Genomic DNA, 127,750 nt, shown 5'->3' on the forward strand with positions numbered 1-127,750 from the left:
CCCTGCTTTGAGCAAAGCATTCAACCAAATGACCTCCAGAAGTCTCTTTCACAGTGAACTATTCTATAATTCTGTGGTCAGATACAGGACTAGGCACTTTTGATGAGCTAAAGTAGAAAATGTGGCAAAGGCAGGGAAGAGACAAGGCCAACACCTTAGGAAGCAGCACTGCTCTCCTGACTGCATGACTCTCGGCTGTTTGGTCAGTCCTAGCACCCACGTCAGGCTTAAGCTTTCCACTAATATGAGATCAAAGCACAAGCATCCTCTGTCAATGTTATTTTTGAGGTGTCTAGTCAGGTGCTAAGGCTTGAGAACTGTGGTTTATTCTCTCCACTGTCCTTATCTCTATCCAAAATGGGGCAAAATTACCCTGCATAGAGCAGTGGCAGCTACTGCACCCAAAGCAGCAAGAAGACAACATGCTCCAGGACTACTCGGCCACAGCCATCGTGTCCCTGTAGCAGCACCCCATTCCATAAAATATTATAAAAGACAAAAGGATAGACTCTACCTTCTAGCTGTAGATGACCACAAAATAGGCTCTTGGATCCAAGAAAATCAGAGAGGCTGTTTGGGCCTCCTCTCAGTGGGCATTTGACAAGGGACATAAGACCTGGGTCAGAGGAGTTCCTAGTGAGTTAAGAGAGGCCAGCAAACCAGCTACTTGGGAGAGAGGGTCATAGCCTACTGCAAATAATAGTAGGGGATGTATGATAATTATCCCAGGCTGCTCAAAACATTATTGGGAATGGCAAGTGCCAGCAACAAGTATAGTCTTGTGTCCTGCCCTTTGAGGATAATGGCTTCTGCCTTGGGTTTGTGAGACTAGCTAAGCTGATTAGGTGGCTTTGGCTAATCAAGACCCTTAAATTTTACCTTAGGGGTCAATTGTAATGCCCAAAGCAAATGGAAGAAGTCAGTTATTACAAAAAAATTCATATTTTTAATTCCTGCCTGAATACTAAGTAGTTCTTGGTATCTGTCAAAATCCTCTAAAGACAGTATAAAGTCAGTAATCAGAGAAGGTAGAAGATAATTGTTGTTTTGAAAACAATATAGACTAAAATTAGTTTTAATGCTGCCTGTTTTTATACAGTTTAAAGTCAGGTATAGAGTCCAATTTATTGTCAAAACCCAGTAGTTCTATCCAATACCTTTTTTAAACTCACTTGTAAAAATCTCAATATCCTGAACAGAGTTCTAAATTTTATCAAAGTTGTCTTGAAATGGTCTACAGACTGGCATCTATAGAGTGTCTTGAAGTGACAAAAAACAGTAGAAAGGGCTGATGGAAAGTTTTATTTCTTGTCTTTACTTGTCTTCTGTGAAAGGTTTTCTCCAGCTGTGGCAACATGGATCCCTGTAGAGCCCTATCAAGCCTACAGAACAGAATTGACAGGGACATCTACTTGAATTAAGCCAATAAATTTAGTTTTTTATCACACCTTAAAAACAGTTCTACTAGGTCATATTGAAGGTTAATTTAATCTCGAATCCTATTCCTGAGGGTGTCTAAAAGTAAGCGCTTAATGAAGAGCAAAAGAGTTGTCAAACATCAAGCGGTAGCTCTTCATTTACCACTCTTGGCCTCAGCATTTGCAGCTCCAGGATTTCCTGAGCCAGATGCAGTGGTTCTGAATTCATCTGTATATAGAAATTGGCACGCAATTGACCTTGGGTTTGAATTTTACACTCCTCCAGCAACTCCAGAGTAAGTCCTCAAGTAAATCAATTTTAATTTGTGATAAAAGTGAGGTGATTTACTCTGATTTGCATGGAATAGGGAAAAAAGTCCACATAGAGACTTGTCAACAGGCTGCACTCAATGTATAATGCTACAAAATTTTCCTATAGCTAGATTTCTCAGGAAATCAAGACATAAGCCTCCAGAAAGTCAACAGTTAAAAAATATTTTTATATTTCATGGAAAAAGTAAAGTACTTCTTCAGCAGGCTTATTTAATTTCTCTTCATATTGAATCCCTTTGGATGTTCTGATAATTCACATGTAACAAGACAATTTCTGACAGCAGTCCTCTTCACTGTGTTTTTTTTTTACCATTTCAAAATTTTAATTTCTTTTCTGACAAGTTCATCCTATTAAATGCCCCACAGAGCGAACAGCTTGAGGCAGTGTAGTGTAACTTACAAAGTGTGAAAATATGAAAAGATTTTTTAGTGATCTGTATATCAGAGGGCACAGATCTGGTGCCCTTGAAGAGACTTTTGGGGTTTTTTCCTCAGAGTTAAAGACATTCTATAATCCTGCTTAATTCTTTTTCTCATGTCAACACAGCTTGATTCACGTTTTTTCAACTGATAACTTCTAATAGAAAAATCTTTGAAGAAGAATACAGTTTTTGTAAGTAGCCCAGGAGTAGACTATTCTGGTTTATTTCAGAGAACTTAGATGTAGATTCACACCATTCCATTAAGAACAGTGGTAGCTCTGTGTGTGAATTATCCTTTACTATTACTTTCATTAAAAGAAACTTTCTCTGATCAGTCTTTCCTTGCATCAGAATCTTCAATTTTGCATTTAGTTGCACAATCCAGTTACTGTATGTTCTTTATGAAGTTCATTCCACATTTTAGTTTATTTATTTATATTTTCTGCTGCCCCTCTGTGCCCCAGTACTTGGGCTTCATTACAAAATATACATGCCCAGAAAGCGCAGGAGTGGACCTCTTGTAAATATTGATGAAAACAGTCCACATACATTTTCATATAAAAATACCTGAAATGAAACAGCCACATTCATGCTAGCATGAGTAATAAATACAGATACTGATAAAAAACAAGAATGGAAGAAATCTGGAACCCTCTCTAGAAGAGACAAGCTCTTTTGTCAATTGGTCTGTAGATAACATCTTCGTCTTGCAACCAGGTCTTGCATCACTGGTAATGCTTTAGGAAAAGTCCTGTGATTGCTGAAATAGGGCCAAAGATAGTAGTGAAAGAAAGTAATTCCTTACCCTATGCTTTAAAATATTCTCATGATTTTTACTGTGTTCAGGGAAATCTGTCTGTCCAGTCTATTCTTCATTAGTGAGTAAATGACTGCTGTAGCTCTGAGATACCAACAAGACCAGGCACAGACATTCCCAGACCGTTCAGAGGCAGAGTAGGTGTGAGGATGACTCACAGGATCTCTGGCACCTTTCTTGCTCTTTAAAGTAGGTCAGCCTGGGCACAAGGCTTTGGTTGCAGACAGGGGTGAGGTGATTCCAGAACAGCTCGACTCGATGGCCTTGGCACGTGGACCACAAGTGACTTCCCTGACATGCTGCTGCTGCACTTTAGAATTGCAGCATCTTTTATTTACCACTGAGTGGAGTCCTTAACAAGACTGCAGATGTGCAAGTCTTGATTCCCTGATCTGCTCTCTAACATTTTGCTCAGAGCAGCTTGGCAGTGAAGCTGTGCCTGGCATCGCAGCTGGACAATTCAGGACATAAGTGAGTGTCGGGCTCACCATCTGGATACCAGGAATAGGAGGCTGCCTTTTGGGCACCATTGTCAAATCCAGTTTCTCACAATTATTTAATACAGACTTTTTTTTTAATTTAACAACTGAGAGTAACACTTAGAAAACAAAATAATTTCAAAATATGTGTATCTTCACCCATTATATTTTACTAGACCTTTCTTTGGACAATGTCCCATATCAGATACTCTCCTTGGATCTCTTCCTGTGGCTATGATTACTACATTAACCCACTTGGAAAGCTGGGTTGATGCTCCCATATATTCAACTCCTAAGGCCAAGTAAATGAGTGCTTCCACTAGGTTGTAAGAGTTGCAGCTGGTATTCTAAATCAAGGTCCAAACCAGATGTGAGCTTTCAAGCAATTGGTCTCCCAAATCCTCAGGAAACTAATTATATTGTAAGCATAAATAAAACCACAACAACCAAACATACCAACGAAATAAAGAAATCAATTGTGAAAAGAAAATAAGGAGACAGGAGCTAAAAGTAATTATTTTCCTCCTCTTCGTAATTCTGAGTGTCTGTGGGTACCTCTTTGTCATCCTGAGGTCACTTCTATTCTCTCTCTGAGTATCAGATTCTCTTCCAAGACTTCTATTTACTTCTCAGTCCTCTGCTTCTTGTTAGTGCCTTAATCCCTGCACATTTCTTGCCAATTGCCTCTTTTCCTCAATCTCTTCATGAGGAGACTGATGTGCAGGGAGCCTCAGTGAGTGCCCGCTAATGGTTGGTCTCTGCAAAAGTAAATTGCCATGCAGGAGTACACATGGATCCAGTCTCTTACTTTCATAGAATCATAGAATCAGCTGGGTTGGAAGGGACCTCTGAGATCATCAAGTCCAACCCTTGATCCACTACCATCATCATTACTAGACCATGGCACTAGGTGCCACATCCACTCTCATCTTAAAAACCTCCAGGGACGGAGAATCCACCACTTCCCTGGGCAGCCCATTCCAATGCCTGATTACCCTCTCTATAAAGAATTTCTTCCTAATATCTAACCTAAACCTCCCCTGGCACACCTTAAGACCGTGCCCTCTTGTCTTACTGATAGCTGCCTGGGAGAAGAGACCAACCCCCACCTGGCTACAACCTCCTTTCAGGGAGTTGTAGAGAGTGATGAGGTTTCCCCTGAGCCTCCTCTTCTCCAGGCTGAACAACCCCAGCTCCCTCAGCCTCTCTTCACAGGACTTGTGCTCGAGTCCCTTCACCAACCTTGTTGCTCTTCTCTGGACCTGCTCCAGCACCTCAATATCCTTCCTGAACTGAGGGGTCCAGAACTGGACACAGTACTCCAGGTGTGGCCTCATCAGTGCTGAGTACAGGGGAAGAACCACTTCTCTGGACCTGTTGGCCACACTGCTCCTGCTACAGGCCAGGATGCCATTGCATCATTCCTGTCTGTGTGAAGAGACAGAGGCAACAGAGGAGAGAAAAGCACAGAGGGTGCTTCACCTGGTGTGTGGGGAAGAGTCTGTGAAGATGCTGCACACAGGATGGAGCAGTTATTTAGCCATTCTGGTCTGCACACAGAAGTGTCATCCCTTAGAGATACTCAAAATGCAAAGTTCGGCAAGGCAATTGCAAAGATAAGAATTATAATTGCCAACACACAGCATTGTGCAAATCTATTGTGTTGCTGGCAATGTTAAGTTCTTAGCTAATACAATTGCATTTTGCTTAGGTCTTATAAAAACAAACAGTATATAAAGCTTCAGTACACAGGCACACTATTTTCTGAGACTATTGACTGGGATGTGTCACTTTCATGTCCCACTAGCTGTATTGTGACACAACATATCACTTCAGATTTAATATAATCTCCAATAATATCTTATTTTGAATTTAGGAGGGATTTCAAACCTGCTCGAATAAAAGCGTTCTCTATTGTCCTGCATGCCACTGAAAGAAAAGGTGCGAATGGAATTTTGTTCTTCAAATGATAAAGTTAGCAAGAGAAGACATGATGTAATTTAATGGTTAAAGACCTTTGAATGTTCTATGTCCTCGGAATAGAAACCTATAATCATATACGTAATAGAAATAGGGAACTGAAAAGGTCCTACCCAAAGGCAATGTAAAGTAAAACTAAGCAGCTGCTGAAAGATACTCTATCTCTTCCAAAGTTTCCAACAGTGGTGATGACTTCACCCTTCCCATGGGCAACCTCCCCAAAGTTTTTGTATTATTAATGTTGGTGTGCTTTGCAATGTCACTGGCTCCTCAGGACAGCTGGCTAGAGTAGTCAACATCTAGTAATAAGCCAGTAATAAGCTCTTGGTTGCTCCAGAATAGGCTGGCAGTGGCTGGGTTCAAATGCTTCCTGAGAATGGTTCCTGGAATGCTGGACATGCCAAATTGGACCTAGAAATCCCTTTTGGGAAGCACTGCCATGGGTGAAGGACACATACCTACATTCATTTACAGAACAGACATCTCTGCAATATTGTCTTTTCCTGAGCACTGTTTAATTTAAATTAATTAATAGTTCTTAGTTACCAGCTGGGCTTGAACAATGACATCAAGTTTAAATAACTTAAGTACATTTTTCCATTATTTGAGCTGTTAATATACAGAATAGCACTAAATCTTTCCATAAAACCCTTGTAAGGGTTCCAGTTCAACATAAGCTGCTAATTACTTCTATTTTCTTAGGGACTGACTATGATTCCTTACTGTCTAGTCATCCTCTCATGATGAACAAATAGTATTGTTTTTTCTTCTACTTTTCCAGAAATTCAAGGTAGTCTACCTGGCTTATAATTCCTTGGTGTTCTGATATGCTCAAATCTTGTCTAGCTCTCCTCAGGGTTTACTGAGAATTGCAAATTTCTCCAAGTGCTTCAGCTTGTCGCTAAGTGTTAAGAATAATCAAATTCGTCTTCTTGAAATAAAAAAAAAAAAGAAAAAATATGAAAATAAGAATTTATGGGGTTGTCCTGCAGCCAAAACATCACATTTGGTTTTTATCTTTGATCTGTACTGTTGTTTTATACAGTGTTGGACAGATGTTCACAATATAGGAAATGATCCTGCAATTATTTCCTTATCTTCCATTGTTTACCTGCCTCCTAATGAAGCATCTGACAAAATGTTGTGGAAATGAAGAGCAGACTTTAAACAGCACTCTCTATGTTTTGGTATGAAAAATTAAGCTCATGAGTGCAAAAACACTGCCTCATATAAAATGAGAAGAAAGACGTATTCTGCACTGAAGCTTTCCAGAACAGACTTAAATTTGATAGAGTATGATGCTGCCAAGAAAGAGTGAGATTACTGAAAATGTGGGCAGGAACCCAAAGTCATTTTACATGCACACTGGCTTCATAAATATGGAAAATCAGCTAAATTAAGAGTGCTCTGTACATGCAGTGATAGGAACAGCCTCCAAAAAAGTATACTTTGATGGATGATATTCCTACTTAGATTAATATTTAGAGATAACTGTTAACTGAAAAAAGCATGACATTGGCTGCAGAGAATGTAGCCTTGGATAGTCCTTTCATTGGGAGTTTCAGGTGCTTCAGGTGTATCAGACGCTTCTCCCTCTCTCAACATTTTCCTTGGGATATATAACCCCATAAAACATCTTGGTACATCCATGCTAGCTGTTTACCACTTTCCTGAGAAGGCAAGGTTCAACAAGAAGCATCAGATGCCTTTAGCATTTTGTGCTCTGGAGTGCTGAAGTCTTTTTAAAGACAGTTACATGGTTCTAACAGTGGCTGCAGATTACTGACACTTGATTGCAACAGTCAAGTGGGTAAAGGAAGCTGAATCTAAACCCTTCAAAGTTCCCTAAATGTGGTGCCTGATTGACCTCAGGTGGTATCAGTCTCCACCCCTCTTTTTTGTGTCCATGCAGCAAGGAATAGGTGAGTCAGAAACAGAAGAGTCAAGGGAGGTTGGTCTCACTGTGTGCCTGTGCCTGGTGGCTGGGCTAAAACAGACGTGGAGCCCTTGCCTTGGCTCCCTGCAGCACGTGTGGTTTGCGCTGTTGGCACTAACTTGGCAAACAAAACGTGTCCTGCAAATGGGATCTGAACTATAAATCCCACCCACCACCATCACCCTTCTAGCTCTTTTCAAGCTCAGATTGTCTGCCTAAAAAGGGATTGCTTTAGGCAAGGAATAGGTGCCCTTCTGTCCAAACCAGGCAATTCTGCACAAATGGCGTGACCAACGTAGTGTGCCCAGGGCATGTTTGGGAAGGTGATAGCTTCAGCCTTAGACAGTTCTGAGGAACAGGTAAGCTGAACTGATGACTGAGCCTTAGGCAAATCACCTTCTGCTCCCATAGAGTTATAAATTCAAACCACAAAAAAAAAACAAAAAAAGAAGAAACTACACTGCAGTGTTATTATCATACTCAGACTATGCCTGAAAGAGCTGTGATAGATTTAGCTGCCCTTTACAACAAAGAAATCTGGAAACTATTTCAGATTAAATCCAGCCCTGAGAGTTATTCGCAGAACTGCTTTTGGTGTTTTATTTGAACTACTGATTGCAACTTACCAGGAAGAAAAAAAGAAGTTAAGAGATTCCTTTGGTAACAGTCCATGTGAATGTCTGCTCTATCTCCTTCTGTTGTGTTAATTATGAAATTTCTGTCCTCTTTCAGAAAATAGGTTTGATATAAGTGTAATTGGAAGGTATGTGAGGAGGGGAAGAATTCCAATATCTTCCTCGCCAGTTGATGTAAAGGAACGTCAGTTACTACAAACCTCCTACCTCTGTAGAGACTGATGGTTAGGTCACATCATGAATTGTACTGGGGAGCTGGAATTTTCAGAAATGGCATTTTTCATGCACCTTGTTACCCATATTAAAAATCATGTTCTGGACCCCAGCAGCTGACAGGTAATGGGGTAAGAAAATGTCTTAAACACATTTTTTCTGCCAACTTTTCTGCTTCAACATTTTTCTCTTAAGTATTCAAGTCAAATGTGGCATTAAATATGGTAGGGAATTTTACAAAAAGAAAAGGATTTAAAAGATGTAAAAAATTAGCACAGAATCATGGAGTATCTTCAGTTGAAATGGACCCATAAGGAACATCAAAACCAGCTCCCCGTTCATCACAGGACATCCTAACACTAAACCATATGATTAAGAGCATTGTCCACATGCTCCTTGAAGTATTCACCCATGGGAAATATTTTGAAGCATTTCTTTCTGGAAAGTGGTATATACTCGTTTTAATAAGGAAGGAAACAGTGATAAAGCAAAGGAAGAAAACAATGACTCATCACAGAGATAATATAAAGAACAGGCATTTTCCCAGTTATTTTTATAACTATATACTGTCATCCAGGAAGTATGGCTAAACTAATTTTTTTTTTCCTTACATAATCCATTATTCAAACAATAGTCCAAAAATGCATGTTGATTATTTCCAGTGATTACTGAGGCTCAGTTAATGAGAAGCAGCCAAAGGGCAGTCAGTACAAAAAGTTGATGAGTGTATCTGTAAATCAGCTTTCAAGGTGCATATGTTGGCCTGCTGTACCTCAGCCAAAATATTGAGGTTCAGATGCCCTTGGGTCATCTGGCAGAACTATGCAACCTCTCTAGCTGTGATATTCACCCCTTGATGCAGTCTCCTAGATGGAGGGGTCTACTGCCCCTCGAATGTGGCACCTGTGGCTCCATCACAGGAAACAATGGTCGAGCCCTCCTGATGCTCCCTCAGATATCTATTAGTGTGGTGATGATTTTTGCTCTGTAGCTTACTCTATGGTTTTAACATGCTATTCTCATTTTAACTCCCCATTCTATTATTGTGGAAAATAAGAGAAATTTTCAGTCAGCTGCTGCTTCTCCAAGAAAAGCTTGGTTAAGTCTAATCATCCCTTGTAAGTCTAAGGCTGATGTTGCACGGTGGACTCAGAAATTTGTCCTTCACACCAGAGCTTTTCAGCTCTCACTCCCACTCTCTCTGGCTCTAGTTCAACCTTCTTATGAGCTGTTCCAGCACATAAAGATAAAAAAAGGACTGTAACTGTGCTGAAATGGCTCTGTATAGAAGGTGGCAGACCCAATGCCAGCTCCAGGGTGAGGGTGCCTCTTCCCAATTGGGCCCAGAACACAGAGGGGCCACTGCAGGCTATGGGAGAACTGACTCAGGCTGTCAGTGGAGCTCAGCCTGAAATCACATATCCTTCACCCTTTACTTTTGTCTCAGTCTTATTGCAAAGGGTGATTGTTATTTCGCACCAAATTTTCTTGCTTTTAAATTGAGCCTGTGTCCCTATGGCTATACCATTGGACTGAGGAACTACAGGCTGTTCCCCTCCACCCTCAAACTAGAGCAGCATTAGTGCCTCATGGGCTGATAAAACAGCTGAAAAGCCATGGAAGGAGATGCACCACCTGTGACAGCTTCCTAACAGCAGTCACCCATCCCTTTGCCAGTGTCCCACGGATGCCCAAGACTTATTTGCACTGAACTGCATCAACTTGGAAGTTAAGGTTGAAAATTGCAAATCAAGGTCAAAATTATACTTCTTTTCATGAGTGTATCTGAATATTGAACAGAAACCTGAAAAATAATTCTTAATTTCTAGAGATAGAAAGGTAAAGTGGAAAACCTTAAAGACTACTCCTGGTGAAGGAAATAAAAGTTACTGATTTCAAACAACTACTTTCTTATTGTAATTTTTTAAAAGTCTCTCACTAAATAATCTGCTCAAGTATTTAATTATACCATTAAGAATTTTTTTTTCCAGATGCCTAATTCTCCCTTGTTAAATGGATTCCTTTTTTTCCTGTGGGTTTTTTTTGTCCTTTTCTGAGTAGATATATGGGATAATTTATGACCTTGCTTCATGCAGCAACATTTTACATTTTTGGAGACTGTTAGTCATGTCTGCAGTTTTCCTTCCTGTGCACTGAATTCTTCCAGCATCTCCTCAGAGGTCATCTAATTCCTATGCATCTTTCTGGGATTATTGTACTCCTTTTAAGGAGAAAAATTAGCAGACACAGAAGACCACATATGTCTTTATGGATGGAATAATAAAGTGGCAATGTAATGAATTGGTGTGCTATTTTAGAGTATGATTAGGTGCAGCTGTCCCTAAACATTGTTTCTGTAATGAGGCTGGGTTGATACTAAACACTTCAAGAAGTGGGGGTCTGAGAGTGATCCCGTGGCTTCCTGTGTCAAATGTACATCTCATTTAACAGAATAGGTTACTCAAGTGTATTTTGGGGTATATCACCTTACAGAGTTCAAAAGGGCAAATTATAAATTAGATGGTCCTAGATAAAGTTTTTTTTTGTTCTGAAACATGTTTCCTCCATTTCTGCTTGAGATGAGATCACTGATATTTGTTAATTGCACCTACCAAATCTCAGAGTTAGATGAAACATAAGAAGTTTGTCAGGATTTTTACTTTCATAAAAACACTTGAGCAAGTGTTACATCTACGTCTTGTTCTCGCTCTGCAAACATACAGTGCATAATAAATGTAACAACTTTCTGATAACTGCTGAGGACCATTAGCAAAGCAGGTATTAAAGGAACATCTCTTTATGTAAGTCAAAATTCAATGTGATTTCTCATGATCTATGACGTTCTAATTGTAAAGAAAATCATGTTTATCGTTAAAACTGATTTAAACGTGTAACTCTCTTCTCCAACATTCTAAGCTGTTGTGCAACTTGCATAATTTCTAAGATATTGCATTAACAATTTAGTGTAGCTACATGAAATTTTCAATCCTTTAGTCTGAATATAAGCCCATAAGACAAAGCTAATTTAATTTCGATACCCCTCCTTTCCTTGCTGTTCTTTCTCAAATTAACACTATTGACAATTCTATCACAATGAAGTTATTTTGTGAAGATTAAAATAATAAAAATCCTGATTTATTTTTGTCTTCTTGATGTTATTCAAGCAATTAATGGAGCTATACTTTCTTTGCATTTTGTTTTCCTTTTTCTTCTATTATTTTTATAGACTACATGATCTTTTCTTAATATGTAATAAATTCTAAGTGCAAAAAAAATATGACCACTTTTTGTTTCTAATTGGATTTTATTGTTGTTAGCATGACATAGGTCAGATCATATGGACCAAATTCTGCATCCCATCACAAATATTCACACCATTTTTTGCAGAAAATGTAAACCAAGATTCCAAGTTTATAACAATATGACAATTGGCTTTTCATTATCCACCAAAAACTTGCTGACATTTTAAAATTTTAGTTTAGTTAATTTAATACTTCCTATTTTGGATAAAAGTCCTTTCATGCATTCCCTTACCAAATGGTGAAGAAGAATTTCACAATTCCATATTAGGGAGGTTGTTTTTTTCATTTAAAGTTTCATTTTACATTTGTTTGTCATCAAATACACTTTTAAAAAATCTATTGCCTGTGTGGTTGTGTTGGGTTGCCCCTGACTGAATGCCAGATGCCCACCAAAGTCACTCTATCCCTCCCCTCCGCAGCTGGATAGCAGAGGGAAAATGTAATAAAAGATAAGGACAGGGAGAGATCACTCACCATTTACTGTCATGGGCAAAATAGACTAGTTTAAGGTATTGCCAATCATGTTAGAGTAGGGTAATGAAAAATAAAAAAGTAAATCTTTGTGCTTAATTTCTCCATTCTTTGTGGTTGCCTTTCATTAGATATGTACAGAAGTCAAGTAAATCAATGCAATAGCCACAATACCTCTGGTCACAGGGTATGTTTCCCTAAGTTAGTTCTTATTTTGATCGGTTCTTATTTTGATTGTCTGAACTTTTGATAAACAGAGCAGCTTTAAACTGATGCTTTTATCAGTCTGAATGAGAAGGGTTGTGAAGGATGGCAAACAGTACCTATCCCTCTTGCTAGAACCTGACTAGAAAAATATAAGGCTCATCTCACCTCTGTATCAAAATATTCAACTAAATTTGACACAGCAAGAACAATTAATGCTCTAACCCTTGAGAACAACCCCCTTGAAATCAGTCCCCAGTGGCTGGGACCGGTTTGCCAGTGCAGGAGTTTCTCAGGGCTCTCATCCACCGCAGCTGTGTGCATGGGGACACTTACCCTGCTGGGGAGTGATTTCTCAGCAGAGTAGATCTTTGTTCCTGAGGGATCCCAAAGCACTGTGGGTCTTTTTATGTCACTACAGCAATCTGTGAACAATTGACATTAGTAATTGGCAAATTATCACCTGCTAAGCCAACATGACATGTTACCTCCCACTTGCTATTCATTCAGACCCATCAGACAGGCTGAGGTATAAGGTGCTGTTGATATAGTGCTCCTCTTTTTCCCTTTATCTTTGAAGTAGTAGAAGTTTAATGAACTCAATAGGACTTCCATGGAATCCTTAGCAAGTCAACTTTTACACTATCAGTAATCTTATTAAAAGATTAGTGTCTAGGATTCAGGTATAGCAATTGAATGTGAAGTACCATAGAATTGTATAACTTCATGCCAGGGAGTACAACTCTGCTTTTAGCCTAGTTTCTGACCTTTCAGGTCAGGACTGGCCAAACTGCAGTTCACAGCTGGATGCAGCTTGTGCTGGGGCTACAGCTTTGAGCGGTGGCTAGAGGAAGATGTCTGACATTGGCAGATTTCTGAAGTCCAAAGGAGCAGGAAAGCAGTGCCACCTTCAGCCTGGTGCTCCCAGAGGAATGCCTCTGGTAACCAGGAGGTGTCAGGTGCTGGTGACATAGTGAGGTTGGCTCTTCTAACTTTGCTCTTCCTTGGAGGCTGGCTTCAAAGATTTCAACATCCTTGAGCAACATTCCCTTTGCAGGAACCAGCGCAGCATCCTGTAGTTCACAGTACTGGCTATAGAAGGAAAGGTGTAAGTGCACCAGGTGTATTTAGAGTATCAAGAACAAAGTGGAGTTGTTCAGATTTTTAGCACTAGAACCCATCTGAAACCTGGCTGAAGGGGATCAAATGTTTGCTTTACTACCAGGCTGCAGCTGGCTCTGGTGTGGCTTGAGGAGCAGGAGACAGTGAAGAAACTGGACCTTCCCTTTTTGTTTTTTTTTGTTATTGCAAAATGTCCAACTGAGAAGAAAAGGAATTCCTCTTGTCCTCATGTCATATGAGCTTTAGAATAGAACAAGGCTTTTAAAATTCCTGACAAAATGACTATGTACCTTTTATATAAATAGGGCACATGTTATAAGGAAACAGAGTCTAAGGCAAGTCAATTCAGGCCAAAGAAAACTTGCTTTTTCTAGGCAAGATCTTTGGCAGCAGATTAAAAGGCTTATGTTTTTTTAAAAAAATTATTTTCCAGAAAAAGCTGTTGACTTTATCATTATTGTTAGTATATTTTTTCATCACTTGAAAAAGAAAATTCAGTTAACTTTGCCCTAACATCTGTGCCATACATGTCCTTGTAATTTCTTATTTCACAGTTCAATTTCTTCTTCTTATTTTAATCCTGTAGACTTTCTCAGGGAACATTGTCTTTCTGCTGAGCAGAAAAGCAGGATCAAATCCTGTACTTGGGAAACACAGTCATCTTGGCAACACACAGGAGATGAAGCTCAGTTTTCTTGATATCACATTTTTGCTACAGGTGCTGATCAAATATGTTACTACAGTTGAAATTATATTTTCATATGACAGATTGGACTTTTGATTTAGAAGCTTTTCTAAACAAAACAAAATATTTCCATGGTAAAAATCTACTGTGATAAAGTTAGGCCTTTACACAGTTATAGGGACCGTCTATAGTGATCAGGAGAGGAGTGCTGTTTCTCTCAGATTTCCACTTACATGACTTGAAACCAAACTGATGAGTGCTTGCTCTGTGACCTGGTTAAGAAGCAATAAGTGGCATTTCCTGAAATTGTGGCTGACTCTTGGTATGACTGTCATGTCGCTTCACAAGAACTGACCTGCTTCACAAGAAAAAAAAGGCATTGTTTTTACGAGGAGCCATTTTACAAGTAGTTTTGGGTGCTGGTCTCCTAGTTGCATTTATGTAGCAATGAAGGTCAGTGTATCAATGGCAAACTCCTGTAGAAGGGCAGAAATTTCAATAACGTCCTGCAGAGTGAATTTCACTTAAATCCTCTAAAATTCAATCCTGTCTCATCTCACACATGAAAATATGAGATCGATATGTTTTCCTGATGGTATTTTTTCTCTGTGTAGTTAAGGTGTAAGACTTAAAAGCTAGAGCTGAATTTCTGTCTTTAGTATCTCACTGTTGATTTGATCCCATGAGCTCCTTAGCTGTCTCTTCAGGAGAGACACTAGGAAAGCAGTGAGATACAATCTTCTGCGTCCCACCTGCTTTCCTAAGGAAGCACTGGTATCCCTCAGCGAGAAGCCATTCTTCCTGGAGGGTAAAATTTGTGCTGTGTGATCTTGTTTTGAAATGTGGCATGTGACACAATGTTTCCTTATTTAGCACTCGGAGCTTTCTACCATCCAGCCTGCAAAGCTGGGGAGGATAAACACTGCCCTTGCTTCGGCAGGACTTTATTGCCAACAACTCTCATCATCCAGATTTTGCTGAAGGGACAAAAAGAAAACAGCATTTTTGCAATTATGTTCTCCAGGTTCTTGCTTGTTCTTTCTCTTGTTCACAATGGTTTGCAGCTCCCTGGTAAGTGCCCCCCGCTTACTTCCTGTGAAGGTGCCCGTGGAAGTGCTTCCAGTCCTCTGGCATTTCTGGGTATCATGGTTCTGGTGCATTGTCTACATGTACATTATTAGTTTGGGGATGGGGAACCTCTTAATGTCAGGCAAAGCCGGCAGGCAAGAGGCAATGGAAGAATCTAATAGAAAAAAAGAAATGGCTAGAGAAGTAGGAAGCAGAGACTCAATTCTTTATGGCTTTATTCATATATAGAGACACTATCACTTCAATAACTTCAGAAGATCAGATATAAGAAAGTAGTTAGATATATTTAAATGCCTATTTTATTTTTTTTTATTATTTATTTATTTAATTCTTTACTTCTGTGTTCTGATTTTTGAGCTGTTGGTGTCTGGGTAATGGTTAGTAAAATCAGGCAAAAAAAATTTCAGGAGTGGTGAAATGCGAAATTATTTGTAGGATATTTAGATGTTCACAGATGATGGCTGTGCAATCCAGAGAGACTTAATGCTTACAAAGAGGATTATTTTCATTCAGTGTTTTGAACAGACTCACTGAATTCACTGTCATTGCTAAAGTGGATGAAATAAATTTTTTGTGAATTAAAATTGGATTAAATTTAGCGAAGTTATTGTGGAATTGCAGTCGTAACACTACTGCTATCCCTTTAGCTGCATTTCTCTTGTAGGTGTAAACAGATGTCTTCTGCAGAATTGAATGTTTAAGGTTAAATTCTTTTACCTTCTAAGTTCTGAGTAAAACCGTTACAGGTTGTGTCATAGTACATGGTATTTTTTTTAATCACACACAGTATCACTACAGGCCAGAATAAGTATTTTCAGTGTACTCTATATTATCAATTAAATTGATTTCAATTTTTTGCTGGCTTTTTAATAAAATGTCTTTAACTTTTAAAATACATTTTAGTTCAATATGATGCCTAGTGATCACAAAATGTACCAGGGACCAAAACTAGTTATGAATCCCACAAGCTTTTGAAGGAAATACTACCAGGTGGGTCACAAAGTACACCCCAAGGCAGCAGAGCAAATTCATAGGCATGGTTCACTACTGCTGCTGATATTCATATCATGACTGAAATAGCTCCGATGCTTCTACTTTACCTTAAAGCTGACACTGTAATCATGATCAGAGAAACTACCTGGAGAGCTAGGGACCCAATTTCTGGTACAGGTGTACCATCTACCTTCCACCAGCCTTTCCACATTGGCAAGCAGTGCCAATCCATTACTCCCCGGTCCTTACTACTTTCTCAGATTGTTATAGGTTTCTCAATGTCATTCCTGGTTTTATATTCAAGGCCCTCTGGCCTTCTCAGGGATTACTGTGGGCTCCTCGGTCTTGTATGGTGGAAAGTAAAGGAAGCTGGATTTGGGAGTGGGGAGACAAATGGCTCAGCAAAGATGGCTGTGTCCCCACTAAGACACCTGTGAGATCTGGCAGGGTGAGGAAAGTTTGTAGAGGTCAGAGGTCTACAAAGCCATGCATCTGAGGACAGGTGGGAACAGGTTAATGGTAATAGCAGGGTGGTTGAGGGAGTTCTCACGACTGAGAAAAATCAATCCAACAAGCTGTGCTTCTGCTGCTGCTGCTGCTGCCCACCACTAATCCACAGTACAGTGACATACAATCATGACACACATATTCTATTGTCTACTTTATTAGTTTTCAATCAGCAGAATTGATGTTGCACTGGACTCTGTTGAAAAACATCATGTTTTTATCTAATGAATGCAATGACTTCCTGTTCATGTGAATGGGAAACAGAATCATATCTGCTATATGTATATTCTATACTAACCATTTACTATGTATTGTTTTGTTTTACAGACACTGAAACATTTTTAATATATAATAAAGTCAACAAGCTCTGTCTTCAGGCATCTGTTGCACAGTCAGTTAGAACTGCCACTTGCCATCAAGACAATGAATCACAAAAGTTCAGGTGGATCACAGATCATCAGCTTATGAGTGTGAAACTGAAATTTTGCCTGGGGGTACCATTGAAGAAAGATCAGGCTATGGTCACTCTGTATCCATGTAATCAAACAAGTGAGCTCCAGTGGTGGGAATGTAGAAATGAAAGCCTCCTTGCAATCCAAGGAGAAGATTTGTTTTTCAGTCCTGGCAATGAAGAATATGATAACATTTTGTTAAAGAAGGGGCTGAGTGCAAAGAGTCAGTGGAAAATCTATGGGGCCATGGATGTTTTATGTTCCCAGGGATATGAAGGTACAGAAAATTGATTCTTTCATGCTTTGCATTAATTCCTTTCTGAGAGTTAGAGTGTTTCAGATCTTTTTCTCTGACTATTCTGATTCCTTCAGTGACCACCAGAGTTTTAGAAAATCAGTATACTGAAGGACTGAACCTTGAATTTAATGTCATATTCATGTCCAAGTGTGTATTATATACACACATTACTTTAGTCTGTGTATTACAGTACATTAGTATTTCAAGTATTTTAAGTATTAATGCAAAAAATCAACTCTAAAAGAAAACCCTTAAGACTCAATCTGTGAGTTTTAGAAGGCAGCATTCCTTTTTATTACAATGTTGGCTGGATGAGAATCTAATTTCTTCAAAAGTGTGCATGCCTGAGTTACAAAAGCCTCTTACTTTTATTTAGTTACCTAATTAACAATTCAAAGCATTACATAATACTGTTACACCCACTTCCAAAACTGTCCCTTCCTCAGTACCACCCTCTCCACGTCTCTGACACATGTCCTGAATTTGAGATGGAGGTCTCAAAAAGACCATCTCTTCATCTTTTCTACATCTTCATCATCTCCTTTGACATGGTATCATGCCATCTGGAATGGTTTCAAGGCTTCTGAATGCTTTGACTGGCTATCTGGTGTTATGTCTCTTTGTCAGTATATTTTCACAGCTAAAAAACCCTTTACCTCATTCTGTTGAGACCTTAAAAAAGAATGATAAACAGCATATAGGAATTTTGTACAAATTTTGTACAATTTTGTACAAGCTATACTAGAAACTTATATAATATAGGTTTTATGGCTACAGTATTATATGTACTCTCCATATATTCTATAAATATATATTATATATTAGTATTTATGTATATGCATACTTATACTGTGTATAAGTGTTCTCTAAAGTCACTATTGCTCAGCATACTGTGTCATTACATTATTAACAGAGTCTATAAACACTGATAAGTTTCTTATACAGATACATGGATGTGAAATTACATCCTCGTGAAAGAAGCACAATATGGGTGAGCTGAGAAAGGCCTGGAAGTACCGATGGAGGTGGAGAAAGTGTTGGTTTTGTGACTCAGCAGATGAGGATGCTCATGGAATAATTATAAGCACCAATACAATTACCCTTCGTAATCAGCTGAAGTCTGATTGTTCTGTATGGCTTTCCCACATCCAGAATGAATGTTTAAAAAACCATCCCGCAGGATATTTGAAATCTGAACTCTGAACCTTGCATGTGGGAGCTGCTTCACTGTATGTGAGACACCTAAATAGTCACTGGAATAAAACCAAAGATAGATATTGTAACCTATGTTTACTTTTTTCCATGAATCAGGACTTATAAATATTAGTTCCTTCTCTTGCACATGTAATATAAATCTTAACATTGTTTGAAGTAGAATTATTTTAAAGTGGAGCTCTGGAGCCTTATTAAGATTGTAAAAGCATCTTGGACCTCAAATATTACTTTACATCAGAATAACACTGCTCTAAAACATATGTCATCAGCTTAAGTCTGGAAAAGTGTTGAAATGAATTTTTTTATAGTTATGGGAAAGGAACCATGGAAAGAACTTTGAGACACAATTCAACCATTAGCTTAGGCTTTACTTTATTGACTCTTCACATTTATTTGCTGTTTTTAATTTAAAGTTATAATTTTGTTTTCTCAGAGACCTTTACACTGCTGGGAAATGCTTTTGGGGCGCCCTGTGTGTTCCCTTTCATGTACCAGGAGCAGTGGTATGCGGAGTGCACGGCCGCTGGCCGGACAGACGGCTGGCTCTGGTGTGCAACCACTGCTGATTATGACACGGACCAGCGATATGGATTCTGCCCATCAAAAGGTAAGATACCTCTTCCCACATGGTTCCCCTCTGTATTGGCAAACCAGCACTAGCTGAATATGGCTACCTTTATAATAACTTACAGCTTACAAAGATTTTTTTTTTTTAATATTGATGTATTGCTGCACCCTGCAGATCCCTATGCAAGGAAATATCGTTTTACATAAAGATGTGGAAAAAAATGTGATTGCAGAGTAAAACAGCATGCAGTTCCCACTAATTGTGGGGGTGTTGCTGAGCAACACAATAATTTTGAGACCCTCACTGTGTCCCAGCCGCGATGTGTGCTGTCACCATTGTACAACCCTTCTCTGAAGGACTCCCATTGTGATGGATGTGGGCACAAAAATGAGCACTGTAGAAAAATTAATGATGAAGTTAATGTTTTGATCTGCGTGAATTTCATGTGAATTTTTTTTTTTGGCTAAAGTGAAATGTGTCCTTTTATCCATGCTGTTAAACCCTATTCATATTGCCTGGGAAGTACTCTTTCCACCCTTTTTGACATCTGCCTGGTGTTTCTTTGCAACTTCAATCACTTTCTTCCAATTCTATGATCACTTCCCTCTCCATCTCCCTTTATGGCCTTATTCTTGGCAGGGGAGCTTTGCATTCACAATGATGAAGTCTCCACCTGACACATCTCTTATTTCCCTTGTATTCCTCCCCATTACTCCTGTTACACGTTATGTCTTTTATTATTAGAATGCCCCTTTACTCCAATTGATACAAAATGGTCTTTTGGTGTGGTACAAATCCTTAGTCAAATATGCTTTCCAGGTTGCTGCAAGGACATCATTGTTGTGTGACAGACATAACCAGAAGCTCTTCACAAGGGGATGTGATTTATCTAATAACTGTTTTGATGCTAAATTCAGGTCTAGAGCTGGTTCTTATGGCTCTCAGTGGGAACTGCTGTCCAGAAAGAGAAGAAGAGGTTGCACGTCTTTTTAAAATTTTCATGTAGGATTTCTGCCACAGCACTACCTACAATATATTTCCTATGCAATCACTTCCCTTGTGGTAGTTCCTGAATTATGTATCTTCATGGAACAGGAGGCAGTATAGACCAGCTTTACTGGCCTATACTGTCAGTTTACTGGCCTTAATTTTGTCCTTCCCCATCTGCTCGTAACATTTTCAGTGCTCTTGAAAGAACCGACCAGGTCACGCTTAAGGAGAATGCCATGCAGAATGAGAACCTGCAACTCATTTTTCTGTTGCCAAGTTACTACCACACCCAATGTAATTATTTTCTCCACAGATAAAGACAGCACCTGGACTACAGACCTGTTAACAAATGTCCACTACCAAATAAACTCCGACTCGGCTCTCACATGGCACCAAGCCAGGAGGAGCTGTCAGCAGCAAAATGCAGAACTATTGAGTATCACAGACATTCATGAACAAACATACCTTAAGGGTAAGGCAGTAAAGAAAGCCCTGAGTTAGATTTAGGATCTGTTCAGTAGATCATAACAGCTAAGCATTATTTAGTATGATTTTGGCCGTTGTCTTTGGACCTAAATATGTCTGGGCAAAAAACCAAAATCTTTTAGAATTTGCAAGTTCACATCAAAATTGCTGCTAAGTGTATGAAGAATTCAAAGCCAGCGTCCTTCAAGTGTAACAGTTTGACTTCTTGTTTAAAAATGTTATCTTATATTAAAACTTCACTAAATTTTTTTTTGATGGGGGGAAAGGAATCTGAAAAGTAAATTAAAATTTCACTTTTTGTCAAAAAGAAAGTTTTAAAAGAAATGAAAATGAAAAAAGATATATCTTTATGACAAAAGAAATATGTTTTTTGTATAAAATGCAGTTTAACTGCTGTTTTTTTAACTGACTTGTTAAAGAAAAATATCAGTTATTCATAGATTCTAAATTGCAGCTTCACCTATCCATGTATTGCTGAAGGAATAGTATGGAAGAAACAATCTATTGTTATTTTTGAGGATGAATTTAACTTCTAAGACATTTTTTATTATTTTTTTTACTTACACAGTACCAATATTTCTACTTAAATAAATGTTGTACTTAAATAAATGTGTAGCATTTAGCCTATTCTACAGAAATAATTTCATTTTGGATATTCTCTGTGCATATCATCTGGTCTCATTTAACATTAGTGAGAGAATAAGAGAAGGGGATTCTGTTTGTTTATTTTTTACAGTACTCAAAGCTTTGGCATTTTTCGATTTATCAAGTATTTCAGTATCTGCAAATCTGTAGTTAGATATTTAATAACTACAAGTCTTCCGAGAGACATTATTAGTGACTATTACTAATACGAAAGTGTTTTATAAGTTAATGTATCTTCCTTTTGTTACTTAGAATTAACTGAAGGTACAGATTCTGCACTGTGGATTGGACTCAACAGACTGGACTTGAGGAGTGGATGGGAGTGGGTTGGAAGCAGCCCTTTCCAGTACTTAAACTGGGCTCCAGGTATATATGACTTTGATTTTGTACTTCCAAAGAGAAAATTTGCCTTTCAGAAAAGTTCACTTTTTCTTTTTCCTATATTTTCCCAAAGGAAGCCCCTCTCCAGAATCTGGAAAAATTTGTGTGGTTTTGAATCCTGAAACAAAATCTAAATGGCAAAATTGGGAATGTGATCAGAAACTTGGTTACATTTGTAAAAAAAAGAACTTTACCTTGGTTCCTTCAGGTATGTTGATATATGTTGATAATTAGAGTCGAAGTTGTTATCTGAATCACTTGGTATTCATATTAACAATGAGCAGGAGAATTTTGTTAGAAATAGAAGCTATTTCTTGTTTATCTGGTTTACTTTTTACAACCATTGTACCCTTTGTAGTCTGATCTCCAGTCCCACAGCACACAGAATGTCCAGCTAGTCCCTTCTGTCTACGTTTCGATGTTCAGGTCTCCCCCTTGAATACATACACTGCTGACCATCAAAGGGGAGAACAAAACAAAAATTATTTTTCAGAAGAGGGACAATAGTAAAAATCAGCAAAAGGAAGAAAGATGGAGAACTTACAGTGTGGCTCTAAGTCCTTCTCCATGATTTGTTGTCAACCAGCTTAGCAAGTTCACAGGTCTCTGCAGAAGTGATGGAAGATCGACACCAATGAAGATCAATACATTGAAATGAGAAAAGATATTTTAAGTGTATAAAGATTTCCCTGTTGGTGTGACCCCTTGTGTGCACCTTGCTATAAATCTGTCTCGATGACTCTTACTCTATCAATATACTTAATCCTTCAAAAATTCATAAACCTTCTATGTTAAGTGCAGGTAATGTCTGATTTTTCTGACAAATACTAAGTAATACAGAAGGTGGTGAAACTAATAGATTAGTGTATTTGTTATAGACATTTGACTGACCTTAGAAATTGTATTAAATACTATTTGTATTAAAAATCTTTCATTTTCCAAGTTAAAATTGCCATATTCATAACTGCATTTATGTTTAATATGTTTTGTGTCTATCATTTCCTTATAATGAGAATTTTTTTAAAAAATTCTTAGTTTAGAACTTTTGCACAGATTAAGTGAAAATATTTTCAGTGTCATGTCCCTTGCATGGCAATTGAACTCCTCTAAAACCCCAATATTTTTTCCTAGGTGACATTGGGCCTGTTACTTGCCCAGGTGGGTGGGTGCCATATGTAGATCACTGTTACAAGATCTTCAGGGAGAGCAAAGGATGGGAAGCAGCTTTGACCTCTTGTCAGAAGCAAGGGAGTCACCTGGCCAGCATCCGAAACCTTGAGGAGCACAGCTTTGTGGTGTCTCGGCTTGGGTACAGTGAGTGTTTCCAGGGTGTCTTTTGCCTTTTTCTGCATGTATGGAACACCAGACAGATTAATTGAGATTTCCAGCTGAGTTTTGGATGTTGTCAAAACTCTGATTTTACTTATTGCTTAAATAATTGAGTTAGGGCTGGGAGGCTGTGCTTAGGGTCTTTCTCTCCTTTTTTCATTTTGTTGAAAGAAGCTTAAAACATTCACACTTCATATAACATAGAAGCAGTATTTTAAAGTCTGACCAGTGCAACAGAACCAAAAAAGTAACTACTATTCACACAGTTCTATCATACCACTATGGTGTATTAACATTAGGCTGGTAATTTACTCCCACTGCTATGAGGAAGAGGAGCCAGATTTTTTCATCTAGTGCAGGGATTTCTTTACAACCTAATTTTCCAAAGCATACTGTCTTAATTTTAATATCCATGTCAAAATATTAGTTTATAAAATGATCATAGAACACACTAAATAATTTTCTGCTTCATAAATTTACGAAAGGAATTATATGTCCAAAGCTTAATGGTGCTGTGAAAGGGTTGCAGTGGCATAAGGGGTTCTCTTTCCAAGGTCTTATCTAGTTCTCTGTTTCCGCTGTTTAGAGCCAACAGACAAGCTATGGATTGGGCTGAACGACCTTAAGGTTCAAATGTATTTTGAATGGACTGATGGTACCCCAGTGACATACACAAAATGGCACCTGGGAGAGCCATCCACCACAAACAACAGGCCAGAAGATTGTGTACTGATCAAAGGCCAGGTGACGTTACCTAATACATATTTTATCTCCACATTTAAACTAAAATCTTAATAAAAGACTAAAGTGCTCTTACTATTTCAGAAAAGAGCTAAGACTGGAAAAAGGGATGGAGGGGAAAAAGGATGAGATTAAATATGACCTTTCAAAAAAAAAAAAAAAGCAAGCATTATTGAGTCATTGGTGAAATTTTCTCTTTAAGTACATCTGAAAGTCAAAAATTAAATTATTAGGGCTATAAGACAGGTCTCTGAAGGTAATTAGAGCACATTCTCTCATTTTCCTCTGGTGATAATGGTGGCATGTGGGGATCCATGATTCCTGCTGGCTCCTCTGTGCCTGCTCACTTGCTGTCTCATGGCACAACTGTTTGTGCAGGGCCCTGCAGAAGAGGGGACAAATTTTATGCACCCTCCTCCCTTCCTATCAACATGAACTGTGGCTGTACTGCTATAGCCCAGTCTATATTTTGCTGAATATGAACAGATTTGGTTTTGTTATCATCCAGGGAAATTGGATAAGGAAAAAAACCACTTCTGTTTACAAAATGAGAAGAGAAAGAAAATTAATAGTTTGAATTATAAAGAAACACATTATTCATCTTCTTTAAATTACTCATCTTTATGTCCTTCTTATTGCAAAATTTTTCCTGCTGCAGGATGGCTATTGGGCAGACTTTGCCTGTGAGAAGAAAGCTGGCTACATTTGTAAAAGAAAGGCTATATCAAAAACAGCTAATGAAAAGGAAATTACTGATGCAGGTTGCAAAAAGGTAAGTATATGAGGATGGAGCATCAGTTTCTCAGATAGAATAAGCACCTTATCTTGAATCACCTAGAATTGTTTGAATTGTGTATATTATTTCACTGCAAAAAGTATCTAAGTCATAATATTCAGGATTATTAGGCTTAATTCATTTTAAATAATGATACACAATAATACACGATATCACGATTATCTAAAATTTGAATGGAAATCCTAAAATCTTGTTACAGGGCTGGAGCAGGTATGGGACCTACTGTTATTTTATTGGACATGTTTCAGCAACATTTTCAGAAGCAAACACCACTTGTGAAGGAGAAGAAGGTTATTTGGCCACAGTTGAAAGTAGGTATGATAATGACTTTTCCTTGACTTTTAAACAGGCAAAGGTTGTATCATATGAAATATTCAAAAGCTAACACAACGTCAAACAGCAGATTATCTAAGTAAGAGATGAGGTCTCTCTAGTTGAACAACAAAAAAGTCTTGCTTTTCTTTTTTGTTTGTATGGAATCAGAATCCTATCATAAGATCTCCCACAGTCTGAAGCAAGGAAAAGGAGAAAAGAATTCATCATCATGTTAGGCGAGTAGGATTTGGATAAATTACTGTTTTCACTTGTGTCTTTATGATCCCTTTTACAGGTATGAGCAAGCCTATCTGACTAGTCTTGTTGGGCTGAGGCCTGAGAAATATTTCTGGCTTGGCCTCTCTGATGTCGAGAACCAAGGTACTTTCAGGTGGGCCGATGGTGAAGCGGCCTCCTTCACGCATTGGGATGCAGGAATGCCTGGTAGGTGCTGGGATGGTGGATTGTAGCTGCTCTCTGCAGTGGTGTCCCTGTACGGGTTTGCATTGGCAATGTCCTCTGAATTTTATGCTTTAAACTTTCAGTATCTTTTACAATATCTGACAGTTCTCAAATTCCATCTTTTAAATTCAAAGGGAAAAAATTGAACTGCAGTTTTATATTAGGACATCTGATGTATTTACCCATAAGATTAATCTTTTGGCCTATCTTCACAGGGATATAACAGGAGTTAAAAACAGGTCCTGAGACTATTCTACTCTCATTCCTCTAATGGAAAAGTTAACCTGGGAGAAGAATCTGAAAAAGAGCAACTGTAATAAAGAATTTAAGTTGAGAATTACAAATTCATAGTAACAGAAATCATTGTACCATTATTATTTTTATTTGTGATACAAAGAAAACTATATTCATGGGTTCATACTGTGCAGAAACACAGAAAACAAGATTTCACAATGCCATAGGGGAATCTGCTCTCAGTGATCCTTTGTCTGAAAACTTTCTTGAAAACCTTCAATGAGGTTACAAAATATAAAATAAAAATAATAAAAAATTGCAAAATGCATAGACTAATAAAACTTCAGTAAACACCACGAGAAGAAAGCTTGCCAGGCAGTCTGTAGTGCCAGCAGATGATCAGAGTATGAAGAGAGCACTACGAGATCATGTTAAGGAATCTTGCCTGTCTGACCACCCAGGAGCAACTCTGGCAGTCACACTTGCACCACCTAAGCCCAAACTGAGGCCCCTTCACAGCTACACACCCCACACTCACACAGTCAGACCAGGTTTCTGTACTGGCTCAACCCCAGGTTTCCCATAACAGAGTCTCAGCTGTCTCAGTCCTTAAAATAATTTAATAATGGTGCAATAACAAAATGACAGCTGGAGTGGGTGTCTGTGAGAAGGGACCACGAGAAAAGGAAACCCTGGGCTTTTTCACCATTGCAGTCTAAAGGTGTCAAAGTCTGTGGTCCTGGGTTCCTGCTGTGTCTCTTCATGTCTGTTCACCTGGCCAGTGTCCCGTGCCCTTTGCTATGCAAAGGGTTGGAGCCAGATCACGACCTCTTGCCTCGGGCTCCCACCACCCACAGCTCAATCTGTAGCTGTCACTGCAGCTTGCAAACTGAACTACCTGCACTAAATGCATTCCTCAACAGTCAGTCCAGAATAGTAAAGAAAAACACTTTCTGTGGGCTTTCTGTGCTGGAAAATTTCTTTGTGATGGTATGGTTGGAGAGTCTATTTCAAGATGAAAGATCAAGAGAATAGATTATGGAGCAAATAGATGACCTGAAGTCAGGACTAAGCATGGCTGCAAAAGCATCCAGGAGCTGTTAAGATTATGTTAAATGAGCTGCTCATTTTAATGTGTAACTACCTGTTAAAGCTGCCTTGTTAAAGCTGAGGGGTGTAAAAAAGACAAATTTGGTGATAATGTTTAAAACAGTTCCAGAACATTTGAGGAAATACAGACCAGTGAGTCATTAGTAAATTAGCTGAATCTGTAATAAAGAAGATATAGTGGGAAAGATACGTAAAATCTCTTCTGTAAAGAAAGTCATGCTCACAGATCTCCTGGAGCTTCCCACAGGAGCCAAAAGGGAATAAGGGAAATTTAGTCAGAGTGGTCTCTCTGAATTATCAAAAGCCTTTCAGATAATTTGACCTAACACAGAGAAGCTCTTACAAAAATAAAGATTTTGATCAAAAGGCACTGAGTTGAAGGTGGATTTTTTTATAAGGTCTATTTTTTATTGGAAAGAGTGCTCATTAATGACCTGTGTAATGTAAGTAGAAATGAGGTTGTCACTCAAAACCACAGGATTTTACTGTAACCCCCCCACCTTACTTTCTACCCATAGAATTAATTATGCAGGACATTCAAAATAAAAAAAAAGAAAGGCAGGATCCTAAAAGGATCATGGCCTCCTCAAAAAAAAATACTACTCTGCCTGTGTGAAAAATACCTAAAATATAACTTTGCTTTTCAAGTGCTATTATGTGGCAAGAAGTGAATGACTGCTGCTTAAAGATTTTAGCAAAGAATTAAACAATTCACACTTTATAAAATATCCAATGTTTGTTTTGGTTTGTTTTGGTTTGTTTTTTCTCATAAAGGAAGTACTCCAGGATGTGTAGCCATGAGAACTGGAACCGCGGCTGGATTATGGGATGTTCTGGACTGTGAGACAAAGCAAAAATATATCTGCAAGCAGTGGGCAAAGGGTGCAACAATTCCACCTATTCCAACTACTGCTGTGGTGCCCACGTGCCCTGAAGGTTGGATATCAAACAACCACAGAAATTCCTGTTTTAAAGTAAGTGCCTTTGTATTTATAAGAAGAAGGAATTTGAACTCCTTAGTTTGGAGAAAAAAATAAGTAAGAAAGAAAGAAAAATTAACTGACATCTTTGTTTTGCAACCTCTGAAGTTGGAACATAGCAAAACCCAAATCCCCAAAGATTCTTCTCAGGGAAGTATCCATAAGATGAGAGAAACTTATGAAGAAAGATGAAATTGAAGGGACTGGACACAAGGGAAGGGAGAAGGGCACAGGAAAGAAAATGAGGAAGTTTGTGCCCCAGGGGTCGAATGAACTGGAGCAGGAAATGGAAGAAAAGGAATATAAATATCAAGGCCCCAGAAAGGCACAAAGAGAAAAACAAAAAGAAAAACAAGGGACATTTTCAGATTAAAATTATTGAAAAAACAATGTTAAAATTCTGTATTAAATAGCAGAATCAGCAAAACTTGTCTGTTGGTGTTGCTCTTTATATCTGTTGTGGTCACTAGGTTGTACAAAGATCCAGTATTTGTCTGAGATCTGTGAGAATTTGGGGACTGAAGCAGAGAAACAGTGAGGTATATTCTCCATCAGCACAATGCCTAAGGCTGGACCTTGCTAAAATAAGCACATTACCCCACGAAATAAACCATAAGAAGTCACATGAAAGGTTAATTAAACCTGTGTTTATGAAGGGCATTTATTTGAGAGTTTCTGATGCAAAGCTACAGATAACTTGGTTTTGAAGTACACTCAGTTGCGTCTGAGCAGGCACAAAAAAAGAGTTTGAACAAGAAATGAGGGTAATTTGCAAACACTGATTTGGGATCATGCAGAATTGAAATGTGCTAACTTAGTGTGAAATGTTAATATTTCTTATCATTTTATTGAATTAATGATTTCTCCTTTTGTTATTTTTTTCTTTTTTTTTTTTCAAATTCAGCTGAAATGCTATTTACTTTTGCTCCTGTATCCTCAAATCATAATTTTAACTTTGGTCAAAGTCATGCTTTTTCTCTCTTAAATTAGTTAGACATCATACTGCAAATGTAAAGTGAGAGATGCAAATTACTGTGAGGTACTTCTTTTGCCTATATCTTCCGACTCCTCTCAGGCCATCTTGCCTCTCCATCACAACCCTTTCCTTTCATCTATAAGGTCACATGGGCCCTCCTCCAGATAAAACAAATTAAAGAGAATTGTATTCCGTTCTAGCAATTCTTTCCCTTTTTTTTTTTTTTTGGTCAGCACTACACTAACTAGGTAGGCAACTCTAGTGCAAAAATTTTATGAACAGAGTAGGTAATGACAGTTCTCTTACGGACTTTCACTTGGCTTGTGCGAAATCTCATTTATGGGTGAGCAAGACTATGAGTCTTTATTTTATTATTATAGCACATGTATGATACATTTTACAGTATTTTTACAGTGTTTTTACAGTAATTTCTCCATAGTGTTTTCACAGATCACATACTAATAAGAAATCATGGTTTGAAGCTCGAGTTTTTTGCAGACAAATAGGAGGAGATCTGGTCAGCATTAACAGTAAAGAGGAGATACCGTTACTAATAAAAGCAATAAGGTGAGTATTTGCTGTATATTTATCTTACCAGATTTAAAAGACTTCTCATATAAACTATTATGAATGATCTTAGATGATTTCTGAAACATATGGATTCCTCAAAAGCCAAAAAACCTCAGATATTTTGAAATGTATCTACTCTTTAGTGTTTTTATCCTTTCCATGAAAAAAAAAATGTTGCTTGTATCTAGAAAAATTTAAAACATCCATCAGTATCATGATTACTAGATAGAATTTAGAAACACATGAAATTGTTGGTATTTTTAGTATGGTAGAAAACATGACCAGTATATCTAGTGTTGACCTACCTTGAAGTAGTCAATGCTGAGACCATGTTCTGAATTTGTGAAGGCCTTCTCTAAGTAAACAGAACATTAGGGAAATACAGGATCAATACTAATATTAAGTCTGATAACTGAGCCATTGCCACTGAACCACAGAAGTATTACATATTTCTATGAAGAACATATGTATGCCCTTCACCAAAGGTAATAGGGTAATAATTGCAACTTTACTGCTTTTACAATGTGCTCTAGAAAGTTCAGTTATGTATTTCTGGATGGGTTTTTTGTGTTGGTGCTTGTACACTACTCTGCCCTGTAATTTCTCTTAGTGCCTCTCGCTGTAGTTTTGAAACTGTTTGGCTCGGTATATTTTCTTTGAATCCAGATGAAGGATTTGCCTGGAGTGATGGCTCTCCAGTGAGTATTTTGATTTTCCATCATATTTGTTTGCTTAAGATAATTTGGAATTTGTACATGTACTTTTTGGGCTTTTGCTGTTGTCCTCATCAAAGAAAACACCAGTCCTGCAAACATTCACATGGCTGTTAGCCTATATCGCCATGACTAATATCGCAGCAAAACATTTTAATACATGGTAATTATCTGTATCTCATCAGAATCTGTGGCTTTCTGTGCAGCACTCCAACATATTTTCTCTTCTGAGAAGATAATATGAACACAAAATGTCAGAGCATACAAATTCATTATGCTGGATCTTGTATCCTGTCTCTGGCAGTGGCCATAAACATCTTAAGAACTAATCAAACAGCAAGTGTGTTTTCCAGTATTATCCTGCATCGTCCAGTAAGTGAAAGCTCAAGGTCTTTCAGGACTGGAGCTCAGATCTGTAATCTTAATATATTTATTTCCTTTAATTTATCCAGGCATCTCATAAGCCCATGCAGACATCCACAGCTGTGGAAAATATTCCTGCAGTATTTCACTCTTTATTATGCTCTCTCTATTCCTACTCTCTATTTGCCTATTTTATTTTTAACAAAAGCAAGGAATTTCCTCTTATCCTGTTCACATTATTTTCCATAAAAGTTTCAAGATGCAACCTTATCACAAATTTCTTGAAAATCCCACGTAGGTTGTACCAAATGGGTCTCCCTTCCCATTTGGATGTTAATTTCTTCAGAGGTAATTCCACCAGGTTTGTAGGACCTGACTTCCCTCCCAAAAGTCACACTCCCATCTTCATTAGCCACAGGAAAGGGAAGAAGTGAATGTTGAATTGATGATGCATGATGTGGTCACTGTCACCAGACAGCTGCTGGACAATGTGTTTTTCAACCAGGTCACAACTGATGAAGTGAAAACTACTCATGCTACGATTAGCATGAGTGGCATGGGGGTAAAGTTCATACTATATGAAATTCAGTAGAAACAGTCCGTTTGCCTGTTTCTATTCTCTCTGTGTCTAGGGCTCAAGGCACAAACAAGAGAAAAAGCCCACTATGCCAAGACAGCCTGATCTTCTGATTGCTGGTATTATTGCCCCACTGTAAAATTCTTATACCTATTGCTTTTCCCACATTTCCACCTCTAGCTAAAACCATAACCTTTCAGATAAAATCAGTTTGTTTCTGTTTGCCAATGAAGAATACAACTACATGAAACAAATGGAAAGAGTAACAAAGCTGATTTCTTCTATAGGTTAGGTACACAAACTGGGATGATAGCTCAAGAAATTCAGGAGAACAGAAGTTCTGCGGCTCACTTCGTTTTCCGTCTTCTAAGCAATGGTCTCTTTCGGTCTGTGAAGTACAGCTTGACTGGTTTTGTCAAATAAAACAAGGTAGATTTCTTCTTCTCGTTAGGCAAGAAGCTTAAAAAACTTTAATAAGCAATTATTTCTAAGTTGCTGGAGCAAGACACAAAATTTTGAAGAATTGTTTTATGCAAATGGGGAGCATTTTTCCATGATAGATGATAAGAATAAACAGATTTATTTTTTGACATAAATTAGGGTGTATAAATTATCCATATGTTTGCAGGGGTTTAATAGATGCAAAGTTTTTGAATATTAAGAAGCATTTGCTTTTATTTTTGTAATGTAGGAGGTAAGGAGTTGTAAAGAGTTGCACTGTATTCCTTACAATACTGCTTTTTATACCAACATCAGTAAAGCTAAAAACCGAATACAATATCTTTGTACACCAAGATTTAGTGGTGCTCCAAGTCGTCTTTTCGCGTTCTTGAGGATTCAGTTGCTTTTGGAAATACAACAGCACAAAACAATGTCATTTCTTTTTCTATCACAACCAGAAATAACTCGCAATACGTATACACCCCTCCCCATCCATATATACATATATGTAAACAAATAAACATATGTATAGAGAGAGTCATATTTCCTTTTGCTTATGAATATTTGGCACTGGAGAATTTTTTGATAGAGCTAAAGTAAATCTAGTGGAATTTATCTCCTTCTTAATAAAAATACCCCTCTGGTGAATTATGGAATGTCTACTGATTGATCAGTAAAGGAGCTGTACCTTAAAGTTTAAAGTGTTTCAGATAGATCTACTCTTACTTACAGACTGGAAGAGCAATTTTTCCTTGCCTTGCTCTGCTCAGGAATGTGATTCAGTCAAGGCTATGACTTCATTGATGTGAAGCACAGTTTATGATACAAAGTTAAAAGTAGATGACCATGCATATTGCATAATATGCAGCTGAAATGTGTGGCTAAGCCTGCTTTCTAGTCAGTGGTAAAGGAGTGGAGAATCCTGCTCTTTTCCTCACTCTTCTCCTTGAAGTCAGTAACAAGATACATCATAAAACACGCACAATAGAGATGTGCCACACCTTCTATTCTCTTCTTTTTGCAGGAGTGCCATTAAAATCTGAACCAATTGACACATACGGTAGGTCTTTGTGTACATTTATCTTATTATTAATTTTTTTTTCCTAAAATTGTTATTCTAAACTAAGCTTTTGTGTTCTACAGATACAGAATTTAAAGGTACATTATTTATCTTCCAGCATACAAAACCACTGCAGATGGATGGGTCATATATGAAGATAAGCTCTACTATATCAGCAAAGAACAGGTCTCCATGGAAAAAGCCCAAGAGTTTTGCAGGATGAATTCTGCAGACCTAGCTGTTGTTAATAGTAACAGTGAGAGAAGGTTCTTAAAGAGAGCATTACAAGAAAATGTAAGAATCATTATAAACAGTCTAAAGTAGAAATGCTTGTGACAATCTGTCTCAGAAATAGAGCCATCAGCATTTTCACTAGTGAAATCTCCCAAAATGCACCCTTTGATCCCATGGGATTTGGTCCCTCCTGCTCTATGCTGTCTGTGCTGAGGCAGTGAGGCAGGCTGTTGGGAAGAGCAATGTGGGAAGGTACAAGCTGTGCTGTCTTGGGAAGCAGCTGGTGTGAGAGGGAGAACTGAGGTCAATTTTAGGCAGTGCTGCAGCCTTGGAGAGATAATGAAAGCAGAATATCAGTTTCTGACTCAGGATCTGCTTCTTTCCTACCCTATCCTAAGAGCCCTCATTGCTGCAGGTCTCAGCTCTGATGCCCCAGATAAAAACCTGACTTCTGTGTCTGAGCATATAAATACATTGCTGTGCTGAACTGCAAGCGTGTGCTTTATTGCTGTCAACTTCAGTGATTGCTCTGTGAGCCCAATCAAGGGTGTACCCATTTCTGCTTGTTTTACTTCAAAGTTGTTTTTTTTTTAAATTATAATAGTATATTTCTACTTTAGGAGCCATATTGGAGCAAGTCAAGCGCATACTTCATTGGTCTAAAAGTAAGCCTTGATAAAAAGTTTAGGTAAGTTAAGATGATCAGTGCAGCTTTTAACATGTAGAAAGAAATACAATATTTTATGTAGCTGGAGGTACTGAATATGTTATTTTCCAGGCCTGAAGGCAGTTCCACATACTTTGTACAAAGCAAAATGGAATAGTCCTAGGATATTCTGAAGTCTAATAGTTTTCACCAAAAATAAATAGGAAAAGAACCTTTTTTTCTTGAGTAAGCACTTACTCAAAGAAAGGCTTGGCTCTCTACTCTCCATAGATTCTTAATTTTCTTTCAAAGATTTATCCCATAAATTGGAGTGATACTGCACTATGCTGAATTTTATACCTCTAAACATGCACACTTAAAACATTCTCTCTGTTATAGGGCCTAGCTTCCTTATGCTTTTTATCTATATGTCATAGCTTCAGAGAGGTCCTTCAGAGTTAGGAAAATATGGACAATGAGTACAAAAACTGCTTTCTGACAGAGATGGCTAAGGTAGTCTCTGCAAAATCCTGTTCCAGGAGAAAAGTCAGCAGAAGTTTACACTACAGAAACATTATCAAGTATTCTGAAAAAAACTGCATACAAATAAACTCAAAACTAAAGTAAAAGATACTGAAGAGCAGGATACACTGCATATCTTCCCATCTGCTAGTTAGGACACATCTGGGAGGTGAAAAAACATGCTTCTGATGTTGACCTGAAACAGTTTAGAGGAGATCTGAATTTAACCTTTCTATTTTAATACCACTGTTGAATGTCTGTAAATCACTAACAGAGTGTTAGTATGCAAAAGAGGAGTGGGGAGAGATAAGTTGATAGTGACTGGGTCAGTACATGATTCTAACCTGATTTAGGAGACAAATTAGGGAGATGTGGCGTTCCTTGGGTTCAGTGAGCACCTCCTTCATTTAGAACAAGTGTATCATCAGCAGCAAGAGGTAGATGAGGGAGCTGAATTTGTTTCCCACTTCAGGCTTACTGACCTAAATTCTGAAATATTGATTAAAATGCAATGCCAACCTCTCCTTCCTTCAATAGCAATATACTAAAGTACAAAGCATGTAAACATAAAGGAAAACATGTCAGTTTTGGTACTTCAGAAATGGTGGTTTTAAAGCTGACAGAATGTCCACAAGACTCAATAGAAAAATACCTATAAAGGTATTTTTCTTTGGTATTTTTCTTTGGGGTAAAATCCACAGAAAAGTTTTTTCATCCTTGTTTGCATCTATGAAAACATCAGGAATGCTCAGACTGGGAAGCATAATATTAATTAGGGATACAATGAAATAAGTTAAATAAAATTTTAATATTTTTATTTGTATTATGTATTTTGACTAACTGAAAATGGTTTCTCTTATTAAATGACGTCATAGCAATCCTGTCCTTTAACAAAAATGTTCTTGGTGTATTATTTTTCCTATTTTGCAACAAGAAATATTTTGCAGAAATTGCTTCAAATTAGAATAATCAGATAAAGAGAGGAAAATCTTTAACAGTCCTTCCAGTTTTAGTCAGTTCCCATTAATGCTCATGGATATTCTTATTTTTGAGATGTTAATTAGGAGTATCATCTCACAATTGAAGTGTATTAGTAGATAACTATTTGCATTTATTTTCTTTAAGCTGGATAGATGGGACTCCAGTAACCTATGTGGCCTGGGCTCCTAATGAACCTAACTTTGCAAATAATGAGGAAAATTGTGTGGTAATGTTGTTAGGGCATGGTAAGTAACAAAGCAAAACTATTAGATTTTACTTGTCTCTGCTTCGATTATAACTGATGCTGCCAAACTTCTGCTGTCAACTGTCACACAATCTTTGATAGCTGTTTTCTGTAATTGCTTTCCAGTCACAAATCAACACAACGCAGTAACTGTTTGCAGTCATGGGGACCACCAGTAGTGAAAGAGTCTGTGTCCTTAGCATGGGGAGATTTCTGTATCATGTGTAATTTAATGCAGATGTCTCTCTCTGGATTTATAAGATTGATATTGCACCTTTTTACAGGGCTTTTCACTACTTCTTTCAGTGGAAAGTTGAATGGTCTGTCTTCTTTCCTCTGAACTTAAGAAAACACTTATAACAGCTACAGGAAATAAGAGAGTTGAAAGTAGTCAACTTAAAGGAGTTGAAAGTTGGTGAGGAAATAAACAAATGTATCTAATGACCTAAGACTGTCTTACGTGTTTACAAGTACACTGAAATGTAAATTTCTTGCGAAGCATAGGGCTAAGTTTTCCTCTTGGCTCTATTTCTGCAATGTAACTGAGGCTAATGGGAATTTAGTATCTAAATATTGATCTCTCAATTTATGTTTTATAGAGTTCATTCAGCAATCCCACCTGCAATTCTACCTTTTTATGAAGACAGAAAGAACAAGATTCACTTTTCTAAACAGAGACATACGGTCTGATTGAGATGCATCCCTCCTTCTTTAGTTGTTGGTCGAGAAAGGGACCAACAAGCTCAGCATTCCTGGGCTTGTCTCAGACGATGCTGGAAATTTCCATGTGAGGAACTGAACTGGATGACAAGGGAAGCACTAAGATTGAGTTGGCAGTGTCTGAAGTCTCCCTATGGCCAAGTGGAGATCTCACCTCCACAGTCAGCGCTGCCTGAGGAGCAGTTCAGTTTACTCAAGTGCAGTATTCAGGTGCCTGTGTGTAGGTGATTGCAGCCACCTGCTGCATTCTAGTTAGCCCATCTAACTGTGTGTTTACCACAGAAACAGTGCCATATCTGTCAGCTCTCTACAGGAACTTTGCTTAGCCTCTCAAACAGTGCTAAGCACCTCTGTTTAGACAAATGAATCCTACCCTATCTCTCTGTTGACCATTATAGTAGCTTAGAAATCTCGACAATTGAAGTATTTTAATCTGCAAACCGAATCCCTAGCTAACATGCTATTAACTTGACATGTTGCCCCCCCAGGAGAAGACACATATTTCATAATATATGTTTGAACATCATACTGTGCCCTTAGATTGATCTGGTATTTCCTAAATCATCCATTTCTGATACATTTTCTTTTTAAAGCTGCTTGCTGGTATATTTCCTCTGCTGCATGCAATGTGATGTTGCCATAGCTCAAACATATATATATACACACCCATAAATAGGTATATATACCCATGAATAGGTATAGGCACTGTGGAGAGCCCTGAAAGAGTAGCAGAAGGGTCAGGAAGTTAAAATTAAGTACAAAGAGTGCTATATTACAGCTTGAGCTGTCTCATTTGAAGCTGTCATAGTTGCTTTGTCTTCAGATCAAGCTGCAGCCTGAAATATAAAATAGAGAAATTTTGTTCTTCTTCTTCTAAAAAAAAAAAAAAAAGAGAGAAATTATTGTTACAAATACTGTAACATTTTTATTGTTTATTCAATTTCTTTATTTCAGGCTTGTGGAATGACATAAACTGTGGCTCCTCCAATAAATTTATATGTGAAAAACATAATAGTTCTATTAATTCAACGTTTGCTTCACCACTGCCTCCTGGAGGATGTCCTGAAAGTTGGGTTTTCTTTGGCAACAAGGTGTGTCAACATGTATCTTCAGTAAATTGTGTAAAGGAATGGAACTGAAAAAAAAATCTTGAAATAACCCACATTTTTTTATGATTATAAAATAAATCTGGAGAGTAATTATCTAGTCAGAATGTGTGGCCTGAATGGCTAGACTTTTTTGGAGCTGATTATATACTTTTAATTTTGTGGAGAAATACACTAAAAATAGATGTATGCTAAATAGATTCCAGAGAGCATAGTTTGTGGTGGCTTAAAATACACTGTTACTGCTTTAGAAAACCTCTTCTCTCTTCTTTTATATATTTATGATAGAAATGGAAATTTGTAATGGTCAGTGAGAGTTTCAGGTGGAAAGATTTGGAGAGAATGTATTTGAGCAATCCCTTTGGCTTGTACAGGGTTCACAAAGCTTTGAGTTCAGAAATATGATGCCAAAGTACAATTGTTTTGAGTATAGCTTTTCATTCAGACATGGTCCGGAAGTCCTCATTGCTGTAACTGAAGAATTTGTAACAATTTGAGTTGAAGCTCTGTCTACAAAAGGTTATTTTGTCTACTTTATGTACACTGCACTGCTATTGCATCCTCAAAACGTTAGGTCAATATGCCAAAAGATATTTCATAACTTTGACAGGATGAACAGTTGTAGCTACAGTCATTGGAAGCAGAACAAGGCACAGTAGGTCTCATTCCCTGCAGCTGTGTCACTCAAAGCCAAATTTTCTTGATTTCAAATGATCCCTCTGTTATTGCAGGAAGAAGGCAGATGAAAATGTGAAAAGGGATTATGTACTTGACCTCACTACAATAAGTTCAAATGATATAGACTCCTGCATTACACCTTGTGCAATGAGTGACGTTGCCTGGGTAGTCATACTGACTTTCTACTCTTGAGCTCTGTTACTTGTCTTAGCCCTGATTTCTTTTAGGAAAAACGTACATCCCATATGTAATTGATATTTGTCACATACTACAGTTCCATTCTTTGCTAGTTTGAAAGATGTCCTTGCTTTTTTTTTCTAGTGTTTCAAAGTATTTTCTTCCAATATAACAAGAAAGCTCATGTGGCATGATGCACGAGATGCTTGTATCAGTCTGGGAGGAAACCTGGCTACCATACCAAATGAACTTATACAAGGTATATGGGCTCTATTGAAAGAAAAATATATTAAGTTCTAGCTAAAGGATCTACTATACTGTCCACTACAGAATATGGGATTAACTGCTGAAAATTGCTTATCAGCCATGTCAATTTACGGTTTGTTTTAACTCCAAAGTGCAAAGCAATAGCTAAATTATTACATATAAGAAATAACGTGTGTTTCTAGATCTTTCAGTTGCTCAGTTTTCATGAAACTTCCTATGTGTTTTGAGTGTGGTTGCACAGGTCTCTCAAACTAACAGAAATCTGTATTTTCTGTCTCTCTCACTGGCAATATGATTTGCTGAAGCACTGCTTGTATATACATGGTGGGGAAGGGATGTTTATCTAAATATTTAATTAAAAGGCAGATGGGCTCTTTAGTAGAAAATGTTATCCTTTTAATACAGGCCCAGTTCTGGGCATTTGCACATTTTCCTGGTTTTGGGGAAAGTAAGTCATGATGAGCTTTCCTTAATAAAAAAATCTTTGCTTCCCTTCAGCTTTCCTCTTCTATCATTTGAAGGATGCCACAACTGATGTTTGGATTGGGTTGAATGACATCAACCAAGAGTCCACATTTCTTTGGACGGATGGAAGCACTGTTTCCTACACCAACTGGGTTAATGGTGCACCAGAACAGAAACAAAGCTACTTTGACTATTATGACTTTGAAACATTGACAGATGTCACTGTGGAGGTATAGGAAATTTAAGTATATCTTAGGCAGCTAGATGATTTTCTAAAAGAGAAGTTACAGCGACAAAAACAAGATGCTGAAACAAGTTTTTTTGTAAGCAAAATGGGACTTAGCAAGTCGTCTGATAAAGATTCCAAATACACCCAAAATATTTGGCAAAGGTTCTGAAGAAAAGGGGCTTCATGCCTTCCATCTGACCTGTTGCAAAAGACCAGTTCTGTAAAAGAAGCTGGGAGAGGTTTATATTACATCAGTTCCCCCACAAGCTGCATTATCACAAATTTTAAAGTTGCAACACCAAACACAGAAAAGTTATGATAAACCAAAATTAAGATTGTTCATTCAACAATAATTTGTCTGTTTCTATGTTCCATTCCTGGCTAATGTGCTCTCACACTGCTTTACTACTTTCTGATGGTACAAACTGATATATTCAATGAACTTACTATTTCTCTGCTGAAATTCAATCTCTTTTCCAAAGGAGAGAGTTTCTGAGGAAATGATTGGCAGCTAGACACCCAAGACTTTTAACATCTACCATCAGTCAACTTTCTGATGACTAAAACTTATTTAAATCAGCTTAATGAGAAACTTGGATTAAATGCTGAAAGACTGTCATGGCTAGACTTGAAATCAGGGGAGTAATAAAGGAAATATTGAAGCAATTAAACATAAGGAAGTAAAGGAAATATTTGGTTGTTGCTAAAGATGTCTGATAGTCATAACTTGATAATGACTACAAAGCACCAGCAAAGAGTATCTGCTTTCTACAAGAGAGTCTGCTTCGATTAAATCCAGACTAGTATTTTAATAATAGTTCTTATTTTGTTTTTCTCCAAGCAGATCTACATAATTGTAAATTAGAACTAAGAAGTTATATTATAGGTACCCTAGTCTTTTCGAAGTCATTAAAGGATTCTTAATGAAATTGGTAAGGTTGTTTTTAATTGACTTCTTTCAGACCTTGACTGGCACTGGTAAATGCCTGGTTCAAATTTAAGGGGTCACTAATAAATACCAGTTCAAGCTGTTTGGCAGAAACCTAGGAATTTTGAACTAATTACATAGGTGTTCAATGAGCTTCTCTCCTCTCTGCTATTAGGCTTGCAGCAGCAGTATAAGAGCTTCAGCTCACCACCTCCTCATTGCCCTTTTAAATGCCTGTGTATCTTTCCCTCTCCTTCAGACAGATTGTGTGTTCATCATGAAGTCAGATGGGAAATGGAGAGATGATAGCTGTGACAACGAGAGAGGCTATATATGCCAGATGAATTCACGTGAGTTCTATTCAACCCAGTCTCCTAACCAGGAAGAGTATCTTAGTTAGATAAGCTGAATAGATAAACCAATGTGATTTCTTCCAGCTTTGTCTCATTCTTTCATAACTCCACCAATCTTAAGGCAGTACTATAGACTAGTACTGTCTAGACTATAATTTGTTCCACAGAAAGTGTTGAAGAGGAATCACTATCTTAACAGGGGGGTTGTACCTAATTATGAATAATACTAGATAATAAATGAAAATGAATTTCTTCTCTTCGAAATATGAGGGTTATAGGCATCCTGTTTAAGTGCATGTGTAAATCTGTGTTTTTACAGTGATCTTCCCATTGTCCTGGCTCTCTCTGAGCAGAGCATTTAATCCTCTCTTAACATTTCTACTGAATGCCATATAATGTCAATTAAAATGTACAGCTTCTTGAATGTGCCTTTATTGTAGAAGAATATTGTTATTTTTCTTATAACAAATGAGTAATGAATGTTGACTTTCCTCCTCTAGAAATGTAATTATAAAAATCCCAGCTGTCCAATCATATAATGGGAGTAGAGAAGGCAAAGCACAGATAGCAGAACAGTTTTGCCAAACATTCTTGCCTCAAATTTATTACAACTTCAGAAAAAATTATTCCCTGACCCCTCATTTCAATTAACTCCTGCAACCTGTTCACTCTCAGCACAGATAACTTGCCTGTGAGGACTCCTTCCCTGCACTGCAAACGTATAGTTTTATGGAGGCATTTTTAATTTGCTTAATCCCAGTTACAGCTCTTCTGAATATACTTACAGTCTCAAGGGTGGAAATATACATTGCCTGACTCAAACATGCAGGTAACATTCTGGTGCTCCTTACAGACAGGCCAACAACTTGGAGTCAGTAACGAGTGGCGATCAATTAACATCAGGCGTCAGCGTCTCAGACTGAGATTGCAGAGTACAACAGTTAGTGACTTAAATGCCTTACCCTAAGTCCTCTCCACCAGTGATCTGAAATAGATGTATACTCAGGTATCCAGATTTAGTCAAATATCTTAAAGCACAGAAGCTCAAATATCCAATTTAGGAGACTCAGTCTGGGCCAGTCAAATCATTAGCAAGCATACTCTCTACTTCATTTCATCCAGGATTTCACTCAGCTCATTACATTAATCAATTTGATCCATGTTTTAAAAGTTTGGTTTGGATTGTTTTGTTTTGTTAGGTTTTTTTGTTTTGTTTTGCTTTTTAATTTAGGTGTTTTGTTTTGTTTTTTTCATGAACTTAAATAAAGATTCTGACTTATTGACTAGACCTTTTAACCAAATTTTTTTTTAGCTTCCATGACAGAGAACAATATATTGCAAATTCATGCATTCAGGTTTTTTTCCGTAGTTCCCGCAGAGCCTGAAGTACCAACAACAAACCCAGCCTCTGGCTTTGCCCATTATGGTGACAGTAGCTATTCAATCATTTCATCTGAAATGCAATGGGAAGAGGCCAGAAAAAATTGTCAAGACAAATCTGCAGAACTTGCCAGAATTTCAGATGCTTACATCCATTCATTCCTGTGGATCCAGACGTTGAAATATGGAAAACCCGTATGGATTGGTCTTCACAGCAATATGGTAAGTGCTAGACAGATGGGAGATGTGGGTGCTTGGTGAGCTCTCCTGCTCTTTACAGTCCTCTGGATGACCAGTCTATAACAGTGATGAAACAACTGTATCCTGCATGGCTTCACTGTGCAAATGCATAAAAATCTAGTGGTGCTGTTAGAGTTAGTCAAGGACTTTCACCCACCAAATGGGTTGAAGAATCACAGAAAAGGTTACACAAGAAGCAAAGCATGAAAGTAGAAAGTTCTAGAAACAATAAAAGAAATCAAGGCGCAGACTGAGTCACAAACCAGAATGTGCAGCCGTCATAAAGTGACTGTTAGCTGTTCTGAAAGTCAAACCCCCTGCTATACAGAGGACAACTTATAGCTATTATTATATTAATAAAAGTTATTATGAGTAAGTATTAGAGAGATATTTTAAAATTTAAGCTGGGTGTTTAATGTAAAGTAATCTTTATTCACCAAATAGCTCCCAGTTTTATTTTAAATAAAGCAGGGCAGAGGGGATGAATTCTCTGTAATTGCTTCTCTTGATTTGGGATTTACTAAATGACCTAAGTTGGCCTCATCTGACTTTCTTGCCATGTTGTAAAAGTTTGTGTTACTGCAGAAAAACCCTCTCAAAAGCAATGCAGTGTTGAACACTGTTCATATGTAGTTCTTGTATAACTCGGAGGGACCAGTGACATTGCTTAGAACAGTCATTCTGATTTAAAAAACCAGCATTTTTTTCTGAAAAAATCAAATAAACCTAGGATTTTATTTACACTATAACTATGTGTCAGAGCTTTTATGTAAAAAAAAATAAATATCTTACCAGAACTTCTTTGTTTTCAGACTGGTGGCTATTACAAATGGACCAATAACTGGAAAATTAGATACACGAAATGGGCAGCAGGGGAACCAAAGGAGAAAAATGCTTGTGTCTACCTGGATCTTGATGGTACTTGGAAAACAGCATCTTGCAATGAAAGCTACTCTTCAGTTTGCATGATATCAGATGGTAAGCAAAGGCATGTAACAATTTTAGAAACACACTCCTAATTCCACTAGTCTGCCTAATCCTAGAGACTTCACTCTAGCTCGAGCTAACCCTGCAGAGGAGTATGCTTCAGGGTAGCACCTACCTCCCTGCAGAATATGAATGTTTGTTATTGGATGATGAATGAATTAAGGCACAAGAAAAGCTCTGATACGATGGATATGGCTGCACTGCTTTCATGTAGTCATAACTGTTTCCATAAGATGAAGTTCTATCTTATTATAGAATTGTAGAATATGCTGAGTTGAAAGGGACCCATCAAGATCATTGAGTCCAAATCCTAGATCTGCGCAGGACAACCCAAGAATCACACCATGTGCCTGAGAGTGTTGTCCAAACCCTTCTTGAACTCTGTCAGGCTTTGTGCCCTTTCCAGTGCCCAACCACCCTCTGGGTGAAAAACCTTTTCCTGGTGTCTAACCTAAACGTCCCCTGAGTCAGCTTCATGATGTTTCTTCAAGTCCTGTCACTGGTCACAAGAGTGAAGACATCAGTGCCTGCCCCTCTACTTCCTCTCGTGAGGATGGTGAAGACCCCAGTGAGGTCTCCCCTCAGTCTCCTCTTCTCCAGGCTGAACAAACCAAGTGACCTCAGCTGCTCCTCATAAGGTTTCCTCTCCAGACCTTTCACCATCCTTGTGGCCCTCCTTTAGATGCTCTCTAATAGCTTAATGTTTTTTTTTTTGCTCCTTCTGAGACGTGACCATAAATCACACAAGTCTGTGTGTGATATAAGTAAGTGCTGGGAATGTGCACTGACTGTGCACAGTTTCCCTGTAGGAACTGGGGAAGTTCACACACAAGTGTCACTGAGCCAAAATACAGGCAAGAGTTTCACTTCCATTCACTAGTGCAGTGCTGATACAGGTGTAAGAGACTTGGGAATGTGAATGATATTTTAACTCTTTGCAGATGTATGCAGAGGCATGTTTGCTTCTAGATTTTGTAGAATTGTGTCATTTTCCCTCTAGGTTTTAAGGCTACATAATATAGTCTGTTGCTGATGTGAGATGCATAATAGATTTTGCTACTTGAAAGTGACTTCTGAATTAAACTTTCTAGCCATACATTTGGTTTGCATATGCCATGCAAGAACCATAGATCCATCAAAGTGAATTGGAGTTGCACCCATGATCGGAAACAGTCTAATTTGGCAGAGGCATGCTCCACTGATAGCTTTTTTTTGTATAAAGTGACAACATGCAGAGACCAGGCAGCCAAACATGAGACTGTGGCATTAATGATTCATTAGCCTATAACAGCTTTCTATGTTGTGATAACACAAATTTGAGATCTACATCATCCCTCAGGGTTTGTGTTCCTCATCGTATTGCCAAGGCAGTTAGTTAGATGTTGCAGGATGCAATTTGATTCCTTGTCCTAGGAAATGTGATTGGAGAAATAAGATATTTCGCATTTTTACTTCTTGGCTCTCCCCATTATCTGAACTAGGGGAATATAGGAAGAGTCAAGAGTATAGGTTCAGATAGCTAAAGCTGGGTGAGAGAAATCCCACTGTATTTACATGCTTATCATAGAATCATAGATGACTCATAATGCAATACTAATTTCATACCATATGACTTCTTTAGAGATGGCTCCTACGGATCCTGCTCAGCTGCCTGGAGACTGCTCTGAAGGAGATGAACTCCACGCTTGGATCCCTTTCCATGGTCACTGCTACTACTTTGAAGCATCAGCTGAGAGAAGCTGGGCACTGGCCTCCCTTGAGTGTGCTCGGTTAGGTGAGAGCCTTCCTTATCAAATAATAAGATTTGTACAAAAGTTCACACAAAACTCATGTAAAAATATAAAAACATTGATTTAAAAAAATACATTTGAAATACTTTATTTATCTACTAAGTTATTGTAAATCTGGCACAATGAAAATAAACTGGCACAATGAAAATAAACTGACACAAGTGACTTTGTGTGGCCTTCTGTCCTCTCAGGGGCTGCAGCTTTCCTGGGTGTAGACTTCCCCATCAGCTCTTGGCTTCTGGGCATCCTGGAGGCAGCTGTGAGGTGCTACAGCCACTGAGCACCTCCAGGTTACTGTGCTCTGAAAGGAGCAATGGAGAGACCAACAGTCTAGCATGCATAATACTGTTGAAAGCTGTTGTTTGTACAGACTTGAAAGCGAAGGTCAGTCCAGTAGTTACTCATGTAGGTTATGGTTATTTGCCTGCTAATGCCTTTCAGATGCTACCTTGGTTTCAGTAGAAAACATAGATGAATCCGACTTTCTGATCCATGAAATTCAGCCACTTGGAAATAAAGAAGGAGGCTTCTGGATAGGACTTTACCGAAATGTGGATGGTAATGTCTAACTTTCAATATTTAGTGGACAGGTGCTTTGCTAATATGAGAAAATTGAGGATTACTGTACTACAAAAAATGACATGGCCTTCTGCTGAAAAGTGTCCTGCTATAGATCTTTGAGTCAATTGCTGAGCTGAGAAGTTAAAATATTAATGAGATAAATTGTAAGGTTTTGGGTTTTTTTACTTCCTGTGTTTCTCTGTAGACCAGTGGTTGTGGCTAGATAATGCTGCACTGGACTTTGTTAACTGGGAGGAGAAAGAATTTGATGTGGAGCATCGATGCGTTGAAATAACTGCACCATCTGGTTATTGGGACAACAGTGATTGCTCTTCTGAGAAAGGATTTATCTGTAAAAAACCCAAAGGTAAGTCTTCAGTGAGTCAGCCCTTAGTGACAGAGCAGATCTGTTTACTAGTAACTGTTATAGCCCTCCACCACGTGTCTGGAAGTAAATTCTCTAACCATTTGTAGTTGCCTGTTTTTGCAGACTGCAAGCTCTTCACGTCATTGTCTGCAGTCATATGGGAACAGTGTAACACCCTGTATGCACTCTAAGTTGAGAATGAGACGTTCAGAAACTCTAGAGTACCTAACAAAGGCATTGATATGGCATCACTCAAACACCTGTGCAAGGGTATGACTGTTGCAAGAGCTATGTGTTGTAGCAGTTGTTATGCTCTTGCAGGGAGGAATCAATGTGAATAATCAATCTTCCTCTCCCAGCTTGTTATTCTCAAAAGTGATATTACCCAATGTCACAAACTGGCTTCATGTTGGCCTTGGCTCAACAACCTATAAGTAAAGTTAAATAAGTAGTAATGCCTCAGGGATACTGAAAGGTCATCTGTATTGCAATAATAATATAAAGAATACTTCCCTTCTAAATGAAAACTTCAAGTCAATACCGAAGCTGTCTTACCAACATTTCTGGAAAATTTCATGCAATACTGTATATGACAGACTAATATTCAGGAGGTAAAACACTATGTTATGTTCCCAAGTGGAGATACAAAGGAAGTAATTGTCTGAAAGAAAGCACTGTCATTCCATTCTCTTCAGTTAGGTGTTAAAAATCAATCTGTCTTACCTAAAAAATGGTAGGTTGAAATCTTTAAACCTTTCTATTTTCTTTTGTAGTAGCTGTGAGATCAGGTTTAATTCTCCAACTTTTGCATTTTGTATTGTCCCCATTAAATTGTGAGGAACATCTCTGTCCTATGCCAAAACCTCATTTCCTGTGTAAAGGCCGTTTTAAGATTCCTTTATTCAGATGGAAAGTTGAAAGGACCTGATTTCAATACTAAAGACATCTCAAGACACAGTAGTTCATGGAAAAATAACTGAAAATTTTGGGTTAGCATTTACTCAGTTTTTAATTAGAAAAACAAACTGAAATGTTACCAAGAAACTGTCATATCCCATGCATTGTTAATTTCTGTGCTTAAATCAGCACATGCCCATGGCAGTCAATCTGTTAATCCCTAGTAAAGATTTACTAAAAACATCCAAATTATATTCCATCATATTCCATCCTAGATAGTACTAAAATAATAAGGCAGCTTTAAAATCCATCAACTGAATCATAAGGTGCAGAATCCTGGTAGACATGCAGATATTCCTAAAATATGCTATGTAAAATTAATCTCCAGAGTGGTACATCATGTTCCTAGTACATTAAAATTAAGATTTCAGGAAAAATATTAAAAGGTATTTTTGAATGAACATAGAAAAGAGTCAGTATATGAATGTTGGTAGATATAAAAACAATATAAAATTTTAAAAGAATGAATATTAATAGTTTGGTAATGTTAAGTAGGAAGGTAAAAACCTTAGCAATGCATTTTTTGCCTCATTTATGTTGCCTTTTATAGAAGCCATATATGTTATTAATGCAATGGTGTACTTCAGGGGGTTTTGTTCCTGTACTATTTTAGCAAAACTTATGAATTCTAATAAAGTTTCATATAATTTCTCTCTGATATTCATGGAAGTTGAGCCAAGTGGGAGTCCTATACAGCAAAAAGGTAAGAGCTTTCATAAGAAAATTAACAAAAATCTAAATAGGAGAAGAGCCTGAGTTTTCCCAAATCACAGTCTTTTGGAGAACAAGTCCTGCTGACAGGGATGCATGATTAGCAGTCGTGCAGGATAATTCCATGACGCCTTTTATGTTCACAAGAGCTCTCAAACGTTCTTGGTCAACTGTACTGCTGCAGGGCTGACCCTGAGCTGACAACCTCAGCAGTGACCCAGCTTGTGACTGAGAACAGCTACAGAGTGCTTTAACTAACCTGTTAGAAACTATGTAGATGTACCTGCAAATTTCTTCCACAGGTATTATTGTAAATAATGTAACATAAATATATTGTAAAACTAATTTCCAAATAATTAGGATCCCATATCCATCAAAAGCATACATTTTCATTAAATTCTTACAGGTATCTACTGCATGCATTGTATGTCACTGTAATCCAGATCTACTAAAACCACGTTAGCTTTAGGAACAGAGACCTGGCTACTGATCAGTGACAATTCAGGGCTCGGATTTACAGCCTTCAAGTTCAGACAGGAGAGCCGATCTTCATGTTTTTCATGTTGTATGTGGAACAAAAATTACTATGGTCTCTCACAGTTATATGGATTCATTTCAGGCAAGGAAAAGAATGAAGAGGCTCGCCCACCTGTTCATGTCTCTGTTTGGTTGCTCATTTTCTTGGCTATTTTAACTCTCCTTGGATCTGGCATGTCAGCCTATTTCTACAAAAGAAAAAGACAAAACCAACTATCAACAGATCTTGGCAATGAGACACTATTAAAATGATGTGTCAGTGACTGAAGAATTGGTGAGAATGGGTCCTGTGGCATGTACCAATTCAGAGAAACAAGTTACTTGCTGAAACTTAAGGATATATCTGTTAAAAGTCTCTAGTGAGACCTTTAAATGTAATCTTAAACTAAATCCCTTTTCTCTTTTTGCACTAGTTGATTCTTTTGTATCATGCATATTTTACAAAATCAGAATTATGTATTGATGTTGTAATTTTTTAACAGTCAAGTTCTCAAGTGCCTTCTTAAAGACACTAATGCAAAAAAACTTGTAAAAAACAAATACATGAAAAAGGACTATAAAAGTCAACTAGAGAGATTGAATGTCCAGTGTGAATGCTATTTAGAACTCTATTCCCATGATTTTGTGGACACTGGCAAGAACTCAAAAATTGAATTCATTTTGCCCCACAAAATTCACTGCATCAGACCAGCCCTTTTATTGTTCCTTATGGCTGCATCCTATTACACTTACAAAACAGTGCTTCATATACTTATCTCAAATATCTTTGGGATAGAAAACCTTGTCATTTTCATTTTCTGAAAATACAGAGGAAAATACAGTACATGTTAGCAAAGGATATTAAGCTCAGGTGTAGGTTTTAACCTTTTTTTCAATCCGATAATATGATTGTTTTTATGAATTAAAATACTGTCACCCTTGTTCTTGCTTCTTTTTGTTAATTCTTTCAAATAAATAAATAAAATTTTTATTAGTATAATTTTCAGCTTCAGCATTCCCTGTGAATCAAGTGAGGGGAAAGGGGAAGGGAGGTGCTCCTGTCAGCACAGTAACTCTTTTGTCAGTAACAAGGAGGGCTTCTCTCCCCACCACTTTGAATTCAGCTTGAATAAGCATCGTGGCCATTTTTAAATGTGAGAAAAGGGAACTGAAAACTAAGGAATTGAACAGATGATTCTGTACTAGGAATCTGCAAGGCGACTAAGTTTAAGATGTCAGAAAAACAATGGAAAGCAGTACAAAGTAGCTTTTAAGTGAGCTGCAAATACAATTCAGACACTAAACACTTTATGGGAAAGAGTAATTAACACATAGCCCCAAGAAACATCTTGCCTTCCCCAGGCAGCACAGGGTCTACTGAGCAAGCTGAAAAGTTAAAAAACAAACAAACAAAAAAAAAAAAGGAAAGAAAGAAAAAGTAATGAAGATGCTTTTTTAGGCACTGAAATCCTGTTTTCTTGGTGTAAATGCAGACAAGAATGTAGCACATTGGTGAGAACAGGTTACTGCACAAGTGTTATGCAGCACACAGGACACTGATCCCAAAAGGTTTGTAATCAGCATCAAGCTGGTTGGTCATGTGAAAGGAGCAGCTCTGGATTCCTCTTTTAGCCTACCCCAGTGTCTGCACTAAACTCCCCCATCACTGTAGCCCTGGGGGGAATCCTCACAAGCACCCATTTAAAGGAGAAGGGGGAAAAAAACCAGGACCATATTGAGGTTGGCACTTTGTGAGGCAGAGAACAAAACTAGGCAGGAATTATGCTCTTCAGGTATTTTCCTTGGGATCCCCTTTGTCAGAGCTATTTCATTTTGTTATTTCAAATGTATCTGAAATATGGCTACTCTTGCAAGCCTTCCTCAAGCTAAGACCTCCCTGGCTGTCACCTGCAAATAGAATAGTTATTATTAAACAATTTATTCAATTCCTACTTTTCCTGTAATCTAGACTTTTTTTCCAGAAGATGTTTTTCTCTCTCACTACTTTCTACAGCCAAGTCGACAAGTTTATCCAGTTCTTGCAACAATTTTCCCCAACACCTTAAAAATAAAGCCAAAGATAGTTGCTGCTCCTATGACATCTACTCTTCAGCTTCTATATATATATCTCCCTACTGGCTATTTCACTTCTCGATTTTATTTCGTTATCACAACTTCTTTTAATTTCACTTATATAAATAAACAGAAGGAACAGCAGGACTTATCTGGATGTGAACATTTGCCAGTGTGGCTTTGCAACATAGTTGTACAAGAATTGCCATGCCAATATGAGTCTTCAGATAAGCACTTTGCTCACAGATTAAAAGGAGTTTTCCCAACATAGCTTGTGTTTGTCTTTGTCTTTGAACAGCCTCATTAGGAATTTCTCAGATAGATAAACACATCCTTTGGCTTGATAAAAGTATTAAAGTGTTCCAGGTAAAAGTTTCCCTTCTGTTACAGGGAGGCTTACCATTATCCTACAGCTTGAAGATCATTTCTTTCAGGTCTTTGACAAGAGGTTATGAACAGCCCAGCCCCAAACTGGGATCAAAGCAATCAGTGTGACAGTGAAAAAATAGCAAATTTAGCCTCAAAGTGAGCAAGAACTCATAAAGCACTAAATACTGCAGATCCTGTAAAATTTGCTCTTTATTCTAGGTATGTAGAGCTGTGACATTATAGCAACATACTGAATTACCAGGGTTTTATATCCCTATGTTTCTGAGATGTAAGGGTTAAATCAGAGACTGAGGTTTTTAATCAATGATATTTCACTGCAGGTTTCTTGTCACCAATTCTCAAGTTGCTTTTCCAGGTCTGTCCTGTGTTGCACCTCAAAAACCTACCCGTATATAATACTAGCAATGTCATGGAAGAAGACAAATGTCACCACCTCCAGTTACAAGGACGGAGACTTTAGTTTTGGAAGGGACTCTCTCTTCAAAAAGAAGTGTTTACAATGTGTCCTAGAGTTATTTCAAAATATCATGTGACAGGACATTTCCTTATTTAGAGTACAGAGCTTTATCCATCAACCCTTTGGCACAGAGAAGGACCCATTTCTATCCTCATTGAGAAGGATTTTTATTTATTGACAATTTTATAGTCCAACTTTTAGATGAATGAGAAGCAAGCTATCTTTGCAATGAGTTTCTCCAGGTTTCTTGTTTTTCTTTCCCTCATGCATGGTTCATTACAGTCATCAGGTAAGTTTCCTGTTGTTTTTGTGCTAAACTAGATATGAAAATGATTTTTCTTGGGAAGCTTGACAGTTTTAATGCATAGATTTTTCATTTTGTACTTGCTATAAGATATGATACATGATCTAAATAGTATATTGGGTATTATCCTGGCAGTTCTTGATTCACAGAATAAGAGGGGAGGAGTAGGGATGTTGGAGAAAATGGAGGTAATAAAAGCAGGATTTTTAAACTGGAATTTTTTTCTGTAGAAATATTCAATCAGATGGCACTATGTGGGATGGCAAGGAGAGATGAGGAAGCAGGGAGCTTTTTCTTTTACCCTCTCATCACACCCATGGTGCAGCAAACAATCAAGGGGTTTTAGAGACATGTTTTCATGATAGCTGTGCAAGTTTCTCTTTCTGCCCCATGACATGAGGTATGAGAAGGAAGATCTGGCTCCTCCCCTCTATTCTGACCAAATTAGAAGAATAGCTCTAGTCTGAAGATGTATAACACTCTTTGGGTATAGCTATAGAGAGACATGGTAAAGCACTAATGTATGTAGAATTGAGTGAAGGAATGAGTTTTTGTGAATTTGAGACAGAGAGTGTATATCAGAAATTTCAGGATAAAAGAACAATCCCATAACACTGTGATAGTTTAAAAATATAAAGCACTGTTAACCTTAAAGAATCTGAGTTCAGGGTGAATATGCAAGACCTCTCAAGTGCAGAAATGTTACAACTGAAACCTAAAATTTTTACTGTGTAAATATGCCATGACTACCTGATCTGTATTCTCTCTGATCAGCTATCCTTTTTCTTTAAACAGTTAATGGATAGATGTGGTAATAGACTGAGTCATGCAGAAAACAATAATGCAGTTCACTCGTTGTCTCAGTTCTGCTTGAAGTTTTTCTGTCTTCAGGAACAGCAACGTATCCGCAACTTACCACAGAATTTGACTTGCCTACAGTGTGTATATATCAAGCTCTAAACACAGTACTTAAACACCTGATTTTACTAAAAGATTTTATTTATAATCTCTAGCTACATCAGGGAGGAAATTATATTAAAAATTTATTAAAAAAAGGTTGTGTGACCTCTCAGTTTAGATAGACAGATATACTGATAGATAGATCCATTACCAGGAAGTCAGATTTATGATTTTATTATTATTTTCATAGCTCTATTATTATTTTCTTAACCTTTTCTTCCCACTAGATATGTTTACATTAAAAGGAAATGCCAATGGAAAGCCCTGTGTATTCCCTTTCAAATACAAAGGCAAACAGTACAATGAGTGCACAGATGCTGGTAGGACAGATGGTTGGCTATGGTGTGCAACAACTGCAGATTTTGATGCTGATAAACTTTATGGATTTTGCCCACTAATAAGTAAGTCCTGCATACCATGTCAGAGTAGCCTATGGTTCATCTACACACTTACTTTCCTCCTGTGACTTCACCCTGGAATCTCATTTTCCCAATCAACAGATACGCCTGGTTTACCTAGTTTTGCATTTTAAGTATGAAAAAATTCAAAAACAAATCTTGAAAAACAATTCACTCCTGTATGAAAACCTAGAAATTTAAAATAATGTTTTAAATTTCAAAAGAATTACATATTTTTAAAAATTGATGCCTAGACTCATTTCATTTTTTTCTGATGCTTACAGTTAACAGTGTGCATCCTTAGATATTTTGCATTGTTACACACTTCATTTTCTTTCAGTTGGTGCAATGTGATTCTACTAGAATAGTGCTCTATGTCACTTCTTCTTCCAGATGACACAGAAAGATTTTGGATGGAAGATGTTTCAACTGGCATTCGTTATCAGATAAATTCAGAATCAGCTCTAACATGGCACCAGGCAAGGAAAAGCTGCCAGCAGCAAAATGCAGAACTACTAAGCATCACAGAGATTCAGGAGCAAGCATATATAAGAGGTAAAAAGACAGAGAACAAGACCTTAAAATGCTGTGATAAAGTTGACTACTTGATCATCTGTCTCAGCAAAGACAGGGTGTCAGAGGTGCTTCAGCAGCCTCCAAAAGAGGGATAGTCTGAACTGCCCTTCCACCGGGTGATGGGTTTTTTATGAAAGGTTGGTCACAAACCTCTGTGGGGGGGAAGAGGCCCCATCCCAGCTTTGTGCTCCAGATGGGAGCTCCTGCACCTTCTGCAGTCTGTCCCAGGGGAGGGTTTCTTCTGCTCACCTCTGTGCAAGGGCACTCATTGCTCAGCAGGGCTATGGTCTGGTCCTCAAATTACCTTTTTCTTCTGTGTTGCAAGGATTATTAATCTTTTCAGAAGATCATATGATGATAGTTAGATTGGTCTTAGTATGGGTACATTTTCATCCTTAAATTCCAAATAATTTCAGTGGATTTCAAATACAGGTATCACAATATCCATTTGGTTATAAGCAGTGTAAAGGAGGCTTTGAAACCACTCACATAGAAAAAAGTCTGGAAGCAACGGATTGACACACTGTCGTTGTCTCTTATTCCATGAATATAGTACAATTTAGTACAATTCCCTGATGAAAATCAGGTATTTTCAGCATCTCTTATGTTGTAATGAAACCAAGTGAAAGAAATAATTATTTAAGTAGTGAAATAAGATGTTAATTTGCCCTTTTAACTACTGAGACCTTCACTAAATCAATACAGATTCATTTACATATTTTACTTTTTGGAATCTGTGCATCTGAGTAATGCAGAAAGTACTGGTTTGGGGCTGGTTTCAACTAAGAAATATGAATTTCTTACTTCTGATTTAACTTCTTTCAGATGATCTTACTAAGAATGAGAATAGGGAGATAAAACCGAGGGATAATTTCTTTTTCTAATTTAGAGCTAACTAAAGAATTTGGGTTTGCATTCTGGATTGGACTGAACATTTTGGATTTTGACAGTGGATGGCAATGGGCCGGGGGCAGCCCTTTTAGATATTTAAACTGGGCTCCAGGTAAGAACTGTGCCTATTTTGTAATCTTTGAATGGATTCTGATAAGACACTAAAAAATAAAAACTACCTTAGCTACCTTTATTTCAGGAAAGCCCATTCTGATTTAGAACAGCTATTTTAAGAATTGCACTTTCAAATTCAGAGTTCACAGTGGACATCAGCTATAGCATATTATTCTATTTCCTAACCTAAACAGACAGCTTGTTTTGAAAGCAGAGTATCCTTTAAAGTGATATACAACCCTACACATCAAAGGTCAGAATTTTCCATAACATGTTGCCCAAGAGTATGTATGTAAATCAAATCTTCCAAAGGTAGCAAAATATTTAGAAAATAAGGGCACTATGTTGTCCGGAGAGATTCTTGATATTATTGAGAGGCTTATGGAGCCAGCTCATAATTCCTCAACAGTGCATGCAAAATTGCACTGGGCCATGTTGAGGAAGAGAGACAGAATTGGTTTATGGTGCTCCTCATAGCTAGGGAGTTCTCTGTGCTTGTTGGCTTTTTTGGTTCTGTGTTTCCTTTGTGCCATGAGTATTCCAAGCCATCTCTTAGTTTGGAAAAGTTACGATATAGTAAAGGAATAATTAAACTCTCCTGTAAGTTTTCAAATATTCTGTATCAGGAAATTGGCTTTATTGATTACAGAGGTTTGTACACACTGCAACAGAAGTGAGAAAAGCTATTACCTAGGAACTTAGAACTGTGAAATTCTTGAGATATACTGAAAAGACAATAAAACTTAAAACTCAATATTTCTAAAGTTTGGAAGTTTTTGACATAGGCTAAAGATCTAGTTTCAGCTCTTCTTCCTGTGAGCACTAGAATGTCAGGAAAAGAATTAGAAATTTCCCAGTGCTATCCTGAAAAAAAGTCAGTGGAGGGTCATTATTTCACTCTCAATGCATAGACTAAAAATAGTATCCTATAAACTATGAGGTAGTTACCCTGTAGGGAAGGGCTTCGTCATAATAATAATTCAAGGTTTCAGGAAAAGCTGATGTTTCTGCTGGTAATATTATGTTTCTGTTAATTTTTTTACTTTTTTTTTTTGCTGTGAGATTCTATTTTCTCTCTTACTCAAAGGAAGTCCTTTCCTACTCCCTGGGAAAATCTGTGGAGTGCTGAACCCCAGAAAGAATGCTAAATGGGAAAATCAAGCCTGCAACCAGAGACTAGGCTACATTTGTGAAAAGGGTATCTTCAGTTCAAAGCCTGACATTACATCCAAAGGTAGGTTGGTAAAACAAAAAGAAAGGTTTTTCTCCAACTCCTAGAAAGAGCAACTTGTAAAGATCAGCTAATGGTAAAAGGTATGCAACATTATTTTTCAACCAAGACATTAGAAACCTTTAGAAAATACAACTATACCTGACACACAGACTTTTATATAGTGCCTTTGTCCTTCCTTTTTGTGTTAAACATTCATAGGAGAACTTTATTGTTTTGTTCCATCATTCCATCATTCATTCTTGCAAGAGAGCTGGAAGCTGCCCTGTCATGGTAACCAATACCAAAAGGCAAATTTGCATAAATACAGTGTAAGTGTTATTCTCATTTGCTCCAATTAAGTAATTGCAGTTACTCATATGTTCATAAGAAAAATATTTCTCATTTAATGTCAACAGTATGCAATGCATTAGGTTCATATAAGCAGAGTAGGAGCAGCAACAACATTGACATAGACCTTGTTGCATTCATGGGCCACCCCAACACAACAGCATGGTAATGAACATGTCCCGTGCAGGAGGAATCCACTGGAAACTGTTGTCTGGGAATGTTATTAAAGCTACTTTTAAAGAACAAGTTATATCAAACAAAGTAGAGAAATAATTTCAGAAAATCTTCATTGCAGTATTAACCTTAAAAAGAAATGCAGGGTTCTGTTTTTAAAGTAAGCTTAAGGTAAGTTTTTAGGAATCTAAGTAATAAAAAAGCCACTAAGTTAATACGCAAAGTACCAGATCTCTGCTTATTTGTAAGGTTTAGTGACCTGCAGTTACCAAAGAATTACTTCATGCTCTTCCATATCTGACAAATATGTGTGTTTGCAAGAAACCATTGAGCAGCAGGCACAGCCCAGTGTCAGACACCACAGGCAGCACGGAAACCACGACACACTGACCAAATGTCTCCGAGGGACTGAGAGGGGAGATGCTGATGTCTGCCTTGGTCTCTCTTTCTTCCCAGAGCATTATTTCAAATTGCATTGCCCACATAATGTGAGCATTTTTTGATGGTTCTCTGTTTAAGGAGACATCATTCTATTTGCATATTTAGCATACTGTGCCTCAATGATATTTGGTTTCCATTTGAATATATTTTGCATTGCCAACTACAGCTTTATATTTATTCATTTAGTCCAGATTTTGTAAAGAGTACTTGAGAGACCTCTTTCTAGTGTTTTCTATTTTTCTCTTGTTCTGAAAAATTGTTCTTGCATTTTAGGGGAATTGAGGCCTGTTAAATGCACAGATGGTTGGTGGCCATACGCAGGTCACTGCTACAGCATTCACCGGCACCCCAAAACATGGAAAGATGCTCTGACTTCATGTAAGAAGCAAGATGGAGATTTGGCAAGTGTCCACAACATTGCTGAATACAGCTTTCTAGTGTCACAGCTTGGTTACAGTGAGTATATATGTAGACCTGTACTGGGATTGCCCCATTTCTAACATAAAAGTGGAACTTCACATTAAATATTAATGCTTCCTCTGAAATATCATAAGTGGAAGGCTGAATCTGATTGTGTTCATTTATGTTGTTGCTGTTGCATAAACATAGAAGTATATTTATGTTTATCCAGAAATAGTCTACATTGTAAAACATTATAAAGGAGAAGAAGAAAACAAAAAAAAAAGGTATTCCTCCCAGGGACACATGAAGATCTCTAAAGATTGCATTTTTGGCACCTACATTCTATGTTCAATGGCTTCAGAACTGAGCTCCAAACCTAGAAGATAAACTTATTGCTGAGACTAAAACCTCTTTCTGAGGCTAACCTCTTGCTATATATCCTTCTAAGAAAACAATATCTTTTCACTTCCGATATTCCTTGGGTCTGCAGTGACCAGTCCTGACACTTGCTGCAGATGCTGGCCTTGGTGAACACACCTGATGGGCCAGTACAAATCCTCCAATGCTTCCCTAATAAGGGGATGTACTGACAGGTGTCTTCATGGCTTGGACTTAGTATGATCTCATGAGAGGTGGGACACTTACAGCCACTCACTGTCTCTATGCTCAAGACCATTTTGTTCTGAATCACAGAAAGTTTGCAAAAATCTTCTGCCAGCTGTAAAAAACCTTACGTTTATTAAACTCAGCTTTTCTGAATGGCATCTGATGCCGTTTCACAAGACATCTTATACAGACCTCAGAGGGAAACAGCGTTTTTATTAAAGCACAAAGACTACCTCTTGTGTACCACATCCCAAATTTATCAGTCCCTGGTTGTTCAGCATACGAAAACATTCACTGCACAGTGGACAGTAAGCAAACCTGTTTCTTGTCATGCTTCAGAGCCAATGGAAGAGCTATGGCTGGGTCTGAACGACCTGAAGACTCACTTCTATTTCGAGTGGAGTGACGGGACTCCTGTGACGTTCACCAAATGGCAACGCAGGCATCCCACCTACAGGAATGGTCTGGAGGACTGCATTGTTATGAAGGGGCAGGTATATGCATGCAGTCATTTTTTAGTAATGTAAGTTAATAATTATATCAGCCTGAAATCACTTACATGATATGCTTACGTATGTATAATTCTTTATCTTAGTTTTCCTCCAAAATTTGGCATTAACCAGAAGAGAAGTTCAGAGGTCAGGAGAGATCAGAAAGAGAGAGGCAGCATTTTCATAGTGCTGTCTCCTGAAATTCCTTATCTGGTGAAAAGTTTGATCCAGAAATTTTATGTTATATTCTTTCCCTTGGTTGCAGCAAAGAAAAAGTTTAAAGCTCTGGGAGAGGAATGGGGATGAACTAGTTAATACCTTATGTGAGTACCTTATATGCTATTTGCATGCTTCATGTTCCAATCCAATAGACCATTATGTCCCTCAATGTCACATCACTGAAGCATGGTATGGAGGCAGGGAGACCTGGCACTAGGGCATGTTTCTTCAGCTGTCACCTCCCTGTCAACTAATGTAATATTGTACGGTGTTTCTGACTGCTTGACTCAGAAACTTTATTTTCTTGCAAAACATGGTTGCTTGATACATCTACACGCATGCGCATGCACACGCACACAAAGAAGCGTAATGAATTTTGAAATAAACAATTTGAAAATGCTACTATGAAAGACATGCTATTATTGAAAGAACCATTATATCACAAAATAATGCTAATGCTTGCCAGGATTAGGCATCAATAGATTTGATCCTAAACCAGATTTCATAGAGAGAAAAAGCTCCTATTTCAATTTTATTTTTTACATAATCTATTCTTTTAAAAGTCATCAGTCATATTCAGAGTCTTTGATGGATAAAACAGATTTACTGCAACCCTATCAGATGTGTGTAATTTCAGTTTAACTGATCTTTTTTCTAGAAGTGTAGTGAAATAATCCTACTTTAAAAGCAGATCCCTTAGCCTCAGATGAGATGTATCTTTACAAACCCTCTCATTAAATAGTTATGATAGGAAGAAATGCTGAGATTTAACAATGTTATTTATTTCCTTCTTTCACCTGAAAACAGCATTAAAAGGATTTTAAATCAATACTGACAGATGTGGGTTTTTTTTAATAACTCTCCAATCAGCCTTGCGAAGAAAGAGGAAAAACACCAGTTATGTTTATGAATGCCCTGCTTTTACATTTGTTTCTTCTCCCTACTATTCTAGGATGGATACTGGGCAACTAATGTTTGTGATAAGCAACTTGGTTACATCTGTAAAAAGAAGCCTTCATTACAATCCTTTGAAAAAGAGACAATTGAGGACCCAGGCTGCCAGAAAGTAAATGCTGTCTCATAAATAATAATGTTTGGAAAAATGTGTAGAAGTTAATTTACGGGTTCTTGTTTCTTTTGGATACTGTGTATCTTCTAGAAAATCTACTCTTGAGGAAATCTAATTTTTTCCTCCTAGCAACTTACTAATGTATGTGCATTTTTCATTTTTATTCTGAAAATTCTCAAGAAAGTCGGATTCATTTACATGTACATGAATATTGCCTTTCCCTCCATTTCCAGATAAGCCACCCTGTAATTCAGAAAACTATTGTGTGTTTTGGTCAGCACAGTTCTCTCTAAGAGCAGGAAGAAATAGGAGTGTTTTACTGATATTCCTCCTTTCCACCCTCCCTACAAACAAGCACTATCTGGATTCCTCGTGGCTCAGAAAATCTCACCCTTTGCACTTGGGGATGGCAGGGGCAGCTTTGGGAGGCTGTGCTTGTATGTGAATTCATTTCCATATTGCAATAATTTTGTATTTCATTATATCTTATCCTGCAGCTCTGGAAAGCTGGAGCTGCAGGTCACCCTGAATGAATCATGGGCTCCTCACAGACTCAGTTTGTGTAATCCTATCCTTACAGAACACTGCAAAGCAATAGCAAATATCACAGTCACAATTTTCTTTGAAAATTCTTGTACACGTAAAAGAAATGAAAACTAAGATGTTAATGTCATCCCTTAAACAAAAAAAAAGCCTCCTGTAGGAGTGAACAGCACCAAAAATAGCTTTTATTTATTAACAGATTGGCCCAGTCTCATCTTAGTTTTAAGCTCAGCTGCAATGAATATTTATACACAGAAGAGTAGAACAACTTCTACACTGAAGTCTCTTTCCATTGCACATTAAAAGCCTTATGTTTGTCACAGGGTTGGAAAAGATATGGTTTTCACTGTTACTTGGTGGGTTCTGCACTTTTGACGTTCTCAGAAGCAAATAAGACATGTGAACAGAGCAACGCTTATCTAGCTACGGTGGAAAGCAGGTGGGAAAATAATTTAAAAAAAAAATCAGTGCTTTTAATGGAGAAACTTGCAAAAATGTGTCCATTTTTTTAATCCTTTAAAGAGTTTTATCAGCACTTCTCAAAAAAATTTATAGCAATAAGCCACATAAAGATTATCCATGCAGGAAAAAAACCCTAACCAAACACCCCAATGTTTTAGGGCTTTCTACTTTATTATAGCAGTTTTCATATTCGAGGGGGTTCTTGAGTTAAAGAGTTTTCTGTTATCTTTCAATTAATAATTAAAGAAACTTCTGGGTTTTTTTTTTTGGGGGGGGTTGGTTGTTTTGGGAATGGTTTTTTTGGTTATGTTTTTTTCTGTTTTCTGGTTTTTTTCATCTACTTGTTGACTGGTGTTCTGGTATCATGAAAGGAAAGCTTTAAAAAATATTTTCCTAAACTACATTTTAAGCCAAATTCTGAACAAATGTGGGAAATCTTCCCCAGGACCTGCCTCCTCCTGCAGCCAGAATGTATAATCTCTAACCTACCCACATCTCAGCCAGGCTTTGCAGGCTTTATGGCCTCTGAGGAACATGACTGCTGTCAGAGGTGATGGCTTGGTCCTGTCTTGGTGGTCTGTTTGAGGCACCTCAAAGATTCGGCAAGACAATGAAAATAGTAGAATACAACTAGAAGCCCATATAAGCAGTGATTTGTGACCTTTCAGATGCCTTTAGCTGAAAAGAGAAAGTTGTCCCTTATGAAATTCTTTCGACTGCAGTTTAAAGCCTACTGAGGTTTTGCCTGAACTTCACTGAGGAGCTGTTGCTTTGGGGTCACATTAGCCTAACTCTGTATCATTTAGATCAATATTGCAAGGTAACAGGCTGTGAATTAACCCTGTTTTCCGCTGCAGAAATGAGCAAACCTTTCTGGTTAGTCTGGTGGGGCTGAAGTCTGAAAAGTATTTCTGGATTGGTCTCTCTGACACAGAAGAAAGAGGGAGTTTCAGGTGGACCAATGGTGAAACTCCTCATTTCACACACTGGAACACAGCAATGCCAGGTAAATTCTGCATGGACTCAAACCCTGTGACAGGAGTGCAGCTGCAACTCACATGGGTTTCTACTTTCAATCCCCTGGAGTTAGAAATGAGAGTGGGCACTATGTTTTCTGCCTGTAGCTGTCAGTGGCTCACACCTGTGTTTGACATCCAGTGCAACAACCACTGTCACAGCTGCATGTCAGGTGTCGGTGTAAGTCAAAGTTGTACAGAAACAGATTTTTAATAGGTTAGACTGAAGGTAATATTGTGCAGGAGTTAACAATGTCAATGGTCTCATTTTTTTCAAGCTTTTCAACACCAGTTAATAACAACTCATCAGATTTAGAAGAAATATTCTGGGCAGTTTTTTGACCCACGAGGTGCATATGGGATAAATGAGCAGCAGACATCCAGCTGTTTTGCATTTCAGTGATACAGATTACTATCTATGTGGGAGCTCTGACCTTCACACCAGCTAATTATGCCTTAAAACAAACCTGTTGTACTTGGTATCAGTCTTCTTGAAATTGAATTACAAGGATAGTATTCCAAAGTAGTTGTCAGATCATCTATTACATGTGTAAATATAATCAAGAGCCATTTGCCCTGTGATTTCCCTGCAGTGGCAAGATAAGGAAGATTTGTTTTCTAAAGCTACAAATCTCTGATTTTGGCAAAGCTGTGTCTGTGAGATTCATTGGCCCATATCTGGCCTCTGGTAGGAAGTATAAGAATAGTTTTATATCCAAGACATTTTTTTAATCTGCATAATCTGCATCTTTGAATAAAAGCATAAGTCTCATTCCTTAGAAATCTTTTAAGGCTTGGGTTTACTCATTTTGTTTCCATATCACAAAGGAAAAGAGCAAGGGTGTGTTGCCATGGGAACTGCAGCTGGATTATGGGATGTTGTTAGCTGTGAGAAGACATCAAATTATCTTTGTAAACAGTGGGCAGTGGGAGTGCCACCTACTGCTCCTCCAGGACAGGTCCCTGTGGCCACCTGTGCCGAAGGTTGGGATGGATCCTCCCAGGCAGACTCGTGCTTCAGAGTAAGTGTGTGTCTCCCTGCACTTCGAGTCTGAGCGTGAGTTACTGTGATGCTGGGGCACTTTTTGGGAATGATCCTTTCTTTGGTATTCGAGGACAGGAAAAAAAGAGAAAAAATCCATCAAATATAATAAAAGTCAACAGCAGAAAATGATGAACACAGAATGCTAGAAATATGCTTTCTTTTGTCTAAATGCCAGATGAGAACCTCACCTAATTTATTTGCTTCCAGGAGTTTCAAACTTCAGTAAAAACATAGTATTGCATCTCAAGAACTGTCAGTGTCACTTGCAAAAGATAATGTTTCTAAGAAAAAACATGCCCCTCTGCCAACCTTTTCTCACACAGCATGCAATACTCTTAGTGACACTTTTAGATCCAGGTTTAGTTGGTGACTCTTCAGCAAATAAAGCTTTTGAGCATTCTCTTGATTTAACTTAAATGCCTTTACAAAGAAAAAAAATACAGAGAAAGAAAAGGCAAAATAGATCAAAGAAAAGTAAATACGCAGCATTGCTCTTCCAGTTCTTTATATAAGTATCTTCTTGCTTTCTTGAGACTTTCTGCCTGTTGGGAGGCCAGAGTTGATTTTAGTTCTGTATTTACAAGGGTCTCAGCTTCTGTGTCATGCCTAATTATCATTGTATTGGTTCTGCCAGTTACCAAATTGTTGATTATCCTTTCAATAAAATGTCAAGCATTTGGTTCTGTAAGTATGTCCTTAGTTCAAGAATGCACGAACTTCATAGCAAAAAGTGCAGCTATTTGTGTGCTTGCACCACCATGCAAAAACCTCTCCCCCAGCCACGGCCCACATTCTCCCAAATAGCTTTCTCCATCCATGCTATCTTTTCTATTCCAAATTATTGCCTTTCCCTTCACCTTCAATTTCTCAAAAATCTCTTGCTTTCTACTGTGAAGTGTCATGGCTAAAGCTTTTCTATCTTTCTTTGAACCTTTCAGTGGTCGAAGTTCCAACTAGACTATAGATTATTTTTTTCTCCTCTGTACATTCTGATAGCTTTTGTTCTCCTCAGATGCCTATACTACTCTTGGCTTATTTAAAAATAGATGATGTTAAAAAAATACTTACACTTTACATTTCTAATGTTTAATATTAAAGGTTTTGGCAGATGTTATGTTATCTCACTCAAGAATAAAGGGGTGCTAAAGTGACATTGATTTTAATTACACGTATTTTATATCCTTTGCACAATTAGAAATTTATTTTTATTTTTTGTTCTCAACAGTTTTTTGTGAGAGAGGGAAACCAAAAGAAGTCTTGGTTTGAGGCTGAAGAATTCTGTAGAGAAATAGGTGGAAATCTAGTCACAATCAATACAAGAGAAGATCAAGTTTTATTATGGCAATTAGCATCGTGAGTACTCGCATAACAGCTCTTTTTCATGTTCCTGCTATGTTAAATACAAAATTCCTTAAAATATATCTGGACCTGAGCAGGAGGCTGAGCAAAGCAAAGAGGCTTTGATATTTTTGAAATTTTCATCACAGGTTTTTATCAAGGTTGTTGTCCAGATCTGATCAACTTTTAACAAGTTAGTCCCTCTGCCAAAAGGGAGAAAATAAAATGTTCAGCTCTGTGGTATTTTGTAACTGGCTGTAATACTTTAACCAACTCATTCAAAAAAACCCTTCAGCTACTCAGTAATGTAAACCAAAATGCAAGGACTTAATGTGAAATTTTTCTGACTATAAACTGAAGACTCCCGAAATCAGTGATTAATTTTAATTAATTTTTATAGCACTGTAGATGCCATGTCTTGCTCATGATAAGCTATGACATTATTTCCCCCCAAATTAGATTACTATTATGATTGTATTCCATAATACCAAGACATCTCAATGACATCTAATATACAACTAGTTAACCAAAAGTGTTTAATATAGTGATGAATCTAGGTTTACTTTCTCAAATAGATTAAAAACTGTCATATTGAGAAGTTTTTTGATCTCACCTTTCTTCATTTTAATATATTTCAGTATTGTGAGAAGTTGAATGTGGTTTTGTCTGTTAAGTCTCTTTGCTTTAGAGTATGAAATCTTTGTAGAGGGAAACCTTCGTGTTATGCAGTGAATGAAATATGATTCTATTTTATTTGGTTCATAGGTATGACAAGATAAATAGCATGAACTATTAAATAAACTACTTAGGAATTGCCAAGAAGCAAATCAAAGCAGTTGAAAAGCATTTTCCGCTATTTTTTATTAGTTAAATTGTATTATAACTCTATTGATGTTTTACTTTTGCTAAAGCTTCTGTCTTTGAACTCATACTACAGCCAAGAGCTTTGTTGCAGCCACAGGCACGGGAGCCTGAGCTGACTCTATGTCACATCACTTGTCCTTTACCTAATATTCAAAGATGGTAAGACTTATTCCAGTACAGAGCACTATAAAATCCCCTGACAGAGTGCAGGGGATGAGCTTGGCTATGGGCCACAGCTTCCAGTTCAGGTGTGATAGAAAGCAGCATGTCTATGCTTTCCAGCATTTATATCAAGGCCTCTCTTTCTACACTCATTAATCTATATTGTATGAATTATTTTAGGGACAAAGGACTGAACACTCAGGCTTTCTGGATTGGTTTGTTTCTCTTAAATCCTGACGAAGGATTTGCTTGGATTGATGGTTCCCCTGTGAGTATTTATTTGCCGTATATTAATCGACTTAGATAAAGATCTTCATCTTTTTATGCCATCTTTTGCAACCTTTTTAAATCTTCATCAGGTGCATGGCAACCCTTTATTCAGCAGCCGAATAGTTCCCGTGCACTGTCCTAACACACTAATGGAAGTACAAAGTTGCCTCTGTTTCATTCCCGGTACCATGTTATATCCCGTCTTCAACAGTTCATGCTCTTAGACCTTTGCAGCATCCCCAAACAGACAGCGCTGTATAGCAATACAGGAAGTCAGGTTGCCAATATTCATAAAGTGAGATAAACATGACTTCCTCCACCCATAAGTTTTTCTTTCATCAGCTTTTCTGTACGCTGTGATCTTTGCACCTTCTTCAGGGAGTGATTGGGAAACTCAGTTGATTAGCATGATTTTCACAGCCCTCTCAGACCTATTTGAACTCCTGTTGATCCCATAAACAAGGTATTTGAGATGATAAGATACTGAAATTGTATTATACTGGCAATCTCAATTCTACTCAGCTCAAATCATATGGTAATTAACATGTATTTCCAACACAGGTAATTTATGAGAACTGGGATGAAGATGAACCCAACAACCGTGAAAAACTTGAACATTGTGTTATGTTTAATAGATCACCCAAAATGCGCTGGAATGATTTGCGCTGTGAACATTTGCTTAATTGGATTTGTGAAACAAAAAAAGGTATGTTACTTCCTCATTTAACTGCAGCAATAAACCCAAGTTTCAAAAGCAAATTTTATGGATTCAAACAAATTGAAAGGAAGAAAAATACTGGGAATTGTTCATTTTAAAACCAGTTATAATGAAGGCAACACATAAAGCAAGAGAAATGTATTGAGATATTTCAATTGTACTCAGATGCAGGAAGTTAAAGATGTCCCTATTACTTTATCTCTGGCTTTATCTCCTTCTGTCATGGATTGAATAAATTTGCAAAGCAAAGGTACTTCTCTCCTTTTATCTCCTCCCTGTATTTCTATCTGCTTCAGGCATATCCAGGATAGCCAAAGATGCAGGACACTAAGAGTTCTCTGTACAACAGAGACAAAAGCTTTGCTTCCCACTGTGAAACAAATAATGGGAACTAAAGAGAGTGATCAGTTGCTATAGGAACTGGAAACTCTGAAAAGCTGATCAAAAATAGAGTCTGGTGCAACCCTGATGGACTCCTGCATCCACTAGCTTTGCCTGGAAAGCAAGGCCCCAACACCAAGACTCCCAAAACTGGCACCAGGGTCGTAAAACGGACCTGGTTGATGTGTGTTGGGGTGCCTGTCGGTGGAAAATGGGGTCTGCATGGGCTGAAGACCACAAGTGACAACTGATAATGAAAGAACTTGTTTTGTTTACTCAGTCCTATTTCTACATCCCGGTTGTAAACTGAGTATTTGTGTGCATCTCTGTGGAGAAGGAGATTCTTACAAGCTTCTTGAAATGAAAAGAAAATTGGATGCACACAGGGAACTAGTAGGAGGCACAGTAGGGAGGGGAAGGGATAAGCAGTTATATAAAAAACACTGAGTATGTCTAATACTTGATGACTGCCAACAAACCATTACCCTCAAAGGGTGAATAAGGCACCATGGTAACATTGAAAAATTGCTTAATCGAGAAGGAAGAATCACTGTTCCCTTGTGGGTAGATTAGTCACACAAATGTGCCATCCAAACACTGATTTCTGCACACCAGTCTGAAGCAGCACATCCTGTGCAGCCTTATCTGGTATGCTGAACTTGCTGCTTTATACAGATGTGGTTCTCTGCTCTTGGTGAGATTACTCACAAGTACTTCAGAAACCATGACACAAAAACTCTGATCAATTTATCTTGATCCTAGATGACCTTTCAAAAGCAAGAAAAATTAAAGAAATTGATCTTGTTATTGCAAGTCTAGATTATATGATGATCAACATGAGAGAAGACATGCTCAGATGTTAATCCCTCATATTCACTTAAGACGCATATTTACACGAGATACTTCATTTTTCAGAAAACCAATGAATGCTGTTAGCTATGTTAGGATTAAACAATAAAATCAAAATGACAAGAAGTCTGTAAAGTAATAATTAAGATATTTAAATAATTTTAGCTCTGTTCTTCACTAAATACTTAAGAATAAAATGTTTGAAAGACTCCAAAAGAATTTTACTCGATTTTTCATTTTTTTCCCCACTTATTTCTCATCAAAGTGTTCCTGTCATTTCTATACTATTGTGTTCCTCTCCATCAAACCACAGAAGAAATGGAGAAATCTAGGAGAATTAGTAGTCCAGAAGTACAAAATAACAGTCATCCAAATGAAAGCAGAGCTACTTTTGAGAGTCTATAGCTGGCTCTGGAATAGTGACAGCTTAATTGCTTCCTCCTGGTCCATCCTGTAATTAGAAACTTGGGTTTCATATCTAATGGCTCTACAGAACTCTTAAAAACAGACATCAGGAAAGGTGGAATGCACTGAGACACTGGAAATTATGTGTAGTATTAACAATATACAAGAACTAAGCTTTCAGTACTTGCGAATAGTTTACTATGATGTAGATAAGCTTTAGAAATTACTATATTGGCTGGATTATGTGTTTTGGCTCTAGTCCCAAGAATATAAAAAAAGTTAATCATAGCATGTCAAGAAAAATGCTAAAATAATTTTTCATAGTAAAGTCAGTTTACCAAGAGTTTACTGTGTATTCTGGATTGTTTAAGTCAGTGCTTTTGGTGATACATATATATACTGCAAAATACATGTTTTTCACTACATAAATGTTTCTAAATTATACACATAATTTAATATGGTGATATGTGCTCTAAATTCTTGAAAATGCATTAGCATAATTCATTGTTTGTTTGTTGAAATTTCTTTCCCTCTATTACACAAAGCATGTTAAACTACATAAAGCAAACCCCTCTGCTTTTTTGTATTTGGAATGTTGCTCATGATGATCTTTTATTTTACAGGTGCACTGCTAAAACCTGTACCGGACTACAAACTTGGTAGGATCTTTTCCTCTTTCAAAAAGTTGATTATGGTATAGTTTTCAGAATTTGTACAGACCAGATTATGAATGTATTATATACGATTCTTTATCTTTCAGAATATCAATCCACCAGTGATGGATGGATTATATATGAAGATAAGCAGTACTATTTCAGCAGAGAACATGTCCACATGGAAGAAGCACGGAAAATTTGTCAGAAGAACTTCGCAGATCTTGTTGTCATTGACAATGAAAGTAAAAGACAATTTCTATGGAAATATGTAAGCACTGAGCCTATTAATTAAAATTGAATTTTGAAGCAGAGCAGATGATAAAAGGAACAGACTAACTATTCGGCAAGGCTGGAGTCCTGAGCTATTGTCCCACATTGTTTATTTATAGAACAATAGACTTGCTCAGGATCTGCAAAGAAATTACTGCTGTTTTTAATAGGTAGAGAAAAATGGCATGCAAACATTAAAGGTATAGCAAAGGATAGTTCATGCCTAGGTTGCTTATCTCTTCTAATATATGTAGTATTCAGCACAGTGATTATTGCTTTCTTGTCCAGTGAGTTCCTTACTCTAGGATGTTCCACATATCCCTGTTGCCTGCTTGAAATCTGGATCTAAACCTACATTATTCTCACCTGAGGCTCAAATCCTGCAGGGAAAAAAAAAAAGGAAATAGGAAAAAATAATCACAGGCATGGTTAATTGGCTTCCAGGTTTTTGCTTGATGTTGAGGAAGAGTTAGTGCTTAACTTTTAATTATTTTTGTTTTAGAGTTACACAAAACACAAACGGGAATCATATTTCATCGGCTTAGTTGTCAGCTTTGATAAGAAATTCAGGTGAGTAAAGGAAAACTGGTAATGGACAACAAATGATGGTAATGGACAACAAATGATGGTAATTTCATCTTGCTTTTAGGAAGCATTTGTGTGTGCTTTTGTTTTACAATATAGTAACTCCTGTGCAACTGACCTCTGGATAGTTTTCACTAGATGTCTTACATCAGAAGTGTAACACTCTTCTATATTTAAGCAATGTCTTTTTTTTCCAAATTTGGGAGAGCAAACCCAATAGAAGTTCATGGCTGAAACTCATTTTACTTAATGTCTTACACTGAAAGAACTGAGTTAAACACTCAAGCAAACCTGCATAGTTAGTGAGGAGAGGCAGCTCATTTTAGGATGTTATTCACCCGATTCATTTTAGACATCGACCTAAGGGTAAGATTTACTCTGACCAGATCTCCAATGTCTGAGAAAACCTGAGAAAGTCTAGGAAGTTTTGATAAAAAGTATATAGAAATGTTTAATCAGATTAATCTCAGTAGTTCAAGTTATGTGCGCTGGAAGCAAGAAGCGTAAGCAACATCTCATCCAATAGGCTTTCTGAAATTTCTGGTAGAGAACCTCTTTTAACAATTTGTTTGTAGAAGACTTTCAGGAGGACACCTTTCTGGGATGCAAAGGAAGTCCATGAACTGCTGATGGGCCTTGAATGCGATAGTACTAAACAGATGAGAAGCAGCAGTAATGCTGGGGCTATGTCCTCTCTGGGATATGTAGAGCCTTCACCCACTGGTCACTGCTGATACCTTGCTTAGCCCTCTGCCTAAGCAGACCTTGTGACTGACTGCTGGAGCTGTCTGTCTGGCAGCCACTGTCCCCTTGTTTCTTCCAGATGGCTGGATGAGACCCCCGTGAACTATGTTGCCTGGGCTCCAAACGAACCCAATTTTGTAAATAATGATGAAAACTGTGTGATAATGTCACAAGATTTTGGTGAGTAAAATGGCAACAAGAAATATTTGGATAAGAATTTAGCATCAAAATTCGAAATGTTTGGTATATATTTAAATTTGAGGCTACCCCAAAAAGAGGTAGTTCAAAATACTGACGCTTTTTCATAACAAACATGCCGAGGTTTGAAACCGTGCCATCACTATTAGGAGACAAATATATGGCAGAGGAAGGAGGAGTGTATTTGGGTCAATGTGTTTCATTTGTGCCTTATGAATGCTGTCTCGGGTGATGTTGTAGTGGTGGTACCAGAGTTTCTCTGTAATCTGTACAATAATTATCTGTATTCCATTTCTTTACAGGCTTTTGGAAAGATATAAGCTGTGCTGTGAAAAATGCCTTTATCTGTGAAAGGCATAATTCAACTTACTCAGGATTTGCTCCTACTGTACTTCCACCTCTCGGAGGATGCCCTGAAACTTGGCTTTTGTTTAACAATAAGGTGCAGTAATAAATCTCAGCCATATTTAGCAGATTTTCTATAGATGAAGAAACCAACTATCCTTTTTATTTCACCATATAAATTTTCTGTCTTTATACACCAATTTATTAAGAGGCATCTAGTTAGCAGTGTAGTAAATTTCTAGGTTGGCAAATTTGTAACTAAATCTCCAAAAAAAGGTGATTTGAATGTTTGAAGTTACAATTTTTGTAGATGTCCATATGCCTTTGGCCATACTTACTTTTCCAGTTTTTGGAATTTTCTGGTTATTTCAGCACACTTACTGCATGGAAATCTTGTTTCATTATCCTTACCTGTAAATGTAAGACCCTTTTTCTGAGTAACACTGAGATGAAAATATGAAAGGTCACACTTTTCCATATGTAACTGCTTATCACAGAACTCATCTTAAGCTGAGTAACAGACAGCAATAAATGTCAAATCAAATATAGAAAACAAGCAAGCATTGCTTTCTGCTAAGTTAAGCAAAAAACCTGAACATATGAACTTAAAAAACTCCCAAAAAACAAACAACAAATGAAACCCACACATCAATCCCACAATGCAATCAATAGGAAAAACTTTTTATGCAAAGGGCACAAGAAGGGAGGAGCCCTCACCTTTCAGTTATCATGGCTAGGCTTCGTGAACGAAGATTTAGGAAGGCACTATCCACCTTTGTTACAGTCACCTTTCAGTAATGTCCCTGAAATTACCTGTGCACTCTGGATACCTACTTAATTCCTCAAAAACTTTTGTAGGTTGTCTGCTGTTCCCCAGTACAAACCCCACAGGTGTGTAAGTACTGTGCACACATTGCTGTGATTAGCTGTGTCATCTTCTTACTGGCCAACAGGATTCATGTTTAGCAAATCCCCTATCTGCTGCTCTTTGCATGCAGGGACTAGTACTGAATTGATCCAAATCAAAGTTTTTGATGCCTGAATTTCTTACTAATCCTTTACTCTCTCTGCAGTGTTATAAAATATTTGGATCCAGAGAAGAAGAGAGACTAACTTGGCACTCAGCAAGAAGAATTTGTATAGAATTAGGGGGAAATTTAGCCTCCATACACAATGATCAAGTGCAAGGTATGACATCTGAGCCATACAGCACTATGTTTGAAGCCAGCACATTTTACAATCTAGTGATGAGGCTGAAATGTCCTCCAGATCTAGACAGTATAACCTATAAAGGAAGACCCAGAACTGCTTGATCCAGAGAGAAGACTGGAGTGAGATACAAAAGCATCATGCAGAAGGAAAAGAATAATCTGCTCCCCATGGACTTGGAAGATGGGAAAAATTGTAATAGTTTATAGCCAGGAAATGCTCACAGATATTCAAGTTATACAGTAAACAAACATCCATCAGAAATTACTTATGTGCAGCTGATGCTACATTGTGGAAGACTGAATAATCCTTTCCAAGTCCCTCCTAGCCCCCATTTCTATAATATTTCCAGGAAGCCTAAATAATTTTTAACAAAAAGATATTTCTTTTTTTCCTCTGAAATCAAACTGCTTCAGTTCAACTACCCATTGTTATTTTTATCTTTTACCATTAGCTCATAGTCTAACAGTACTGAACTTGATATTTCCAATATTTTTAAAAGATGATTGGTTGTTTTATTTGTACTTTCATTTACATGGAATTTGAAAAAAGGACACTCCTTAGCTACTTTTTATTTTATTTTTTTTTTAATCTATTTTTTTATTAGCCTTCCTCACCTTCCAGCTAAAGGATATTGCCAGTGGAACATGGATTGGACTGAATGACATTATCTCTGAGGATACATATCTTTGGACAGATGGAAGCATATTTGACTATTCTAAGTGGGCACGAGGATTCCCACTTAGAGATGAATATGTAATGGCTGAGCGGAAGTATATCGAGGTAAACAGAAAAAATACAAGTAAACAGAAAAACATCAGAAAATGCGCAGCTTAGATAACATACTCAAGATCCAAGTAACCAGCCTGACTTCTATCTCAGTTAAGATCTTGCTTTCAATACCTTAAAGCAGAAGGTAACTGAATATTTTGAAGAACAAATTTTTAAAGCTGAATTCAGAGATTAATAGCCATGTTTAGAGTCCACACTTATTGTCATTCCTTTCTGGAAGTCTAGAACTGCAGAAAACGAATGCTGTATTATATTTACTGCTAGAATTAATTATATTTATTAGAATTATTATATTTACTGAAAATATTCCATATTACTAGCTGGGATTTTTACTTTGGTTTACTGTTTTACCTTGTATGGCATGAATCCAAATGAAACTCCAACAAATTCAGTACAGATTAACATAAACTACATAGTAAAAATAACGTCGATACACTCCCGGGAATTTTAATAAACTGACAAAAGTTCTTGCATTACTCTGCCAATGAAAGTACATTTGCTTAAGATATATAATACATTTAATTTCCAAGAAGCAATAAATTGAAATAAGAGCCAGAAAATTAGAAAAGAAAGCTTTACATTTTTCTTCTCACATCTATTTCTATTATTTTTCTGGGCATTTTGCACTTTATCAGCAACAATTTGGGGTTTTGTTTGTTTTTTTTTCCTAGACTGACTGTATTGCAATGACGAAAAGATCTGTAGATAAAGAAGGATTTTGGGAAAATACTAACTGCAAGCATAAAAAAAGCTATATTTGCCAGATGGACAGCAGTAAGTTTTAATTTTCAGAGGTATTTTTTGTTGCAAGACATTTGCTGAACAATTTGAGCATTTAAGTCCTCAGTTGCAACTGCATGGCTGTGAGTGTAGCAGGCGGGGTGAGAGAAGCAGGGCTGCTTCCCCAGCTAAGGAATTCCAGTCACGAAAGTCACTTTGGAATAAGGACTATAGAAAAGTTTTTGCTTTACGACCTCTACCCTATCAGCACACCTATCAACACTCAGAGAGGCTGACTTTGCCTACCCTGTAGATATCCACACTTAGATCAGTTGCCTGCATGTGGCAAGCAGATACTTTGAAGGAAGGATTCACCTGCCTCATCATGAGAAAAATGCCCAAACCAGCTTCCTAGAAGAGTTGTGCCTTCAAAATACCTGTTCTCTATTGACAGAAATGTTTAGCCATCTGTGTTTTACCCAACTGTCACAGATATAGGCGTCTGAATCCAATTATTTTGCAAGTACAGTACAGAAAGACAAATCCAACAGTGACCTCCAACTGAGGGGTTAAGTGAGGCCAGTTAAGCTGGTTAGTTTGCTTGTCGGTCCCTAGCAACGCCTTCATATCATAAGAACAGCAATACTCAGAAGGGCAAAAGTTCTAATTTTCTTCACGTAGCCTCAGGGTGGGAGACATATCCGGAGCACAGCTACACTGCAGAGTTTGCAGGAATAAAACCAGGGAACTGCTGAGCAACAAGTAAAAATACAGGAAGAAGACACAGCTGGGCCAGATGTTTCACAGTCTCTGTCCCATGCAAGTGCAGCAAGATGCACCAGGATGAAACTAGCAAAAACAATTGCCAGGGCATCCTCAGCAGTAGCTGAACACAGTTTTTGTCCCTTTTTCTGTCCCCATCACTGGCTCTAAGGCCTTTGCCTTCTACTTCCGCATATATAATTTAAGGCACAACTGCAATTTCCTTTTTCACTTCATCCTACATGTAGCAGCTGGGTCACAAACTTTGCTTAGAATGAAATTCACCCCTACTTTGAGACTGAAGTGATGTGGAGACCCTGTCCTGTGCTTGTGCCTGGGAGGAACTTCACCTGCACTGAGTGTGAGGGACATAGAGAACTCTGGGCAGAGGAACTTGGTGGGACCAGTATTTACATAATTTCACCTGGTCAATGTACGTCTATAGATACACACAGCTCATTTTCTGCCTCCCCCTAATTCCTGAATACACTATTTACACTGTAGTTTAAAATAATTCCAAATTACCATTAAAGTAAGTCTCCTAGGTTTTAAATAAGAAATGCTTTTACTTGATGCTTGTGCTGCCACATTATATTCATGTGTTACTCAAAAGTGATGCTGCTATCTGACAGCTAGTAATTTTCCCCTTCCTCTCAAATTTGTACCTCTTTCCTACAGAGCCTGAACTGTTTCATTCCACAAGTGCTCCAGATTCTGATTTCATCCATTATGGTAACAGCAGCTATTTAATCATTCCTTCTAAAATGAATTGGGAAGAAGCAAGAAAAGCCTGCAAGAAGAAATCTTCAGAGCTTGCCAGCATTTTTGATTATTACAGTAATATATTCTTGCTGCTGCAGGCAGTGCAATATGGAGAGCCTTTATGGATTGGGCTCAACAGCAATGTGGTAAGATTAATAAATTTGTAGTTGGTGCAGTTAAATGCTATGATTGGGTTACTATCAGCAAAAAAGGGGAGGAAGGAATACTAAACAAAGACTCATGAATTTCTGCTCCTGCATATTTATCTTTTCCTCCTTACAAAGTAATAATTTTCTCAGGTTTTTCATAGTGATAGCTACAGTTTACTCCTGAATGTTTCTCCTCAAAACTCCACTGGAGCTTAATGTGCTTGTTTGACAGCCAGCTCTGAGACCTGTTTCCACCAGAGCTTTCCACAGGTTTCATGTTTCCCAGCATGGGAGGCATACTGCTGTGTCTTGTTTTTATGTTGCTGAATCCTGATTCAGTATTTTAAACCAGTATATTACAGTACTAGGACAGATATACAAACTGAGGCGTGTATATCCCTTTGAAAACATACTTTTGTACAACTCCATTTACCTGAAACAGCAGATGAAGAGTGTAGAAAAATTATGTTAAATGTCTGCTTCAATTTTAGAATCCTGGCTATTATAGATGGACCGATAAAGAGAAAATAAGCTTTTCTAAGTGGGACTATGGAGAACCAAAACAGAAAGTAGCCTGTGTCTATCTGGAGCTCTCTGGGGCCTGGAAAACAGCATCTTGTAATGAAAAACATCTTCCTCTCTGCAAAAAATTTGAGAGTAAGCTATGGTGATTTTTGGTTTTATGGCAGAAACCTTGCTTTATCTGCTTTGGACTGAAACATAAATTTCTAAGTACATATAAAGGAATAATAAGCCTGAGTATGTAATGTCATTACCTTTATTTTGCAAGAACAATACTTTATTTGGATGGTGTTGTCATTCACCAGTCAAGATATTGCCATTTTACTGGACTGGAGTGATAGCTGCCTTGGGAGCAGGCAGACAGCTCATAGAGATTGTGGGAGCATTAAACATTTTGCATGAAGTCTAGAATGTAAAATGTTTTGCTGAAAGGGGTTTTGTGGGAAGGCCTATAATAAATGAAGTCCACTGAGTATAAAATAAATTTGGTTTCGTCAACATATATGCATCATTCATACACCGATTATTACATCATTTCTATAAGATTCTAAAAACTGGGTAAAGGAGGGAGAGTTGTATCTAATAAAAAAAGAGTCTGGTATTGATCCAAACAAAAGTTCATACTTCCTAGGGATTCTATGGGTACCGCTGAGAAATACTACACAGTTAAAGCTATAGGCAAACCTCAGGATGGGACTGAACCTTTTTGCTTTCTCATTTGTAATACAGTAACACATTTTAGCTCTAGTGACGCAGACTTAATGGAAATTCAGAGTTTCTTCTGATATGGTTTTGTGGTTTTTGTTTTTGTTTTTGTTTTTTAATTTCTTTTCCAGGCCATACTTTGAACTTCATATCTGTTAATTCGCAACTTTTGCTTTAAAAACACATGTACTAACTGACAATGTTGCTGTTTCTTTCCATAATATCATCGCTTGCAGGAAAATGAGGGGCTACTACATAAACGTTCAGTGAGCCTTAAATTATTCTATGCATTGTCAGAGTGAAAGAAATTTTATGTAAGGATTGTTATCTTGAGGAAAATATCAAATGGGAAATTTCCACAGTAAACTAGTGTTTAGATGACATTTCATTTAAAAACAAACTTATTTGAACATCTTGAGGGTTTTGGAGTTATCTGGTTTGGGGTTTGGGGTTTTTTTCTGCTTTTTACTGTTTCTTTTATTTATACAAATTTGTTGATTATAACAAAATAAACTAGAACCAAAATCTCTGAACACTCAAATATCCTTGAGACAGTCCAAGTCTGATTCAGTTAGTAACACAGAAGAGTCCAGGTTCACACTGAGTCATCCACTTGCCGCTGAGTATTCCTGTTCCTCATAGTCACTCTTGACTTAGTCACTGATAATTCTAGCACTGTGTGCCAAAGAATATTTTAAGTACTTTTAAGAAAAGGTGTTTTTAATACCTGATTTCATATCTGAAGAACTGCGATCCCTACTGAAAGAAAGTATCCATAATATCTTATTTCTTCTAGATGTACTTCCTTCTGATCCCCCACAGGATATTGGAACATGTCCTGAATCTGATCACATATCTTGGATTCCTTTCCGAAGCCACTGCTATTACTTCAATGCCAACGAAATGAGCTGGGCTCAGTCTGTGACTCAGTGCATTCAATCAGGTAATTATTCTTTTTACCCAAAGATAGGATTTCAATCTTGACATAAAAAAGAAGACTTTAAAAAAAGTCTTGAAAAGTAATACTGCAAAATCTACAAATACTAAAAAAAAGGGAAATAAATGTCTCATTTATTTCCCACCATTCTGTGCTTTTCAGCTATGTTGAACTTAAGGTGATCAGATTTCCTTGTTTTATTTTTCAGCTGTGCTTGTTTCTTGTTATATTTCTTCCTTCACAAAGTTTCTCTTTATAGTAATATTTTAAATTTTATGTAATTAAAAAAAAATCAAAACAAAACAAAGCAGAACACCTGTTTCTGGTCTTATCCCTTCTTTTCCATATTTTGCCCTACACAATAGTCGAAGTAAATATCATAATAACAATCACTTCTTTCTAACACATATCACCTTTTTGCGACATGAAAGGGGTTGCATGTGCTGCCTGGAAGCCCTCCATTGACCAGCAAGGCTCCCTGGCAGACTGTAGAGTCAGAGGAAGGCGAACATTTCCCTCCCCCTCCTTGGGGACATCTGGTCCTGGCCAAGGCCAGGAACTGCACCTTGGCACTCTTTCACCTATGCTGCTGAGTCATCACCTGCCTCATCCCTGTCTCAGGAGGCTGTGAAAGAGAAAAGGAAGCACTATACTGCCCAAAAGAAATGGATCCTTTGTTTAATATCTTTTTAGATCCTCTTGGACCTCTTACTTTACCACCATTGCCAGTTTGAATTGCTACATGTCATCCTGTCAAACCACAACGAGCAAATGAATAATCATCCATAATTCCTATAAAAAATATCATCCAATCACTTGAAAATATAGTGCATTTTGCCTGGTGTTTAAAAATCATCTTCTTCACTGTGCTTTCGTGTCTTTCAGTTCTGATGACATCAGTCACTGTCTGTGTTGTTCCTCTACAGCTGGACATGATTCTGTGGTTTCTATTCAAATACTTGTTTACTCCCTGCCTGCAGGGGAGGTTTTATTATTAACTTTACCCTATCTCAAAAGCTGTAACTATGTTGGAGATACCTCCAATCATCTTCTGTTGTTTTGTTAATAGGTGGTATGTTGACTTCTGTAGAAGATCCAGCTGAATCCAACTTTTTAGTAGAACATGCAGACTTATACACAAGCAAGACAAGTGGCTTTTGGATAGGAATCTACAGAAATGTAAAGGGTAACTATTCTAAGTACTATAAATAAACATAAATAGACTTTATTAAATGGGCAAAAATATTAATAAGATACATTGTTTTTAAACAACTAATTGAAGTACAGTAGAAATTCTGACCTCAGCCCTCCCTGAGGACACCTCCTATTCCTGGTCTGTGAGAAAGCCTTTCCCAGTGGGGAACATGTTCTGGCTGAGGAGCACCCATGTAGGAGCTGGGGGTGTCCAGCCAAAACCCACAGCATTAAGCTTCTCTCTATCTCTGTATGGAGAAATTTAGGCTGCTGGCTAGAGTGCAGTGGAAAACACGCATCTGGAAAAAAACATTGGTGTCAATCCACAGACAGTCAGAAAGGATTTTATTTTAGATTATTTTCAGCTCATTGAAACATCAAAATTTTTTTTCAGAGTTTATACAAAAAAGAAAAGTTTTAATTTTAACTAAGCATATGTTTAAGCATTGCAATAAAAGTTGCTTGATTTTCACTGGGTGCTGCTGAAATAATGATTTAGAAATCAGAATAAGAAAGCATAGATTTAGTTTTTTCTGTTTGAAACTTTAGTATCTTAGACAAAAATATGGAGCAATATAAATTAAAACTAAGTTATGACTGAAAAATCTGCAAATCATAACGTGGAAAAGCAAGTACACCTTTTTTGAGAAGAGAATCAAATAAAATCAAATCAAATGCATTAGAAAACAACTGCAGATGGAATTTTTGAAGAAAGTATTATTGCTTTATTTGGCTGAATAAAGTAATATTGCATTAATATTCACTAAGGTGAAGACCTTTCATGTGGACCTATTAGTATTGATCCTAACATTTGCAACATTAGGGCAACTGCTTTGGCAAGACAACAGTGCCTTAGACTTTGTCAACTGGAGTGAAGGACAGCCCTCAGAGGACCGGCTTGATTATTGCGTGGAGTTGTCTGCGTCCACGGGTTACTGGAGTATCCTTCATTGCTCTTCCCAAAAGGGTTTTATTTGTAAGAAGCCAAAGAGTAAGTGAATTTTTTAATATTTGTTCTTGTTGTTTATGCGTTTTTTTAGTAGCACTAGCACAATATGATCATTACAAAAGATCAACATAAAACAATCCTGCTTATCACCTGTTACAGTGTTCAGAAAAAAATATTTTTATGTTGAGTTATCCTTTTTTTGTTTGCCCTATTCATGATTCCTTGCTTCATAACCTCAGATTTTCTTACATTCTGTGATGAATATTCAATTAATAATTAAAAATTATCAATATTTTCTAAAAAAAATTTAAACTCCTCTGTTGTTTTGTTCCCCTCTAACATAAACACATCTTTTCCTACTAACCCCATCTTTTCCTACTAACATTCCTATTGTCTTCCTGTGGAACAAGGGCTGCATCAATAATTTGCTATTCTTCCTCTTGCTGTACTATGATACATGCTGTTCCAGTAGGAGATGGATGAAGCAATTCTATTTAAATAACAACAGAACGGAAGCATGATCCAGAGAGCATATAGTGACCTTTGAAAAGAGTAGAAGTGTTTTGGTTAGCATTTCTTTTTTTTTTTTAATATTGTGTTTCTGTGCAACTGAGCACCATCTGCTTTGGTCAGGAAGTAGAAATATCAGAATATTTTGAGCCAAGTAGCCATGTGGTTATTTTGAAGTTTAACTGTTAATTCTGAAAAAAAGCCTGATTTCCTGCCCTGTTTCACAACACTGAGGTTCAGGATGTTTCTGAGGCTCAATCCTTTCACCCCCAAAGCAAAGCTGCAGCTGAGGCAGGAAGCAGCAGTCACAGCAGCGTTCAGCAGTGTTCGGGCATGTTCTGAAAAGGAAAATCCTCCTTTTAGGAAAACTCCTAGTTTTCTTTTGGCAGTCAGGCAATGGACACTACTGAATGCTAATTTTCTTACCAGATGTGTCAGAAAGTATAAACTCACTGTCAACACACACTTTGTTCAACGGGTTTGACTGTGAGTGGCCCCGACATGCAAGCTAAAGTACAGAGGATATTCCCTGACACGGGGTTCTCCAGCAGAACAGTGTTTCAGCACAACTAAGTACTCATTCCATTACAGCCAGCTCCGCATCCTTTCACGGAACAAATTCAACAGCCGCTTTTCCTTCGTGCTCACAAACACAGGAAAGCTCAATGCATTGCTTTGCTGCTGCCGCAGCAGCCCAGCTCTTGGTGTATCCCACTCTGCCTGGGGGTCCCACTGCCCATGAGGAAGATCCACCCTTGCCGTGGCCTCCACCCAACTCCCACCAGCTCACATCCAGTGCACAGGAAAAACCTTGCCGATGGCGCCCTCTGTGCACAGCCGGGAAAAGCTGCACAAGAAAACTTGGGCTTACAAATTTAATTATAGATGCAAACGAATTTTGGTAAACTAAGGCCTGCTGGGTCTCAAAGCAATTGTGTGCAGTCCGGGAACACTCAAATATCCTCAGCACTTGATCAAGTTGTTCCCAGTCTCTGCAGGAATCAGACCCGGTGAAATGGACGTGGTTTATTAATCAGGGGAGAAAAGGCAGTTCTTCTAAAGCAGTCAGAAAAACTACCAGTGCTTAGACACTTTTTGGTTTTCAAAAAAGAAGCAAGAGGGCTCTAATATTCAAAACAATACATTTTTATTAAAGGAAATATCTGTCACACATTTTCATCTCTGTTAATTTAGCAGATGTGTTCCCAGGAGAAATTATGATGTGAAGATTACCAGACCTTTTGCTAACATGAAACTGTCGGGAAAAAAATGTGACTTTTTTAGATTTTGACTAAACACTTGTCTTTATCTTTGACAGCTATTCTTAAAGCAACTGCAAATGTGGAAGGTAGGATTGTTTTTCCTTCCAAATTGTTTCAAAGATACATGAAAATAAAAACTTGAGATTTTTAATTAACTTATTATTATTTATTTGGTTTATATATATTTATTTATATGGATTAATTTACTTAGTTGACATTGAATTCTTTCCCAGCATAATATAGCAGTACCTACAGGACACTTAAGGCATCCCAGGATAAGCAAATGCTTTGGTAAATTGATCATCCCCTCTTTGCTCCTTCTTCTGCATGCTAAAATCAATAAGGAGGACTGACCCAGAGACAATATGATAGATTTTAACCCTTGTAATTAAAAAAGGGGGAAATTATAGTTTTCATACTTATTTATGGCTACAGTAAATCCATTTCTATTTGCTTTGTATTTATTTACAGATGCCAAAAGGGACAAAGCCAATGGTCACCTGAATATGTGGATACTACTTACTCTGGTCCTCATCATTTTATTAGGGATGAGCTTCATGATTTATTTTGCATTCAAAACTCGAAGTGGCACTGCAAGAAAGGAGAGGTGGTGCAGCAGACAGATAGAATGCAGCCATGCCCTACCTGGAAGGGACAATGAAAGTGATTCTACCAGCAACAAAATAAAAAATGAACACAGTGTTGTCTGATGGGATAAACCAGCCAAACTAAATAGTTAAGCTTAAAAAAATATAGCTGAAACAAAGTAAATCTTAGTCTTTATTAGATGCATGTAACTTCTACTATGAAGTAAAACTGGCAGTTATTCCTTTGGTAAGGATGAAGAACTATTGCTCTGTGCACTTCAATAAATATTCTCAGGTATTGATTAAGTTGGTACTGCACAAAATGGCTAATTAGGCAAACATGAAAAACAACAGGACTACTGGGAGTTTAGATTTAAATCTTATTACCATAGTGGTTTTTTTATTTAGAGATTTGTGGCAGCAGTGCATACAGAGTCAAGACTAATACTGAGCACTCTTTTTGCTGAGCACTCAGCCCTAGTGCCTGCACCTTGAGCATATCTCACCATACTGTACTGAAGCATGCACACTGTTACTCAAGCAAACTGGTGTTTGGAATAAACAGAGATTTACATGGACCGTCTGTCCCCATTGTTGTCCCTGTCTTCACTCTTTACACAAATATATATCTTGCTTGTGATAATATTACAAGTGAAATGCAAATACTTGTCCTTCATGGCTTCAACTTGGATTTTGCAAAACAAATAAATCTCGGCAAACAGTCTTATTCTATGGCTTTGAATGTTTTTTTATCAATTATGAACATGGAGGCATATCAATAAATGATCTACATATTACATAATAATACTTTGGTGTTGTTAATTTAGCATGCAGAGATGTTACACAGTTCAGTGACCGAATGAGTCATCTACCTTAAAAGAGAAGCTAACAGGAAGAAAAACAGAAACATGAACAAGGTACATGACTAAAAAAGGCATAAATAAACTGTAAAATAAAGTAGATGCCAAATAAAGCTGGGAGAATCCAGTTCTGGTTTTATTTCACTTGACTGCTCATTTTAGGATGTCTTTGCTTAATATCCTCCACCTCTCCGATAAATAAACTGACAACTGGGCACTATGTCCATGCTACAGGCCAGTAAAGCAGTGGGGCACACCACAGTGCCTTGGTGTGAAATGTTTGTTTAAGTCTTCTATGAATTCTCTGTTGTCTATGACATACTGAAGGAAAAAAGATCTCAGGGATCTCTGGGAAAATCAAACCTTTAGAAAGTGCATAAGAACAGTAGAGGGGATGTCACATGGCAATGGATTGATAGTTTATAGATATGGCAATTAAACAAAACATATTGCAAAAGATAAGGAATAAAAGACATTTTGTACTCAAACTACTTTTACTGATAGTCTTCTTGATCTTACACCTTCTTTTTTGCCTTCATATAAGTTATAATATATACACATGTTTTAGGGTTTTTTGTAAATACTGAGACTGAATTGGATTCAGTGCTGTTTGATGGCTAATAATAAAGGCAAAGCAAATGAAAAGAGTTAACAGATGAAAAAATTCCAAGATGATATCATCATTTAAAATCTTGATATTGATAACATAGCTCTGAAGACCCTGTACTTCTCTCACACTAAGTGATGCTTTGCCCTTGCAGAAAGTATTGTGAGATTTGTCTACATAATAAAGCCAAGAAAAATTTGAAAGGCAATTTCAGCTGAATATTTTTCCTTCTTTTTCTTCAAAATAAATAGGGGATTTTGCATCATAGCTGAAGTTCATTTTCACTTAATAAAGGACTGAAACTCATTTGTAAAGTCTGAAAAAAGACCTCTTTCCTTGTCTCATTTTACACTTGGTATAAAGGAAAAATTAGGTATTAAAATTCATTTGTACTTTATGGATTAAATAATTTTGAAAGACAGTTTTTCTGCCAAAATCACTGGTTAACAGAAGGATTTGTAAAGATTTGGTTAATTTGTATTGGTTCTTCTAAGATAAATTCACATGAAATAGCAGCAGAGTAGCTTTACTAGTTGATAAATCAGAGTAGATAAAAGCCAGGTGTATACATAGTGCCCAGTTTGTCAAGTCACCAAGCAAAATTAAATTATCCTGTCTGGGTTAATTTTTCACTGAAATAGTTAAAATTGCTCACTCCATCAAATGAAATGTCATTTGTAGCAGTGAAGACCTATTTGCCTGAGAAATTTGCATATATTTTTCTCTGAGTTTCCTAGGTATTTATTTAAAATACATCCATTTAAGTGCACTCCCTACTTCTTTGTCTTTGAGGGTCAGAATGTTACAATTTCAAGCAGAACCAAGAATGTTAAAAATAATTCATCGGAACAATGTTGAGCTGTTAAAACTTTGCCACTTGCATTTGAATGGATGGAAATTTCACTTTCAGATGCAAAGTCTGAATTTTGTAATTATTTATAGATTTCAAAATACCACACGTGACAGGATATTTCCTTATTTAGAGCCCAGAGTTTTCTCTTTCAACTAAAAATCTCCAAAACTGAGAAGGAACCAGCACCAACTGATTCCTTAAGGACCTCCACTGCAACAATCAATTTCAGCTCATCTCTTTGCAAATAAGAAGACAAAATGAAACACTTGACCTTTTCTACAGTCTTAGTTTTCCTCTCATTTGTTTGTACTGCTTTTCAGACACTTGGTGAGTCTATTTTTTCCTATCCTCTGAAAAAGTGGATGTGAAAGTGGGCATCTTTGTTGTCTTGCTGTTTTCTCAAGCTCTTTAAGATTTTCACACAGCTTGACTACTCTACATTTCATATTTGTCCTAACAGGAGTGATCCACAGGAACTTATAAAAGACAGATACAAATGATTTTTTTTTTTACTTTAAAAGAGTTGGGAAGAGTAAAAAAGGGGTAAAGCTGGGAATCAGTGGATAAAGATTGACTTTTGGGTAAAAATTAGTTATTGATTATGTCTGCTCTGTGAAGTAGATGGACTTCACAGGGTGGTCCATAGTCCTTGTCTGTATATGTGACTGACTTAGAAAAAATCAAAAAGAAAAAGGAATTAAATAGGGTGTTTTATGTGTAGCCTTAGCATGAGATTATGTGGGATGAGATGGAACTTGTGGATTGATATAAGATGTAATACCGTGGCTGCCAGTGGAAAAAAAATTAGAAATATATGGGAGTCAAGAATAACCCGGGAATAACCATTACAGCTTTCAGAGTAAGGAGGAGAGGCATAGTTAAGGCTCTGAAGTTGACTAAAGACAGATCACAGCTCCCTTTTGATGTAAGGATGATGACAATGTTCAAGGACATTTTTTCTTTATCCTTCAGTTCATTAGATTTGCGGAGTGGGATAAATATCACAGCTTCCAAAAGCAGATGCTGTGCCATGTGAGCTGCACCAGCACTGCCTTGTGCAAAAAGGGGGTCCCCTGCCTGGTCCGTGAGCTGGGAACCAAACCCACAAGTAGGAACCTCACAGTTTCCAGCAAGAACTTGTATTATTAGTCCCAAAAATACTATGAGGGACAATAGCTGAAACTTAGGGGACTACACTAAGCACCTATTTCTTTAGCAGTAAGAAATTAAAGATTTAATAATATTTAAAACATTTTGCCAAAATGGACAAGAAAAGAAGAAACTAGGTCTCAGCCTCAAATTTAGATTTGCAGAAGTGGCACTTCCATGTTTTACTGAGCTGATCTAAGTAATATAGGGACTTCCTGTGAGGGCTCAAGAATGATTCTTTCTGTCACAGCATCCCAGAAATTTCCAGACACTTTCTCCTCTGTTCACTGCTTAACAGTGGCTTGCCCTAACATCCTTCAGTTCTAGAAATTTACTTTAGTGTTTGGAGGGGTAGCTCACTGTCCCTTATGTCTTATTCTATCCGATGGATATGGGAACAATGCTGTATCTCTGCTTCCAGGTAATGATTTGAGGTACAGAGCACTGAAGGGTAAAGCTTTGCCCTTCTGTTCCATAGGTCCTAGAATATTCCTTGTAGTCCAAATTCCAGTCCCTCATGACCCAAAGCCACGTGATAACTGTATGCTTCCTGGAATTTTGAAAAGCATGCAGCTGTGTGCTCAGGCTGACCTACTTTGCATGTCGATAGTACAGCTGCAGTTCTGGACAGTCCTTACCAGCAGGGGATACTTGTTTCAATGGATTACTAAATTAGGCTGCCTGTAACTCTTTGGGAGTGTTAAGCACGTTATTCAACACTCACATTTGCACTATCACAGAGGTCCACACCTGTAGCATCTGTACCTCCATATGCTGCCCAGCTCTTGTGAGAATGGTTGTGATTTGATTGTGTGAATTGTGTTGACTTCTTATGATGGACACACTAACGAAAGGATACTGGAATAAGGCAAGATAATGAGTCACCATTACTCAGTTTTTTAATTCTAAAAAAAAACCCCAAACCATAACAGAACATACCAATTCCAGAAGGAGCAAGAGTCACAGAAGGCTCACTCATTTAACTGTATTAAGCACAAATGCCACTCCATGGAAGTGTATGCGACATGAACTAAATCTATAATGCATGAAGTGATGGCAAACTTACAAATTTTCAGTAAGGTGTCCTTTGGAAATCTTGAATGAAATGTGCATTTCAGGAGAAAATTAAATTCCATTATAATGATGACATTTTTGAAGTTGCCATAATGTGTTTTATGGATTCTTATTTCTCTGTATTGTATTTACATGTACTTACATGAGCTGCGCTTATTTTTCCCTCCCAGAATGAAATAAGTCTTGAAAATACCGTTTGATCCTTTCAAATGTGACTCATATTTGCAGTCTCCTGACATGAGTCAGATTAGCATAGAATCAACAGCTCATCTTTCTCTGCACAAGCTCCTTCACCATGTGCTCACCATAAATACAGTAATCCTGAATGTTTTGTTTTACAGACAGTGAAATATTTTTAATATACAATGAGGATATTAAGCTCTGTTTAAGTGCTCAGAGTTCTGAGGCAGTCACTACAGCCCCATGCAGGAAAAACACTGACTTACAAAAATTCAGGTGGGTCTCTGATCATCAGCTGATGAGCGTGGCATTTGCACAATGTTTGGGAGTGCCCTACAAGCAAAACCATGCTAAAATTTCTCTGTACCCATGCAACAAGAAAAGTGAATTCCAGAAATGGGAATGCAGAAATGAGACCTTGGCAATCCAAGGGGAAGATTTCTTTCTCAGTGCTGGCAAAAAAAAAGAAAACATTGTGCTGAAAACAGGATCAGAGACAATGAATAAATGGAAGATCTATGGAACTATGGATGATTTGTGTTCTCGAGGCCATGAAGGTAAAGTTTAAAGGTTAACCTTGATGGTTTATTGAATGCATTTGTTTGCCATCACAGATATGGTTCTATGACTTCTGCTCCCCTTAGTCTAACATCAGCTGTTCCCCCTGAGGTAATGGTGGACTAGAGGATGATTAGTTCACATATTCAGGCTTGTATCCTCCATCCTGGAGAAACACAGCTGCTTAGGTTCAGACAGCATGCAGTATGTGCAAAAAATGTGCTTTATTTTTTCTTTACTTTTAAAGCAAAGGTGGAGGTTATTTTTAATTGTTAGCATTAACCACTTTTCTCAGTGATGCCTAGCAATAATACAAGAGGCAGTGGAAAAAAACCTGATGCACAGAAAATTTCACCTGAATATGAGGACGAACTTCTTTACTGTGCAAATGACCAACCACTGGAACAGGTTGCCCAGAGAGGTTGTGGAGTATCCCTCACTGGAGACATTCAATATCTGTCTGGATACAACCCTATGCCATATGCCCTAGAATGGCCCTGCTTAAGCAAGGAGGTTGGGCCAGATCATCCACTGTGGTCCCTCCCAACCTGACCCATTTTGTCACTCTATGACTATAATCAAAGCACTTGATTTAACTGTGTACTCTTACTTCTGAGATTGTATTAGTATTGTTGGAAGAAAGGCAAAAATCTCTAAGTAATAGACCAGTATTAAATGCAAGGAAATTATTTCATGCATGCTACCTTCAGTTGCTCTACAAGATTTCAGATGCCAAAAATCCCGCAACATTTAACAATTAAATCAATGGCTTACTTTTAATGAATGATAGGAAATTAAGTTACATAATAAAACAATTTCTACTTTTAGAAAATTATATTTAAATATATGAGACAAAAATCTCTACAGTTCTTTCATAGTTGGCTACAGTATGAAACTGCTCTATTTCCAGCTGTTACAGTGATGGTGTACCCCAAAAGCAAACAGTAAATTGCAAGCGCTACCAAGAACTTCCACGAAAGACACTGCTGGTAACAGCAGTTCCCCTGTTACACTGGTGTAACACCTGCCATGCTTTTTCCATGTAGTCTTATGGAGTGTACAGATATGTAGATTCATGTACATGTAATAAAATTTATCTTTGTCCCCTCAGATCTGTTTACACTGCTAGGAAATTCCAACGGAGCTCCATGTACCTTCCCCTTCCAGCTGAGTAGTAGATGGTATGTCGAGTGCACTGCTGCTGGCAGGTCAGATGGCTTGCTCTGGTGTGCAACAACGCCTGACTTCAATGTGGACCACTTGTATGGGTTCTGTCCAACTGCCAGTAAGTCCCACATGCTGACATAAATATTATAACACAACGTTGTTCGGTAACTAGATCAATACTGAGATGCTGTCAATAATATCGAAAGGAAAAACCTTATAATGACCTAATTTTACTCAAAAATGTCTCTCTCACAACATAACATTCCTAATAGAAAAATTGATCTGTTTGCTATTAGTCTGTAGTCAGGCTGAAAGTTGTCTGGGTGTGTCCATCAGTTGTCAACACACAGGAAAAGAGCAGTGTGCTTTAATATGACTGTCTTCAGCATAGAATCACCTGAAAATTGAGACGCTATTCACAGGCTAATACTCATTGATACTTGTGGTAGCAGTAGTATAACCTTTTCCACCCAAACAAAGCCCTGTTTTGTATAACAAGATTGGTCTACAGTACATGGGAGTATGTATTTTGTCTTCTGAAAGACATAAAATAAGAAGATTGGCTCAAAGATCTTACTGAAATGGTAGCATCGTCAGCATTTCCCTTGTAATGTTTCAGAATACATTACAAGATAATGCTACATGAACAGATAAACGTATGTGCACTGGGGTGCAGGATGAAGAACACCAAAATACGGTGTTAATGAAGATATTAAAAATGCTGCCTCAAAGCTAATTTTTCAGTGTGATACCACAGAATCAGCATTTGTCATTTTGATAGGAGCATTGCACTGGGAAATCAGGTTCATCTCACTCACAACCGCCAACTACCACCATCATTTTGACTGATTTGGTGAAAATTATTCCCTGGTGCAATATTGCAAGCAGTAGCTTGAAAAATCCCATAACATCCTCTGTATATAAACTAGAAAACATGTAGTATTTAGCATTATAAAACTGATGGGACATTATCACTAACACTTGAGTCTACAGTTAAAAAAGAATGTTAAAAATCTGTGAATCAGCAAAAAAGAAACACAATAAGAAATAGAAAACATTTCCTCTAATAAACATTCAAGAAATTTAATATCTTTTTCTCAACAAAAGCAAAATTTAGGACAAGTTGTAATCACACCTTATTTCAGCACTTGCCCAGGGAACAGTTTTGCTAACAGTGAGCTCTCAGAAGACAATTTCTAAACTCCAGAACACATGCCAGACAACAAATACAATTCCAGCTCCTCATCTGCTCCTCACTGGACCCTTCCCCAGCTCTCTTGCCCTTCTCAATGTCTTTCTTTGGGCAAGGAGCCCAAAACTGAACTCAGTATTTGAGGTGTGGTGTCACCAGTGTCCCCCAAGCACAGGGGGACAATCACTGTCCTGGTCCTGCTGGCCCCACTATTCCTGATACAAGCCAGGATGCCACTGGTCTTCTTGGCCACCTGGGCACACTGCTGGCTCATGTTCAGCTGGTTATCAAACAACACCTCCAAGTTCTTTTCCACTGGAAAGCTTTCCAGCTGCTCTCTTCCAAGCCTGTAGAATCGTAAATGTAATTAGTGATGGTATAATTTCAAAAGCAAACTTTCCATTACTGGAAATGTTTGTACTTCAGTTGTGTTTCAGCCAAGAATAAACTTGGACATAGTCTGTGAGCTGCTGAACAGGATTTCAGGGTAGAAAATGACCAAGATAGAGTTTTGCTTTACTGATATCTTTACAAAATTTTTTTTTTATCTGGAGATTATAAAATTTGAAGAGGAAAGTAAAAAATAAAGAATGAAGGTCCATCTCTGCTACTTTAAATTGCAAACCCTCTTTTACTTAACAAGGTCAAGCTAACTCACTTGCTCCAGAGTGTCATTTCACAAGTAAGCTTGCAGTAGAATTTTGCCATAACATTTTGTGTAAAATGGTTATTACAAACTGAGATACTAAATTTCCTTTCTCTCACACAGACAATGACAGATTTTGGAGTACAGATCCTTTGACAGGAACCTACTACCAGATAAACTACCAGTCAGCTCTCACATGGCACCAAGCAAGGAAGAGCTGTCAGCAACAGAACGCAGAATTACTCAGTGTTACAGAGATACATGAACATATGTATCTAAGAGGTGAACTAATAATCAAGATTCAATAAAAAATGTGTCAGAGAGGTTTTTGTAACTGATTTCAAAGGTTTCAGGGTTTTAAGCACTTTACAATGAATAGCTGATGTAAAAAACCACATATATATTATATATATGTACTAATCAGAAATAGCAAAATTACTGTAAATTAAGCTTTTTATAGGTGGAACTTCTGTAAGTTGTGGAACTGCCATTTGAAATTATTTATATTATTATTTAAGAATTTCCAGATAATTAAGCAAAAGTTAGCTCAAGCTCAGAAAACACCAGAAAGGTCCTAGAAAGGGACCTTAGAAGAAGAAACAACATTTTAGGAGGCAGTCATTATATGACTTTCATGTTAATGAATCAGTATTCTTCATGTATATCTAATGAAATAGTTTTTCGGAAATACCATTCAAATTTTATACAGAAGACTCCTAAAAATTTAAAGACTTTCTGGATGCATGCACATTCTGTAGGATGAAAGTCCAATGTCAATTGCATCACAATCAGGAAAAGTTGTAACAGTATTAATAATAGTAATTCAGTCTTTCCATTTATAAAGCTTATTGTTTACATATAACTGTAGAATAGCACTAAATTCAGATAAACTACTTTGTAAAATAGTCTTTCGCAATTCTCTACTCTTTATTTACAGAAAAACCCCTTTGAGTTTATTACCAGTAAACATGGATTCTGTACTGAACTTAGAAATCACTAAGCAGACTTTTAATATCTTCTTCTAACCTTTGAAAATACAGAACATTTCCTAACAATTCTTTTGGTTGCCTAGATCTGATTGACAGCAAGAGATCCTCTCTCTGGATTGGGCTTAACAGCCTGAATCTCAACAGCGGCTGGCAGTGGAGTGGTGGCATTCCCTTCAGATACTTTAACTGGGCACCAGGTAATAATCTTTTTTAACAGTTTTAGGAATTAATATTTCTCATCAGTATGATGAATGCATATTAATTGAAATCCTGTAGTATTTCCCATGAACACGAGGAAATGGAGCTGAAAGGTATGGGAGATGTGAGATGGAAAATCTGAGAATTATGCTTTCCTTCACTAGATGTACCTTATGGAATTTCAAGAAGAACTAAATAGTCTCATCTCCTACCAGAAGCAGATAAAGTAAAAAGCACTAGATGAGCTGTAGCAAACTGAGAATGCCTCCAAGTCATTAAATCCTCTGTGTCTTTACAACTGTCACAAGGGTTATCAGGTCCTGCAACCTGCAAGGACTCAGCTGTCAGTGAGCATCACTCTTGGAAAGTCTTCCTCTTATGCTTTTCTACTCTTCTATCCTCTTCAACATTCAAGAGAGCCTGTAAATAGAGTTCACACCACTGTCAGTTTATCTTTGAAGGCCTCTTAATGATTGCCATGGCAACAATCAATTGCAGCGAATGCTGAATAAATCCAAGCATAGTCCATCTTTTGGCCTTTCTAAGTCTCAGAGATGTCACCCGCTTTTATCTGGCACAAAGGATGAAGGAAAAGCCCAGAGCTGCTGAGTCTGGTACAGGATTTTGTACCTTCTGCTGAGCTGGTCAAATTCCTTAAGCCTTGCAGAGAAGAGGAGTTGGCTCTCAGGTCAAGCAGCCCACACACCCAGAGCTCCTGTATTCCCACATGATGACTGTGATCATGAGTTCATATACACATTTCCAGTTAACTGCAAAGTTGTTTTAAGTTGTAACTTTCAGGGGAGGGGGAATAAAAAAAGTAATTCATCACACTGTGGACCTCTCCGAGAAGAGGAAAACACTGACCATTCCCCAGATAGGGATCGTGGTCCTGGAGAAACTCCTGGAGGGTTCATTGAAGAGGCAGGCAGAGGAGAGACACTCAGCAATTGTGAGGAAGCTCTGCTTGCAGCAAGGTGCAAATCTGCATCCGAGTTGCCAAAGGGACATGCAGAAATGACCTTTTCAAAGGGCCATTTAATGCAGCCTTTCCACCAGCGTATACTACAGTCTCTCTTCTGAGCAACCCAAAATTTCCACAAAACTTACAGGACTGTCTTATTTTTGAGACCATTACGCTGCCATTAAATGTGGTAGAAAGTGTGAATTATGCAATAAGCATATAAAGAAATGTTTTGATGGGTACTTCTAAATTACATTTTCTTATCTCTGGTAGAAAAATAATTGTAGCAGTTAAGTCACGAGCCTACGATTGACACATTAGAAGGCTGGATGTAAATTGTTCTTTTAGCTGCTGACATAAAACCTGTGCTACATAAAAATAATTTGGTTTTTATGCCATGAAGGAAGTCCTGAGCCTGAGTCTGAGAAACTCTGTGCAGTACTAAATCCCAGAAGAGATGCTAAATGGGAAAATAAACCATGTGATCTGAAACTTGGTTATATCTGTAAAAAGGAAAACTCCACAATGGATCCTTTCTTTCTTTCATCAGGTATGTCAAGTAAATAAAAAAAAACATTTTGATAAGGGCAGAATTTGTGTCACTAAAGTTATATTTAATGGCTATTTGAAATTTAAAAAAAAAGTAGGCATTGTAATTTGTTCTTCTGCTATGACGAGGGCTACAGAAAAAAGCATACTGTAATTTCTTTAGCCAAATATATTTAAATACTGAAAATGTTCCCGGTACCCAGTAACCACAGAAGCATTTTTGCTGGGATAAGCCGTACACTATCATGAAAGTGTCATGGTCTGCATGGACATGAAAATATAGTTAGAGATGCCTCACCCTTCCTGCAGTGCATTCTAATGAAAACACTGAAGGCTTGGCAAAGTGACACTAGTAGGCTCAAAGCAACATCTTAGTAGTGTTGCCTGTAGCCTAGAAAGATGGCAAAAAAGAGCAAGTTCCTTCAGAACACTTTTCTAGTACACTTCTCTCTGATTTATTTAATGAGACTCAGTATGGAAAGCCACGTGTGCAGAGAATTACTTGTGCTACAGTAATAATGCCTTTATGAAATATGTAGAACATAACTGGGTAGGATATATTGTGTGGAAACACTATATACAAAATTCCAAAATATTCCTCTGTCCAACAGTGAATACTTCACAGTAGTGAAGCCCAGTAACCACTGGCTCCAGTATTTTCCTCTTTTGGTAAAATGCGGTAGGTTTTTTGTAAAAGTAGAGTGAGCAAAATCACACAGACTAAAATATATGTGTGAGGAATGAATAGAAGTACTGCTTATTTGTAATAACTTTAATTCTAATTAGTTAATTAACTGATTTTCAATGTAATTGCAGTTATTCTACACTTCCGTTTGCACTTTAAAAATTTGAAATATCTATTGATTTTGAGGGAATGCAGAGCCTGTTAAATGCCCAGAAGGATGGTTACCCCATGGAGGTCACTGTTTCATGGTTCACAGAGACCCCAAAGAATGGAGAGAGGCCCTAATTTCCTGCAATGAGAGCAATGGCAATCTGGCCAGTATCCACAACCCTGAGGAGCATGGCTTCATACTGTCTCAGCTTGGCTACCGTGAGTGTTTCTATAGGGCAGAGTTTGGTACAAATGCAAAACTGTATTATTAGAAATCTTACAGGGTTTAAATAAAATAATTCTTACTCATTTATTACAAATATTTATAGGGAAGGCCACAGATACATAGGTTAGAAAAGCCTCAAACACCAACAAACCACAAGAGGAATCATTATGCTTTCTTCATTTTTGTTTTCATTCTTTTCAATTTGATTTTCATTTGTTTTTCACTGCATGAAATCACTTGAAGGAAATAACAGCTCTAGTTACTGCGGCATTTGGACTGATTATCTGCCTCAGACACCTTGTAGCTGTAGATACAGTAATGGACTTTACTGATAAAGCTGAGGAATCTTATTTCCTGCTGGTATCTCATTTTTAACTTCTTGAAAGAAGAATGTGAATTAGGATTTAAAACAAACTCCTCTGTCTTTCAATATAGATGAATTTGCATTGTAACATTGCAATTTCAGCTCATTTCCACAAAATCTTGCTCCAAAGGACTGTTTCAACTTGGGTAATAACACAGATGAATCTCTGTTGTAGAAGCTGTGGATGAGCTGTGGATTGGCCTGAATGACCTCAAAACTCAAATGTACTTCGAGTGGAGTGATGGGACTCCTGTTACATATACCAAATGGTTGCCTGGAGAACCAACCCATGAAGTCAACGGGCAAGAAAATTGTGTCATTATGGCAGGAAAGGTGAATCATTCCTCATTTCTGTAGCACTGTACTATTTGAGTTTCGGTTATATTTCTAGAGGGTTCTTTTAATTCAACTTAACAACAAATCAGAGAGTGGTATCTTCATTCAGACATATGATTGTCCTAAATGAAATTTAAAATGAAATTATACATAACGAGATGAACATTCATATCTGATCGTGAGTGTACATTATATGCCAAGCAAACGTTAACAGCCTGCCAGTGCCACTTAGAATAACATTAACCTCTTCATTAAGCACAAATACTCGGAATTCACTAAAAATTACAGATCTTCATTGTCCCATTGAAACAATATTTAAAAGAAATAATAATGTTTCTAAAGGAAACAGGTTCTGCCTCACTGTTTTTCACCTCTTCCCAAATTGCAACTAGGATGGATACTGGGCAGTCAATGCCTGTGACAGAAAGTTAGGTTACATCTGCAGAAGAGGCCCACTACAAGGAGTTTCTGAAACAGCAAAGCCTGATCCTGCCTGCCTGAAGGTAAGAAGAAAGCATATCCAAGAATCTGGTTAGTAAAAATCCATTGTTTTCGTAAACTCCACTTGACACTGAAACTATTTTTTTCAGTCTTCCCTAACAAGTGTGATTCTACAAAAAATTCAGGGTGATAATTTTCACTACAATCCCTGATTTAAAATAAAGTTATTTTGAATTTTTTTTTAGAGAATATGAGTCAGGCCTATTATCTCAGAACTCTCTGTGAAAGGGGCTAAAGTCATTACTGCGGTTTTCTGCATATTTTTTATATTGTTCTACAACCAACTGTGGTTACTGAAGCTGTAGTAGGGATTGCTAACAATTTCTGGACTATGTGACATGATGCAAGACGATGACAAATCTCACTATTCAAGCCAAATCAAAACAATAAAATCACTTTTGAGTGAATTTGTTTTGAAGAAATTATTGTATCTTACTCAGGGTTTTTTTCCTTCTCTTTTCCCTCTTTTTACTTTTCTATTTACTACTATTCCATATTTAGTAACCTTTCCCACAAGGCCCATAGGAGGAGCAGAGTTGAGACTCATTGTGCTCAATGGAACTAGGTAGCAGCCAAATACTGAACACAGATTTTATTTACCTTTCTTTGGTGCAGCAAGCAATCTATGAGCTGCCATAAAAGGGAAAATTACTTAGGATTCACCCGTAATTTTGAGGATTTTGCTTTTCAATTATATTCATGTTACCTCTTCAGTCAGACTTTTAGGTGAGCTGATGAATTAAAGCAATTAATTAGTCTAGTTATTGTACCTTTAGCCTTGAAACATTAGGAAACTTGAGTCAGCATCTCTACTGTAACACACACTACTCTTTTCGATTCTGATTAAGGAAATATTTTATTCACCTGATTCTGAATGCACTCTCCGTTCTTAGGAGAGTCCTAAGTCCCTCTGACTTTTTTAGCATCCATTATTAGTTGTCAAAAAGTGAGATTTATATGCATGAAATGTCTTCTTTCTGCACTTAATGTTTGCTAAGTTTAATTTCCATTAGTTCACTGGAATTCAAATGAATACATTAACACATTAGGTTATATTAAAAATATGTTGATTTAAGAGTATTCACTGAAGTTCAGGTACTACAACACATACCTTTTTTTACTGCAACTACATTTCACATGTTCTTGACAGGGCTGGAAAAGACATGGTTTTTACTGCTACCTAGTTGGACATACCTCTGTAACATTTTCAGAAGCAAAGAAAACATGTGAAAGGAGCAATGGTTATTTAACAAGTATAGGAGACAGGTATGAAAAAAGACTAAAAGCTGTATATCTGGTGCAACAATATTGGAATTTTAAAAAATAGTTGAGAACTTTTTGAGAAAAAAAAAGAAAAACAGATAACCACAGAATATCCTTTTTCTGAAATAAAAATAATTAATAAGCACTATGGATTTTCTAACTAAAAATAATTTACACATTGATGTTTTACAGTACTTTACTCTGAAAGGACAGACAAAAGCAACTTCTGCTCTGTAAACAGCAGCTTTTCAGTATAGCACAGCTTCACCTGCTATTGAAGATAGCATCTGAAACCCAGTTAAACAACATATTTCCACGTAAAAGAAAGGCTAATGGAGACTACATTCTAGTCTTGTGAATTTTGGGATGCTGAGGAATGGAAAGCTAAGGGAAAGCTAGGCTTAATGCCATCTGACTTCTGTCATTTCAGATATGAGCAAGCCTACCTAACCAGCCTCACTGGTCTGAGCTCTGAGAAGTATTTTTGGATTGGTCTCTCAGACAAAGAAGAGCGAGGGAGTTTCAAGTGGGTGACTGGTGAAGGTGTTCTGTACACAAACTGGAACGCAGCAATGCCTGGTACTCTGCCATTGGACTAAATTTATACTACTGAGGAACTTTCTGTGTTCTAATTCTAAACTGTTTTCCAGCTTTGATAAACCACATCCATGATGACCCACACAAACATTCTGCCTTTGAAACTGGAGCGTCTTTGATACATGTACTTGGCACTAGTGAGGTTGCAGCTTGAATTCTGAGTTCAGTTTTGGGCCCCTCACTACCAGAAAAACATTGGGTTGCTGGAATGTGTCCAGAGAAGGGCAATGAAGCTGGTGAAGGATTTGGAGCAAAAGTCTGATGAGGAGTGTCCGAGGGAGTTGGGGTTGTTTAGCCTGAAGAAAAGAACACTCAGGGGGGACCTCATGACTCTCTACAACTACCTGAAAAGAGGTTGTAGACACGTGGGGGCTGGTTCCTTCTCCCAAGTAACAAGAAACAGCCTCAAGTTGTGCCACAAGACTTTTAGATTGGATATTAGAAAAGATTTCTTCACTGAAAGGGTGGTCAGGCCTTGTAATAGGCTGCCGAGGGAAGTTGCTGAGTCACCATCCCTGGAGGTATTTACAAGATGTGTAGATGTGGCACTGAGGGACATGGTTTAGTGGTGGGCCTGACACTGCTGTATTAATGGTTGGACTCAATGATCTTAAAGATCTTTTCCAACCTAAATTATTCTATGACTTTTCTATGTTGCCATGAAAATATTTCTTTTCTGGCTCCTCATTTTTTACAAGAGTAAAATCAAACTGAGAAGAAACGGTGAAATCCCTTCCATCCTTGGTGACAGGCTGCCAAATCCTTGCCATGAGTGGCATAGGAAAGAGGCAGGCAAGGGGCTGCTCATGCAGTCAAAGGGGAGGGCAGATGATGAATGACTTGAGTTGCTGGTTTCCTCTTTTTACAAAGCTCTTCTTCTGAGTGGACACTACACTTAATATTTCAAATAATCTTTTGTAAATTAATCGCATGAGTTGTAAAAATGTCAAGGCAACCACTGGAAAACACATTTCTTTTTTTTTTATATATATCTCACAAAGGGAGTGAAGCTGGTTGTGTTGCCCTGAGGACTGGAAATGCAGCTGGACTATGGGATGTTCAGAACTGTGAAGTAAAGGCAAAATTTCTCTGCAAAAAATTAGCTGAAAAAGTCACTGTTCCTCTTATTCCTGAAACCATTCCTGATTTCAAATGTCCCTTGGGTTGGGATACAAGTAATAGCACTAACGCATGCTTCAGAGTAAGTACTGGTTTTTGCAACAATCCTACTCATTAAACAGAAGAGCACCAAATAGATAGGGAATCTAAACCTCACAGAAGAGCATGTTATAGCACAAATGTAATAAGCTTTTACACAACTGTTCAAATATCACTGCAGTTTTCACTCTATCAGTGATATGTAAGGTTATCCAATTAGCATACTTTTTAATCCATATTATACATGATAATTGTAATGGAAAGTTTTCCTGTTTTGCTTATACAAGGCATATGTTTAACACACTGTAAATACGGTGTTCTACCTGCACCTACAGGATTTTGTGAGAGAAGGAAACCAAAAGAAAACATGGTTTGAAGCCCGAGACTTCTGCAGAGAAATAGGAGGAGACCTGGCTGCCATTAGAAGTGAAAAAGAGCAAACAGTGATAGAAAACTTAATAAAGTAAGCAAACGAGCTCCCTAATAATTGATAATTTGGTGTAACAACACATTATATAGTAATAAATTGTATTATTCTTGTGTTGCTCCTGAAATAATTAGTTTCATCATCATAATAATAAGAAAAATAACTGAGAAAATGGCTCAGATGGGTAATGTTTTCAAAGAAATTTTTTGAATTCCCGAAGTTTTTCATAATCTGTAAACATTTTAAATTCAGAAAAAAATAACCCAACAAGAAAATTTGTTGAATGCTTCTCCTTCAGACCCTTTTATAAGTTTGTTTATTGAACTACTTTGAAACTAAATTGTGTCTTCCAGCAGCCCTGAACATTTTATTTCTCAAAGAACACTTTAATCACAACATCAGTGAAAGAAAACAATGTGCTCTGTTTTCAATACAACCATTTGCAAAGTAGGAAATTTTAAGGTGTGAACTTCACTTACTTGCCAATGGGAGTTTGCTAACCAACAGTACTTTTTGTTTTTAAAATTTCTGCTGTATTTGAATAAGTGTTCAACTTATTCACTTCAATAAGTGTTATCGCCTCACGTACCTTGTAAAATTGAGCAGCACTAACCATATATATCCTCTTCTTCCCCCACACACTTTTTTCACACTCTAGAAAAAAATTGCCATCATCTCAGCCTTTCTGGATAGGTTTGCAGTGTTTGGATCCTGACGGTGGGCTTTCCTGGAGTGACGGATCACCGGTGAGTGTTTCACTTCGCTAGTTTCTTTCTGTTCTGACTTTTTTGCTGCTGGAGCTGTTTCCATGACCAGCGTACTTAAGTTGCATAAGAATTTCAAAAAATGTCTACCTTGCAACTGGGTAACTCTAAATCATTATTCTTCACACTGGATTGGAAAAAAAAAACCCACAAAGAAACAAACAAGAAAAGGCCAATAAACCCTGAGGTTATACCATCACAACACTGATGATTACAACAGAGGACTACTTGGCTATGGAGATGATTATCCAAGTCACAAATACATGAGAAAGGTCTCTCCTAACTTTTAATAGTCACTGGTGATATATTGCCATGTTCCTTTCCCCTGCTTTTTATTTATAATCTCATTTGATTCCAGTGTTCATGAGGCTGCTACAGTCTGTTAAATGCTGCATAAACTCAGAGCATTTCTTTTCTCTTGTGTAGTGTCTGTATTTGCTTTAATAGCCCACATTGGCTGCACAGACAGAAGAGGAAAGAAATAAGTGGTTTGAAACTTTGGCACCACTTCTCATTCCTTACAGAGTACAACTTTTTTCTGCTGTATGATAAGAATAAAAACTAAAGCTGTGTTTCTTCTGTAGGTGAATTATAAAACAAAGGATTATTTTTACAATGCTGCATTTGAAAACTGTGGAGCGCTCACGGAAGACCCTTCATGGATTATGGAGCACTGTGAACACAGTCATAACTGGATTTGTGAAATAAAGAAAGGTAGGTTACTTTTTACCCTAAATTTACTTTAGGAAGAAATTTAAGCTGAATTAAACCAGGAAGCTCTGCAAATTACATACTGGTAAAAAAAATGGTTGATTTCACAGGAATTTTGCATACAGAAAAATAGATCAAGATATAGAAATACTTTCAGAATATAACATTTAATCTGTTAGTGATAAAATTTTTTGTTTTATTTTGAAAAAATCCATGATACACTTTACTGAAATTATACTTCTTTATGTCATTATGTAAACATAGAAAATAAGTTGAAAGAAGAGCTTACCTTGTAAAATCCACTGCTCTGCACAAAAGCAGACTTTTGTCAAAACATAAGTTCTGACTGATATGAAACTGCATATTTCTTGGAACTTTTACCTGTAGGGGATATCCAAGTTGGGGGGGCATAAAGGGACAAAGAGGGAGAAAGAGAAGATAGCAATTTGAAAAAAATGAAACACTAGTTTAAATTTCCATATCCTTTGTGAAATGAAACTTCACTCCTCTGCTCAAATGTCGCTAGGATGCTACACAACAACACATTAGTCACCTACTCTAATTTAAACAAGATTACAGCATCATAGAATCTTTTTGTAAGATGACACTTAAAGACACTCCTGTAACAGGCTTGCTGTAATAAAAAAAAGGTAATGAAAACTTAAAAATTCATATACTTGAAGACAGTAGACAGATTCACATCTTCCTCTCATATAAGTAGTGACATCTTCTCCGTTTATACTTCTGTAGTTTTTTTCCCAAATTAAACTACTGTTGGGAAAAATATTCAGTGAAATAGAGAGGAATAAATCATAACTATGTGTTTAGCTACATATTTTAGTTCCCAGACTAACAGCAGTGTTGCTTTGGTGGTTCCCTGGGCTCCTTGACAAAAGCAGTAATGGTTAATGTTTCAAGTGATACTTTTCCAAATAACATCATTTCTGTGCTGGTGAATTATTCAAAACAATCTTATTCTAACCAAGGCACATAGTCTCTGCTTCTCATACTTAAAAAGTAATAGTCGTAGACCTCTATCTCAAAGAGATGTCGTAAAGATACTTTTCCTGGTAAGTTCCTTTGTAAGTTTTCACCTACATGATCATCATAACTAAAAATCATTAGCATAAGTGTCAATCATAGTTGTATACTGTTAATTATTATTAGTGTATGAATGGGAGAAATTATAGCTTGCTGAAATTACCATCATTAGTCAGTAGTGCATAATGGCATGCTGAAAGATGCTGAAATAGACATAATGCTTTGTACTTCCAGAACAGAAATATTGGGGTTTTTGTTTTAAATACTGTCACCGATCACACAAGAGATTATTTTTAAAAGTTAACTTAACTTTCTTTTTCACCCAAGCACGTGAGTCACACACTTAATTTAATGTAATTACACAGCAATACGAACATTATGATGAATTTGGGGGGGAGAGAAACATAGAATCACAGAATGGTTTGAGTTGTAAGGGACCCTTAAAGATCATCCAGTTCCAACCCTCTACCTATGACCAGGTTGTTTAAAGTCTCATTCAACCTGTCTTGAGATTATAAAGGTGACATTAGCTTTACATTTTTATAGCTCTTGGCCTTGCATGTTTAAAGAAACATTGCTCCAATATCATACTCCACGTAAGTGGAAATTTTTCCTTTGTTTTGTTTTTCAAAAGCTGGTGGATTTTCAGTCAAGTATGAATCTTCTCAAAGCAGCTACACAGAAAAAAAGTTTCACAAACAAATAAATAGTATTAAAATGTAAAATAGTTTGAAGCAAAACTTTGTTTGGTATTGGAATTTCTTGTTTAAATACAAGGCAGTGTCCATAAAGAATTGTTCAAATTATACCAACATTGAAGTATTTTCACTATTTAATTTTCTTTCAGAAAAAAGTATTGTTTTAGACTAATTTCAGTTATCTAATTTAGGCAACACTCAGGACGTACAAGATGCACTTACCAAAAATCTACCAAGACGGAGATGTAGACCTGTAATGCATCTTTTATTCCCTGAATATCCACTATTATCTCTGCACCAAATATACTATATAAATATATTCTGCATTGAATATGTAAAATACGAAAAAATAAGAGACACTGAGATAATTTCCATTGATTGAACACTTATATTGGCTCAATGATTGGTAAACGTTTTACATCTTCATTTTTTTCCCCCATTTCATTACAGGGACACCCTTGAAACCAGAACCTCTGGGCCCTTCTGCCAGTAAGCTTCTGTTTATTTTCACTTATCTAAAGGGTGGTATCATTTAATACCAGCAGCTTTGCATAAGAACTATGAAGAATACAGACATTCCTCTTCTGTGTTGCAGCATATGAAGTCACAGAAGATGGTTGGATTATAAAAGGAGACAAACAATATTTTTTCAGCCCAGAAAAGATTTCTATGGAGAAAGCCAGAACATTCTGCAAAAACAATCATGGAGATCTTGCTACTGTTGGAAATAATAATGAAAGAAAATTTTTGTGGAGATATGTAAGAGGAAATTTGGCTATCTTATATACTATATAGCCTATATACCCTCTGCTTGTGAAGTACAGTGCTTCTTGCATAATATTCCTACATTTTATTAGGAATAGATTTAAATATTCTATGAAAAAATATTTATCCTACAAAATGGATCTTCACTTTAACAAAAAACATACAAAAGAATGTTTACCATTTACTAGGGTTGGTATATTCCTGTACATTCTAATCTGAATGGAGTTCTACTCGTGACCAAAATATAAGGAGCAATGAACAGGCAGATTAGATGTATACTCAGAAAACTCCCTTCGACAGGGTGGTTACCTCTCATCTGAATATCATCTTCCAGAATACAGTGTTGTATGTAAATGTGAGGCAACTGCCAATCTAGCTTTGATGGTCATATTAGCTCTCCAAAACAACTTTTAGAAGAAAGATTTAACCTGGTCCAGGTTAGACTGATGAACTAGGGCCTTCATGAATTAGTTTTCCACAACATGGCCAAAGCACGGCAGGGGCATGCTAACAGCTTAATAGCCTGGATGGTGCCTCAAACCTCTGCCATAATCCTGTTTGGTTTGCTAATACCAAAGCAGCCACACAAACTCCTGTCTATTTCACAGTTTGCTTTTATTATGTGAGAAAAGATATAAAAGGAGGAGAGGACAGACAGCTTGAGACACAAGAATTACATAGCTGCTTAAGTACAGGAAAGTACCAAAAATTTTATAATAAATTTTTTTCCTCAAGTCTTCTGTGACATTTCCTTTTTAAATTGAGAACAGAACTTTGAAAGCTTTGGTCATACCAGTAATGCAGCCAAAATTGGGAAAGCATCAATAAAAATAATAAAGCAAAAGTATGTGCTGTATGGTATCTCAGATGACTGTGTATGATCATTTAAACAATGAGTATTCATCTCTTTTCTTCCATAACATAAAATTTACACTTTTCCTTTTAGATGACTAATAAATATTAGAAAACACTGACTAAAAAGTATGTTTTTGTGTTTAGATCCTAAAAAACGGCAAACTGGATTCATATCTCATAGGATTAATTCAGAATGCTGATCAACAGTTCAGGTAGGTAAATAACACATCAAGATTCATAAAAGGTGGTTGTAGAAGTATTGTACTTCCAGATCTCCTTCTGAAGGAACCACTGCAATGGAGTTAAATGCATGTTGAAATGTGTGCTCTCCCTTCGTTCAACTACATTGTACTAACACTGTTTTAAATGGAATTTCTATAGGTAATAGGTGCACTATGAATACATAGATTTCAAAAATAAAGGTATTTTGGTATTTGACTTGATATGCAGGGATTTCATTACCTAAGGTCTTTTGATCCTAATGGAATCTCCACTTACAGACAGACTCAGATGTAATTTTTTAAACATATTTTTAGCATGTTAAGGTAGATTCTTCTCAACTGTTCCACGAACATTGTCTGAGTAACCACTACTGTTTTTCAGTTGGTTGGATGGAAGCCCAGTGCACTATGCAGCTTGGGCACAGGGTGAGCCTAACTTTGCAAGAGCTCAGGAAAATTGTGTGGTCTTAAATAAAAAGGATGGTGAGTTACACAACTCTGTTTGTTTTAAAGTTATTTTATGGGCACTGCTCTTCCTCTGTTTGTTAAAAATGTCTTGTCAATTTTCACCCATTCTTTCCCAGCACTTTGGAGAAATATGCATAATAAAGTATACTCATTTTATCTGATGTTTCTTCAGGGGCAATATTAGCCATTAAAGTGGAATATAAGATATTGATTTTAATGAAGAATGCAGGGACAATTCAATCACTGATTTTTCAAATGCACAAAAATATGCTCTATTCAAATCACCTGCAATTTTTTTAATAAATAATTAGATAATAGTTAGCAAAGGAACAGAACATAAAGTGAGTTTCACATTTTACCGTGTTTTCACCAATAAAGAGTTATTTACACTTGCATCTTTCAGTGCAACAAAGCTGTTTGGGTGGGTTCTACTCAGAGGTCACAGGGTTGCCCTATCAGCCATCTCATATGCCCACTTCTCCCCTGGTCACAGCAGGATCAAAGTCCCCCTGCAAGCAATGATGCTGGGAACCAGAGTGGAGCCAAGTGTAAACCCATATTCCCAGGCAAATTTCTTTTGAACTTACAACCACAGAAGCCCGTTCACTTACCCACAAATTTCAGTCTTATTTACTGTCTTATTACCTACACTTCAATCGATTTCAGGCTTGTGGAATGATGTCAGTTGTGGCTTCCCCAATGGCTATATCTGTGAGAGGCAGAGAAGTTTTATAAGTGCAACACTTCCTTCAGAGGTACCTTCACCTCCTGGAGGATGTCCTGCAGATTGGCTGTTATTTAAAAATCAGGTATGGTAACTTTTGTCTAAGTACAATTATATTAATCCTTAGGAAGGTACTTAAAGATATACAAGAGGCTTTTTGTCTCTCGGACGTCCATCTTTTGACAGTTGTACTAAAAAATTAACCACTTGCCTAATTATTGCAAAATGGCAGTTTTACATTTTAAACATATAATTCCTTTTGCTGTTACTCTAACAGTCTATACTTTTTTTTCCCCTAGTGTTACAAATTTTTTGGCTCTTCCTATGATTACTGGACTACTGCAAGAAGAACTTGTATGAGCCTTGGAGGAAACCTGGCAAGCATACATAATGAACAAGTACAAGGTACAGTGCAACAGCACTTTAAGTAACAGACAGTCTTTACACTGCATGCAGTAGACATTTCCTACAAAGAAGGAAAGAGTCAGTATGTAAATGTATATATTCTATAGTATGTCGACTCAACATTGGTTATATGGTCATGGCATGAAATATTTTTAGAACTGGAACAATCTGTTTAGGGCATGCTAGTGATGCTAAGGATTGCTTCTTCCTGTTCCATGCAAACTGCCTTACATTATTTATAGGTATGAATTAGTATAAAATTAAAAATCCAGATCTAGCATTTGTAGCTTTAGACATAGAGAAAGAAACAGAATGCATGGTCTGTTTCTCCCAGAAACAGAAAGGGATATACTACTATACCTCTGCCTAAATTCTGCAACTTAATTCAGCAGAATGTCAGAGAAAAGCACATTTTCACTTTGCCTGTGTTCCCCAGCTTCCATTTGCAGCTATATACAGCTGCACATTCCCATCACTCAAGCGGCTCATCCTGAATGTTGAAATAAGTGAACTCATTAGATATCATGGTGGTCAGACAGACAATCTTGTTGTAGTTCCAAATACACCCTGAGACTTTTCACGGGCAAAGGCTTGGCATAACCTTGAAATAATGAACTCAGGTAAAATTCTGATCACATGCTAATTAAAGTGGTTTTTTACAAGACTTTAATGAACAAAATAGTTAAGTATTTGTTTATGAGTTTAGGTTTGACTGATGGTATGACACATTAATTTTCATTTCTATTGGCTTTTTTCCTAGCTTTTCTCACTTACCATTTGAAGGATGTTTCAAATGATCCTTGGATTGGCTTGAATGACCTACTCAGTGAACTCAACTTTGTTTGGGTTGATGGAAGTGCTGTCTCATACACAAACTGGGCTCCAGATTCCCCAAAACTTGTAGAACCCGTTTTGTTTGACACTCTACGTCCAGAAGATGGCCACCACCTGCAACAGGTAAAGATCACTTACTGTTTACCATGAAGTTTAAATCTGAGGAGCAATAGAACTTCAAGTAAACAGCTCACTTCACTACAGACATTACCCAGCCTTCTTTGCAAGTTGTTCACCTATCTTTACAACAGGACTAGTGATAAAAAGTTTCAATGTTTGAGTATTCTAGCTATCCAAGAGCATAAAATGGCATTAGTGTAATTTTGCCAAAGTATTCAGTAAAATTGCAGCAATGTACAGATTTATTAAAGATTTGATATATTGAATAGTTTTCTTTTTCATAGTAATCTGTTGTTCATTTTTCAGAGAATATAAATGCAACATCACAATTTTTAACACACAGAATAATTTTCATGTTTAGGAAGGAAGGAGGAGAGAATGCAAGAGGAAAGAGCTCAACGTTTTTTAACAGTTTCCCTATTTAAAATTGTAATTGAATTGCTAAGGGCCAATAGACATCAATTCCCTAAATCAATAAAACCTTCTCCACTGCTAGCACTGAAATCAAACAGAATGCTGTAAATAAAATAGCATTTTACATAATCATACCAATATAGACTGATTTGCACACCCACATTGCCTTTCTTCCATTTATTTCTGTATTTTGCTTTCAAAACTTGCCCTTCACACTATGCCATTCTATTCACTACCAATCCTCCCTTCATTTTGATATCCACACCTTCAAAGAACCCTGAAATCATAGCTCTAGACATCCAGCTTAATCTGCACCTGAGTCAATTCAAGCTGCTCTTGCCCACGTAGCCCCTGGCCAAGGCATATTGGAAGACATAAGGATATTGCATAATACATAGCTCCACTGTAGCTCTAATAACAGTCCTAGGAAATAGCAAGCAGGAAAAAAGTGTGTAAAGGTACATTCTGCTTTTCTCCTTCACCTTCAAGATGTTAACAGATCTCTCCTTCAGAGGATCCTTTTCAATGGATGGAAAATTTCGGCATAGTAGATTAGTAGGTGATTGTAGGTTGTAATAAACTTGATGTTCCAGCTTGGTAAGAAACTAGATGACAATAGCTCTGCCAGGACTGTACTTTAGGTGACTTTGTCAAGAATGACCACTTTTTAAAGTTGGCTTTGCAAATTAAATACAAAGCATGACCTCCATTTCATTCTTATTCAAAATCTTATCGATGGTCGCTCATTAGTTGGGACAGAAAGTGTCACAGACAGTTCTCAAAAATAACAGTGCCTTTCAAGTATGTCTCCTTGAGAAGAACCAAATGAACAAGCAGGTTGAGCTGAAGATTACAAAGATTTGCAAGGGTGTACAAAGGGGGAGCTGGCTGCCAGAAAGAACAAAAAAGGATAAAAGAAAGGTGTTTCTAGAGTTGTAACACACACCCTACAATATCAGAATTCAAAGGAAAAAAAAAAAGAAGTGAAACTATTTTATAACTTCTTATATCAATGTACCCATATCTTTCGTTTCTCCAACAGTTTGACTGTGTTTCTCTGAAGAGAGGACCTGCTGATGACACAGGAAAATGGAACGATGAGGAGTGTTATAACTCGAGAGGGTTTATATGCCAGAAGAATAGTGGTGAGTTCTGTATTGCTAATCTTGATATTTATAACACAATGATTAAATCACTTTTCTTGTTTAATATCCTTTATGCCAGTCTGAGTTTGTTTTCTTTTGGTTTTGTTTTGTTTCATTTTGTTTTTTGTTTTTTTTTTTTTTTTAAGGAAAGTATCAGTAAAACCCAAGGGCCCATCCTGCCTCCCAGTGTTACTTAGCAATGTTTTGGAGAAGAAAATGATAAAAAACACAGCAGAATTTAGGAAATGAAAATTATTTTATTTTAATAGCTAAAACCTACAGAAATTTTAATTTCATATGCTTATAAGGATCTATAGAATATCAAAACTAGTAAGTTTTACACTTATCCAAATAAACCTGATTGTCACAAAGCTGCTAAGCTGCAAAGAGTATTTTGAAAACAGGCAAGTCAGGTTATTTTTGACTGATGGGGTGAATCTGCCTTTAAAACATAAGATACTGTGCATTTATAGATTCAAAAGTCAGATGCTGAAAATACATTTCTTTCATCCAGAAAGTTCACTGTTGTTTTAAAGTTATCTTTTACTTATAAACAGCTAAGAAGAAGGTGTTCCATTCCATTAGCAATTTTATACTAGGTTTGTAAATAATGAAGATGCTATTCAGTTGCTCAATTCAAATATGTGACTTCCAGATTAAACTGTTCTTGGGGGGCTTTTTTCCCCCTTCTTCCTACAGATCCTCAACTCTTTCAGTCATCAGCAACAGTGCTGGACTTTGCTTCTGACCATTCTAGTGGCATTAGCTATTCTGTCACCCGTTTCAAAATGAACTGGGAGGAAGCACAGAAAAGCTGCAATAACAATGCCTCAGAACTTGCCAGCATTTTGGACCCTTATAGCCAGGCACTGTTGTTCTTACTTGCACAGGAATATGGAGAGCCTCTGTGGATTGGTCTTAACAGCAACACGGTAAGAACACGTACATTACATACAGGCAGTCAAGATGGCTCCAGACCTGATCTTACGTTATGCTCTCGTTACCCATAGGAATTTCTGCCAGTGTAGTGCTGAAAACAGCATGTTAGATCAGTATAGTTCCTCTTTGCACTGGAAATCTTCAAATAAGACTTGTGTAGTGGAGATATTAATGACCTAAGAACTCTTACAAGTTTTAGCACAAGAAAATATTCCTGAAAACCAGTATTTAACAATGCTGTATGTTGTTTGGAGTCATTTGAAGTATCTCAAACATAAACTGTAAAATCACCTACATTTTGAGTTTATTGTTATCTAAAAGCTCTTGCAGGAACAACATGCATTCTACCCTCCTGCCATGTATTTATGTACCTCAGTGATCAGTGCCAAGGTATCTCAGGTCACACACCTGAGGCCTGAGAAGGAATGATTTTTACGTGTGTGTTTATGTTCATATTTTACTAGAATGTTTTTATTTATGGTAGCAATAGCAAAATACAGTTGTGGACAGAAATAGGGTAACAATTAGTTAAAGGAATCTGGAGGCTATATAATATGGTACATATTGACCAATGACTCTATTTTTGAAAATGCAATTGGTGTAATTGCTCCGATTAGAAGTTAGAATACTGTGGAAAAAACCCCTTCCATTTGTGAGTGTAATTGCTCCTATTAAGAAGTTAGAATATTATGGAGAAATAATTCTTTCTGTTTGTGGGATGTCTACACCAGTTGTATGACAGGAGAGGATGAACATTTGGAGGGTAGGTGTGTTTTGACATGCTACACTCTTCACCATGAATTGCAGTCACGGTAAGTACAACAGCGCTGCTTAAGAACACTCCCACCCACACTTCCATTTTCCATGCAGACATTTGGGTGGTCATACCAATATGATGTCTTATCTGACTCCTAGTTTTATGTCTTCTCTCATGCCTACTTTCTTTTTTTCCCTTCCATTTCTCAATGCTTGAAAAATGCTCTAAATTAACATTACATACTTTTTCAAGGGCACTCAGCTCTGTGGATGACACTGTACATTTTATGCAGTTAGTATTTACAAGCTCAAAGGGGGCAGTAGTAAGCATATGATTCCATACTGGTTACATGAGAGTCCTCTTGAGGATCCTGTGTAGTAGCTATGTCACTGTAAAAAACTTTGAAATTACCACATAGATTTTGCTTCCAGACGAATGGCAAGTATCAATGGACTGACAGATGGAGATTAGTTTACAGCAAGTGGTCCAGCGGAGAACCAAAACAGACATTAGCATGTGTCTACCTAGACACTGATGGCACCTGGAAGACAGCTTCTTGCAAGGAAAAACTCTTTTCTGTCTGTAAAAAATCAGATGGTAAGTAACTCCATACAAATGTTTTGACTGGAGGTTGTATAGATTTATCAACTGTTCTAAGTATAATAGGACACTGGAAAAATACCTGGCTTATATACTAGTATACAGGAAGACATGAGTAGCAACTTCATGTCACTTGTGAGCACAAGGATGAAGTAAATACGCCTTGAGGAGCATTCCAACCACAAACTTCTATAATTTATATGGAAAGAAGTATAAATATGATTTCACAATTTAGTTACATTCTTGATTTTGTCAACATTACGGAAGATCTTGAATCATTACCAAATTTAAAATTACATGCCAAATTACATTCTAAGTTGTTTTAATTTGACAAAAATCCTCAGATTTTATATATAATGTCTCTTTTCACTTTATTATTCTGAAATCTCAATTGAGAGCTGAATGTTCCTTAATAGGGAAAGAAATGACAGAAGACTCACAGGAAGAAAATGTAATTTGGCAGAACATTTAATTTTCACTCCATCTGCATTTATCTACCCATCCAAATCTTCCTATTATATCAATCACTATGGAACATATTCAGGATGCAGTTTAATAAAAAATCCTGCAAGCCATGCTTAGTTATACCAACACTTTCATACCAAGACTTTCATACACAATCACAATTTCTGCTATATGGTTTTGATCCTATCAAAAAATGAGACAGAAATGACAGAAGACATTTTAAAAAATAGCAGCTTTAACTACTTAGGTAGATATTTATGCCAGAAAAGCAACTGCATATTTTATTGACTACAGTAACTACAAAGATCACCATTAGACAGAATCTATACTTTTTATAACTAGTGTATCTTCCTAATCACCTTGATAAATAAATATGAAGCAAAATATTGTCTCAAACACAAAATCAGAGCCATATTCAAGCTCTTTTTTGACATATTTCATTTCTTCTATGATTACAAACCTAACAGTCTGATTAGTTTTGTCTTACTAGTATAATGGGAAAAACAAACATTATAAAATAGTTGGACTCCAACTACCTGATCTCTTATCAGTAATGGCCCCTACTGAGCCCCCACAACTTCCTGGAAAATGCCCTGAGTCAAGAGAACACAAATCTTGGATACCTTTCCATGGTCACTGCTACCACTTTGAGGCCTCCAAGAAAAGAACCTGGTCTCAATCTCATCAGGAATGTGCCCGGCTAGGTGAGTGTTTTAATCTTACAAAGACTGAAGACGTAATTAAACACAGGAAATAATGGATAATATTCTAAGCAAATCTCAAATTACTTTAAAACTTCACATTTAGTGCTTCTTTAGTTGCATTTTTCAAGCACGTTTTTCCACAATAAAAGTAGACTTTGCCAGAGACAGCAGCATTTCTTATCTCAAATATAAGGTGAAATATGAATACCTCAAAAATATTAAATTTCTACTAGTTTTATGGCAATCAGTAATTAGGTAGGGAGATGAATACTTTTACAGATCTACTAAGGCACTGGTTGCAGGGCTGGTCTTCCCTTGCAGGGTTGGTCTTCCCTTCCCCAAACGAGAGCACTGTAAACCAGCAAACACAAAGTCATAGGATAGCTGTCTTTGTTAGTTCCAGGGCACAGTTTATTAATTGGATCCCACTGGATGGACAACAAATGAGATGGAGGAGCTGTTTAGCTTTCATGAACCAGCAAAACACACCCAGGCATGCAGCTCCTGCTCTGGAACAGCCTCCATGCTGTTCCCATGGAGAGAAGAGCAGTATGTTGATCGAGGAAAGGAAAAGCCACTTTGCTCCACAGTTCTGAGAATTATTGTGATGCAACACACATTTCAGTGTGAGTAAGAATAGGAAACATTTTATACATTAGCGCTATATGTCTGAGCCATAGCCTTTTAAATGTAAGAGAATGAAAGGATTTCTACAAACACTTCCTTATATGTCTTAAAACACTGACCTATGAATGAGTGAACAGAAAGCGTAGCTTTGCAAAGGCATTTTACTCTACAACAGAATTCCTGAAGTTGTTCTGTAAAAAGATAAATGACATTACTACAAAAAGTAAATATTACACTAATAACCAGGATGCAAGGTCACAATGGGACACTGCTCCATGTTCTGGATTCCTACATTTTTGCCTGCCTCTTCCTGGCCAGGCCAGGAAGGTGGTAATTTCCTGATGACCCCAACACAGCTTTGTGTATTTGCAATGCCAGGGCATATGGCAATTATAAATCAACTTCTGGACATCTTCTGGACTGCAACTTCCAGCTGCTGACACATTCTACCTAACCTCGCAGATGCTGTCATCAGGTACTGCCAAAACTGCTGTCCAGCCACTGATGGGGGACAGAGCTGTAGTGGCAAGAGGCATGGTGCTGACTACATCACATATATCTCTTTAGCCTATTTGCACCACAATCTGGAGTGTGGTCAGATCTAGCCAAAAAGTATCCCAGGAGAGCAATTTTGCTTCTCTAAAATACTAAAAACTAAAAAAATCCAGAAAATATCAGAAAATCCATGTCTTTGTACTGACTTGCATCCATACAACACACAGACATGCTCAAAATACAATAAAGAGATTTAATAACCACAACAAGACTAGTGAATATTATATGCAAGAATTGGTGTATTTTATATATTTTTGCATATTTTTATGGGTATATTGAGTTGAGCTGTAGTAAAATGAGACATTGTGATGTATTCCTTAATATTTTTTCAGGTGCTGATTTGGTATCAGTAGAAGATTATCCTGAAGCAAACTTTCTGGCAAACACCATTAAGATACTCCATGGAAAATCACCGAACTTTTGGACAGGGCTAAAGAAAAATGACAGAGGTAATATCTTGAATATTGAATCACACGTTATCATAGCATACAAAATTATATGTTATATTAAAAAGAAATCAACTTTATGCACTTGAAATTGCATATACATAAAAAATAAACAAAGTTTATTTCCAAGTATGCCCACATTTCCTTAGAAATGTAACTGAAATATTTAACCATTCATGTTACAAATTTTCATTTTCTCCATCACAACTTATTCTATTTGTCTAAACCCCTGTGGTTTATACATATATGCTCATTTTAAATATTAGGCCAGTGGGTATGGACAGACAAATCTGCAATGGATTTTGTCAACTGGCAAATGGGAGAACCTTCAAACAAAAGATATAAATACTGTGGAGAAATATGTGCATTGTCTGGCTTCTGGAAAACCAATGTCTGTTCTTTCAAAAAAGGATATATCTGCAAAAAACCAAAAAGTAAGTAATATTTCTAATACATTAAGGTTAATAATGCCTGCTAATGTATTTTCATTGCAGAACAAAAAATGCAAAATATTCTAGGTTTGTGAGCAAAACTAACTGACTCTAATAGCAGGATGTGGCTGCCTAAATACTGACAAGCCCCATACGGCTTCCAACTGCCTTCTCAGAAGGCTGCATCTCCCATAAGTCTTGTAAAAGTACCATCAGCCCCATGCAGCCTTCATAAATACTTCAGACCCCTATGTTTCAGCAAGCTAAGCTCAAAAACAACATTTTGTTTAATTTCATTGAATATATTCTCAAAAAAAAAAAAAACAAAACTTGTTCTGATAAGTGCAATGAAAACTGTCCTGTAGAAATCCTGAAACTGGTGATTCCTTTTCTTATTGACCTCTCATCTGATGGATTACAGGAATATCATAACACACATTCTTGTGGCACTCTTTATCTACAGTATGATAGAATCAGGTTTAATAAAATGCTGGTAGTATCATGATAGAAAAATTATCATCTGTAAGAAAACGCATGAGTTCGATTGCCGAGAATAAATTAAAGTGGTTCAGAAAATGGACATTTTGTTTGGTTAAACTTCATATTTCTGTTCACCTTTCCATTACTTGCTAAGTTCAGGAAGTGCAATTACCATAGGAACACATCCATGTGGAATGGTTGTCTCTGACAGATGGGGCTACCACAATGGAAGGTACTTTTCAGCTCAAGTAAAATGCTTATGATGCATCTCTAACACTCAATACCTTCTTTCAGGAAACACTTTAAAATTTTTAGGGACTCTGTCAGTAGTTCTAAAAAATGAACATGTCTGAAAACTCTTTTCAATATGACAAAAATCTGACTCTAACTTCATGTCTTTTTTGGGTATCTCAACTGAGGAGGCCAGATGCTCTTAGAATCAAAGAGCCAGTCACCCTACTCGAGTTTTACACATGCTTAGCTCAGTCTCTCTGGGAGAGTAACTGTCACCAGCACAAGAATTTAGGGGGAGTTGTCAGAAACATTGGGACCTAGGAAGCTAGAAATGCCTCTTTTTTTAAAGCATTCAGAATAAACATTTTCTTTCTTTTCAAAAGCTCCTGAAAGCACAGAGGTGTCAACAGAAAATATAGGTAAGCATACTTCATTTTAAGTAGAATTATAAGGAGATGCTCAAATACAGCAAAAAGATAATTACATAGTTTCTCAGTATCAGTTTTGAGAGTATTTAAAAATGAAAAGTCCATATGCTATATCTGTGCCTCAGTATAGGAAATAGGGCTTACCCTGAAGTAAACATTTATTTACTTTTATATTTGCATTTTTAATATTGGGCTTTATTTCACTTTCATATTCATATTTTTAATATTGGGTTTTAATCAGATTAATTATATTTTGTTTGGTTTTGTTAGTAAAAAACCCCAAACCCATAGGCTGAAGTGCAAATCTACAGGCATATTGCCTTTTTCTGCTTCCACGTTAAAGAAATCCCATTTATTAGCAGATTTTGAAATCTTTTAAGATCAAAGGTGTTGATTCCATTGTATCTCCTTACAGAAGAGAAAACGGAGAAAGTACTTTCCACCGGGGTCACTTGGCTGTTCGTTCTTCTAGCTCTTTTTATAGTTGGGGCTGGAAGTATAATTTATTTCTACTTAAGGAGGAAAAGACAAAACCTGCCACATGTTTCAACCAGAATGAATGGATCAGAAGGAACTGTGGATATTCAAGAGAAAGATGCACATACCGGCATGTAGTCTGACCAAATGGCCACATGTTCTGATTAACAAAAACCAGGCTATGGATCAGTGAAATCTTCACGTTTTCCTAGTCTCCTCTCAGTCTCCTCTCTCCTCAAATACAAAGTTCATGCATTTATATAAATACACACACATATATAATATGCCTTCCAAAATTCCCTCCAAAGTGGTAGAGAGTTGTTGAGTTTGAGGAGTGTATATATATTCTTACATAAACGGGCATGGCTGACAAGTTGGCTCCAGAGGTATTACAGGAAACCTCGGACACACACTTACTATGTGAAAACTACTCTATTTAACTCAATGTAGAAACTTTCCTTTTTGCACACAGGGGAAATAATTACTCATATCTTCAAATTATTTTTTCTCTATGTATTACTTCAGTGGAACCTAGACTATGATGGGACGCATTGCTCATTTCAGGTTTTCAGCTTCACAGTATCTTTTCATTCATGCAAAATCTGTTATGATACCTGCATTTGTGTATTATTTGCTTACCAAAAAAACCAAGACAGACAGTTGTAAAAAAATTGAAGAGGCTCATTTATTTCTACCTCTAGTCTGACTTTTTGGAATAATTATGCCATTTCCTACAGCCTTGCACTATTCTATTATTCTGCAAATACCTACATTTTTCTGCAGTTCAAATTAATAATAAAGAGAGAAACTAGATGATCTTTTCATTGGGTTTTATTTCAGCAATGATGCTTTCAGTACGCAGAGATGCCCCTTTTGAGATCTAAGTATGTATAATAAATAGTTATACTGCATTATAGAGCTCTCCAGTTTAGAGATATAAAATCACTGCTGTATTTTTTGAAAATAAATTCTTTCATTTTTGTTGTGATTTCATTTGATAATGTGCTGCCTAGACCCTTCTCAGCTTTTCTTCCATTGTACCCAGCAGCAGTGTTTGCCTCAGGAGGCAGTTTATCATTCTGCATATTTTAAGACATGCATCATGCCTTCCTGAGGAATGAGAACACCTTTCTCCAAGACATGGGAGGGCACATGGCACTAACAGGCCTCAGTGAAGAAGCATATGGAGCAGTAGGGCTAGAGCAGAGGAGCTGCTACCAAATATATGTATTGGGAAACAGATTCTTTCTTTGGCCATTCTGTGAGAATTGTCAGAATTTCTTACCCACTCCCTATGCTTATGGTCTCTAACTGACAAAAAGATGATACCACACTAAAGATCTCTGCTAAAGAGAAAAAAATATCTGGAGAAAGTGGAATAGGTTTCTGATTTTCAGGATATCTGTGTCTATGCCTGCTCATCTTAAGAACACATTTGAATTATCTCCACTACTTAGATTTCTTCTAGATATCCAGAAAACAGTAAAAGCTCCTAAGTAAAAATTTTATTGATAGTTGCTTAGAATGCAAGTATCCCCTTTCTTCAGGAATACTTACTTCAGTTGTTTTATCAAACTCTATCTTAAAACATGAGTCACACCTGCTAACGTTTCCTCCTGAGCATTCAGATTCCACCCCACCACACTCTTTTGCTGGATGGACACAAATTATTCCAAACATTATTCTACACCTTTGGCTAAGTTGGTAAAGAAGTTTCACCAATCACAGACAAAGATGGTTGAAGATTGTATGGCTTGTCCCTTCCTGGTCTTTTAACCAAGACCTGATTAAAACAAAACAAAACAAAACAACTACACCAAACCAAACCACCATTAAAAAAAACCCAAAGCCAAAACACCCATCTATAGGTTATTTAAAATAAAGTTAAAAATTAAGTAAACCAAAATTAATTTTTACTCTTAATGTCCTTTGAACACTTTGTAAAGCCCAGAAATAATAGCCCTTAGATAAAAATTCCTTAAGTTACTAGAATAAGTCCTGTAACACCAACTCCTTGCAATAAAGAAAGTCACTGCCATTTTCAGGAGGAAATAGGAAATAGCTGAAAGAGGTCTGCACAAAACTGTGCAAATTAGAAAAACAACACCTGCTTCCCACAGAGATGACTAGAGATAAAACTGTTTCCTGGTGTGTGCTGCAGATATCTGGGAATACACGCTTCTGCCTGCCCTTTGGATGAGTGAATAGTGAAAGTGTCTTTCCTGTTCTATGCTTACAAAGACTACAGGCTGCTGGATAATACCATATATATGCCCAGGTTAGTGAATCTGATAAACTAGAGTTACCTTTCCCAAAAGAAAAAAGGAAATACACAATAGAAGAGACTATTCTTTTTAAGTTATTTGTAATTTAACTATAAAAAATTGGGAGTTCATAACAGAAGTATTCTGGTGACCAAATTCAGCACAGCCTGGGACCTCCAGAGGAGAAGCCTGGTCGGTATCACCACCAGGAAGGAAGTCTGCAGAGCTCTACAGTCAGGCTGCTGTGTGTGCTCGACCTCTGTTATTATATAAAAATACTTTGATAAATATACATTTTTATGTACAGCTACTTTGTAGATAGACTGAACACCATGACTGAAATGACAAGAAATGGACAAGATCACAGACTAGACACAAAGCATGTTGCTGATCCCTCTGCAAGATACTCAGTGACACCACAAAAACTGATCCAAAGTGCCTCTTACAGAAAGACAGAGAGATTGTGGTGAGAACAGTGAGTGCAGAGTGAGCCAGTGCAGGGAGGCTCATACCTGGGGAAAGAAAGGGATGAGAGCCATAGCCCTGACCAGACCTGCTCACTCCAGGCAGGCACTGTCATCATTACCTGCTGCTTGCAGCATGGGACAGCATTGCCAGAGCATGGACACCTCTTTCAATTTAGTGTCTCAAACAACTGAACAGCCACTGGGGAAGAGACCAATGCACCTGAACACTGACTTCTCTGTATCTGTCATTTGGACTTGGTATTGGATATTAGTAAGACATCACCCACACATCTCACACATTGCTCAGATACAGAAGAGGGCTGGGTTGCACTTGTTTAAATTCCACAGGGCAGAGAAGGCCCTTACCTCTTTAAATGCTTAATCCCAAATCCCAGTGTTTCTGCACAAGTCAGTTGTTTGCATGTTTCTCTTTTCTCTTCAAAGAGTTCTGTATGTTTAAAACCACTGCCAGTTCAGCGTTTGGCATAAGAAAAATATTGCTTATTATGAATGCTGCTGTTTAAATTAGTTTCAGAGTGGAGAAGACACTTCAGCATCGATTTTCTAACATAAGTATTTATATGTGTTTATACTGATGTGTGTGCATGCGGGATTTTTCCTCACATTTCCATAAATAAATGGTGCCTGATTTTCCTCACTTTTAATCATTACCATTTGCAATAACAACATAATCGTTTTCATATGTAGGTTCAGCTATCTAAGGCACCTGAAGAGGATGGAATTCATCTCACATAATGTAGATATCTAAAATGCAGCCATATCATGCTTAACTACTCAGCCAAGATCATCACTGTGGTCAGCACAGAGAGATGGATACATGAGGGTACAATTACTTGATCTAGTCCAGAAAGTGACGAGAACTTCTAGACTCTCACTGGCAAGAAGAAAGCTTAAACCAATTATCTCACAGTAAATGAGTTCTGCAGAATCCAATTCTTAATTGATATCTTGTGCATTTTGACACAACATGCACTAATAGACTTTGTTGATTACATTTATCATCAATGGCTTCAGGCTAGTTCAGAAAACAGCTAACAAAACTGGTCCCCATAGATTCCACCCCCCCCCCCCCCCCCCCCCCGGCTTGAAAAGCATTACTTTTGGAAACAAAATATCTGTCAAATTCAAAAATTTCTGTCCATTTTATTTTTCATACTGATTCAGAATGGAAACTGAATAAGTTGTGTTTCTTAAACAAATGTTAAGAACACTGATAGAAAATACAAATCAATTCCCAAGGAAACCATCTGCCTTTGTACCCTCACAAACACTTCTCAGTGTGCCAGGACAGGTGAGAAATCAGTGAAGTGTGTCTGCTCTCTGTTTCCCTGAGCAGTTGCTGATGTATCCTGTACAGCAGTGAACCCCTGAGAAGGTTAAGTTGTGCTGAGCATCAGAAATGAGGGCTCTGCTGCTTCTGTCTCCATCACTGATACATAGAGCTGAGGAAGATTAAGGAAGCATAAAAGTCCTGTTCAGTCTCATACCAAATGCTGCTGCTAAAAGTTCCCCCTCCTATTCTGTGTAGACTGTCATAAAACCACGGCACCTGCTTTGGCTACATTCAGTTCATATGTCTCCCATCTATTTCCTACTGTCTGCATGATCTTAATGCTAAGCTAGAATAGAAGACTGGTATTTTTGGTCATAAGGCTGATAATCTCTGTTTACCAAGAATTGTTCAATTTTTAGTTAAGCTAAATCTGGACAATTTATTCTTAATTTCTGTAAGCCCCATTTCTGTTCACAGTATCTTAGCTTTAGTCATAGATAAATCTTAACTATCACTTAAACATCATTACTCATTAAGATTTTGTATATCTCAGCCACCCCACTGAATGATGCCCTCATCCCATGTATGAAACCTTTCTGAATTATGTGGTATTATTTTCCTAATTGTTTCAAATTATGACATGTTCCACTGGTAAAAAGTGATCAGAAATGGCTCATTACTTGAACTCTATTAACAAATAATTTTCAAATTATTAAAAAAAATAGACAAGTACTGGTAGGTTGAGAATGGATTGAGGGCAGCCCTGCTGAGAAATACTTGGGGATGCTGGTTGATAAAAAGCTGGACATGAGCTGGCAGTATGTGCTTGCAGCTCAGAGCCAACCCTATATCCTGGGCTGCATCAAAAGCAGCGTGGCCTGCAGGTTAAGGGAGGTGATTTGCCCCTCTACCCTGATCCGGTGAGACCCCACCCAAAGTGCTGCATCCAGGTCTGGGGTCCTCATCACAGGAAGGACATTGACCTATTGGAGTGAGTCCAGAGGAAGCCATGAAGATGATCAGAAGGCTGGAGCACTTCTCCTATGAAGACAGACTGAGAGACTTGGGGCTGTTCAGCCTGGAGAAGAGAAGGCTCCGGGAAGACTCAGAGCACCTTCCAGTACATAAAGGGGCCCTATAAGAAAGCTGTAGAGGGAGTTTTTACAAGGTCATGTAGTGATAGGACAAGGGAGAACAGTTTTAAACTGAAAGGGCAGGTTTGGATTAGATATTAGGAAGACATTCTTGACTGTGAGTGTGCTGAGACACTGGAACAGGTTGCCCAGAAAGTTGTGGATGCCCCATCTCTGGAAGTGTTTGAGGTCTGGTTGGCTGCGGCTTTGAGCAACCTGGTCTTTGGAAGGTGTCTGTGGCCATGGCAGGGGCATTGGAACAAGATGATCTCTAAGGTCTCATTCAACCCAAACCATTCTGGGCTTCTATGAAATGGACTTATTTTGCATCTTGTTACATTCTCCTCCTCCCCCTGGTTTATTCTCTTTCCTTTATTCTCCCAAATCTTGCCATTTTTAAACTTTGAGTCAACAATTATTTTTTAAAATATTTTCAAAGGAACACTGGTCCTTCACTTCTCATCCTCCAAAACACATCCAAACTAACTTTTTGTAGCTAAACTGCTTCCACTTACTGGCAGTGGTGAGAATGTAGGTTATTTCTTTTCTCCTTAAGTATAGAGTACACAAGACTACTACCTACTGCTACCAACTACAAATTGGCAGGTACCTACAAGGACCATCTAATCAAACTGCCTGATTAATTCAGGGCGGACCAAAAGTTAAAGTGTGTTGGCAAAGACATTGTTAAAATACCTCTAAAACAGTGTCAGGTTTGGGGCATTGACCGCCTTTCTATGAAGCTTGTTCCAGTGTTTGACCATCCTCTTCGTAAAGAAATGCTTTCTAATGTCCAGTCAGAGCCTTTCCTGGCACAACTTTGAAAGATTTTCTTAAGAATTATGAATTCTCTCCCCCTAATTTTCTTTCCCTGTTGTAATTTTAGTATTAAGTTCCAAATTTAAACATCAAAAGGAGATCAATGTATTGCATCACAGTTTTTTAGTGAATGCTGTATCAAGAGATAATGTCAAGGAGAGTGGACTAACTGGTAATATAGTTATAAGATTCTCAAGAAAAAAAATCACTCTATTTCCCATATACAAGTTTGGAAGACACATATCAAAAGGTATTTAAACATAAATTCTTCACATAATAATCTCAGCACTTTTGTTAAATACTTTAAAACTTTTTTTAAAGTTTTATGGTTGAGAAAGACTATTTGAAATTAAAGAGATGACACAGTTTTATGTCCATTAGCACTCAAGTACCACAAGACTTTTTTTTCCTAACTCAACATTAGATTTGTTCAGTGGGTTTCAGCAATTCCCATCTATTCTTAACTTCATAATTCCTTCTTCATAAGTTTACTATACATCCAGAGGAAATTGTTCAACTTCATGACCTGATCCCTTCTTTAACAGAAACAGAACTTGAGTGGTTTGCAGAATTCTGAACTTTGTCTGAGCGAGGTTTTGGGTATTTCTAGACAAGCTGCAATACGGAAAACGTTTTTCCTGTAAGATCACACAGATACTGAGATGACAAGTCTGGAGTGGCATCCCAGTACTCCATGAGCCAGGCACCGAGGACAGGGCTTCATCAAAAACCAGAGACAGCCGACCAAGTAAGCTTTTATTTCTACCTCCTAGAACTGCAAAGCAACTGAAGAAGGATCCTCTCCATCCTGGAACACTTCTAGATGTCTTCCATGGTTGGCTACTGGGCTAAGGAATGACCATTGGAGAGTGTATCTTCTGCACAATAAAAGAACCCAGATTTGGTGTGTGTCTCCAAACCTGGCACAGGTCGGCCAGAGGGGATGTGGAATCTTCAGGCTTGGACATATTCACAGCGTTTCTCGATGCCAAGGGCTGGACTGGGTGATTTCCATTCCAACCCCAGTCCCGGTGTGACTCCCTGAGTTGGCCATCCTCCCGCACTGCAAGGGCAGCCACGCCGATGTCCCGCGTGGCGAGCAAAGCCTCACAAAGGAACGCGTGGGGCGACTGCCCCATTCATCTGCAGCCCCGGTCTCAAAGTCCCGCAGCCTTCGCCGACGCCGGGGCTCATCCCGGCCGGGGGCTGCACGGCCCGCACCTCACACCCGGCCAGGCTCGCACGGCCGGCCCCGGCCTCGCCAGCCTAAATACGCTGCCCGGCAGCGGGGGGACCTCTCCCGCCGCCTCCATGGGAGCTGCCAGAGCCAGTCAGGCTCTCTGGGGCGGGGAGTCTCCCAGGGGTCGGGGTCGGACAGCAGGTGAGGGCGGTGGGAGCAGATCGTCCGCGATCCCGCCAGGCTCGCTGTGCTGGGGCTTCGCGCCCGAGATGGCGCCCGGGCCGAGCGGCGCCATGGCCCGTAGCAGCCGGCGGCGCCATCTAGCGGGGGAGCGAGAGAATGAGGAGCTCTGCTGCACCCCGGCTTTGGCTGAGGCGTTTATTTCCACTGGCCGGAGCTCCGGGGCCAAAGGCGGCATCTGAGCCTTGACAGGAGGCTTTTTGTGCTGCGGGGGTGAATTCCCTCAGCTGGAGGTGTCCAGGACGTGAACTGCACTGCCCGTGTGCTGATCCCAGCAGGACGCGTGAGGCCCTGGCAGGCAGGGCCTGGGGGCAAGGGGATGGGCTGTGGTGGGGATGACAGGGAAGGGATTCAGAGTTCATAATTAATTTTTTAGATGACAAATGAGATAATACCTCTTCTCTCTCCAGCTAGAGTTGTCTCTTTTTTTTTTTTTAGCTTAAGGTGGTCTGTACAAATTTTTCTTATGTGTGACTTGTAAGTGAAACAGAATTAGTAAAACGGTATTTTCCCTCTGTTTCTCTTTTTTTTGTTGTTTTTTTTTTCTTCTCACAAGTCTTGTGGGACCATCACCACAATGTTCTGGGTAGGCATTTGCCTTCATACACACTATTAGGGTCAGTTTGAGCAATATTAGCAATGGAGAGAGGATGAGTGGGTGATTCACTGTTGGTTCTGGTAATCAGTTAATTACATGGCAAATCAAAAACTCTATTCTTCCATTACCCTTGCTAATAAAGGGATAATAATGTGTGTTTATCTCACAGAAGCATTCTCAAGATCAGGTAATTGCTTTTAAATCTTAAAATTGAAAAGTGTACAAAAACATTAGCTTATTTTCATTAGAGACGCAGAACTGACAGGAATTCTCCTGGCTCAATTTCAGAAACTTGTTTACACACCAGACTTGCCCCTCTTGAGGATATAAATATGGTCGCTTTTATTTCCAACTTTTTTGTCTTAATGTAGGATGAACATATCTCCCTGCATCACTAGTCTTTCTGTAAATGTCCATTTGTTTTCTTTCAGTAAATGTCCATTTTGTTGTTTTTATTGGGTTTTTTCCCAGACTCTAACGTTGGTAATTTATTTCTTTACAGATTTCTCAAGAAGTGAAATGGAATTGCATTTAGAAGCAATATGGTTTTGACACATCAGAGAGCAACAGCATTTATTTTCTTCTGTTCTTGTTGTCTTTGTAAACTATTCACTAAGATGCTATTGACTACTAGCAATTGTGAGACTTCAAATGAAGAAAAAAGTAATAATGGAAGACTTCATTTCTCTTTACATAGCATTATATTTATCATATGGATGGGCTGTCATGCAGACAGCACATGTGCGCGTTCTCATACATCACTGCTTTTTGGAGCAAAAACTCACAACAGAAGATTAATCCATCCCAAGAACACAAGGCCCTGATTATGTTGGGTCAAGGTCACTGTAACACTAATTGCATTCTCCTCAAATTTTCCATATACTAAGAAAAAAATTTAAGAAAAAAATCCTAGAAGTTGTTCTGAAAGAACTGGAAATTGGTGTTTGCTGTAGTACATAACCTGTTCTTGAAATCGTCTAGAGTGCCAAAGGAATAGCAAGTCACAAATACCACACTGGTCTCTAAAACAAGCTCTGCTTCCTGAGTACTTTAAGACAGCTAATTAATTTTAAAAAAGGTAGAACAGTAAAAACAGTAATAAGGAAAGAATGAGGAAATACCTATGACAGTTTATAGAAGAGTAAATGTGGGGTTTGTACTGGAAAATCAGGCCTAGCAACTCTACTAAAAGGTTCCAGTAGACATGGAGAATATTGATCATGTGCTATTCAAAAAGTCCTGAGTCACCTGGAAGAAAGAAGTAATGATGGAGTTTACTGATTACTCATACGTATTCATGGTTGTCAAAAGCAGAGTTTGAGTATGGTTACCTGGGGAAGATTTGTCTACTGCTGAGCTGAGATAATGAAATGGAAACTAAATTTAGTGCTGTGAAAGTCAGAGTAATGTATTTGGGAAAATTAACCCTAAAAATACCTATGCAGTGACAGTTAACATTAGCAACATTGTTACAGGGTTACTGGATGCAACACGGTTTTCCAGTGTAAGACAAGGTGATTAAGGGTAAATATTATGGAAACCTATACAATCATGAGCTTTTTAATTGCCATAGGATGTCATATTGTCAAAAATGGATTTGCCATATTTCTGGAGAATAGGTTGAGAGGGGCTCTTGAACATAGTCATCCAAATGTGACTGACCGCTGGCTCAGGATGTTCCTAAACCTTTAATTCAATGAAAACAGGGTGATATAGCGAGGAAGAATCCATCATTATGTACTTATTTCTACACTCCTGTAAGTGTCCATTATTAGACTTTGTAAGAGAGAAGGCAATTTAATAGATGGACTTCTGGTTTAAGGTACTGTAGTACTGCTTATTCTACTAATTCTTCTTGTGATTATTGACAAAGTTGGAAAAAAGTGAGTTTGACTCAACTGAAGAATAAGCTTCAAAATCTTGAGTATCAAATATGACCCTATGACATATCTTTTAAATAAACGTGTCAGATGCCTGAAAACCTTTCTAAAAGGTAGATGAGTCTCAGCTACTACCTATGGAGTCTGTTGTTTTTGGAAACAGTCATGTTTGAGCAATAGTCTGTTGTCTTCATCACTGCTTTTACACAGGCAGGTGTATTGCTCTTTCAGAGACATGAAGAGATTAAATACTTTACAGTGAGTATCTCAGAGGGCTATAAAATGTACTTCTCTCTCTGGCATGTGTCCACTGGTGTGATTTCCATGAAGTGTTTCTTTACTGTCTAAAATAGTCAACTAACTTTCCTTTGTCTGCCACTCAGGAATTCTGACAGTTCATAACAATGGTTAATTTTGTCTTGGAAAAGAAAATACATCTTTTCATAAGACATTGCCAAGTGTATTCTGCTGCAGAAAATATACATTCAAGTTCCATGCTTGCTTACATAATGGTTTTCCAGCATTTGAAAACAAACCTGAAGTATGATCTGTGTATTTGTATGGAATCATTCATAGAGATAGATTTTACTGACTAACAGACACTTTTCTGTAACACTAAAAGCCACAAATGTGCTTCATCAGGGATGGTTTCTAGCTCAGTTTACTAAGAGACTATCTTGAGGGCTTCCATACACGTGCTTTAATAGGAACTCAGAACATGAGTAGAAATCCATATGTTTGGTGTTCTGAAAATGTTGAGTGTTTTCACTGGATCTCGTGCTCATGACGGGGTGGTTGGAACTAGATCATCTTTAAGGTCCCCTCCAGCCCAAACCATTCTATGATTCTATGATGCTACTTATATTTTTCCATTGATTCATATGCTTAGCCAATATGTAGGGCTATGCCAACTTGCTTGTATTTAAATAAATATTTGTATAACACATGTGATTAATAGATTACAAGGTCAGAAAACAGCATGGTAATCACCTGCTTTGATCAGAAACCAGAGACTGTAAGACTTATCTGAGTCAACTTGTGTCAAGCTATTCTTCTACTGTATTTTTTGTTTATTTTACAAAGAGATTACATGTTTTCCCACTACCATCAACAAGAGAAACGAACATTAAACAATCTCCCTTCTCTGTTTTTCTAATGTCCACTTTGTTTCAGAAATATGCTGTCTTATTTCCTGCAAGATTTCCTGTATGGGCCTTTTATTCCTTCTCACATTAAAAATATCCTTTAATCTTGCTTTGGGACTAAGTACTGAACCTTCAGCACTGTTTTTATCTGTGCACCATGCTGGAAATATGGAACAGGCTACTTTTCCCCTCAAATCTAAGGATACATAAAATGCAAATTACTTAACCTGTAAAGACCTAGAACAGGGCAATTAATAATGCTTTTCAGCATAGCAACCTTTTAACCACCATCCATTCAACCATCTTATCACTTATTCAGAGATAGGTGCCTTCTGGATACCCTCATATTCACTAAAATGTAGCTTGGTTTTTAATCAGTTGAAAATAAAAAATGCAAAGTTTATTTATATAAAAACAAATGATGGTTTAACATTTTTTTTCCAACTTCAGCAAAACTAGTTTAATATCAGTCTCCAAACTGAAATAAAAGTGCTACAGGTAAACAAACCCGTAGCCATGTACAGCTGCTTCCTGGGAAATTTATTTGAAACTACCGATGCTAAAAATGTAAGCTGGGTTTAGTATGCCTAATGTAAACTGCATTTATTCGTGCTCCTGCGTAGGCTCTGCTTATTCTAGTCAAGTGCTCTAGGCTGCAGATCATGCATTAACTGGCAGTACTGGAGCCTTATGTAAATATAATGATGCATTCAAGTCCAATAATTTGTGAGAATCTAGCTGATATACTTTTATCTTTCCTTCCTTAAGAAAATGTCTCAGGAAATTTGAGACATCTGTTGTGATAGATTTTGCATGGCAAATGTCGGTCCCAACCACTACGCTATTTTTTGTATTTAAATTGGTTTTAGAATGGCATAAATTGCACTTTTGTAAATACTTTTGTCAGGGAAATTTGTTACGGTTGTAAAAATCTTTTGGGCATGTCCCACAATGTATTATTAAAACAAATATTGTTAAAAATTTGTGGTAACAAACGATGATGGTTTGTTTCACAGATTAATAACTTATGGACAAAGAAATATTTTCAAATTACACAGTTTAAATCCCTTAATATTTAGTTGCACATTTTAATTTTTATTTGAAGGGTCATTTTATATTAAACATTAATCCAGCACTTTATATTAAGTTGTTAAGAAAGTAATCTAGAATGATTGCCAATATTAAGGAATTGTTGTGCAAAGTGCAGTACTTGTTGTGTTCACTAATTTTGCTATTTTATCTTTAATTTATGTCTGTTGTAGATAAGTTATGGACCATTGCAAGTGCCATCTTTTTAAGAAAAAAATTTAAAGCCAGTTCTCTAAACTGTGATGAATCAGAGAAAGGTACAAATTTAGAGCTCTAAATGATAAACTTTGGTCAGTCGCTTTCCCTGTTCCGAAGGACATGAATTTAAGTCTGAATAGAGTCCTCAGGATAGTACTTTACTATTGCATAGAGGCGAAGGTACAACCTGAAAAGAAGGGAAATTTGCACAGTCTGTTAGTTTTCTTTGACATTTTCTACTAGTCTGGATTTTTATGGCAGTGTTACAAGTCACATAGCAGACAAATGAACTGCAGAATTGCTACAAGTTTGGGATCATGAATATTCATTGGCTCAATTAGCAAATTAAAAATGGAAGCTTGGTAGGTTTTAGTGATAGTGTTGCAGCTGTCTTCCATATTTGTAGAATAATATGTAATCAAACTCTAATGAATTCTTTGTCTTGATAATTTTTGTTGTGATCCTTCATGTTTCATGTATGATTCTTTGTGATACACGATTTAAAAGCTCCCTTCTTATCAAAATAAATGGATTCTTTATTAAACTAACTACTTATGAAGGTGTTTTACGTATCAGTTTAAGATTCTCAGCCTTGGGTAATATTCGGGATGAATTCACAATTTGAGTTACAGCTAAGGCTAGAAACTGAAATTCAAAAATGCTTACTTGATGGGAACATTTAAATAAAATATCATGGAATGTGTTCAGGTGTACAACTGTACACTTCAGTTTCCTGTGGTTGAATAAGGCCAGATTCCTGTTGGAGCAGCTGGAATTGTGTTATTACATAGTGATCTAGGTTCCAGTCACTGTAAAAGGACCATCAGAATTAAAAGCATGAATGGCCATTTCCTTGATGAACAGAACCTTAAAAATTTCATCAGTAATGGCCCTAGTGCATCCCTGTCAAACAACAGAGTGTTTCTCATAGATGATTGGGAACAGTGGTACTGTAAAGGAAACTGTTGGCTGATGTCTTTATACAGGCAACGACTGTGTTTTAGGCAGGCTAACAGAACAAAGGCTGGCTATATTGCTGTATACACTCAAATGTACCACCCTCAAGCAGGTAGGGGTTAGTACTGCTAGCATGTCCTCTGTTCTAGTGTCTAGTACTGCACTTACTGACACACTTCTGCAACTCCCTGTGACAAGACATGTCTGCTCTCGTGTGTGGCACTGCCTCTGTGGCTGTGAATGTTGGTGCCTGTCAGTTCAACTATCCAAACTCTGGTAAAAAGCACCTGAGTTCATGTTGACAAATAAGAAAATATAACATGAGTCTACAGAGGAAGTTAGCATATTTATCTAGTCTTCTCTCACACTGGCTCCCTCCAGAGCAGCTCTTTGCTGAACTATGTTGATAGTGCAAGTAATGTAATGGATATATCACTCTGGCAAGCCCTAGCCAACAGAATCACTCAGGATTGACAAGGTAGAATGTGTCTATACACATGCCCAGTATTTCCTAGTTTAAGTAGTTTCTGTTTAGGTAGAAACTCAGAGATCCTGGGCAGTATTAGACTAAAGAAGCTTTATTGTGTTCTTGGTACAACTGGTAACACCTTTAAACTCCATTGGGCAGTGACTTCCTTATTTGTGGAGCATTACTGAGAATGACGTGTTGTGTCACTGTCTTACATATAAACACTCTCACTAATCGTTCCAGTATTGTTATATGGCAGCTGGAAGCAGTCACTACAAAAACAAAGATATTATACTCCTATTTCCCATGAATCACTACACAGGCTGTTTTAATTTCTTTTGCTTTTAGACTAATGGTGTTTCCAAGTGACTTGCCCGTTGAAATTGGACAATATTGCTAAAAAAGCCGGAAGAAAACAGAAGTAGACTGTATCCTGTGTTTGTATGGAGCTAGCTGAAACCTGAAAGACTAACATAAAAGGAAAATTACATCTTTTTAAACAGCGTGAAAGTAAGCAGTTTAATTTATTAGTTTCAGTTTGGGGAAATTGTATTTTTTTAAGTGTACCAAGGATCGCATTTAGCATGGTAGATATTAACAAGGAGTATTTTG

General features: G+C 37.5%; 3 protein-coding genes and 1 long non-coding RNA gene across 6 annotated transcripts; 3 read left to right on the forward strand and 1 right to left on the reverse strand.

Moving 5' to 3' along the window:
• The first annotated feature begins 14,977 nt into the window (after nucleotides 1-14,977).
• LOC116782046 (macrophage mannose receptor 1-like) lies at nucleotides 14,978-48,298 on the forward strand. The gene is made up of 30 exons (XM_032678078.1): nucleotides 14,978-15,088; nucleotides 16,934-17,335; nucleotides 19,005-19,178; nucleotides 20,443-20,601; nucleotides 21,513-21,626; nucleotides 21,715-21,849; nucleotides 22,773-22,955; nucleotides 23,557-23,714; nucleotides 24,370-24,483; nucleotides 24,707-24,822; nucleotides 25,118-25,266; nucleotides 27,403-27,602; nucleotides 29,024-29,151; nucleotides 29,765-29,852; nucleotides 31,095-31,236; nucleotides 32,273-32,308; nucleotides 32,427-32,602; nucleotides 33,163-33,230; nucleotides 34,836-34,936; nucleotides 36,610-36,746; nucleotides 37,761-37,875; nucleotides 38,382-38,578; nucleotides 39,765-39,855; nucleotides 41,228-41,460; nucleotides 42,291-42,456; nucleotides 44,087-44,239; nucleotides 44,697-44,813; nucleotides 45,022-45,183; nucleotides 46,811-46,843; nucleotides 47,471-48,298. Exons 1-30 carry the CDS (start codon nucleotides 15,031-15,033, stop codon nucleotides 47,638-47,640), a joined length of 4,275 nt encoding a protein of 1,424 aa, XP_032533969.1. The 5' UTR covers nucleotides 14,978-15,030; the 3' UTR covers nucleotides 47,641-48,298.
• Nucleotides 48,299-50,408: 2,110 nt separating this feature from the next.
• LOC116782036 (macrophage mannose receptor 1-like) lies at nucleotides 50,409-81,203 on the forward strand. The gene is made up of 29 exons (XM_032678064.1): nucleotides 50,409-50,576; nucleotides 51,779-51,952; nucleotides 52,343-52,504; nucleotides 53,415-53,528; nucleotides 54,618-54,764; nucleotides 55,980-56,162; nucleotides 57,054-57,208; nucleotides 58,377-58,490; nucleotides 59,360-59,475; nucleotides 60,356-60,504; nucleotides 61,343-61,536; nucleotides 62,785-62,912; nucleotides 64,104-64,191; nucleotides 64,755-64,899; nucleotides 67,170-67,205; nucleotides 67,307-67,470; nucleotides 67,975-68,042; nucleotides 68,881-68,981; nucleotides 69,302-69,441; nucleotides 70,418-70,532; nucleotides 71,161-71,336; nucleotides 72,017-72,119; nucleotides 73,506-73,735; nucleotides 74,230-74,395; nucleotides 75,762-75,908; nucleotides 76,972-77,088; nucleotides 77,920-78,087; nucleotides 79,874-79,903; nucleotides 80,289-81,203. Exons 1-29 carry the CDS (start codon nucleotides 50,489-50,491, stop codon nucleotides 80,525-80,527), a joined length of 3,957 nt encoding a protein of 1,318 aa, XP_032533955.1. The 5' UTR covers nucleotides 50,409-50,488; the 3' UTR covers nucleotides 80,528-81,203.
• LOC116782051 lies at nucleotides 61,296-72,614 on the reverse strand. Its single transcript, XR_004355105.1, has 3 exons — nucleotides 72,503-72,614; nucleotides 69,683-69,755; nucleotides 61,296-61,615 (listed from the first exon to the last, which is right to left on the reverse strand). It is a non-coding gene; the product is annotated as an uncharacterized LOC116782051 (long non-coding RNA).
• A 1,660-nt stretch (nucleotides 81,204-82,863) lies between the features above and the next one.
• Nucleotides 82,864-113,682, forward strand: LOC116782027 (macrophage mannose receptor 1-like). Of its 3 annotated transcripts, none has more exons than XM_032678044.1 (30): nucleotides 82,868-83,051; nucleotides 85,289-85,684; nucleotides 86,797-86,970; nucleotides 88,814-88,972; nucleotides 89,763-89,876; nucleotides 91,245-91,391; nucleotides 92,262-92,444; nucleotides 92,991-93,148; nucleotides 93,544-93,654; nucleotides 94,803-94,918; nucleotides 95,346-95,494; nucleotides 96,514-96,713; nucleotides 97,006-97,133; nucleotides 97,756-97,843; nucleotides 98,446-98,575; nucleotides 100,762-100,800; nucleotides 100,907-101,070; nucleotides 102,076-102,143; nucleotides 102,535-102,635; nucleotides 103,287-103,429; nucleotides 103,644-103,749; nucleotides 104,510-104,706; nucleotides 106,160-106,262; nucleotides 106,962-107,194; nucleotides 108,390-108,555; nucleotides 109,575-109,727; nucleotides 111,242-111,358; nucleotides 111,622-111,789; nucleotides 112,884-112,919; nucleotides 113,344-113,682. In XM_032678044.1, exons 1-30 carry the CDS (start codon nucleotides 82,982-82,984, stop codon nucleotides 113,541-113,543), a joined length of 4,317 nt encoding a protein of 1,438 aa, XP_032533935.1. In that variant the 5' UTR covers nucleotides 82,868-82,981; the 3' UTR covers nucleotides 113,544-113,682. The 3 variants fall into 3 exon arrangements, with proteins under 3 accessions (XP_032533946.1, XP_032533935.1, XP_032533943.1); XM_032678052.1 differs by having other exon boundaries at nucleotides 92,271-92,444; XM_032678055.1 differs by lacking the exons at nucleotides 111,622-111,789; nucleotides 112,884-112,919; nucleotides 113,344-113,682 and adding an exon at nucleotides 110,733-110,829 and having other exon boundaries at nucleotides 82,864-83,051; nucleotides 111,242-111,352.
• Nucleotides 113,683-127,750: the final 14,068 nt, after the last annotated feature.

Source organism: Chiroxiphia lanceolata, chromosome 1 (genome assembly GCF_009829145.1).
Source record: "Chiroxiphia lanceolata isolate bChiLan1 chromosome 1, bChiLan1.pri, whole genome shotgun sequence".
In the NCBI taxonomy this organism is placed as follows: domain Eukaryota; kingdom Metazoa; phylum Chordata; class Aves; order Passeriformes; family Pipridae; genus Chiroxiphia; species Chiroxiphia lanceolata.

What these genes read in the sequence shown, in the direction of transcription:
- LOC116782036 (XM_032678064.1), top strand. Translation starts at nt 50,489, where the DNA reads ATGAATGAGAAGCAAGCTATCTTTGCAATGAGTTTCTCCAGGTTTCTT. An exon ending in AGTGTCACAGCTTGGTTACA is followed by an intron (nt 56,163 to 57,053) that starts GTGAGTATATAT and finishes GTCATGCTTCAG; the next exon opens with AGCCAATGGAAGAGCTATGG. An exon ending in CTAGCTACGGTGGAAAGCAG is followed by an intron (nt 59,476 to 60,355) that starts GTGGGAAAATAA and finishes TTTCCGCTGCAG; the next exon opens with AAATGAGCAAACCTTTCTGG.
- LOC116782046 (XM_032678078.1), top strand. Translation starts at nt 15,031, where the DNA reads ATGTTCTCCAGGTTCTTGCTTGTTCTTTCTCTTGTTCACAATGGTTTG. An exon ending in GTTTTGTCAAATAAAACAAG is followed by an intron (nt 31,237 to 32,272) that starts GTAGATTTCTTC and finishes TTCTTTTTGCAG; the next exon opens with GAGTGCCATTAAAATCTGAA. An exon ending in GGGTTTTCTTTGGCAACAAG is followed by an intron (nt 36,747 to 37,760) that starts GTGTGTCAACAT and finishes TTTTTTTTCTAG; the next exon opens with TGTTTCAAAGTATTTTCTTC.
- LOC116782027 (XM_032678044.1), top strand. Translation starts at nt 82,982, where the DNA reads ATGAAACACTTGACCTTTTCTACAGTCTTAGTTTTCCTCTCATTTGTT. An exon ending in TCCTTTCTTTCTTTCATCAG is followed by an intron (nt 91,392 to 92,261) that starts GTATGTCAAGTA and finishes ATTGATTTTGAG; the next exon opens with GGAATGCAGAGCCTGTTAAA. An exon ending in AATGCTGATCAACAGTTCAG is followed by an intron (nt 102,144 to 102,534) that starts GTAGGTAAATAA and finishes ACTGTTTTTCAG; the next exon opens with TTGGTTGGATGGAAGCCCAG.